General features: G+C 50.0%; 1 protein-coding gene and 1 long non-coding RNA gene across 5 annotated transcripts; both read right to left on the bottom strand.

The window, feature by feature from the left end:
- Positions 1-10,345: 10,345 nt before the first annotated feature.
- Positions 10,346-71,599, bottom strand: LRRN2 (leucine rich repeat neuronal 2). 4 transcript variants are annotated; one of them, XM_070767777.1, is made up of 4 exons: positions 71,320-71,599; positions 41,779-42,069; positions 40,229-41,295; positions 10,346-13,375 (listed from the first exon to the last, which is right to left on the bottom strand). In XM_070767777.1, exon 4 carries the CDS (start codon positions 13,145-13,147, stop codon positions 11,009-11,011), a length of 2,139 nt encoding a protein of 712 aa, XP_070623878.1. In that variant the 5' UTR covers positions 13,148-13,375; positions 40,229-41,295; positions 41,779-42,069; positions 71,320-71,599; the 3' UTR covers positions 10,346-11,008. The 4 variants fall into 4 exon arrangements, with proteins under 4 accessions (XP_070623878.1, XP_070623880.1, XP_070623881.1 ...); XM_070767779.1 differs by lacking the exon at positions 71,320-71,599 and having other exon boundaries at positions 40,229-40,521; positions 40,943-41,295; positions 41,779-47,397; XM_070767780.1 differs by lacking the exon at positions 71,320-71,599 and having other exon boundaries at positions 40,229-41,225; positions 41,779-47,397.
- Positions 71,600-132,375: 60,776 nt separating this feature from the next.
- On the bottom strand, positions 132,376-136,543 carry LOC139176301 (uncharacterized). Its single transcript, XR_011560698.1, has 2 exons — positions 135,300-136,543; positions 132,376-132,533 (listed from the first exon to the last, which is right to left on the bottom strand). It is a non-coding gene; the product is annotated as an uncharacterized lncRNA (long non-coding RNA).
- Positions 136,544-143,174: the final 6,631 nt, after the last annotated feature.

A 143,174-nucleotide genomic window follows, 5' to 3' on the forward strand; every position in this document is an offset into this window, starting at 1 on the left:
TGCCGCTTCCTTCTCCAGGAGATCTTCCTAACCCAGGGATCGAACTCCGGTCTCCCACATTACAGGCAGACGCTTTACCATCTGAGCCACCAGGGAAGGAACACGATCTTAAAGAGGGTCTTCATTTTGTACAGCTATTACAGTGCTTCCTCCATTTCCCATGGGTGTCTCAATTTTGGGTGTCCAAATCATTTACTTTTGAGGTGACTACTGTGTATAATCCTTGTGGATTTTCTCTTCTTCATTGTTAACTGGTGTCCCCACCCCAGTGTTAATTCTTCAGTGGCTTTGTGGGTGATTTAAATATTTCTCTAACACTTTTCAACATTAAATATTTCTCTAACATTTTGTCAACAGCATTAAAATCTGCATTTTGGGGGCAAGATACGCAGTTTTACTTTGCAATGGGCTTGTATCTTGTTTGTTTCCTGCTAACCTCCCACAGTCAGCAGAGCCTGGACAAAGACCTTTGCCCCAGGGATGAAGTCAGCCTGAGGCTATAGAACAAAATTGAGTGAGGGTTAAGGTTAGAGTGTGGTCAATTCATTGTGTTTTTGTTTTACATAGACTTTTGTGTCCTGGCACAACCTGTGAAAGCTGATGAATTAATACTCGGTTACCAAGAACCTCTACATTGCCTTTCCGACACTTCGATGGTAATCAGAAAGCACTCTCAACATGCAGCTGTAATCACCAACCCCCCATCCCACCACGAAGGCAGCTCTGCACAGCTGAGCCCACGTGGGCAGGGAGGCCTGGTGCGAGTTGAGAGCTAATGAGTGGGAGTCAAAGGGCTCTGCTTCTGTTCAGTCTGAGGGAAAACTTTTTAAAAGGTAGAAATGTTAAACCCCATGGGCCGCCTTGTGAGGTAAGGAGCTCTCTTAGTATTGAAGCTAGGATGAAATGATGGGGTGGTTGTGGAGAGAGCTCCTAAGGCAGAGAGGAGGAGAGGCTGAGAACTTCCAAAGCTGAGAGGCAATTATTCCAGCTCCTCTGTGCTATGGCACGAACTCCTGTGGGCAGGATTGGATTCTATTCATTTTCGTACCCGCCTCCAGAGCACCTCATAAATAGAGCAACTTGGTTGTGCTGTGCTCAGTCGTGTCCGACTCTTGTGACCCCATGGCCTGTAGCCCACCAGGCTCCTCTGTCCATGGGATTCTCCAGTCAAGAACACTAGAGTGGGTTGCCATTTCATTTTCCAGGGGATCTTCCCGACCCAGGAACCAAACCGGAGTTTCCTGTATCTCAGCAGATTCTTTACCAACTGAACTATGAGGAAAGCCTAGCAACTTGGTTGTTGGTTAGTAAATGAATGACTGACAGCGTGCGTTGAATGAATGAACCAGTTCTCATCTTCCAAATGGTCCTCAGCACCTGGCCTTCCAGCAGTCAATTCAAGGTTACGTTTCCCCACAGTCCTTCCCAAGGGAACCAGAGTGGGTGATGGGGCCCTGAGGAAAGAATAGAGGTCATGAAACAGCGGCAGCTGGGCGGCTTGTACAGGGCGTTTTAAATGTGCTGAGCTCCTGCTACAGTGGCTCTCAACCTTGACTGTACGTTTAAGTCACCTGGGAACTTTTTTGAAAAAGTAGTAATGTCTGTATCTCACCTCTGGAGACTCTGATTTAATTGGTCTGTGATGCTGGGCACCACTTTTCAAAGCTCCCTAGGTGGTTCCAATGCACAGTCAAGGTGTAGACCACTACCATACTAAGTGCCGGGCGATTTACATCTATTTTCTCATTTAATCCTCACAAGAACTCGCAGGTTAGGTCAGTGCTTCTCAGAGAGTGGTCCTGGACCAGCGGCACCCTCTTGAGAGCTTGTGTTAGAAATGCAAATTCTCAAGCTTCACTCCAGATTTGAGGGTGCGCCCCGCAGTCTGCACTTCAGTTGCCTTCCAGGTGACTCTGATGTGTGCTCAGGCTGAGAACCGTGGAGGTGCTAGCAGCCCTCCGTCACAAATGAGCCAGACAGGTGTAGTCAGTAGCCAAGGTCTCAGGGATGGTAAGGATCACCACGAGGATTTATTTTTGTTTATTTCGCTGCACTGGATCTTAGATGACGCATGTGGGCTGTTCCTTTGGTGCACGGGCTTCTCTCTAGTTGTGGCAAACGAGCTCAGTTGCCACGTGGCACGTAGGATCTGAGTTCCTTGACTAGAGATACAACCTGCATCCCCTACATTGGAAGGTGGATTCTTAAGCATTGGGCCCCAGGGAAGTCCTTACGGCAGAGGTTTAAATTCAGGTGTATGGCTGTGTAGACACCACACTGCTGTGGGGAGGTGACTGGGTTCTCTTGCTGGCCTTGGGTTGATGATTCTTTCTCTTTCTCTTTGCTTGATGCCAACACATAACTCCATCTGGAGCCCAACTGCTCTTGTCCTGGGGAAGCAAAGGGCAGAACATCCCAGGATTCATTCTAAAACAGTTTTATTAGGTGCTTAAAATAGCTTCTGGCAGATGGCGTGTAGAATGGGGACTGGAACAGAGCTGCAAATGACATTTACAAAGTTGTGTGTGTTTGTGCAAACACATGGACATGCACGTGTGCACACAGCTTGTGTGTGTGTGCATAAGGGGTCAGAGAAGTTGAGGAACTGGGGAAGGGGTCTAAAGGAGAAATAGAACAGAATGGATGACTCTAGTCTACTCAGGATTAAAGAGAAGGGCTTCAGCCTGGGTTTCCCAGGGAACTTCGGTGAATCCTGTGCCTTCCCTGGGCACATGCTTGTCAGATGGGTGCTGCTCAGTGGCTGAGTGAGCTCTCCTGGGGCTCTCAGGGCTGGGGGACCCATGGCGCTGAAGTGGGGGGTGCTGTGGAGTTCCAGGGAGCTTATAGGTTTTGATGAGTTGAAAGCTTGACGCTTTGGTTAGGGGCAGACAATGTTTGCAAATGAAAATGCTGAGAATTCATCTTCCTCATTTTAAAGGAAATGTCTATATGAGGAAATCTGAATCCATTTAGTTTAAAAATCCACCTTCCAGTGCAGGGGATGCAGGTTCGATCTCCAGTCAAGGTACTAAGATCCCACATGCCACATGTCAACTGAGCTCGCTTGTTACAATGGAAGAGAAGCCCACACACCGAAGGATGGGGGATATTCATCAACCTAATCCTCCCGGACAGACCCACAAATTGTGGGTGGCCCTGTTTCCTGTGGTAACTCCCAGCAAAAGACCTACAGCTGTGAGTGGGACTCTAGGACCCTCTAATGCAGTAATCCTTGGTCTTTCTGGATTTGAGGCCCATTGCAGTCTTACTAAATCCAAGGTGCCCTTTCTCCAGAAAATGTCACATATGCATGTGCACAGAAAAATTTGCCAGCCTTTCAGAGAGGCCCATGGACTCTCCAAGTCCATCTGTGAATGACTGACTCTAACGGAGGGCTCTGAGGAGAGTGCCCATCCGTCTCCCAATGACAAGTCCAGCCCTGAGTGAAGAGAGCCGGTCCCTCTCCTCCTCTCACTGTGAAATGCACAGAGATAATGATATTGAGGCCATTAGAAGGCAGGGGCTTAGGCCAGGGGACTCTGGGAGGCTGGCTTCAGCTGAAGGAGGTGGACTTTGCCATGCCCTGGCCTCCGAGCCCCGTAGCTGGGCACTGCCCCCGCGTGGCCCTCTCTGCTGTGGCTCTGCTGCCTGGGCCAGCCCACCCCCATGGTCCTGGAGCCCATCTGTGGGCTGTTGCTCCTGGCACCACTCACCAGCTCCCGTGAGCCAGTCAGTACAAGGGACTCCATCTCCTCTCTCCTCTGCAGTCAGTACCTGGTTATGTCCATCCAGCTTCGCCCCCTGCCCCCTTCCTGAGAGGAGCACACATCACTCACTCCGTGTTCGGGATGTAGAGCACAGTGTGGGTAGGTGAGCAGAGCACAGGGATTCAGAATTAGAAGACCGGGCTTAAACTCCCATTCTACCTTTATTGGTTGTGTGACGTTGGGTAAGCTTAAATTTTCCAAGTCCCAGTTTCCTTACCTGTAAAATGGGAATAATAATCGTATCTGTACAGTACAACTCATTATGACTAAGAGCAAGAGAGAAAGCACATAGCAATAAGCTTAGTAATAGGCCACCACATACTGCACCTTGTTCTTATCATGTAGGTGAGCCTGGGTTCTTTCTTCCCTCAGAGGCTGACAGCCTGATGCTTTTTGAGTCCTGAGGGTAGCAATGAAGGAACGAGGGATCGCTCTTTAGTGTTTCCTCAACCAACTGGTGTTTTCTTGTTGCCAAGGGAGCTGCCATTTCCAACACTGGCTCTTCTGCTCTAAGACATTCACAAGCAAGACAAGCAGGTCTCTTTTTGTGCACAGCAGTGGTGGGGGCTGTGGCAGAGGGAACTCTGGGTTCTCTGGCTCGGGACTGTAGGAAAGGAAACCGGAGGGGCACAGAGGCTTGGAGTGTGTGGTGGAGACTGGCGGTGGGGACGCTGGTTGACGGCTGTGGCGGACAATGCAAGGTCGCAAGGAGCAGAGCCAGCTTTTGGATGAAGCTGAAAGGAGAATGGACACTGTGGTATGAGAATGACGTGGGCCACTGGGTCAGAAGGGGGCCACGGGGACCGTGTTCTCTAAGGGATGCCATAAAACGGGCACAGAGGCCAGAGGAAGCAGTAGGAGGACCTGGTGCATTGCTTGGCTCAAAGTGGAGCCTGTGATGCATTCCCGACTTGGCCAGCCGATGTCTGAGCTCAGACGAAAAGGAAGCTCATGGGCAAAGGCAGCTCTGGACGTGATTCTGATCAACAGAGAACTGACTGATGAGGAGAGACAACGGAACCTCCAGGGGAAGCCACTGTGGAATTTTAGAGTTCACAGTATCTAAGGATGCAGAGGGACAGGGGGCAAAATCAGACACCCGGGCTTCTAAAAGGCATGTTCCAAAAATTCAGAGAAAAGAATTAGAAGCTGTGGTTGATTCTCAAGAGAATATAGTTCAAGAGATTTTAAAACTGAAGGCCTGACAATAAAGCCACAAATTATCCTGAGTTTAAAAAAAAGAGGGCAGCATCTAAAAATAGCTGTGGCTGCACAGAGAGTTCTCTAAAATCTGCACACGGATTTTAGAAGTGTCCGTGTTCTGGAAATCTATTGACACACTTTAAAAGTACATACATTTGAATATAGTACAGCAGTAGTTAAGACTGAGTTTTTTGGAATTAGCGTTTGAATCCTGACTTTGCCACCTACTTGCTGTGCGACCTTGGATAAGTCCTTTAGTTTTTCTGAGCTCTGATACCTAAATTTGTAAAATGGGGATAATTGCACCCACTTTATTTATTTACATGTTTATCTGTTTATCTTTGGCTGCTGGGCCTTCGCTGCCGGACGAGGGCCTTCTCTAGCTGTGGAGCGCAGGCTTCTCACTGTGGCGGCATCTCTCGTTGAGGGGCACGGGCTCTACAGCGTGTAGGCTGTCTTGTTGCAGCTCACAGGCTCTACAGCCTGGACCTCAGGAGCTGTGGTACAGGGTTAGTTGCCCCAAAGCATGTGGAATATTCTTGGACCAGGGATTGAACCCGTGCCCCCTGCATTGGCAGGTGGATTCCTAACTACTGGACTACCAGGGAAGTCCTGTACCCATTTCATAAGGTAGCTGTGGCTGAAATGAAGTGGTCCGTCGAAATCCCTACTAGAGTGGCTGCTGCTGCTGCTGCTGCTAAGTCGCTCAGTCGTGTCCGACAGCCTACCAGGCTCCTCCGTCCATGGGATTTTCCAGGCAAGAGTACTGGAGTGGGGTGCCATTGCCTTCTCCACTAGAGTGGCTAGCATATGGTAAATGCTCAACGTTAGCCATTATTACCGTTCTATTAAAAAATACAAAACACTTTCAATCAAAGGGCATCTGTAAAAGGATAGCCCAAATGGGTAACAATTGTACTAGGAGGCGAGGGATGTGTGTGAAACCAGTTAGGAGCACACAAGGGTTCTTTTGGCAAAACCATCCAGTAGGAAGGTAGACTTCAGGCCTGGAACAGCCAATGGGCTGTCATCTCGTTGCTTCAGCAGCGTTTTTGCAACACTCCACGGCAATGCGTTGTCAGGGAATGGGCAGGATAAGGACTCCCGCCTCTGCTGTTTCTCCCTTGGAATGACTAACGTGCCTGAATGGCAAACATAATTAAGATGGAATTAAGGCCAGTGAAGATCATCCCTCACTACCTTGCGTAAATTCCAGTCTCTGTTATGAGGCAGGCACTGGCAGAACTAGCAGACTTGATGGTGAGTCTTGACCTAGTGAGCTGCCGTGAAGAGTCACAGGGAGAATGAGAGGGGTCAGGAGCCTGCAAAAGAGTAAGTGAGGCTTTGATTTTCAAAAATGGGGGAGAGGATAGACTTAGGAAATGGGCACATTAGTGTGCGTCTCTGCCAAAGTTCTAGAAGCGATGGTTAAGCTGAGGCCATTGCTGCTGTGGCCTCCTGAGTGGCCTCTCTGCGCTGCCCTTGGCCTCCCCACACGCCTGTGATCTGAGGAACCACATGAGTCAAATCCGGCCACGTCTGCTCAGCTCCGTCCAGTGTCTCGCCTCTCACTGGAAGGAAAACTTTGAGTCTTCACAGGAGCTTACAAGGCCCGGCCCCACCCCCAGGCTATTCCCTTCCCTCAAGGCTCACAGTTCCTCTCCCTCCGCCCTCCTCCTTGCTCTGCGCTTCCTGCCTGCCTTCTCCCTTGGGACCACTCTTCCTCCAAGATAACTGGTTGGTTCCCTCCCCCAAAGTGTTGCTCAAACATCAGCTTCTCAGCAAGGCCTTTCCTGAGCCCTCCAATGTAACGTCCCCACCCCAATTCACCCTCCTCCCTGACTCAAGCTTTTCTCCATGGTATTTGCTACTACCCAAAAGGCTACATATCCTTACTTATCTGTCCTGTTCATCAACTTTCTTCACTCACTAAAACGCAAGGTTTATGGACTCTGAGAGTTTATCTGCATCCCCAGTTGCTCGAACTGTGTCAACTGCATAGTCATGTTCATTAAATGTTCGTTGATGGGAAGGCAGAAAGGAGAACAGCAGAAAAGAAGGTGGCTGGTAGGCTGAGAAAGAGGTCACTAGACCAGCATGACCAACCATCCCAGTTTTCCCAGCACAGAGAGTTTCTGAAACAAGGGACTTTCAGTGCTGAGGCCAGGAAAGACCCAGTTGGTCATGCTACGCTAGGTCAGCCCGGCTCACTGACTCCTGAGCATGGGGACTGGTCTGAGGGCTTGCAGCACTGCCTTACACTCACTCTATCCTTGTGTTGGCAGAGCCTCCCATGAAGTCGGTCTCGTGGGAGAATGCAGGGACGTGGGCTGCAAGAGGGTGGGTTTAAGTGGTTTGTAGGTGGTTGAGCATCTCAGATATGTTGGTGGATGGGTCCATGCAGTGGGAAGGCCGCTGTAGTGAGCCACAGAACCACATCCTGGCCTCTGCATCTTCACCACCTGGGCCGCAGATGAGGACAGAGAAACAAGGTTGGATCCTGCAGAGGCGTGTCCTAGCCAGGGGCAAGTCAGCAAGTCTGAGCTGGCTTTGGAAATCATCTCAATAGATGGAAATGATAGGCCCAATGGAACAACCTGAAATTCAAACAGTGGCAAATACTGCTTCCTATTTAGCATTTTTTAAAAAGCAATCTTAAATATCCAGAAGAGACCAGGCTAAACAGCCGCTCTGTTTGTCTTAACCCCAGCATGTTTCGTTGCCCACACACCCAGTCTAGTTGGAAAGCTAAGACTTTGAATGGCACTTAGGTTGAATTAATAGAGATACAGGGCGTGAGTCCCACTGTTCTCCCACTTGGTCGCAACACACCTGAGCCGCATGCCCGGCTCTGTACCAGGGTAGAGGCTCTCATTTGATCAGTTTCTAGCTATTCCGGGACACAGCAACCCCAAAGTGTCGATCCCTCCCCTTCACAGCTGGCTTCAGCCTGGCAGCATCAGCTCTCTTTCCAGGAGAAAAGAGGCCGCTCACCACCATCCTTCCCCAGCTCACCTAACTTCTCTGGGGGCAGCCACATGCTCAGGACCAGGGAATTCAGTTGAGACCGGGTTAAATCACCATAATGCCTTTCCCCCCAGAAGAAGGGATCACTTTCAAGGACTCAGTGCAGGGAACTCCCGAGGACATGGAGCCAGAGCAGCACCCCTTTCCCTCAGGGCTCCCTGCCTGTAACTCAGGAGTCTTTGGGAAAGGAAGGTAGTAAAGATGTTCTTCATCTTCCAGCCTTTCACCCTCCAACCCCAGGCACCTTTACAAGCATTTGCACTTGCAGGATCTGAGGTGTGCTGGGGTCACTTTTGGGGTTGTTATGATTGAGCCTGAGCTCTTAGAGGCGTTCTGGGTGGGAGTTCTGAGGTGGCAAAGGAGGTGTTGCCGGGAGATGGCTGCAGGGCTCACAGGGCTCTGGGTGCTTATATAAAGGACCCGCACCTGGATTCTCCTTGCCATGTGGGCCCGTCCAGAAGGTAGCACCTGCCCTTCATCCTAGACAGAGGAGGTGTTGACTTCTGACTTCAGTTGTCCGAGATCAATGCAGGTCCTGCCCTGCCTCTTCCCCACGGAGCTTCTGGATCATAGAGGATGAACCCTCACCAGCAGTGAATAGGCTGCCCCGAACTTGGCTATGATGGTCCTAAAGCTTTCCCAGCTCCCTCCCCTAAAGAGGGCTTCCATTGTGGCTCAGCTGGTAAAGAATCCACCTGCAAAACAGGAGACCTGGGTTCAATCCCTGGGTTGGGAAGATATGCTGGAGAAGGGAAAGGCTACCCACTCCAGTATTCTGGCCTGGAGAATTCCATGGACTGTATAGTCCATGGGGTCGCAAAGAGTTGGACATGACTGAGCGACTTTTCTTTTCACTTTCCCCTAAGAACATGTAAGTTGCGCATGGGAAAGAGCACATGTGGGTGGAGCCTGCTGACTCAGGGCAAGGGGCTGTCCTTTTGAAACGGGGCTGAGCAGCCCTGCAGTAGAGGGGAGAGGAGCCAATGGACCAGCCTCCAGCTCCCCCTACCCTGCAACCCTCTCACAGGGCCATAACCTATACCACTGTCTAGGAAAAAACAAAACGGACCTAGAGGAAGCAAAACATTGCAGCCACCCCAGGTTGGAGCTCCGTGGTTCTCCAGGTGTGGTCCCCAGACCAGCAGTATCAGTATCACCTGAAAGCTTGTTAAACATGCACACTCTCAGGTCCCACTCAGACCTGGATCAGAAGCTCTGGGGGTGGGACCAGCCTCCGTGCTGACCCGGCCCTCAGGTGACTGATGCAGGCTGGTGTGTGAGAACCCTTCTGTCCAAGAGGAAGAAGTCTTGTAACCTGGCTTTTTGCTGAAGGTCTTCAGAGAACCCTACTGTCTTTGTGTTCACTGGGAGAGGGGCATCACCCTCTGACTTGGGTGAGGGCTCTCTTTCTTGGGTCCATGGGGTCGGAAGCTCCGGCTACTGGTCTGGCTTCCTTGCATCTACATTTGCAACCTTGAGGGTGACTTAAAGCCCACTTCCTTCATGTCTGCTAACTGTGTCTGTAACATTGGAGTCCTCAGGTTCACATGTGGCTTCTTTTCCATCTCAAGAGACCCGTCTCAGAAACAAGAGCTGTTGTCTGGCAGCCTCTTGCTCTGGAACCCCCACTGGCTGGCCACGGCAGCCCCCTCCCCTCGGCTCTTCTGCTTTTCCAACAGATGTTTCTCTTCACATTTGGTCCTAAGAAGTTGATCCATTAAAAAAAAAAACTGCAAAAGCAAACCTGGCTCATTGCAAATTATACTGAAATGGACTGGAAAGATAGATGCTGCAGTCTCCCACAGCCCTACCCTCCTCAGACCCTCCATCACCCCCCCCAGACCCCTCCTATCCCAGTGAGCCAAAGTCCTTGCTGTCTTGATTTGAAATTCTCTGTGTGACTCTGCCTCTTGGGTTTGTTTAATTAGAAATAGGCTGGGAAGTGCTTCCTATGTACTGGCATGTTAATTGCTTATCACAGAAAAGGAAGGGGTGACAGTGTGTGGTGATGGAAATTTCCACTGTCGCCATCTCCAGACTCTTCTCCATTTTTCTCTCCCTCTCACTCCATGTCTCCTCTTCTTTCCTCTCCTGTCAGCCTCTCCTGCGCACCATCCCCAGATCTCCTGCTCAGTTACAGGGCTCTCTGGGGAGCAGTCCGGAGGTGCCTGCACGTCAGACTCCAAACCTGCGGGGCAAACTGCGCCTCTAGCTCCAAGCTCCCCCAGCTCCCTCATCCCCCCAGCCCTCCTGTCACCCTCAGGCTCCAAAGGGATTCAGAACTGAGAGTTCTGTAGTCACACTCAGTATTTGAATGATCACTTCTCTTTTGTTCCCTTCCTCTCCCCTTATTGTTGTTATTCTTATTTATTTTTATTTTTTACAAAACAGGAGCAAAACTGAGTTGAGGGGAAGTGACACGTTTCTCCACGAAGGTACAAAATTGCCTACAGAAAGTCACTGTCAGTGCGAGCCGGCTGCCGGGCAGAGCCGTTCCTGGGCATCCCTCTTCCACGCGTCCTTCCAATCCAGCGAGGCCGGGGCAGGGCCACGTGGGGAGCAGTTCTCCCCAAGGTGGGGAGGAGAGGCCTTCAGCCCTTGCCCAGGGTGGGGGAAAGAGCAAGCAACTGAGACTGCACAGATACAAAGAGGAGGGGGTGCCTCCTGTGGGCTGGGGCCCTGGGGACGCAGGCAGGGGACATCCAGGCAGAGGCCCAGGGCTCTCCGGGCACAAAGCCAACTGGGGAGGCAGGCGGCTCTAGCCAGAGTCCTTCCTGCTCCTTGGAGCTGCTCCTCAGAATGGCAGCAGAGGCGCCCCCAGAAGGTGAGGGCGGCTCCTGGAGGCTGCGGGGCACCCCCTGGGGCTGGAAGCTGGTTGTCTCGGTTCAGCTGCCAGGCCTCAAGCACGTGGGTCCAGGTCAATTTCCTGGCGGGGTGTCTGGCCCAGATTGCTTCCCTCTTGGTGAAAAGTAGTCCGAGTTATTTCTCTACTGCCGAGAACAGGCTGAGCTTCAGGAATTCTGTGACGGTGGCGGGGACCGAGTCTCCCCTTCGGAGGACCTGGGCCACTTCCTCCCTGGATTCCAGTGCAGGACGAGGGGTGCCGAGACCACCCGGGCAGAAGGGGCGCTCCAGCCCCAGAAAGCCCAGACTGGGAGCAGGGGCCGCCCACCCACGCTCTGCCTGGGCTGGCCGGCGCCAAGCTGGGCTGCCAGCCCGGCTGCCAGCAGGAGGACGGCGAGAGCCAGGATGGCTATGAGCCCGGGCCGGTCCCCTAAGCCTCTGCGGCAAGGGGCGGCCTCTGTAGTCCTGGCCCACACACAGGCCAACTGGGTGTGGGCATCCGCGAAGGCCACCTGCAGGCAGGCCCAGTACTCCGTGGCCTGAAGGAGGCGCGTGATGTTGTAGCTGTGGGTGCCCCGTGGCAGGCGGGCCAGCGCGGTGGCCCTGTGGCCCCGGAGGGTGGAGGCGCTGGCCCAGGTGAGGTTGGTGGAGACTGTGTTGGGTGGGGAGACCCAAGACAGCAGGATGTGGTAGGGGTGGGTCTCCTGAACCCGGAGCTCCAGCCCCCACGCCTCGTCTCTGCCGCGTTGCAGCGGGGCCCGGCCGACAACCACACTAACCGTCTTCGTGTCGGCCCCAACCAGGTTCTGGGCCACACAGGTGTACAGCCCTGCTTCTTGCGCTGTCACCCTCCGCAGCTCCAGCGTCCCCTCAGGGTACACCCGGTACTTGCGGCCCGCCCAGGCGGCCGTCAGCCTAACCCCAGCGGGAGTCACCCAGTAGATCTCGGGCTCGGGCTCCGCCAGCGCCCGGCAGTGCAGCAGCAGGCTGTCTCCGCTGGCCACCTGGAGGCGCGGGGGGAAGCTGCGGGGGGAGATGAGGGGCAGGCAGTGGTCCGTCATCTCCCGGAAGGCCACCTCCCGCACTGGGAGGCGCTGAAGGTCCGGGGGCTCGGCACACAGCGTGGACTGGGGCTCGATGAAGCGGACGCGGGTGCTGGTGGCGTTAGCCCAGCGGATGACACAGTCGCAGCGGATGGGGTTGCCATGGAGACCCACCTCCTGCAGGTTGGGCAGGGACTCCACGGTCTGCTGGTGCAAGGCACTGAGAGCATTGTTGTTGAGCATGAGGGTCTCCATCTGGGGCAGGTGGCGGAAGGCTCGGGGGTGGATGAACGAGAGCCGAGGGTTGTTGGTGATGTCCAGCTTGGTCAGCTCGGGGAGGTTGACCAGGGCAAATTTGTCGATGGAGACCAGTTCCTCCATGTTGTTCAGCCCCAGCTCCTTGAGGTGCAACATGTTGGCAAAGTCCCCGGGCCCCACCCGCTGGAGTGGGTTCTTGTTCAGGTCTAGGAACTTGAGCCCCGGCACCTGCTCCAGCGCCCGCCGGGGCACACGGGCCAGCTGGTTGTCGTAGAAGGAGAGGCTCTCGAGGCTTTGCAGCCCCTCCAGGGCATAGTCAGAGATCTCCCGCAGGTTCATGCCCGCGAGCACCAGGCTGCGCAGGTTGGCCAGGGGCCGGAAGTTCATGTCCAGGATGGCATCCACCTTGTTGCCGCCAATCATGAGGATCTCCAGGCTGGGCAGCATCTCGAACCAGCGGTTGTCAACGGCCCGCAGCAGGTTGGAGTTGAGATGTAGCCGTAGGAGGTTGCTGAGCCCTGCGAAGGCCCTGGGGGCGATGCGGTAGAGCTGGTTGTGGTTGAGATAGAGCTCCTGCAGGCTGGCCAGCCCCGCGAAGCTGTGGTCCTCCAGCCGGGTCAGCTGGTTCTCCTCCAGGTGCAGGCTCAGCAGCTGGGGCAGGGCACGGAGATCACAGTCTCGGGGGTCTGAAAAGCTGTTCTGGGACAGGTCCAGCTCCGTGAGATTGGCCAGGTAGCCCAGTTCACTCTGGTCCACGCGGACGATGCTGTTGCTCTGCAGAAGCAGGGTCTGTGTGCCTGCGGGCAGCGCTGGGGGGACCGCCGTCAGGAATAGGTCATTGCAGTCCACGGTGGTGGCCTCGCGATAGGACGATCGGGGGGTATACCAGGGCCGGATCTGGCAGGCACACCCAGGGGGGCAGGGCACGTGCCAAGGTACCACGGGCACTGTGGCAGTGGCACCAGCCACCCACGCTAGCAAAAGGGGGGCCACGAGGAGCCTCATGGTGGAGCTGCAGGGCAGGGGACCATCCACAAGAAGAGTCTGGAGTCCCAGTGCTCTTGGCGGCTCGCAGGCTGAAGGTCAGCAGCCCGGCCAGGACCCAGGGAACCACCCCCCCAGGGCAGTCATTCTATGCGGGGACGGGAAGGCACCATTTCCTGCCCTCCTGGGAACAGCGCTCCATCCTGGTGCCGGGTCTGCTCACTCGTCACCATGCCCCGTCAGGGCAGCCTGGAAGGAGAGGACGCAGAGTTAAGGAGGGTTCAAAGGATCCGAATCTACCCCCTCCTCCCGCGTCTCCCGCATTAGACTCAAGAGGCCAAAGGACAAGATGAGCCAGGGCTCCTGCGCTCCATCCTACAGCCCTTCAGCTTTGTTGTCCTTTTCTCCCATCTGCTGGGGGAGGGACTGGGAGTCCTCAGGGAAGCAGCAAGAGATTGAGCCTTGGACGCTCCCGGGATAACTCGGGGAAGGTGTGTGCGTGTGGAGGAGAGGGAGTGGCTGGAATTGCTGTCATCTTCAGAGCCCTTCTGAGCCCAGAGAGACGAGAAATAGACTCTCCGGCCTGCCTCTCTTCTCTCCTCCCTCTCTCCTCAGCTCACTGAGTAAATGGGAAATAAAGTGAGTTTTCAGACATCTCTCTGCACAGTGTGGGTAGAAGGTCGCAGAACCAAATGTGGCTTCTCAATTCCAGGGTAAGCTCCTAAGACTTTGAAAGTTGAAAGGCAGTGGGCCCCAACCCTGTGCCCAGACCGGCTGGGGCAGTGGGGTGGTCGTCTGGGGTCTGCTTAGGCTCTCCTGGGATGGAGGTCGGCTTTGTTTTTTGCCAACTTTCCTACCTGGAGGTAGGGGCTTTCCCTTCCCCAGCACCCTGGCCAAGTTGCTAGGAGGAGGAGGTGGGTTTAAGCCTGGGTCTGAGCTCTTCAGTCCTGCAGGTAAGACCTTAGGTGATCTGGCCTCTGCCCATTCTCCTAGCTTTGGCCACTGTACTGACTCACTGCAGCCAATATTCTGGGCCAAAGTTACCCTCGACATTCACCTTCTCATGGTCTCCCAGACAACTTCCACTTGTTCTTGAAAACTCAACCTAAGGCCAGTCACCTCCTACAGAAAGCTGCTTCTCACCCTCTGCACCCTTGGAAGGCTAAGGGCCTGGCTCCTGCTCTCCCACTGCCCTCTGCTTTCTTCTGTCACAGACCTGATCACACCATGTGGAAATGTCTCTCCAGCTGGGAACCTGTGTCATTCATCATCATGCTTACATCCCAGGGCAGGGGCCCAGGGAGGGTTTATCATATAAATCAGTCTCTGTGGTTCCAGGGCTCCTTTCCCCAGGAGGCTGGGTCCTTACTCCTACTCCCATTTAGAATCTCAGCGACTGCTGTCCTTCGCAGGCATGGACAATCCAGTCTAGATTCTCTGGAACCCAGGGCCCGGCTGCATCACCCTTGATGCAAGTCCAGCCTTGGCCTAGAACCAATATGGGGAACTAGAGGACACCTCCAAGCCTCATCTGACTCCCAAGTGAAGGTCTGCCTAGGTAGTTTTCCAGCTGCAGGCGTCAGGGGAGCACACGGTTACTAAACACCTGCAGTTTGCCAGGACCCAAGGCTGTGCGTGTCTTATTTCACTTAACCATCATAAAGATTCTATAAGATATGCATTAATACTTCCAGTTTCCAGATGAAGAAACTGAGGTTCAGAGATGGTTGAAGAGTTTGGCTCAAGCCACACAGCTGGCAAGTGGCAAGAGCCAGGAATCCAGAGGGTGTGCCTTTTACACTGTCCTTCTCTGCCCCACATCTGGCCCGACCCAATCCTGGGCACCCTGAGCTGCCCTGGCCGCTGCAGCAGCAGGCTGGGTGCCCATTTGTGTCCCCTGAGGAGATGACTACTTGCCAGGGAGCTATGAGAAGCTGGGAGCTGTGTCTCCCATCACCTTCCAGGCAGGTGCCTCTCAGTCGGCCAGAGGCGCTCTTTGGCTTCCTCCTCCCACTTCCAGGATGCTGGGGCTGGGAGGGGAGCAATTGGAGGCCTCCTCTGAGCAGGGGAGCGGCATGCCTGTTTACATTCGACTACTTCCCACCTTCCTCTGCAGCTATTTCTGAAGGTGGGAAAAACAACATGACTTAAAATGCACAGAGGTTTTGCGTGGGGGGTGTGTGTACACTGACACATAAAACTCAGGGCAAACAAACACACATGTACAAAAGCATGCACACCTCCATCCACGTGCAGAGGGGAGCCGGGGGACCTCAGCCGCCCAGGCCGGTGAGTGGCGGTCGGGACGAGGGGTGAGGACTCTGTCAGCCGCCCAGGCCGGTGAGTGGAGGTCAGGAGGAGGGGTGAGGACTCTGCAGTGTGCTGTGTGGTGCAGAGGAAGCAGGGCTGTCCCTGTCGTGGGGCTAAGACTGTGGTCCTGCCTCACGGGCACACCAGAGGCCTCTGCTTCTTGCCCAGGCCTGACAGCAAACAGATCTTACTGTTACTTACCACTTCCTACCAGAGCACTTAGGGAAAAGCTGTTGACTATTCTGAGCATCTGTTCCTTAGTGTAGAATGAGCTCGTCATTAGGATTGAAGGAGCTGGGTGTGGTGCACACAGAGCTCAGGAAGTCTTAGTTGTCCGCATCCCCCAGGATGGGGAGGCACCCCAGCTCCAGGACTTCTCAGAGGGGAGAGAAGTTGGATCCTAGGACTTAACCAGTCCCTATGAAGCTTGCCCACTGTGGGCCTAGTGTCATCCCCAGGTGGGGTGGGGAGCTGGGGGCAGAACCAAATGCCACACCTTTAAGAGTGCCACTCTGGCAGGACCAAAAATGTAAAATGATTAGGAGAGCCCAAGACAGCTCGTGAGGGAAGAGAAGGCTGCAGTGGGTGGAGAGGGCCCTGAGGCCCTGACTGAGTCCCAGGCTCCTCTCCAGCGCCTCTGTCCCGGCGCCTCTTTCTGCTGATGCACAATGGTGTGAAGGGCATGGAGAAGCCATTTAAAAGCTCATTTAAAATGTTCAGAGACATGCCTTTCCCTCTACCCCAGGCTCACCCACCTCCTTGCCCCTGTGGCTGGGCTGGGGTGAGAGCCGGCATCTAGAGAGGGGCAGTGGCTGGATGCCTCACGTTCACATGCACCTCTGGCCCCGATGCTTGGCAAAGGCCTAGACAAGTCCTCCCCACCGCTGCTGAGCTTCCAGGATAGAACTCAGAGCTGCCCACTCACCTGCCATCACCACTTAAGGCTGTCTTGCACATGGCCCACTCATGCAGGCTTGATTAGCAGTTTCTGCAGGAGCTGCAGAGAAAGCTAATTGTCTTTTATCTATAATCTCCCCGGGTGAGCAAGAGTTCAGATTATCATGTGTATGCTTTCCCCGAGAGCTGGATTTCGGGCTCTTGGTGGCAGGGGCCGTGTCGTGCGTGTTTTTGTGTCCCCGTGGTGCCAAGTGTAGGACTGGCAGAGGATACTGGTGAGTGGATACAAAGAGTGAAGTATGTAATGCTCCTATCAATCCTGTGTGCAGGCAGAGAAGGAAGAGATTATTTAGTCTCTGCAGCAGGAGCAACTGAGGCACCTAGAGGTTAAGTGACATGTCGGAGGGTACATGGCTTCTGACGTGGTGGGGTCAGAATTCAAACCCAGGTCTCTGACTCCATAGCCTGCCTCCCCGGCCCACGGCTCACTGCCTGGCAGACCGATGCTGGCCGGCCTGGTGGCCCAGCAAGCCTGCCTCAGTGGCCAGGCCCTCAGGGACGACCTGACCCTCTACCTCTCCTCCCCAACAGCGACCTGAGGGGGCCCTCGGGCACCATGCCTTGATTCCTATCTACAGGGACTCCCCTGGGGACACACAGAGAAGCCCCTGCTCCTCTGTGTGGTGGCACAGACCTCAGTCTGCCTCTGGACTGGGGGCTGGGGGCTGCTGTGTGCAGACCTCTGCAGCCTTGGCCTTCAGTGAGGGGGACATGGCGGGTCTAGCCCAAGAGAAGAGAGGAGCAAAGCTTCTTTTGGAAAAGCTGGCTCTGTGAGCTCTGACGGACCCCCTCTTCCAGGCAGCTGCTCTGGAGCTAGCAGAAAGTATGGAATGGACTCCAGACACTTCCCACTGAACCACGATCCTTGGCAAAGCACCGAATGAAGAATTCTGGAGAAGCTGGTGTCAGGGGCAGAGCGGCCCTTCTCCCGTTTCTCTGGCCCAGCACAGCTGGGGGCTCCTGCCAGCAGACAGCGATGCTCCTCCAGACGGCCGTGGGTGCAGAGTGGATCTATCCCCCTCCCCTCCTTGCAGCCCAGCCCCCCTGGGCTGGGAGCCCTCAGGAGGGAGGAGCAGCAGGCAATGATCGATGGCCTGGCCTTCACTGCAGCTTCAGTGCCAGGGCCCCCTGAGCTGCAGAGACAGATGGGCAGCATAATTGAGTGTAGCGTTGATAAACTCCGGCCTCCTCACTGGCAGATAAGCTCTGGGTGGGGGGACACGAGGGGCGGGGGGCGGGCAGCGCTCCATCTGTACACCTGGCCCCTGAGAGCTCCTCCTGGGAGGGGAGCATGGCCCTCGCGCCCGCCTCCCATTTAATCACAGACAACCAGGACCTCAGGGCTGCAGGAGACCTCAGCGTTTATCTAGTCTTCCAGAGTCTGAATTCCATAAATAACTTATGCAAAGGAGGAGTGGTGAAGCAGAAGGAAGCCGGCCTCTGCGATCAGTTTTGAGTTTGGCTCTGCCGCTCACTGTGTGACCTTGGGCAAAGTCAGCGCCCCGGGCCAGGAGGTGAGGATGAGACCCTCTCACAGAGCTGCTGTGAGGACCCCGGATCGAGGTCTAGGACGTGCCTGTTCGTGGCCCTCACAGCCCCCTTCCCCATTGCCCCTCCCCCCACCTTAGCTCCTACTTCTCAACTCTTACCTTTTGTAGTTAACTTTTCCTTTCTCTTATTCAGGTATAATAAGAGAGCACATAAATGGCACAAATCCCAAGTGTGCAGCTTGATGAATTTCTACATTAGTAGATACCAATATAACCACCCCTTGAACAAGAAACAAATACTTCCAAGCCCTCCTGAGGTTCCTGTGCGACGTTTCCCAGTCAATGTCCAGCTCCCACCTGGAGTAGCCATTGTCCCCCTGTTTCTGTCACCATCAGTCAACTTCATCTTTTAAGCACAGAATTCCCCTTCCTTCCCCATCACAACTCGAAACCACGGCTCTGGAAATATTGAGTCAGGCTCTAGGGAACTCCAGAACCTCAGACTTGAAATTCACTTAATTCATCCTCCTGCTTCACAGTGACTATAGCTTCTCAGGGTCTCATTCTTAATAAGTGATCTCCAAGAAGGGAGATGCCTCTATTTCTCTTTCTTGATCTACAGTCCTACATCTTAGGGTCCCCCCTCGGGTTGGAACCCTATGACCTGAACCCGTGAGTGCTATGCTGCCTCGAGGCAAAGGCAGGAGGTCATCCTGGCCCCACACACCCCTGGCAGCTCTTCCCCAAAGCCCTGCTGGGCCTTGGCCTCCTCCTGGGGCAGCACTGCTGGCCGCTTTCTGCTGCCAGGTCTATAGATATTCTGATGACAGAGTCTGCGGCAGCAGGCAAGGGGACAAGCGGGGGAGTGGTCAGAGAAGAGAGGCCCAGACCAGACTCCTTCTCACTGCCCCGGGCCCCTGCACCTACCCATTTCAGAGGCTCCTCGCACTTGATGGGCCCCAAGCCCAACATCTCCCAGCAAACCTGCTCAGGCAGCACCAGCACCCACCAGTCTCCAAGACTGGAAATCGCCACCGTGACCCTCTCCCGCCTCACACTGCCCTCCGCAGCGCGCATGCTTACGATCCCTCCTCATCGCTTGTCTTGACTCTTACGATAGCCTCTTTTGGTGTCTCCTTCTCAGCCCTGAGTGACCCTCTTGTTCCCAAACACCTCATGCTCCCCCCAGACTAGACCTGCTATTTCCTTCCCTTCCTCAGGCCTCGCACTCAACCAGCAAAACCTCTCCCCAACTTCAACTGTCAAACTCCTCTCCAGTCATTAAAAACCCATCCCAAATGCCACCTCCTTGTGACATGTTCCCAGAGTCCCTCCGAGAAAGGTGGTCATGCCCACTGCAGCCCCTGGAACCCGGAACAAACCTCCACTGTAACAGCATCTGTCTTACTGCCATTCAGTGAGCCTGTTTCCTCAACCAGGATGCAAGTTCCTGGAGGAAGGAATGGTTTGGTACTGATTTTTATCTTCTCAGAACCTAGGGCAGTGCAGAGGGTGGGAGGTGTTTACAACCATGAACTATGAGCAGCAACCCATTAGTGGGTCATGAAAACAGTTTAAAGTGGATAACAATGTGCATTAAAAAATGAAATAGACAATAGAACGTGTGGTATGTAGCTAGAGGAAGCAATGTTTTAAGAAACGTTTTTCTTTCTGTTTTATACACACACACACTTGTACACAGTCAGATATGACGCAAAATCATGCATTTTTGCCCTTGAGTCGCAGCTATAAAAGCTTGGAAATGATGAGTCTGCAGGGCCTCTCTGACTGAGGTGAGTCCCTTCAACTCTTGTTGACGCCGCAGGAAGGATGATATAAATCAGTGTCAGAGGGAAGATACACTCCTGAGTGCTTTGCATATGCCAGATTTCTATTTGTTGGCCCTTTACATACCTTATCCTATCCTTGCAACATCCCTGTAAATGGGTACTTTTTAGAAGAGAAACTTCAACTCAGTGGAGCCCAGGGATCAGACCTAGGTCCCACAGCTCGGATGTGGATGGGCCTGAGTGGGAACCCGGCTGTGCCTCACACACCAGCCCTTTCTGCTTCCATGATTCTGGTACCAGAAGCTGTTCCAAGAGTGGAAGATGTTGGGGAGACTGGAGGAGATCAGGGATAAAAATGGGGGGCATCTCTTGGGGAAAGGATGAGGTCTTCCCATCCACCTTTGCCCTCTCTTCCACTTTGCAGTGAGAGGAGTCACTGTTCCAGTAAAAACCTTTTCCTGGCTTGGGAGGGAAGGTCTCTGGACTGGCTTTGGACTCTCGGGGGCCTTAGATTAGGTCAGCCATTCAAAAGAGGGCTTTGGAGTCAGTCTGTACCTGAATCCTGGTGACCTTGAGTATCCCTACTCAGGCTGCTCCTCGGTAGCTGGGGAGAGACCTCCCTCATGGGGGAAATCTGAAAGAGGTGATGCCTGCCAAGCGCCCGGCATTCAGTGGAGCCCTCTTCCACTTCCATCTCCCTGGGTTTGTCTGGGGCACAGTCTCCAGCTTCCAGGCCGCCCCCACACCAGGCCCGCCCCAGACAGCTTGCCCGTGGATGTGTGCCTCCTAGTTTGGGCAGCCCTTCCCAGGAGCTCTTCCATCTCAGGCTGACACTCCTTCTTGGTGGAGCTGCCCTCTCTTGGGTCAACTCTAAGCACTCCCTGCGGCTTCCAATCAGGGTTCTGTTTCTAGTCTTCAGGACTCTAGAAGGCTCTGGAACTCAGTCCACTTATAGATCACCAATGTCTGACACTCTCACCCAACAAACAGTTCACTCTCCTTGGCTTAGGTGAGCAGCGCCTCCATTTGCCCAGGTGCTCCTTGGAAGGGTCGAGAGGGCCCTTCCTAGCAGCGCTGCAAGTGTCCCAGTGTGACTGCAGCCCACAGACCGTCTGCACTGGCCACCAGCCCAAGGGGCAGCCAAGGCCAAGCGCCGACCTTCAGCCTCTCCCGCTCCCTCCCTGTAATTGCCCCTGCCCTTCCTAGAAGCAGCCGGGGGTGCTGGGCAGCATTTCAGCAGCCCTTAAGACGCAGTGGGTCCCTGGGAGCCAGGTGCAGGCGGAAGGAGGGGGAGGCTTCAGAGAACGGCAAGCAATGCGCCTTCCTGCTCCGCTGCTTCTGCACATGCAGGGGCCTTGCCCAGAAGTCCCTGTCGCCGCTCGTGTACCCTGGGAATTCTCTGCGGCCTCTCTCACACTGTCCTTCTCTCAAGTCTTCCATTACCACCCCCGCCCCCAGCTAATTAATCCCTTGCTCTTTTTCTCATCGAGGAACCCACATCCAGTATGATGCTCAGCTCCTGTGTCAGACTGTGAGCCCCTCGAGGGCAACTCTGTGACCCCTGTGCCCAGAACTAAGGGGGAGAGAAGCACCAAGGTGAGCACAGTGGGGGTGCGCTGGGAGGGGTGCCTGGGGGGCGGGCTCGGGGCTGAGGAGAAAGACGCGGAGCCAATGGGGAACAGACCAGTTACAGAAGGAGAAAGGCCAAAGCTCTTCTAACGGAAAAAGAAAACGAAATCAGAATGAAAATTGATGAGGCGGAGAGAAAAGGAGACTCGTTTCATCAGCAGGTTTGCCAGATGAAGCTCCGAGATAAATGGCGCGTCGGAAGGAGCCTCGGCCCCGGTGGGGCTCACCGCCTCCCCTCTCTGTCAGCTGTCTCGGGCAGGCCTGCGAGACAGATGGCTGCAGCCGAGCCCTGCGGAGGGCCCCCCGCAACCGACCGCAGTGAGCACGGCCTGTCCGCGTGGCCTCCTCCAGGCCCGCCCTGCCCAGCCTGGGCCTGCCCCTTCCTGGGGCCCTCCCCGTCCCCTGCTTCCGCCCTCAGTCAGCACCCCCTCGTCCTGCCCCGACTGGAGCCTTTGTCAGAGGCCCGTGTGACCTGGGCCCGCATCTAGCTTCTCTGCAGTCAGGGCGGGAGCAGAGGTCACGGGAAGTGGCAGAGGGCGCGGGGCGGGACAGGACTGGGTTTGCCCCTGGCCTTACTGGCCTGGGGATGTGTCCGGGCCCCTCACCTGTGACCTGGGGGCTGGGCCACAGAGCGCTTCTAAAGCTGAGGTCCCTGGACCGGCACCATCGGCATCACCTGGAAATTTGTTAGCTGTGCAGATTCTCCAGCCCACCGCAGACCTCCAGGATCGGAGGGTGGGGCCTAGTTATCTGTGCTTGAGCAAACCCTCCAGGTGCCTCCGATGGGCTCCATGTTGGAGAACTGCTGGGCTGGATAATCTCTAAAGCGCCCCCCAGCTGAGCCTAGACTTCTGTAAACAAGAACAATGCCAGATAGGAATGCTTAATTAAAACTCCGCATATGATGAGCTTCATATCATTATGCTGATAGGTCAGGGTTGAGTATTCCAGACGCCTCGCACCTCTGGCCACAAGGAAACTCTCTACCCGATGGGCATTAATAGAGTCGCGACTGTATGCTGGCACTATGGGTGGCTAGGGGTACAAGGTCACGGGGAGGGCAGGTGTGATCACAGATTTAAAAAATCCCCACTCTACTAAAGCATGATAAGAGCTGTCACAGAAGTACCTACCAAGGGCAACATGGACACGGTCCAGAGGAGAACACACAATTCTGCCTCATGAGGGACACTGGGCAAAAATTCAGAGGAAATTTCCAGAAGTCATTCAATCATGCACAAAAAATGGGTAGATCTGAAGGTATGAAATGTACCAATAAAGTTGTTTTTGTTTCTTTAAAAAACAAACCTCCCAGGGAAGTGTTGTCTAAATCAACAGGTCAACAGATGCACAGATGATGAAAGATGTTCTTTACATACTGGGGACACCAGAAACAAAGGTCCCGGGACAAAAATGATGAAGAGAACTTCAAGAACTGAGTGGTCCCCCTTAGTTTCCAAGAGTGCAGGTGGTGTGAAGAGACGGAACAGCAGGCTGGAGCCAGAAGGCACATGTTTCGCAGACAGAGGGCATGGAAGGCAGCGCCTCCTGTAGCCATCAATAACAATACCCTTTATGACCGTTTGCACCTCGCAGTTTAAATTCTTCCACCTCCACGATCCTGTGTGAGTCTCACAATAGGCTGGCAAGGTCATAGATGTCATCACTCCCATTTTAATGGAAAGGATATTAAGTGACTTGCCCAGGATCATATAGCAAGCAAGTGAAAGCCACGGCTTTTAGCTAAAAGACACTGTGTGCTTCCAAATCCAGATTTATTATCCCAGAGGGACAGCAATGTTAATAATGGTAGCCATTGACTGAGGACTCTCTCAGCCAGCCTTAGGCTGGGCTCTGACATGAGTGCTCACACTCAGTGCTCAAAACCACAGGAAGATAAGGGGATTACTAGCCCCATTTCACAGATGTGAGAGGATATGTCCCTCACCCAAGAACATCCAGCTGGTAAAACTAGGAGTCAAACAAGGTCTGGCGGCTGCCAATGCCCTCGCTCTAAACCCTGACCCCACAGCACCCTCCTCCAGCTGCCCCTGCCCAGCTCTCTTCAGGCCTGGAAAGGAATGGGAAGTTTCCAGCTGATCAAATTCCCCCAAGCGTGGGCCAGCCCAAGAGAAAGACACTGGCCCCTGGCCTAAGCTGAATAGCCCTTCTGGGAGAGGAAGGCCCTATCCAACCTGGCAGGGGCTTCTTGCCTCCAAGCCCATCAATGCCTTCTGAGCCCCACAGACCTGCTGGGGGACCACTGGCTTCTAGGGCCCAGGGCCTGGTGGAGGGAAACGCTTCCATCCCATGATCAATATCAGGCATAATTCAGTGACTGCAGCAAGTACAAAGGAGTGTAGGTTAAATCAATATTTAGAAGCTTCGAAATGAAACTAATTAAGAGCAAGCCTTAATGATTTTTACTGTCTGGGAATAAAAAAGGCAAAAAAGCCTGCCTCTATTTCACGATTCCACCTTAGTAGCCTGTAATCGTTTGGGAAGAGCGGAAGGTGAAAAGCGATCCGAGCCAGCCCCACTTTCTTCATTGGAGGAGAGGGGAGTGCCTCGTCCTTGGCAGAGGAAGCCACGGAGGAGAAAATGGGTGGGATGCAGCACAGGATGCAAACAGCATTGCAGAAGTCCACTGGACCCTTACGGATTGAACTGCGTCCCCCACAAAAGATGCAACGAAGACCTACTCCTAGAGCCTGTGCATATGACCTTAATTTGGAAACAAGGTCTTTGCAGAGGTAATCAAGTAAAGATGAGATTAGGTTGCTGCTGCTGCTGCTGCTAAGTCACTTCAGTCGTGTCCGACTCTGTGCCACCCCATAGATGGTAGCCCATCAGGCTCCCCCGTCCATGGGATTCTCCAAGCAAGAACACTGGAGTGGGTTGCCATTTCCTTCTCCAATGCATGAAAGTGGAAAGTGAAAGTGAAGTCGCTCAGTCATGTCCGGCTCTTAGCGACCCCATGGACTGCAGCTTAGCAGGCTCCTCTGTCAATGGGATTTTCCAGGCAAGAGTACTGGAGTGGGGTGCCATTGCCTTCTCCGATTATTAGTTTAGAGTGGGCCTTAATCCAATACTGGTGTCCTTGTAAGAAGAGGTGAACTTGGACACAGACACGGAGACACAGGGAGAATGCAATGAGGTGATGAAGAACGCAAATGAAGCGCTGCAGCTCTGAGCAGCCAAAGACAGCACCAGGGGCTGGGGGGGAACCTCCCCTCCAGGCTGCAGAAAGACTACGCCCTGCCGCCCGGCCAACATATCGATTTCAGGTTTCCAGCCTCCAGAACCCGAGGCGATTCAGTTACTGTTGGTTAAGCCATCCAGTCTACTTTGTAGTACTTTGATATGGCAGCCCCAGCAAACTTACGCTGGGATCCTAGGTTCTGGCTGTCACTCTACCACTTACTAACTGTACAAGCTTGGCAAAATGCTTAATCTCCATGAGCCTCAGTCTTCACTTCCGAGAAATGGGGATAAGACTAGTGCCTTCTGTCGTTTGTCCAGAGATCTGGTTTAGATCTAATGAAAACATGAGTGTGAAATATGCTATGGGCTGTGATATACCATCTAGGCTTAACTGCTAGTGGAAAAAATCTGGGAATAACTCAGGAGCTGTCTGTCAAATGGGCAGGAAGGTCCTTGCCAGCTCACAAGGCTGGTTTAAAAATCAAATCAGATCACAGGTGTGAGGTGTCTTTGCCTCATTAGCAACATTATATACATGAAAGGGATTCTTAGTGTTGTTCTCAACAGGGATTCTATTTGTTGCCCACTCGGCCCTAGTTTTCTTATCTGTAAAATGAAAGGGTTGGACAACATTAAGATATTTTTTCTAAATCAATTCCTTATACATATATATGTTGATATATATTTGATATATACGTATATATTTAAAGTGGGGGCTTCCGTGGTGGCTCAGAGGTTAAAGCATCTGCCCGCAATGCGGGAGACCTGGGTTCAATCTCTGGGTCAGGAAGATCCCCTGGAGAAGGAAATGGCAACCCACTCCAGTATTCTTGCCTGGAGAATCCCATGGACAGAGAAGCCTGGTGGGCTATAGTCCACGGGGTCACAAAGAGTCGGATACGACTGAGCGACTTCACTTTCACTTTCTTTCAAGATATTTTCCTAAATCAATTCCTTATACATATATATGTTGATATATATTTGATATATGTGTATATATTTAAAATAGTACACCTTAGCATCCTAACTTCGTTCTCATCCCAGCAGCCCAGGAGAATGCAGAGGGGGGCCAGCCAAGTGCTGTGGTGAGGGATGGGAGTGCTGGGCTTTGCACCCTTTTGCCCCCTATTGCCTCAGGGAGGAAGCCGAGCCCTTTTCCTCTGTCCTCACTCAAGCTTACCAGGCATGAAACGAACAGGAAACCACGCAGGCAGCAAATAAAATCTCTATCGATCATGAGATGGCTGGCATCCCAGGTCCAGCTGCTCAGAGCTGGTCAACTTAAATAAATTTTCCTAATGATCCACTCGCACTTAACGCTAGAGCTGCGTCTTGTTAAAGCACAATGAAACGGGGCGGCTGACCGCGGGGCTGCTGCTCTGTCAGGGCCTCGTCCAGGGCTCCAGGGGTGCAGCTCTCAGGTGACCTCTCAGCATTTTGGAAGGAGCTGCACTTTGCAGCAGTGGGATTCTCAAATGGGGTACCAACCTTCCTGCCATACGACGACCAATATTCTTCCCAGACGGGCATCAGTGTGGTGAGTGAGCATCTGTTTGCACGCCCTCACAGGAAGGGGAACATTCGCAGCAGCACATGACAGTCGCCACCACGCGGCAGCCACCTGGGGTTGACACCACGCTGGTGGTCACCCCACCTGCAGCACACCGTCTCCATCAGCATCACCCCGTTCTCGCCCTCAGCTGTGACCCCAGGACCCCTCACTCACTGTCTTCACCACGCATCACTGTGAACACCTTTCACTAGCATCATCATCCCTGCACCCGCTGCCTCGATCCCGGTCATCGTAAGTACCCTGATCATCCTAAGATTCGTTCGGGTTCACCTCTGTGACTTGTACACCATCTGAAAGAGATACGGATTTTGCCATTGGGAAATACAGATGAAGAGACCCTGTAAGGCTAACATGAGCATGAGTGGATTCACATGTACACCCTAAAAGCAGCATGAATGTGGACATGTGATGCATACACAGTACCGGGGGAAGGGAAGTGGGGCTGGGAGTGTAAACGGGGACAGGCAACCAGAGCTTCGCATTTTCCTTGGGGGAATAAAAATGATCACTCTTTGCCTCCTGTTATCTCTGTTTTTCAAGTCCGGCTGCACCAGAGATTCATATGAGGATCTTTTAAAATATACTCATATCTGCATCTCACTCCAGACCAATTAAACCAATCTCTGGGGGTGCAATGCAGGCATGGAATGAAAACTCCCCAGAATTTATTTGCATGTAAATTTTACATAAAAAACAAATCTGTAAAATAAAGTTGAACTCCATGGTTGTTGAAGCATTTAGGGAAAATGTACTAATACCAGCAATTTACTTTAAAATGCAGGAAATAAGATGGATTGATGGATGGGAGGAGATGTGATAAAGCAAGTGTCATCCAAGGTTAATGGTAGAATCTAGGTAGTGGGTATATGACTGCTGACTGTTAAATTCTGTCAACTTTGCTGTGATACAATATTTAAAATTTTTCATAATAAAGTAGAGGGGGAAATACCCAACTGGTTTTGCTGAGAAGCACTGCACCTAATGGAAAATTCCATAAGCAAGTGAGTGTCTCTTTCCTCCACCCTCCATGTGTGAAAAAACATCCTACCCTTTTCTCATCAGACTCACGGACTCTCTACCAGTGTTTCCCAGCCCTCCCTGGGTCTCAGCACACACAGACAAGGGTATTTGGGTGGGCACCAGGGGAGATGGAGCAGCTGCCCACGGGAGCGGGCGGCTGGGGAGATATCGGCTGCCCAGGCCTCAAGGGGCTGCCCAAGTGCCAGGGCGGGGCCCAGGACCACTGCCACGCAGGCAGGCCAGCTCTGTTCTGCTCAGTGTCCCCAGGTCTCCCCTTTCTAAAGCCTCGGCTAGCGTTCTTGGCAGGGATTAAAACCTCTCCCAGGAACACCAGGGTATACTGTAGTGTGTGTGAGTGTGGGGGGGCAGACACTGTGGGCAGGGCCAGGCCTGTGGTGTGTGTGTGGGTGACTGTGTGTGTCTGGTGTGTGTGTGTGTCTGTGGTGTGTGTGTCTGATGTGTGTGTGTGTGCCTGCTGTGTGTGTATGTGGTGTGTGTTTGTGTGTGTGGTGTGTGTGTGCCTGGTGTGTGTGTGTGTCTGCTGTGTGTGTATGTGGTGTGTGTGTGTGCGTCTGGTGTGTGTGTATGTGGTGTGTGTGTCTGGTGTGTGTATGTGGTGTATGTGTCTGTGTGTCTGTTTGTGTGTGTGGTGTGTGTGTGTCTGTGTGTCTGGTGTGTGTGTGCGTCTAGTGTTGTGTGTCTGGTGTGTGTGTGTGTCTGGTGTGTGTGTGTGTCTGGTGTGTGTGTATGTGGCATGTCTGGTGTGTGTGTGTGGTGTGGTGGACGCTGCGGGCAGGGCCATGCCCCCGCCTCATCTGTATGCTCCTCCAGGCCGGCTGGCCCTGCCGGGAGAGCGCCATGGCAACACCACGCTCTTTAAACACAGGAGTCTGTGCTGCCATCGCAAAGCAGCATTAGGCAATTTAATTAAGGAGCTGGCGGCAGACAAACTTTGTGAGTTAAAGGCATTTTATTAAATCCCATTGTATTATGCAGCTCGGTTCCCCCAGGAGCTGCAGAGCTGGGGGAGGACAGAGAATTTGCTGGTGTTTCTTTCCTCTTCTTTGCTTTTTTCTGGCCCCCCTTCTGCTTCATGAATGCATTCACTGAGCGTAGGGGCCCCCGGCCGTGACTGTCCGTTCCCCCGGGCCCGAGCACCAGGCCCCGGCAGAGAGCCTGCCGGCTGCAGTCTGGGCTACAGGGCCAGGCCTCCAACCTCAGTCTCGAGATCATACAACTAGGAAGGGGCAAGAACCAGTGGTCTTAACAACCCCATTTGATATATTTATAAACTTATATATATGCATGGGGGCTTCCCCAATGGCTCAGTGGGTAAAGAATCCACCTGCAATGAAGGAGATGTGGGTTCGATTCCTGGAGAAGGGCATGGCAACCCACTCCAGTATTCTTGCCTGGAGAATCCCGTGTACAAAGGAGCCTGGAGGGCTACAGTCCAAAGGGTTGCAAAGAGTTGGACACGACTGTGTGATTACAGACACACACATACGCAAGCATATGCATATGCATGTGAGTATATATGTATGTGCAGTATATATAATTATTACAGTTATATATAAATAATGTTTTTCGGATATAATTCATGTGCCACAATTCACAATCACATTATATTTGAGAGGTAAATTTAGTGGCTGGATTTGCCACCAAGTTCAAGGATGTTTTATTATTACCAAGAGGAAGCTCCTCTTGGAAGGGCATCCAGCTGTCTGAGCAAACAGAGCCGCAGCCTGGCCACGGGCTCCCTGGGAGTCGGTGGGCCCCGCGTCCTCCCAGCCTCCACCTCTTTCCTCACCACTGCCCTCTCTCCTTGCCCCCTCCCACCTTGCAGGTCATCCATCATTCCTCTCTCTGCCCCCACCAGCTCCTGATGCTGCCATCTGGTTGGGGGTCTCCTCTGCCTCCACACCCTTGCCCCCACCTGGCAGAGACTGGGTGCAGCTGCAGGCCAGGTCAGCCCTTGGAGAAGTCCCCAGAGGGGTGGCCATGTGTGTGCAGCCCAGGGGTGATGGAGCTGGCTGCAGTGGGAGGCCCAGGTCCACTCTGCCCCCATGGAAATCTCCCGAAGAAACAGCAGCTCCACCACTCATCAACTAGGGGACCCCCCTCCCTGAACCCCAGATCACTTGTAAAATGAGATAAGAACATCTTCTCTGAGTTTTAGCAGGTACAATTTAATGAACACTTACTCTGTCCTGGGCCTCTCCTAAAGTTTCTCTATTCTCTAACCCATGTGAACAGCCCTCTGAGAGTGGCAGGTATATGCACTGCAGGGGAAACGGGGGCTCAGAGAAGTGAAGCCACCGCCCAGGCCCCACAGCTGGCATGTGCAGAAGCCACGACACACGTCCAGCCCGTGACGCTGGGCCCTGACTCCTCACCACACCACGTGCCAGGCCGCGAGGGAGCCCACTTGTGGATGGTGGAGGTGTTCACAGTGCTCCTCGACCGAAACCTCCAGAACAACAGAAGCAAGGGTCTTCTCCCCAACTCCCACACAGTTCTGCTGTGGCCTGGCCAGCTTTCTCCCACTGACACAAGAAGAAGTGCTCCAGGGGCTGTGCCCCCTCCCTTCTGCTGGAGCAGCTCAGGCTGCACACATGTGAGGGTGCGTGTGTGTCTGTGTGTGTGCATATGCGTGAGGGAGAGGCGCAGAGCCGGCCAGGTGAACCAGCTCGGAGGGGAGCAGATACAGAGCCTATTTTATTTTTTTTTACCACTTCTTGCTCTCCTGGGCTCAAGGCCTGAGTGCTGCCAGCTCATTTTCCCAGGGAATTAACAAGGGAACATTCTTCTCTGTAATAATGATAAAAATAATAATAATTAACACAGCTGTGACTTATATTTCTCCAGCGTCTCTCTCCCCAGATCTCAAAACTCTGGGCAAATAGCAAACCTGCTGGCTTTCCAGTCATAGTCGCGAGCCTGGGAAGCCTCAGGCCCTGCCAGATTTCCTGTCTGCTCCAGCTGGGCAGCAAGGCAGGTGCACAGGAGACTGTTCCAGAAGCTGCCCCCTCAGGTTACTAGCGGAGCTGGGAAATGACCCCTGGTGCCCTGCCTTCTCACTCCTTCCCATTCTGGGCTCACCCTGTGCCCAGGAGGTGAGCAGGTGAGGAAGGAAGTGGGGTGTCAGCTGTCTTTGCCCAACTTTGAAAGGTGACCCCCTCTCCGGGCTCCTGACACAGGGGCGCTGCCTTCGGGAGGACGACCCCCGCTCCTCCAGCCAATGGAGCCACGGCCGGCGGGTCTGCTCCCTGCAGAGAAAGGCTGATGGCTTTTTCTGGTCCCAGCCAGGAGTCATTACACACCAAATGCCTAGTTTAAACAAGTGATTAGGCAGCTCTATTACAAGCACACGTGCTTCCCGCCAGGGAGGGACAGGAACGTCCAGAGGTGGCCGAGGGGGAGGAGCAGGTCCTCAGAGCCTTGCGGCAACAGCTGTCTCCTCCAGAGCAGTCTTCAGGGAATTCAGGGCAAGGAGAGTTCCCGAGGTCCTGAGAGCCGGCATCCTGACAGACTTTTAGCCACAGAGCCCACTCCCAACTGCCCAGGCAGCCCACCCAGCCCTCACAGACGTGAAGGCCTTGGCAATTTAAATACAGAGAAGCCAGAACTCTCAAGCAGTCTGTGGCTTCGCCTCCCCAAAGACACACTTGAAAAGCAATTACTGGATTTGAGCAACACTTCCTTTGCTTCCTCTAGGAGCCATAGGACGAGGAAAGGGTCAGAAGGGTAAACACAGACAGCAACTCTGTTTATCATAAACACGTCCCCCGTATCTCCAGAGAGAAAGCCTGCTTAATCTCGAGTTCACAGCTGGACTGAAGAGCCTGGCAAATACCTGAAATCGTGTGTGTGCACGTGAGTGTGGGCATATGGGTATGTTTCTCCTTGAGTGGTATCTATGGCCCCAAATGTTAAGGACCACTGCTCTATTCCTGGGTCAGTTCTGAAGAGGATGGACTGGCCCCTTTCCATAAAATTCTCTTCGTCCTTCAGAAACCAGCAGTGGATTTTGAGGCCTGGATCCCACCAGCTTGAAGAAGGGGTCTAGGACAACTCTGGGGACACAGCAGAACCACCATGACAGGGACACTTTGCCCAGGCAATGCTGTGGCCGCCTCCGATCGAGCGGCGGGGATGAAGTGCCTTCCTTGTCACCTTTTCCCCGCGGTGACAGCTCCGTATCTGCTGTTCTCTGTCACCCCAGTGACAGCCTTCTAATGACAACGGCAGCATCAAAGTCACATAAATCCCTCCAGAACCCCGGGGGCTAGATGAAGAACAGGCTCAGGAAGCTGGGACCAAACGCTTTACACAGCAGCATGGAGAGAACACAGCCTTCAGAATAGGAAAGATTTGAGCTCAAATCCTACTTCTGCTTCTTCCTAGCTGTGTGACCTTGAACAAATTACTTATCCTCTCTGACTGTCAATTCCTACATCTGTAAAATGGGAATAATGTCTCACAGGGTTATTGAGGATTCAGTGAGATTGTTGCTGTTCAGTCGCTTAGTCATGTCTGACTCTTTGTGACGCCGTGGACTGCAGCACACCAGGCTTTCCTGTCCTTCACCATCTCCTAGAACTTGTTCAAACTCATGTCCATTGAGTCAGTGTTGCCATCCAACCATCTAGTCAAAGTTATAGATGTGAGAGTCGGACCATAAGAAGGCTGAGTGCCAAAGAATTGATGCTTTTGAACCGTGGTTTGAGAAGACTCTTGAGAGTCCCTTGGACTGCAAGGAGATCAAACCAGTCCATCCTAAAGGAAATCAAACACATCCTGAATATCCATTGGAAGGACTGATGCTGAAGCTCTAATACTTTGGCCACCTGATGCAAAGAGCTGACTCATTGGAAAAGACCCTGATGCTGGGCAAGATTGAAGGCAGGAGGAGCAGGGGTCAACAGAGGATGAGATGGTTGGATGGCATCACTGACTCGATGGACATGCGTTTGAGTAAGCTCCAGGAGTTGGTGATAGACAGGGAGGCCTGGCATGCTGCAGTCCATGAGTTCGTAGAGTCGGACACGACTGAGCAATTGAACTGAACTGAGTGAAGTAATACTTACAAAAAACCTGGCACAGTGCTGGCGCACAGCAGGAGTTCAACAAATGAATTCTATATCCCAGCAGACGTGGCTATGACATGCACACCTACACCCTCCTGCTTCACTACTGCAGTATCAGAGAAAAAGGGCCCCAGGGGAGAATGGCTTTTTGGTAACATGTGAATGGGCCAGAAGCTACTGCTTCCCAAATTGCTGAATCTCCCAATCCTTCATGTGCCCCTGGGGTCCCCTTCTCCTCTGGGTGCTCCATCTGTCATTCAGTCCCTCTGCCTCAGCTCTCTCCTTGTGATGAGGGAAGCCACCAGCTCTCCTTGACCAAATGCAGACCCCGGCTGCTTGAGCAGCAGCCCCAGCCCCATCTTCCCCACCCCCCTCTGCAGGGCCTCCCCTCCTCTCCTCATTTCCTGAGCTGAATAGGAACTAGACGTTCCCTTCTGTGCCTGCAGGCCTTTTAACTCGCTCTGGAATGCTCTTCCATTCGCTGCTGGGGAAACTCTTAATTACCGTCCATCGTCAGCTCAACTGTCACCTCCTTTGTGACATCCCTGCCCTCCGTCCTCTCCCTCCTCCAGCACCAACCCCAGCTGAGCAGCAGCCACCGGGTGGCTGCCTCCCGGGCCTGAGTTTCTCCAGGGCAAGGGCTGGGCCTGCTCCACCCTGGCTTCCCCTGCACCTCACACGGGGGTTGGCACATGATTGGTGCTCAATAAATGTGGGTTGCGGAGAAGGCAATGGCACCCACTCCAGTCCTCTTGCCTGGAAAATCCCACAGGAGGAGCCTGGTAGGCTGCAGTCCATGGGGTCACCGAGGGTCAGACACAACTGAGCAACTTCACTTTCACTTTTTACTTTCATGCATTGGAGAAGAAAATGGCAACCCACTCCAGTGTTCTTGCCTGGAGAATCCCAGGGAAGGGGGAGCCTAGTGGGCTGCCATCTATGGGGTCGCAGAGTCAGACACGACTGAAGTGACTTAGCAGCAGCAGCAGCAAATGTGGGTTGGAGGTAAAAGAACAAGTAGTGTGACTGCCCATGCCTGGCAGTGGGGCTGCCCTTAACAGGAGGCTTCCTGAAAAGGGACAGCCCCCCATTAAAAGGTGGCCAGCTGGGGCTCTGATGGGGGAGATCTAACCCCGCATCTAGACTACATGAGCAGTGGGTGACAATTAGAAGGCGGATCTGCACGTGCCTATTTCAAGCCATGGGGCCAGGGCACAGGGTTTCTGCCAATCACTGCAGACCGTTCTCTACCTTGCACCTGCATCAGGAGTAAGCAGATGTGAAGGGAGAGAAGAGGAGAATTAACCATCAGGAACACTGGCAGTGTTAGGGCAAGCTCTGAGAGGCTGGCATCCTCCACTCACTTCACAGGCGAGGACACTGAGGCTCAGAGGCGACTCACTGGCCCAGAGCCAGGCAAGAAGCTGCACAGAGCTGAAACCGGAGCCAAGATGGTCCCACTCTAGAGCCAGAGCTCTTTTCTTCCCAAGATGCTGTCTTCTGCAGAAATCATAACAGCACCCAGAGGGAAGAGGAATGGGGAAAGGCTCACACTGAAAGGCTGTGCGTGCACATGCATGCCTGTGTGATATTTCCCCTTCATCACCAATGAAGAGAGAATGGATTGAGGAAGGTCTGGACAACCTCTCCTCCCACATGTCCAGATGCAGGTCAGGGGATTTCACACGGGGTTCGGGGTCACAAGGAGAGCCTCTGAGCAGCTGTCACCATCTCCAAGTACTGGTAGGGAATGGCTCTCTCAGCACAAAGACGAACAACCCAGGGGCTTCAGCCCACGCTTGTTTCTATCCCATGTTTTCTTACTTGACCAAAGTCTCAGCCCCAAAAGGATGGGCAGGAAGTGTGGGGAGAGGGAGGGAGCCCTTCAGGGTGAGAGGAGAGGGGGCTCCAGACACAGGGGTGAAATGAAGGACAGAGCCAGGGGCCAGCTGCTTGGACGAAACCAGCCCACCTCAGATTTCAGTACCTTTATTTTCTATCAGAAACATGTGATCTGGAAAATCTTGAGACTCCTGTGTGTGTTTTTTTTTTTTTTTGCATGTGCACTATCATTTTTTAAAAAATGTTTAATGCTCCTTTTCAAAAATCTACTCTTGTTTCTGTTGAAACTGACAGGAAATCAGGACTGTAGGCACCTAGTTAGTGCATGGCTGGGGGCGCGGTCCCGCGGGGACTCTGCAGTTGAGGAAGGGTAGGACACAGAGAGGGGGAGACGGAGGACCGCAACCACACCAGAGTGAACAGCGACCGTGGAGTGTGCCAGCTTTCCTTGCACACGGGAACTGCTTCAGGTCCACATCAACTTCATGGGCAGCCCCAGCGCCTGAATTCAGAGCCAGGGCCCTGCAGCAGCTGGGCAGTTTTCACAGGTCCTGTTCGGGTGCCAGGAGGGCGGCTGGCTTGCCTCCTGCTGGAGTGGAGGTGCCATGGAGCCTGTTGTGACCGCAAGATCCTGACTCCAGGTGCAAAAGGCGCAAGGAGGCAAAAGCAAAGCTGGCAAGTTAAGGAGAAAAGAAGACCTCGAGGGGCCTGGTGTGGCAGGGTTAATTGCTTCTTTCCTCCAAGAGAGATTTCATGCCACGTTGAATAAATAAAACACTACGCAACTGCAGAAGAGAGGTTCCGCAGCGCATTAGATACCACCACACTCTTTCCCGTCTGTCGGTCGCCATCACGGTGACTGATGACTTATCAGAAACCACACTGACATTTCCAAATGAGATGTTTTGATAGAAGTGCCATTCAACAGGGCCAAAAAAGCCAGATATAACCTGAATGTAAATGAGGGACATCTGTCACCTTTGTTTCACCTATTTAAAGGTTTCTTGTCTGACAACAAGATCTCCAGGAGAGAGCTCAGGAGAGGGGGGCAAGAGAGAGGTGGATGGGAAGATGGGCAGGTGAGAGGGAAGGAATACCACAATCCTGTAAGAGCCCAAAGGAAGAGGAGGCCCGCCCCCGGGAACAGCAGGAAGTCAGGGCAGCAGAGGCCAGGGGACGGCTCTGACTTTCATGCTGAGTCACTGGGCGATGCAGCACAAACAAGCAGCTGCGAAAACCTCGGCCTGCACTGCCCAACATGGCAGCCCGCATGGCCACTGAACACGTGAACCGTGGCCAGTCCAGACTGAGAAGTGCAGTACGCTGCCGTCCACGCCAGCTTACACAGGTTTAATGTGCAGAAAGAAAGCAAGTACTAGCAAATCTGTTACTCCCATTATATGTTGAAATGATAATCTGGGCTGATACACTGGGTTACACGTTATTAGCATCACCTGTTTCTTTTCACATTTTTAATGTGGCTGTTGCTGTTCAGTCACTAAGTCATGTCCAATTCTTTTGCAACCCCATGGACTGGCCCTCGGGGCTCCTCTATCCATGGGATTTCCCAGGCAAGAATACTGGAGTGAGTTGCCATTTGCTTCTCCAGGGAATCTTCCTGACCCAGGTATCAAACCTGTGTCTCCTGCATTGGCAGGCAGGTTCTTTACCACTGAGTCACCTGGGAAGCCCTTCATGCGGCTACTCCATATATAAAATGCGGTTTGTATTATATTTCTATTGAGGAGCAATAGCATAGACTGCGGTTTAGAAAGATGCAGGTCCAGATCCTACCTCCATCACTCACTCAAGGCTTCCCCTTCCTAGTCCTAGGTAGGAGCCAGGACTGAACACTCCCCAAGTCTCATCACTAACTAGCTGCAGGCTTTTCCATTGGCCCTCTCTGAGAGTCTGGGAAACTGTTACCCCTTGGCACCTTGGTTTTCTCAGTGTAAAATGAAGGGTGGGCCGATGACTTCTGAGTGTGCCCCAAAGCTCTGTGACCTACCTAACTTCCGGGCGCCTGTTCCCTCACCTGTCTTTGAGAGGGGCAAGCAGCAGTAGCGGAGGGAGGTGCAGTGGTGATGTTCCTGACCTCCTAGGGTAGCCTGATGTGCTTGCGTCTTGTGGCAGACACCACGGCTCTGGGCTGGGGTCTGGACCGGGGGCACGGTGCTGAAGCCCCCACATCACCAGCGTGTGCAGCCTGGGCTGTGACCAGCCTCGTGAGCCCAAGTGGGGGATTCAAAGTGCGTTTAAAGAAGGTGGGGGAGCATCAGAGCATCGCCTAGTCCCTGGGGAAGCAAATACCCTTCCTAGAGCTGGGCCAGCTCCCAGATGCTGCCCACAGCCAGCCCCTCTGCTCTGCTGAGGCACGCACCTCCCAGGCCAGTGCAGGAACAAGGATGAAGACCAGGATTACCAGGGGCACCAAGGCAGGAAGGGGGTGCTGACAGCAATCTGAAGATCTCGGGTGAGCCAATACTCCAGACCCCTGACCAAGTCTGGCTGGGGTCCAATGCTTTCTCTCTTTGACCCTGAACTCCAAGGCCTTAAAGAGCAGGGGAGAGCTCTTCTCACCACATCTAGATCAAGCAACCTTTCATAGAGGGTGGGCCGCGGTCCTCTTACACCAGAATCAGGTTCAGGGTACTTACTAATCCTGCAGATTCCTATGCACACCCAGACTTCTGGAATCACATTCTCTGGAGGTGAGACCCAGGAACCTGCGAGCTGAACCCACTCTGGAGGTGGTCTTTGACAAGCACTGATGGAGATCCCAGTCAGGGTCAGCCTAAGACTTCCGGGTTGGGGAGTGCCCTCCCTGCCCCCAGCCTGGAGCAGGCTGCATTGGCCCCATCAGCGGGTGAGCGGGGGAGGTTCAAGCATAAGTGAAGGACCAGATGTGCATCGCAAGGGGAGGGTCGCTGCACCCTCTTGTTGCAGCCGTGTATGTCAGAGCTGGTTCCCACCTGGGGAGCGGGCCATGCCGCAGCAGCAGGGCCGCAGTGGGGATGTCCCAGGTGAAGAACCAGCCATGCTGATGTATCTGGCCTCCCGTCCTCAGGGACAACAGGCCGATGGCAATGAGCTCTAAGCGCCCTCAGAGCAGAAGGGGTCCTCACCTTCCCATGCCTTTCCCTCAGGCACAGGTAGGGACGGGAGAGGAGGGACCTGGGCTGGTGGCCCAGCCAAGCCAAGAGGGGCAGGAGCAGGAAACGACCCAGGGCTGGGGCCGGCTGGTCTGGGCGTGGGCAGACCGTGGGGAGCACGCAAAGAGAAGGCAGCAGAGGGGCAGTCGCCTGTGTCTCCCTCAGGAAGAGGTGACGGAGGGGCCAGGGCAGGGGCCTCCCTCAAGGCTGTCCTCAGCTGCCAATGTGCCTGGCACCATGGAAGCCTGGGAGAGGATGCTCTGAGAGATCCCTCTCTCCCCCGACTCCCAGTTTCCACCTCCCCACGAGTCAGTGCTCCCACCAAACTGAAGGATGGCACTCAGATGTGGGGCTCCCACCAGGGTGCACCAGCAATACCCGCTTCCTCTCCTGTGGCACCAGCGGTCACCTAAGGGGCTGCATGGCTGCCCACTGCAGCGCAGACCTTCACCTGCAGGCCTAATGGGCTCAGGTCATGGGGGTGGCGGCAGCCTGGAGCCAGGCTGCTCCTGAGGAGCCCGGGGCCTCCCTCCAGCCCCACCGGGTCCCCATGGTGGGGGGCCCCGGCCGAGTCTCCAGAGGGCACCGTACAGACACCAGAGCCCAGCACCCTGGCTTCAGGAGGGAGGAGAGGGTTTGCGGAAGGCCAGAGAGAGAGAGCCTGGAGAAGGCAATAGCACCCCACTCCAGAACTCTTGCCTGGAAAATCCCATGGACAGAGGAGCCTGGAAGGCTTCAGTCCATGGGGTCGCTAAGAGTCAGACACGACTGAGCGACTTCACTTTCACTTTTCACTTTCATGCATTGGAGAAGGAAATGGCAACCCACTCCAGTGTTCTTGCCTTGAGAATCCCAGGGATGGGGGTGCCTGGCGGGCTGCCGTCCATGGGGTCCCACAGAGTCGGACACGACTGAAGCGACTTAGCACAGAGAGCGCCAGTGGCAAAGCCAGGATGAGGAATCCAGATTCCTGACGCACACCTAACTCCACAGGCAGCAGTGACGGGAGCTCAGGGTGCTCTGCGGCAGGGGTGGGGCCAGGGACCAGGGCCCGCTCCCTCACCTGCTGCCAGTCAGGGTCAGAGTCGGTGCTCACTGAAGACTGGCCCATCGGAGGCTGGGGACCCAGCGCTGAATGGCTCCACACACGAGAACCACGAGGCTGAGAGGTCCTCGAGGGCAGGGAAGGGCCTTGTTGGCCTTTGTGCTCCAGCGTCTGGCGTGGTTCCCAGCACACATTGACACTGACAGGTGAATGAATGTGAGTGAATGAATCAACCCAGCCAAGAGGGGTGAGGGGCTTGGTGCACTCAGGACTTCGCACGCGCCTCATTCCCTGCATCTGTGAGGATGCCAGGCATTGTGCTGGGGGCAAGCCAGGGGCAAGAGAGCAAGGAAGCGCCCGAGGAGACAAGAGGCAGACAGGTAAGCAATAAGGAGCACGGTGGTGTGCGCTCCTTCTGAGGCCAGGCCCCTGAGTGACCTTGAGCAAGTCCTGGTCTGTGCCAGCCCTGGTTTGTGCAGCAGGAGCAGGGTTGAACTGAATGATGCCAAGTTGCTGACACCAACCCAGTGACTCTCCCGGCTGCGGAGAAGCACAGCTTCAGCACAGGAAGAGTGGAGAGGGTGGGCAGGGGCATCCGGCCTGTGGGAGGGAGAGGCTCCCGGATGCTGGGTCCCCAGAGACCGCACGCCAGAGGTAACTGGCTGTGACAGAGGAGCAAGCTAGCAGTCAATTCTGTTCAATAAAACTCTGTTCGTTTAGGAGCCGCGTAAACAGGCAGCTTTCCTGCGGGCCCGAGGCACTCTCTTCCTTTCTCCTTCAGCCAGCCTCTGCTCGGCCCAGCCCCGGCCTGGGCCGGCCACCAAATGGCCCTAAGTCTCTGGCGCAAGGCGGACAGCCAAGGGTTAACTGCCTGCCCAGGTGAGGGCCCAGGGCCCGGACAGCGGGAGGCGGAGGGAGCGGGAATCACTTAGCCTCATTAGTCCAAATTAAAGTCAGGAGTGAGATGACAATTACAATTTGCAGTGGGCTAATTGTTTTCCCTCAGAAGCTGATCGTTGTGCAGATGGGGAAAATTAATTGTTGGAAGTCCCAGGTGGATTGGCTTTGAACCCAGCCGCTGCAGCAGTCCCTGCCTCCTCCCAGGCTGGCCTGCAGTCTTCACCACCCCTCGGGCCACCAGCTAGCTTGAGGCTTCTGCCCTCTGGAGTCCTCAGGCAGGGAGACACTGAGCATCTGGGGGCTCCGGGAGGAGGAGGGGGACACTGGCAGAGAGGCTGGGCTGGTCAGAAGTCAGTGCCAAGGGCACTGGAGCTGCGGGCGTCTCCCTGCCGGACCTCCTGCCATCTGCTCCGTGGGGGGCAGGCTCTGAGAAGCCTTGTGCGAGTTGCAGAACTTGCCCTTTCCACCGGGTGTCCAGCAATCACTATAACCATCGAACAAACTGTGCCATGCCTACCGCACACCAAGCACTGGAAAGGGCCGGAGACACTGCAGGGAACGGTACCGATGCCGTCCTGCTCGTGTGGCACTTGCATTGGGAGGAGAGGGACACACGGTAAACGGAGAATAAATACCTATGCAAGCAAGACACCTGCTAGTGGCGAGGGCTCTTAAGGAGCGTGGGAATCAGGATGCCCTCTGCTGCTGCTAAGTCTCTTCAGTCATGTCCAACTCTGTGTGACCCCATAGACGGCAGCCCACCAGGCTCCCCCATCCCTGGGATTCTCCAGGCAAGAACACTGGAGTGGGTTGCCATTTCCTTCTCCAGTGCATGAAAGTGAAAAGTGAAAGTGAAGTTGCTCAGTCGTGTCCGACCCTCAGCGACCCCATGGATTGCAGCCCTCCAGGCTCCTCTGTCCATGGGATTTTCCAGGCAAGAGTACTGGAGTGGGGTGCCACTGCCTTCTCCAAGGATGCCCTCTAAAAACCCTGAAATCTGCTGAATCCGTTACCTTTTGCACAGCAAAAGGGACAGTGCAGATGTGACTACGGTTGCGGACTCTAAAGGGCAGTGACGGGGATTATTACGTGAGGCTCACCTGGTCACAAGTCCCTATTACGCAGGAGTTTTGTCCAGCTGAAGTGGAGGGGGAGTCCAGGCACGCAGGGACTTGGGGTCCTGTTGCTAGTTCGGAAGCACAGGAGCTACGCCCAGGGCTGAAGAGAGGCCTCTGGACACTGACAGCCAGCACGGAAGAAGGGACGTCTGCCTCACGCCCGAAAGGAGCTGGGCTCCACCTGCCACCCGCCTAAGTTCACAGGTGGGTTCTCCTAAGAGCCTCCAGATGCGGCGTCCAGCCTGGCTGACAGCTTGATTTTGGCCTTTTGAAACCTGAAGCAGAGAAACCACGAGAACCAACCCAGATGGACTGCTGACATACACGCTGTGAGACAACAAATGCATGTTGCTTTAAGCCACGCAGTTCGGCGTGGTTTGTTCCAGGAGCAATAGAAAACCAACCCAGGAACAAAACAGGATTGTGACTTGGTGGTTCTGTATGCTGGGGTCTGGGAAGACCTCTCTGAGGAGGGACTCGTGGACCCAGACCCGAATAAGGAGGGGGCAGCCGAGGACGACGACCAATCTGTCCCCGGTTCCCAGCTTTAAAGTCCAGAATCCCCAAAGCCCCCAGTTCCCAGCAAACCAAATGGTTGGTCACCGGGAGGCAGAAGGGAGAGCAGGCGAAGACTCTGGGGTGGGGCTTTCTGGTGACCCGGCACAGAACGCATCCCAGGGGAGTCAAGGCAAATACCAGAGCAGGTGACCCGGAGCGGCTGGCGGGCTCATCTCGGAACACCGTCCTCCCTGCGACGGCCTGGTCCAGCCCTCTCCCGGGCGGCTGCCCTCGCCCTTGCTCTGCCGCCTTCTTCAGCTGGCCCCCGCCAGGGCCCAGGGGCCCAACTGTCTGCCACCGCTTCCCCAGAGGGTGCAGCACGCAGCCAGCGGCTCAGTTAGTTCAGTTCAGTCGCTCAGTCGTGTCCAACTCTAGCAGGGCAATTCTTCGAGGCGTCTTTAATTAGCAAGACAATGAGAAGCTGGGAGAAGGGAAGACAGAGGTCGAGGATGGCTTCAAGCCCTGTCAAAACGTGCCTGGGGGAAGGAAGCCTGAGAAGAGAGGGAAGAGGACTCTAAGAGGCAGCCCCGCCTTCACACAACCCCATCCTCAGCGGGTTCCCGCCAAACACTGGAGGCAGGCGGAGAGCCAGAGCTGCGTAGTAGGACAGCAAAAAAGGACCTCAGCTACAATTCCGGCTCTTTGTCGCATTAGCTGTGCGATGTCTGGCAAGTTAATTGTTCTGGGTCTCGGTTTTCTCCTCTGTACAATTAGAGTAATACCTACTTTGCCGGCTGGTGGTTGTAAAGATGAGAGATGTCAGAAAGTGCCCCACATGGAGTAGGTACGGGATAAATGGGAGCTATTTCAATTATGAGCACTGAACCTCCCAACCCTAATCCCAGCCCCCTGAATCCATTTCTCAAATCAGAGTGCACCCAAGAATCAGTTGGAGTGCTTCTTAACATGCAACTATAAGTCCCTGATCGTGCAAGCCTGGGGGTGGGGCCCAGAAACCTGCAGACTGAACTCACTTCTAAGCGGGCGATTCTGATGCAGGCGGCTGGGTCCACACCTGCTATCCCACGTGGTCCGGCACCACACTTATCTCAGAAGTTGCCTCCACAGAGGGAAGGAGCTGGCTGGGAGGCGGAGGAGGCGTCTGCCTGGGCAGCCTCCACACCTAAGTAAGGTGAGTTGGTCCTCAGCCTCCTGGGATGCGTGTGCTAAGAGCCTCGGGTGGTCAGCGCTCACCTCAGTCACCTCATTTTGCTTCCCGGCTTTTCAGTGGAAGAACCAGAGGCCCAGAGTAGGAAGAGACTGAGCTGTAAGATAAAAGCTACGTGACCACTGGTCCCTCTCAGCGGTGCAGTTCTGTGCTTGGGGAATTATTACTCCAGGAGTTGACTCCACTGGCCCCCGGTGGAGGATGCCCAGGGCTGACTACCTTCCTTGACCTGTAGTCAACTTCTTTCATTTCCAGGCCAGCAGATCTGTAAAACTCTGATGCTGTCCCTACTCCCAGGTCTCATTCACTTTATGGTCTACGTTTGGTAGGAATTCTGTTCTTTCCTATTTCTGTTTTCCTCCTCCCTTTCTCGTTCCACAGATTCATCCAGGCTCTGATTCTGTGCCTGCTCTCTGTGGGCACTAGGGGTATACACGATAGACAAGAGCCAGCCCTTCCCTGGGGAAGTTCTCAGCCTAGCAGAGCAGACAGACAGACAGACGCAGGTCTGATTCAGCCCCAAAGGCTGCAACATGTCACAGGTGCGCTGCAGTGGGAGTAATGGAGGGGAGAGCCAGCAGAGGGACTCCTCTCTGCCCTCTGCGCCTCGCTCCTGCCTTCCTCTCTCAGCACGAGACGACACGTACGTAGTCACGTAGGTGCGATATAGCATTGTTATTGAAAAGTGAGGAAAACACATGGAGAAGGTTTAAATAATCTCCTTTTCCCCCTCCCAATTCCAACTAACCGATACTAATATTTTGGTGCAGGTCCTTCCAGGCTTTTCCTATGGCAGCAAACATTCTCACTGCTTCTTCCTCTGCCTGGGTTTCACGTCGTCTTTCCTGTTTTGGTGGGGCACACGAGCAAGTTACTTGTTTGAACAAGAGGTGAGTTTCTTGACAATTGGCATGCTTGAAAATGTCTTAATCTCCATAATTAATTGATGGATTGACTGAAAATATAATTTCGACTTTAAAAACCTTCCCTCCTGTGTTTGGAGGAATCTTTCCATTATCTGCTGGCTGCCAGGGTTCTGTTGAGAAGTCTGCTGTTATCCTAAAGCCTGTAGAATCTTCATTTATCACCAATATTTTGAAATTTTAAAATGTGTCTTTGTGAAGGCCTTTTGTCACTAATTATGCTGGCCACCTAATGGATTCTTGTGATCTGGAAAGTAATCATTTTCGTTTAAGAAACATGAAATATATTTTAAGTTTATAAGAGTTCATTCTTGTTCTTTATATTTTCACTGTCTGCAAATCACCCAAATGTCCATCAACCGATATATGGATAAATAAAATGTGAAATATCCATACATGCAATATTATCCAGCCGTAAAAAGGAGTGACATACGGATAATGCCACAATATGGATGAATCTTGAAAACATTATGCTAAGTGAAAGAAGCCAGACCCAGAAGCCGCATGTTGCATGATTCCACTTAGGAAATGTCCAGAATAGGTAAATGGACAGAGACAGAGAGTAGATTAGTGGCTGCCAGGGGCAGGGGGAAGAAAGAATGAGGAGTGATTGCTTTCGGATGTGGGGCTTCCTGGGGATGATGAAACATTCCATAATTACATAGTGGCGATCTGACCTTGTGGATACCACTAAGACCCACGAAACTGTTCATTTTTAAAGGACCAATTTTATGGTATGTGAATTATCTCTCAAATTTTTTTTTAAAGGATGCTTGTTCTTTGGGCACAAAAAAATCCTCCCTTATTTCTCTGAGGATTTCAATCGTGATGGTGGTGGTGTTTACATTTTCTTTTGCTCCCTGCATAGTTTACGGTCCTCAATTTGTTTTATGTTTATTTTGGCTAATGCTTTTTTATTTTGGATGCCTTCCTTAAAAATCTAGTGGTGCTTGGCCGATGGCTCGTATTTACGAGTGAGGCATCTGGAAGCTCTGCGTGCATGTGTGGATTTCACCAAGGGAGGTGTCAGTGGAGCCCCCCAGATGCCACTGTTTGCCCAGTCACTGGCATTCAGGGAGCCAACAGGGAGAACAGGGCAAGGGGGTCTCCCCATTTGGCTTGCGAACATTCAGCACATGCCCATTTTTCAATAACCTGCTTCGTCTCCACCCACGCTTATAGCCGTGTTCCCACGCCAGCACTTCTTGGGTTCAGGCTCTCTGGAGAATAGTGCTCTCCAGGATGCTACTTGGTGGTGAAAGGGTGAGGAATCACTCTTCTGCTTCTGGCCCTACTCCTTACCCTATCGTCAGATGCCACTGATTTCTGAGCCTGTCTGTGGTTCAATGGCGGGAATCTGTCCATTGCTCATTGGCCTCTCCATCGGGGATCTCTAGGTTCTACCTGCTCCATCAAGCCAAGTCAGTTAGCTTCTCAACTTGCAAAGCTGCATGGACATCACCAGTTCACTTTGGTCTCCTGCCCCTTGCCCTGTGGGCTTGCACCCCTCCTCTGCTCTTGTTTACATGCGGCCGCAGAGAGAAACATGGATGAGTTCAGCCTACCCCGTTCCATCACCGTCCCTCTGTGCTATCTGCTGTGTGAAAAGCAGTAGACACTTGGCATTCTCAAGTTTATCAGAAAGTGGCTTACACTGCAACCAGCAGCCGACATCTGACATGAAACAGTGCGTGGCCTTGACTTGCAGCCTATTGAGTCAGATTCAGGGAAACCTCCCGGTAAGCTGAGAGTTAGGTAACTTTGCCCTCATTAGCTATCCTCGTTACATTTCTCAGCCATATGTTACTGTGCTTTACGGGGAAAATTATAGGGTAGTTTTTAATCCATTGATTCATGACGGGCTATGATGTCTCCCTTGAGAAGGTCAAGGGTCTAGTGTATCTTTGTCACTATAGAAACTTGTTCCCTGGTGACAATCAGGCTTAATTAAAGACATTCACAGTGGTAGGATGCACATCGATTCTGGCTCTGATAACGGGCAGGGAGCAGTCCCTGGAGAACTGGCCATACTCAACCTCACGGCCAGTTTCACCCTTCAGGGTATCTCCTAGATCTCCTCTCTACACGGGCACCTCACCCCACCCTAGCAAGGGGCCTGGCTTGAAGCACTTCAGCTCAGAGAATGCAGAGGCAGAGGGGGAGTCTGTCTCACCCACCAAGATTGGATCATCCAGGGCCTCCTGGAACTGCTCCCAAATCCAGCCTCCCAGCACTTCTGCTTCATGCTAACCCAAGCAAGGGAGAGTTGGCTCAGAGTTCTTTCTGTGGCCACCAGTTCTTAACTTTCAGAGTGAGGAAGAAGAAAGGAAATGGATGGTTTTTAAGTTACATGTGTTTGTTTGGCTTTGAACCCCAGACCACAGCATATTTACTATGAATGAATAGGGTTAAGTGCTTACAACAGCCTGGCTCCTGGTAAGTGCTTTACAAGTGTCTGCTACTGTTATTATTATTACAAAAGCTGTATTTAGCTTACATCCATAAGAAAACAAATTTGCATTCCCCGCCTCTCTGCAACTCTGCAAGCTCGGAAAATGTGTAAGGTCTCTCAACCCCGGGATTGAGAACTCCTGGGTCTTTGACTCCTCTTCACAAAGAGCAAGTAAACGATCCTCCAAACATTTTGCTTGTTGGTGTTCCTCGTTCACTAGATCGGTGCTCGGACTCCCTGTCACCTCGCCTGGAACCAAGTAGCTGCTGTCTGTAAAGCACTGGTGAGCTCTCCCGGCTGCCCCTTGCAGTCCAGGGGACAGGCAGGCCGCCCCTCCCAGGCCTTGGCCTGCTTTGTACCTCAGGCTCCAGGACGTCCTGGGTGGCTGTGGAGCTCGGCCCGCTCCGTCCCCGCGGTGTGAGCTGACCCCCGCTCTCCTGCCCATCCCGCTTCTTCCTCCCAGTGTCCCCTCCCTCTGCCAGGCATGTCTTCTTGCACTTGCTGTCTCTGACCCATCCTCTCGCTTTCTCTCTTCATGTCCCCTGGGCTGGGAGCCCCACAGGGCTCTCTACTTTTACAGTGTGAACACTTAGCGTGGGGCTGGGCGCACAGATTTTCAAAAAGTTTTTTCCTTCCTTTTTTGGAATAATGAGCTCTTCTTTCTGCACGGTGCGATTCGGCATCTGCTTTGTGTCCCCTGCCTGTACCCCCTGCCCCACCACCATCTCACACACGCTCACTCCCTGGCTGGCTTCCTCTCGAAACCTCTCTGACCGCCCCTCCGCTGGGCTGGGAGCGGAGGAGCTGGTCTTCTCAGCACGGGGGAACCCTGCGGACCTCGGCGGGAGGGAAGGGCCTGAACAGGCTGCACAGCTCCGTGTGTCAGGACTGATACCTACTGATGAGGACTAGGCTTGTTCTGTGCAATTTCCATCTCATTTGTCTTTTCATTTGTAGCTAAAATTGGCCAATTTTATCTGGAGTGTGCCTGGACTCTGGCAATCTGCACACAGCAAATGCGTGTCCCTAGGAGCTGTGACAGGGAGACGGCAGGGGAACAGGCCTGGGTCCTCTGGAGGCACAGTGCTGGGTCCTGGGCCTCCAGAAGCACTAGAGCTTGAAGGATGGTGACCAAACATGACACCTCCAAGGCCTGGGGTGGAGGACAGGGAGGAAGGTGCAATGAGGGGGGGTTAGGGTTAAGCTCAGAACAAACTTGGGGTTTTTCCCCCCTTTTTTCTTTGTTCCTATCTCGAGGGAGAGAGTAAAGTACAGGCATTCTCCCTGGTTAACCTGGCCTTTGGGGGTCAACACACAACACGTGTGGAGTGCTGTGTCCCGGGGTGCCCTGCAGGATCTGGACTGCTCTGATGCCGGCGGGGAGGCGGCCTTCACGGACCCTCCATCCTGCTTCTGCATGCACGTGGGGATTATTCACTGGACGGCTTCTCCCCAGCAATGCTTTGACTGTTGCTGCCTTTCCTCTAGGCAATGCAACCAGTGCTCTCCAAATCATACCTAATTAGACCAGCAAATCAGTGCACTCGAGTCATCACCGCACTCTCCGAGCACAAGTGGAAACGCTGTTTGGATTATCCGACAAGGGGCATGTTGTGTCTGTTGGTGTTTCCTTGGATTATCCACTCTGCTTCCCGCCTTCCGTCTACTCCCTAATGGAGAGGCAGGATGCAGCCCCCACAGGCCGGCATTCATCTTCCCCGCCTGACCCTCTCACAGGCTATTTAGCCGTTGTTGCAAGACCAAGGAGGGGAGAAAAATGAAAGCAGGGCCCAGAGAGCAGTGAGGGCAAGTGGGACTCTTAGAACCGGATCCACTGGTAAGTCAGGACAAGAAGAAATGACCTCAGCCTTTGAGAGGTGGAAGACTCCTCAGATGGCAAGGCCAGATGGATGGACCACCTGGCTGGGCTGTTGGCAGGAGGAGGCCAGGCTGGGAAAGTCTTTGGAGAAGTCTAGGAGCCCAGGTCCCAGGAAGTGAGGCAAAGATTACTGGTGTCAATGCCACCCCATCTTAATGAAAAGATTAGCAATTTTCCCTACCCTCCCTCGTTCCTTTCCTCCCAAAGCACTGCAGGAAGAAGAGAAGCCAGCAGACCAGCCGCGTAGCAGACAGCCTCCCTGGCCCGCTACCTGCTGCCCAGGCACATGCTGAGCGCCCTTTCCCAGACCTGCTTCTCCCTGTCCGCTCCCTGTCCTCTGACGGGGCTGATGGGCTGGGCAGGCGCTACCCCCTGTGCCCCCCCGCGCTGGGCCTCCGTCACCACCTCGCCCAGCGGCCCGTCTTCTCTTCCTTCGCTCCGTCTTAAGGAGAGGGGTTTTCTTTCTTTAAACACCAACCTCATCCCTTCCCACCTCCAGGAAACTCAGCCCTTCACTAACCCTCTCTCCATCTTTAAAACCAACAATAAAAATGCCGTTTTGGTCTGCTCTTCCTCCTAAATAGAGGCTTAGAAAAGTGCCCTGTGAGCTGCTTTCCAGTCTCACCATTCTTCTCAATCTGGCAGCATTTTCTTCGCTTTCAGCCTCCAGGAACCCTTGACGGAATCAGCCACTCAGCAAGGAGCCCTTTCTCTGAGGAACCCTCTCCCCGTCTTCCGTGCTCCCAGTTCTCACCCCCGTCTAGGACCGGCCTCCTGCAGGCTCTTCCCCGCCCTCCTTGGCCCTTCCCTGGTCCCCCCCTTGTCACACTGGCAGCACCACCCCGGTGACCACCAAGTGCTGTGATCTTTTCTCTCCACTCAGTCCCTAAGCTACCAAACTCTAACTCGAGTCCTTCAAACACTGGCCCCAAATGAGACACGCCACACCCTCTCCCCGGCGTCGGCGGAGCCCCCAGCAAGCCATCCTCCCAACACCCAGGCTGCCTCTCCACCCACCACTCCACGCTCTTGAGGGAGGCAAGCCAACTGCTCCTTCGAAGTGGCCCTGACCGCAGAGAGTGGTCATGCTTTCCTGGGGGGTCTGAGGACACCATCCCAAGGGGCCTGCAGAAAGGTCCCAGTGGCTCTGCAGTCTTGGTCTGACTCTGTGAACTTCACGCTGGACCCACACTTGCTTTTCTCTGGCGTTTCCTCCCTGAGCCTCTGAGTCAAGGAGGAGCTACCCCCGAGAGGCACACCCACCGGGTTGACCTCCTCCAGGACACTGTCTCCAGTTAACAGCCTCTTTTTTCCACCAACCGTCACTGGTGTGGGGGCCTGCACCATTTAGTTTGGTGTTTAAATCACTGCTTTGAGGCTGGGTCAACACCATAAGCAGTTCCTTGAGGGCAGGGCTCACCTTTTTGTTTGACCCTCCAACACGCACCCTTGGTGAGGACTTGACTGGACTCCTGGAGGAGGGATGGCACAGGGGCTTGAGCAAGCCCGTCCCTTGGGTGCCGTGCCCAGGTGGAGACAAGTCCACCTTGCGGGGCCCTGCCAGTCACTTAATCGCATTTGGCTCCACACCTGAGGCTTCCAACTGCTCCACAAACCCTCCTTAATTAATGCCCCTGCTGAGGGACAATAACTCCGGTCCTCTTCGATGGGCAAAAATGCCCTGGTGGCCTTCTTGGCTTAGGGTGGGTACTTTCAGGACCCAACCATGGTCTGTGCAGCCTGCACCAGCCAGCCTGCCTGGAGCAGCTGAGAGGGCGGGGGTGACAAGCAGGAGCTGGAAGGGCCTCTCTCCATTGTGCTAAAATGAGCCACCTGCAAATTAGATGCAAAATACCACGCAAATATGGCATATATTAATTTGGAACCAACAGCTTTGGGCATTTTAGGCAATAAAATGCCAGCCCTGTATGTGATCATATTTACTGCCCCAATTTTCCTTTTCTGATATTCCAAGTGAAACTGAAAGTGCAGTTATGTAAGCTATCAAATGTCTCTCTTGCAAATGTCTAGGCACAGGGATAAGTTAGACATTACTGCTACCTATGTAAACAGATGCAATTGCAGCCACATCCTCACGGCAAACATCACTGAACACCTACTGTGTGTAAGACACCAGGCTGGGAACTAACAGAAGAGCACGAGGTGCCCTCAGCTGAGCTTAGTACAAGAGACATCTATTTGGTGCCTACTACTAAACCCTTATGAAATGCCAGCTACTAGTTATGTGACCCTAGCAAGTGAGTTTTCTCACCTGAAAATGGAGTAATGCAAATATACTTCAGGGGGTGAGTAGTTAAACTGTAGTGCATCCCTATCAGGGAACACCACTCAGCAACAAAGAGGAGCCAACTACTGATACAGGGAACAACCTGACTGAACCTCAAGGAAACTGTGCTGATGGGAAAGAAGCCAATGGCAGAGGATATAAACTGCATGATCCCATTGATGTAACATCTGTGAAATACCACAACAGAGATGGGGGACATGTTAGAGGTTGCCGGATGTTAGGGATGGGGGTGTGTAGCTATGAAGGTAGCAGCAGGGAGCCCTGTGACCGTCCAGTTAAGGATCCTGACTGTGGTGGTGGTTACACAAAGCTACATGCACGATGACATATGGATAAACTGAATTTCATCAGTGTCGGTCTCCTGGTTTTGATATGGAACTGTAGCTACATAAGATGTTAATGTTGGGGGAGGCTGGATGAAGCACACTCAGGAATTCCTGGTACACTTCTTTGCACTTCCAGTGAATCCTTACTTATTTCAAGACAAAATGTTTTTCTGAAAATAGGGTATATAGCACCTACAGGATAAGGTTATTTTGAAGTTCAATGAATTAATATAGAGCACTTCACAGAGCATCTACAACATGGCAAGCCTTCATTACCTGTTGTTACTTCTTCCTGCCAGTTGCTGGGAGAACCACATCAATAAGTCACAGAGACCTCTGTTCTCAAGGAGCTTCCAATCCAACAAGATAGGAAGACACGGGAAAGAGATTTTTCATATGGCATGCTGAGTGCGCTAGTACAGGGAAGAGGTCTCCAGGCTTCGGGGAAGCTTTCCTGGGAAAGATGTCACCAGGGCTGAGTGCTGAAGCACAGGGAGAGCCGACCAGGTGAGTGTGCGTGAAAAGCACCCAGGCAGGGGGAAGAACAGAGCAAAGCTTAAGGTGTGGGGCGGCAGAGAAGGGCATTTAGGGGGCAAAGAGCAGTAGGGAGACACTGCAAAGCAGGCAGGAGCCAAGTAGGGAGCTGCGGATACCCCGGGAGCCCGGAACCCTCCGTCCGGAGATGGGCATGGAGGCCACTGTCCCATGCCCTCCTCAGCCACCTTGTCCTTTCCTCCGGATTCCCCAAGCACTCTGCTCCTGGGGTCGCCAGAGCCTGACCGGTCCCACTGTCTTGCACTGAACGAGGGACCCTAAGAGCCTGGGAAAGGTGAGAGGCCCGTGCAGGCTCCGCAGAGCCCACTGGGATCGCCCTGAGCCACGCAGCAGGTAAATCTACACAAACCAGATTGCATGTCACTTTCCAACCCACCTCCTCCCTCCCCACCCATGTAGGTCTGTCTGTTTTCTTTGGTACCACTCCTTGCATTCCTATCAATAACCCAGAACTTGTCTCTTTTTAGAATACAAGCATGAATGGAGCAGGGCAGAGAGCACAGAAGTGGGGCCACACTCACTAGGTTTGAGCTTGACTCTTCGCTGACCAGCCCCATGGCTGCAAGTAAGCCACTAAACCTTTCTGAGCAGTCGTTTCCTCTGCTGTGAAACAAGTGATCATAACACATACCCCAGCTTCCTCACAGGGGTGGCTCAAAGGCCTTTAAAAAACACCATGATGACATATGTGAAAGAGCTTTGTAGGCAGAACTATTGGTGAAGGAGTCTACCCCTCTGGCTGGAAAATCAGAGTAAATCTTCTTTGAAGCTAGGCAAGGTCTTTAGCTGGTGTAGGAGGGTGAAGGGAAAGGAGACAGGTACATCAACCCTGCTTCCTTTTACAGTAGAACACAGGTAAGGCAGTGGTCATCTGGTCTACCAACACTGCATTTGGGGTTGACTTTTCCCTTCACCTTTTCTCATGAGATCCTTTTTGTATTTAAAGATCTTTCACTAAACTCCCCAAATAATTTTTGTATACCTAACCTGTGTTACAAAAGTGAACTTAACGGCCAGTGTGTCTCACGGGGTCACAGTCTAGTGGCAGAGACAGACATTTGTCCAACAAGCACCCAAGCATACAGGACACTATGAGTGTGTTCAAGAGGCCTGAAGAAATTCTGGAGGCACCCTGGGGAAGCTTTTTTTAAAGAAGAGTTATCTGAATTGAGATCTGAGGGCTAACTAGAATTGAGGGAGAAGTATGGAGTGGGAAGAGTGACGCAAGGCCAGGGCACAGCATGTGTGAAAACCACGAGTCAAAAAATTTAGCAAAGAATGGCAAGAAGCCAGTGTGCAGAGTGCAGAGCATGAGGGTGTAGGGGTACTGGGAATCACTGGGGAGTTTCGAGAGGAGGGAAAGACTGGGGCCAGATCAGATCTGCGTCCATAAAAGAGCATTCTAGCAGCTATTTGGAGACCGGGTTGGCGAGGGCAGATGCAGACACTCGAATCAGAAGGGGGTTCCAGTGTCCTAGGCAAGAGGTGAAGGCAGTGTGGAGGGGAGTGTGTAGATGGGGAGTGGGGGACATGGGCGCTGTTCCAGAGACTGGACAGGGCCTGTGGGTGGACTTAGCAAGTCCATCCATAAAGGGGTAAAGGGAAGAGTTGACCACGACTCCCAGAACAGAACTGGCTTGAGGTGGTGCCATTCAAAAACCAGGCAACGCTGCAAGGGGACCAGGCAGGGGAGCGGAAAGGCAGTGGAGATTTAGGAGGACCGTGACTCTGTCTTTAGATATGCCACGTCTGAGGTTTCTCGAGACATCCCGCTTAGTCAATTAGGCAGATGGACACAGGGATATGGAAGTCAGAGGAAAACACGCAGGCGAGACACCCACCTGCACAGGGCTGATAGTACAAGCCTGTGCGGTCATTAAAAAATACCTTGAGCCAGACTATAAGCAATGCCAACGCTGAGAGGCAGAAAAGGGAAGGATGAGTCAGCAAAGAAGACCTGGAATAACCAGGAAAGCCAGGAATAGGGGGTCAGAGAAGCGGAGGGAAAAGAAGTGTCGGAAAGGAGTGAAAAACAGTTCTGAGAACTAAAAACTGTTGCCTGCGCTTAGTGCCATGGAAAGCTGTTTCATGGAGGCGGCGGCGGCCAGGCAGAGCCGGGAGAGGGAGGGGCGGGAAGGCAGAAACAGAGAGCCAGCGCAACCAGCCAGTCCTCTCAAGCCGCGCGGCCCCTAAGGAGCAAGGGGGCTCGTGTTGCCCCACGGCAATGCTGGGGACGCTTTCTGTTGTGGTTGGAGTCAGGAGAGGCATGAGCATGGCTGGGAGGACGTTCTGAGACCAGAGGACAGGGTGTGCCGCAGTCGGAGCAGGAGCTGGGCCGCGGGGGCCACACCGCCTTCCCCTCGGCTCAGACAGGTGGGAGGAGCAGGGCTGGGCCATGGGGGCCACACTGCCTCCCGCCTTGGCTCAGACAGGCAGGAAGAGCAGGGCGAGGCAGAGGCAGGTGGGCTTCCGGGCTTGATGAAAGAGTTGAGGTTGTCCTCCTGACGCTTCTGTGTCTCTGTGAAGTAGGAAGCGAGGTCTTGAGCTGAGAGTGAGGGCGTAGGTAGAGTTTGGGGAAGGAAGGTGTGAACTAGTCATCGTGGAGAGTTGAGAGGGAGATAACCATAGGAATGTGGTAGGAACACCAGGCAGTTCTGCAGGGTAAGTTGGGTTGGCGATGGTGAATTTTTACGGGTCCCAATCTGCCTCATTTTGAGTCTTTTTCTAGCAGATTTGTTGACTGGATGCAGGCAGAAAGCAGCAGATAGCGTGGTTAATCCAGAACTGGGACTCTGCCAGTTCTGGGACAATAAGAAGACAGTCAGGAGAGTTTAGGATATTGGCAGGAGAGTTCTTAAAGTGATGGAACATGGAATCTCTCTGGATTCAAAGAAGAGTAGGCAGATGAAGGTCACGGATGGCAAGAAAGCAGAGGTGCCAGTGGACCGAAGACTCTAGAACATAGGTCCCAAAGGACCCACGTCCATGTGAACCAAAGGTCTCAGTGAGGTTAAAAATGGCTGCGTGGGAGTCTGAGATAACAAGCTGGGGGGCTAGGAGGTGGTGGCCAGAAAGCAGGGGACTCCATCAGGTGACCTCCAGGCAAGGGAAAGATCCCGTGTGTGACCTTGGGAGTGGCCGGCTGAGGGGGAGGCCCGTAAAGGGGCTGATGGGCCTGGGGGTAGAACTCATTGCCCATTGAGTCACTGAGCTCACTCCGAACAATGGACAGACTTGTTCCAGGGGAGGATGGCTAGGGGCAGATACCAAAGGCTTCTATGAACAAGAGGCGCTTGGTGATGACAGGGGGAGGTGGAGACGAAGCCTAATTTTATGAGATTTGGGGAAGAATGGTCTCTTAGGGGAATTACATTCCCTTGCACCTTAAGTACTTTCTCCAGAGTGGAAGGTCAGAAAGGAAAGCGGAAAGAGTCTTGAGAAGAGGCAACAGATCGAGCACAGGGCCAGAAGTCAAATGAACACCAGTCCTGATGACACTTACATGCTGTGTGGCCTTGGGTGGGTCCTTCCCCCTCCCCAAGCCTCAGATTTCACATCAGTAAAAATAGGCTGGGGAATTGGCTAAGCTAGTGCTCCCCAATCCACATTAGGGAGCCCCAGGTGGGTTACAGGCATGCTCAGACACGGATCCCCCCAGCCCCGAGTCAGAGTTCCTGAGCCGCTGTCATCATGTCTGTGTGCTGTTCCGTGCACAAGAGGGTGGGGAAGCGTGGGCCAGACTCTCCAGGCCCAGCCGTCTCAGTGCTCCATCTCGGAAGGGGCTGTGGGGAGGCCCACGGAAGAACAGACAGACTCCGGCTGCAGGCAGAAGCCCATCTGCTGGCAGAGACGGAAGCCAAGTCCCCAGCTCCCTCCTGCCCCCTGCGCCTCCCTCCCAGCAACAGCTTGAAGGGCTGGGATCTACCCAGCTGCCCAGGTGAGCCGCAGCTGCATCTGCTCCTCTTCCGTCCTGGGCCTGGGGGTCACCAGTGGCCCTCTCAAGCCTCCACAGCAGCTTCTGGAAGTGGAGGTGTGACCTCCTCCTGGCTCCTGCACAGACTTCCCGGTTCTAAAAACAGGCTCCGCACTTCCAAGGAGGCAGGCAGAATGTCTCACGGTACCTGACCCAGAAAGAGCCTTCACAGTGCAGACCGTTCTCCTGGGGCCAGCCACTCCTCAGAGACCCACAGGAGGGCACTACAAGGCTGACCCTGGGCTCCCCTCTCTCTGCACCAGCCCTCCTCAGCACCCCCCACCTCCTGTCCGACGCCAGTGCTTAGGGACTGCACAGGCAACTTAGCCATGCCCTAATCATAATATTAGGAAAGACCGCCATCTGGCCCAGGACTTTGTACACAGTAGGTACTTGGTAAATATTTACTGAATAAATGAAGACTCTTTTCAAATACTTAAAAAAGAAAACCTTACCAAGCCCACCAGAATTGTTTAAATTATTGATCACATTGCTCCTATTTATTGGTATAGATAAAAGATTATATCTTAAATTCTTTGATAATTATTGGTGCCAGGGGCTTCCCTGGTAGCTCAACTGGTAAAGAATCTGCCTGTAATGCAGGAGACCCTGGTTCGATTCCTGGGTCAGGAAGATCCCCCTGGAGAAGGGAGAGGCTACCCACTCCAGTATTCTTGGGCTTCCCTGGTGGCTCAGACAGTAAAGAATCTGCCTGCAATGCGGGAGACCTGGGTTTGATCCCTGGGTTGGGAAGATCCTCTGGGGGAGGGCATGGCACCCCCCTCCAGTATTCTTGCCTGGAGAATCCCAATGGACAGAGGAGCCTGGCAGGCTACAGTCCATGGGGTCACAAAGTCGGACACAACTGAGCGACTAAGCACAGCACACTACATGCCAATTGTTGAAGGGTGAGCTGGCTTCATTTCCAGAACCCTGTGAAATGGGTCTGTTAATCCCATTTTACAGATAAGCAAACTGAGTTTCAAAGAGAGGTTATGAGATATGTCCAAAGTCATAGAAGTGGTAGACAGTGGCTCTGGGACACTAACCCAGATACATCCAACTTTAAAGATGGTGTTTTTTTCAACACACCAAGCTACCTCTCACCTAAAGAGACCAGAATGAAGACAGAAGTGAAGACGGTGGCAGAGAAGGGTGAAGACTGTGCGGCACACAGGCAAGGCTCCCCGCTGCCTTGCCCGAGGCAGCGGCTTCGAGGCTGGGTAAGCTTTGCTGAAGAGAGGTGCAGAGAGTCAGGCCCTTGCTCATCCCTCCCACTTTGATTGCTTGGCTGGATCGCCCACTGCCTATGCGAGCTGGCATCCCACTTAGCACGACCTGGCTTGGTTCTCTGAGTGTGTGAGGCCAAGACGCAGCAAAGACCTGTCGCCTCCCCACAAGGTGGAGAGACTCTCTGTCTAAGAGGGACCCTTGTTCTCAGGGCCCAGGGAGCACGCCGGAGACGTCAGAAAACAGAAATGGTCTGACCTGCACGGATGGACATGGCTGTCAGCCCATGCCTGCCCGCCACTGCCTGACAGGTGAGCAGCTGTGCTCCACATCTGTCTGTCCATCTGCATCTCAGGGGCCTGCAGAGAGCTGATGCTCCTCAGAGAGGGGGGCCCTGGACCTGAAGGACCTCCTTTGCTGCAGGTGTTAATTAGTAGAGAACAGGAAGGGTGGGCTGGGAAGGAAAGCATGCCTCGATTGCCATCCCAAACCTGAACCCCCTCCCCACTGCCAAGCCCCACTCTGCTCCCCCACAAACGCCCCTAGCTCTGCCTGCCAAGCTCTGCAAATTACCACACATGCCAATAAGTCATTAGGAACCAGAACAGCAAATGTGGGGTTGCCATGGAGACCAGCACCGGGAGCTGGCAGCCCCGGGGACCGGCCTGTGGCCCCGGTGTGCTGCACGCAGGGCTGGCAAGACTGAACCGCCCAGCAGAAGGGAGAGGCAGCCCCAGCAGGCGTGGGCTGCGGCGGGGTGGGAGGGGTGGGGGGCGGGGAGGAGTAGCGGGCCAAGCCCCCCACCCTCCCCCAGGCCCTGCACGCTGCCAGAGGGCAGGAGCAGCCGGGCCAGCAGGTAGCCCCTCCCTTCAGAGAGCTGCCGCTCTGCCCGGAGGAGGTGACGAAGCACATTCGGGACCAGCCCCAGGGAGGAAGGCTGACACCGGAGCAGCTGGCCCGAGTCTGGAGGAAGAAGCCCGAGGGCTGAAGGCAGGACTATGCTCAACCACCCTCTCCCACCTGCCTGAACGAGGTACTCACATGCGCTTCAGCCCAGGGCTTAGCACACACATCCACTGGCCACAAACAAGTGAGTAGATGGGAATGAACGTGGTCAGTACCCGAGATCTCTGACAGGATAGGAGCAGGTCCTGGACTGAACACCAGTCTAGGGGGACTCTGACAAAGCCACTTCTCTCTGGGCCTCGATGTCGTCATTGGGAAAATAATCAGACTGTGTTCCAGACACAATGTATCTCAAAAAGGCTCTGCGGAGCCTCTGAGTTCTGGAGCGATTCCTCCAGTCGTGGATCAGGAGGAGGCTGAACAGTGGGGCTGTGGCTCAGCATTGCTCTAGCTACAGCAGCCGGTATTAATTTCCTGTTGCTGCGGTAACATACTACCACACATTGAGTGGTTTAAAGTAACATAATTGTCTACAACTCGAAATGCCAGAAGTCCAAAATGGGTCTCGTGCGTGTGTGCTAAGTTGCTTTAGTCATGTCTGACTCTGCAACCCCACGGACTGTAGCCCATCAGGCTCCTCTGTCCACGGGATTCTCCAGGCAAGAATCCTGGAGTGGGTTGCCATGCCCTTCTCCAGGGAATCTTCCCAACCCAGGAATGGAACCCGCGTCTCTTACTTCTCCTGCATTGGCAGGCAAGCTCTTTACCACTAGCACCACCTGGGAAATCCAAAATGGGTCTCACTGGGCAAAAATCAAGATGTCAGCAGGTACGTACTCCTTCCTGGAGTCTCAGGGAGAGCCTGTTTCCACACCTTTTCCAGCTTCTTGAGGCTGCAGCATTCCATGGCTGACGGCCCCTTCCACCTTCCAAGCCAGCAATGGCCAGTCTTCCTCACATCTCGTCACTCTGACACTGACTTCTGCCGCCTCCTCCACATTCAAAGAACTTGTGATAATAACACGGGGCCCACCTGGATAATGCAGGATAATCTTTCCATTTTAAGGTCAGCTGATTCACAGGCTTCATTCCCTTTGCCCTGTTACATAACAAATTTACAAGTTCTGCAGATCAGGAGGTGAGCATCTTTGGGAGGCCATTATTCTACCTACATACATATAGCTTTGTTTTGAAAAATGGATCAATTTCTAGCAATGTTTGAAGCCACATGACCAGAAGACTCTCAGTTGCCATCAGTTTTAAATGCTATGACCTGGACACCTCCTTTTCTCCCTGGGGGACCCTTGCAAGGAAATTCAGAGGAACTCTAGGGCCTGCCCATTCAGAGTGAATGCTGACAGCTTAGGCTGTCCCGGCAGGGCATGCAGAGAGGTAGGTCTCTGTCCACCAGAAGAGCCCTGTTTTGGGGAATCCACCAGTCTCAGCTCTTTCCTCTCCCATCCCTCTGTATCCACATATTACCGCATCACCCTGCAGTCATCTGTTCTTGTTTTTCCTTCCGGTCAGGTCGGATGGAGTTGTGTGCGCAGTGTATCCAGGCGTGCAAGTGAATGACCTCCCCCATCAGACCGGGTGATCCCAGAGGCCATGTCCTTGCTTCCTTTGCGCCCCATTACCCATTCCCATCCCTCAGCACTGCATCTCGTGCAGAAGGTGTCCTGATCTGATAGTCAAGAAGAGATAGCACCCCTTCTTCCCTCACTGTGACCTCAACACTGTCCCCCTCCTAAATCCATCCAGAGGAGCCCCCAGATGATTTGTAATAAACTCAAGAAACAGCACCCAAGTTCAGAAAGCAAAGGTCTTAGAATCTCCCGGCTAGCGCGTCTCTAGGCCTCTTGGGATCAACACTGGCCCCGGGGGAGACGGTGGCCCTCCCATACAGCATAACCTCTGTTCTCAACTCTGCAAGATAGTCCCTGCCAAACTGCTGGGACCCAGTGGAGCTGAGTCAAATTCTTATGAGAAAGGTACCCTGGGTATTAATCACGGGTTTTTTGAGTTTATGAAAATTATTCACCCTCTCTCAGCCTTTCTTCCCCCCTGGTATCAACCGATGGCTCATTCCCATTCCTACTTTTATCATGTGCCTCAGGGAACCCCGGAGGAGAAACGTGATACAGGAGGGGAAAGTTGTTCTTTGGAGGTGCGGCCCTGGAGAGATTGAGGAGAAGAGGAACTAGCAGTTACTGAGCTTATACTCTGGAGCAGGCACTCTACACAGATTAGCTCATTAGCTCACTTGGTTGAGAACCAGGGCTCTGGAGTCAGAGACTGGGGGCTGAATTCCGGTGCTGCCATATGCTGGCTGTGTGTGGCCTCAGGCAAGTTACTTCATGTTTCCCAGCTTTAGTTTCCTCAACAGCAAAATGGGAGAAAATAACATCTACTTCACAGCATTATGTGGATTAAGTGGGATGAATGCAGCAAAGCTTCTGGCATATCACAAGCACTTAACAACTCAGATGTGATCATTAACAAGCCTATGAAGTGGGTGCTATTGATTCAGATGTAGAGATGAGGAGACTGAGGCTCAGAGAGGTAAAACGCCCAAGGGCATTCGGTCAGGGAAGGGATGTTAAGCAGCTCTGGTTACAGCTCCTCTGAACGGCAGGCGAGCTCCAGGCGCAGGCCTGCATCCTGGAGGTGACAGTGCTAGGCCCTTCTTCCTCAGGCTGCCGGGGGCCCCAAGGAGGAAGAGCGGACCACTGGGCAGAAGGCTTCGCCCAAGGGACGCTTGGCTCTGGGTCGGCCGGCATCCTGGGCAGGGGAGGGCACCACCAATGATCCCACCCCACCCCAGGGCTCTCTCTCTCTTCACACTCCAGAAGGAAGCCCGACCCCCAGGACCCAGGCAGCCTCTCTCCAGGACAAAGAGAAGGATGGGGGCACATCTGGGCAGAATTTCATTTCCATTTTGTGCTCTCTATTCGCTCAGTCATGTCCCATTCTTTGTGACCCCATGGACTGTAGCCCACCAGGATCCTCTGTCCATGGGATCCTCCAGGCAAGAATACTGAAATGGGTAGCCACTCTCTTCTCCAGGGGATCTTCCCGACCCAGGGATCAAACCCAGGTTTCCTGCACTGCAGGTGGATTCTTTACTGTCTGAGACATCAGGGAAGACCCCATTTCACTACACATTAAACTACTGTAATGTTCTAGGAGTAATCCACCAAAGAGGAGCCTAGGCAATGACAAATGAAGAGAAGTTGGCTGCAGACGGGGCAGAAAAATGGAGCTCAAGGGAATTGCAGAGAACCGAGTCCCGAACATGAGGAGGCTGGGGGCTCATGGATGGGCCCCAGACTGTGAGACAGCGGGTCCATGAAAATGACCAGAGAGCTGGGACTGGGGATGAGAAGAGCAAGAGGTTCCAAGGGACAGAGAGCAGCTGGCTCTGCAAAGGAGAGGCCAAGAACACTAAATGGCTGCCCTCCTGTTCCCCAAGAGCATAAAGGGGACCCAGAAACCCAGGTGATGGGAAAGGGCCACTCCAGAGACAAACGCCTGCCCTTGCAGCTTCTACACCCTCCCCTGGCCTGGCCACCCGTCCCCCCTCCCACTCCACAAGCTCTCCTCCAGAGAGGAGTCCTCTCTGCAGATCCAACCACCACCCTGTTTTCCAGGCGCAAATCCGCTGCACCTCCTCAGGGAAGTATATACTCCCACACAGAGCTCACAGTTCTGATAGCATGTATAGTCTAAATCACACAGTTTAGTGCTTGGTTTTAAATACGGTCTGTTATTATTCCCTCTTTATTTCTTGCGACTGTAAGTTTTGCCTTTCCAATGACCGGGAGGTTTCCTCACCAGTCAAGACCATGTCTACTGTTTCTTTATCTTCTCTCCCCTCCACCCGCTATTGCCTGGGAGGCTGTGCCCTTCATGAGACAACTTTTTGGGACAGTGCAGATTGACTAAACCAGCTTCAAGGCCTGGAGAACTTCCTTTCCACCTAGTAAAACACTGAAATGGATGGCCCCAACCTTGGGGTTTCAAAGGATCAGACCATACCACCCCCTGCCCTAAATGCTGCAAAAACTCCCCTTGCTCTGAGAAAAAAACAAACTTCCCAGCCCAGCTCCACCGCTCACCAAGATCTGGCCTCCTCAATCCTGCTAGGCACAGCCCTGCCTCCAAGACTTTGTACCTGCGCCTTCCTCTTTCCTCATGTCACTTTCTCAGTAAGGTCAGCCTGTACAAAGCTACACTTTCCTCCTCTAAGACTCTTCTACCCCCCTTCCTGGCTTTATTTTTCTTTTTAGCACTTGCCAACTTTCTATTAGGTTGGTACAAACATAATTGCAGTTTTGGACTGACTTTTAAATCATTATAACTAAACTCAAATACTCTCTTTGGGATTGGAATGAAACTGACTTTTTCCACTCCTGTGGCCACTGCTGAGTTTTCCAAATTTGCTGGCATATCGAGTGCAGCACTTTAACAGCATCATTGTTTGTGTGTTAGTCGCTCAATTGTGTCCGACTCTTTGCAATCCCACAAACTATAGCCTGCCAGGCTTCTCTGTCCATGGAATTCTCCAGGAAAGAATACTGCAGTGGATTGCCATTCCCTTCCCTGGAGGATCTTCCTGACCCAGGGATCGAACCCTGGTCTCCTGCGTCGCAGGCAGATTCTTTACCATTTGAGCTACAGGAAAGTCAATCATCATTGTTTAGGATTTTAAATAGCTGGCATGTCATCACCTCCACTAGCTTTGTTTGTAGTGATGCTTCCTAAGGCCCACTTGATTTCACACTCCAGGATGTCTGGCTCTAGGTGGTGATCACACTATCGTGGTTATCTGGGTCATTAAGATCTTTTTTGTACAGGTCTTCTGTGTATTCTTGCCACCTCTTCTTAGTATCTTCTGCTTCTGTTAGGTCCTTGCTGTTTCTGTCCTTTATTGAGCCCATCTTTGCATGAAATGTTCCCTTGGTACCCCCAATCTTCTTGAAGAGATCTCTAGTCTTTCCCATTCTATTGTTTTCCTCTATTTCTTTGCACTGTTCACTTCAGGCTTTCTTATCTCTCCTTGCTATTCTCAGGTACTTTGCATTCAGTTGGGTGTATCTTTCCTTTTCTCATTTGCTTTTCACTTCTCTTCTTTTCTCAGCTATTTGTAAGACCTCCTCAGACAACCACTTTGCCTCCTTGCATTTCTTTTTCTTGGGGATGGTTTTGGCCACCGCCTCTTGTACAATGTTACGAACCTCTGTCCATAGTTCTTCAGGCACTCTGCCTACTAGATCTAATCCCTTGAATATATTCTGCACCTCCACTGTAAAATCATAAAGGGATTTGATTTAGGTCATACCTGAATGGTCTAGTGGTTTTCTCTACTTTCTTCAATTTAAGTCTGAATTTTGCAATAAGGAGTTCATGGTCTGAGACACAGTCAGCTCCAGGTCTTGTTGCTGGCTCAGAGAAAAAGCAAGGGAATTCCAGAAAAACATCTGCTTCTGCTTCATTGACTATCCTAAAGCCTTGGACTGTGTAGATCACAACAAACTGTGGAAAATTCTTAGAGATGGGAATACCAGACTACCTCCTGCGAAATCTGTATGTAGGTCAAGAAGCAACAGTTAGAACTGGACATGGAACAACAGACTGGTTCCAAATTAGGAAAGGAGTATGTAAAGGCTGTATATTGTTACTCTGCTTATTTAACTTATATGCAGAGTACATCATGTGAAATGCTGGGCTGGATGAATCACAAGCTGGAATAAAGATTGCTGGGAGAAATATCAACAACCTCAGATATGCAGATGATACCACTCTAATGGCAGAAAGTAAAGAGGAACTAAAGAACTTCTTGATTAAGGTGAGAGAAGAGAGTAAAAAAAGCTGGTTTAAAACTCAACATTCAGAAAACTAAGATCATGTCATCTGGTCCCATTACTTTATGACAAATAGATGAGGAGTAAGTGGGAACAGTGACAGATTTTATTTTCTTGGGCTCCAAAATCACTGTGACCAATGACTGTAGCCATGGAATTAAAAGATGCTTGCTCCTTGGAAGAAAAGCTATGACAAACTTAGTGTATTAAAAAGCAGAACATCACTTTGCTGACAAATGTCCATCCAGTCAAAGCTATGGTTTTTCCAGTTGTCATGTATGGATGTGAGAGTTGGACCATAAAGAAGGCTGAGGGCAAAGAATTGATGCTTTCGAATTGTGGTTTTGGAGAAGACTCTTGAGAGTCCCTTGGACTGCAAGGAGATCAAACCAGTCAATTTTAAAGGAAATCAAACCTGAATATTCATTGGAAGGACTGATGCTAAAACTGAAGCTCCAATACTTTGGCCACCTGATGTGAAGAGCTGACTCACTGGAAAAGACCCTGATGCTGGGAAAGATGGAAGGCGGGAGGAGAAGAGCGTGACAGAGGATGAGGTGGTTGGATGGCATCACCGACTCAATGGACTTGAGTTTGAGCAAACTCCGGGAGATAGTGAAGGACAGGGAAGCCTGGTGTGCTGCAGTCCATGGGGTTGCAAAGAGTCAGACACAACTTAGTGACTGAACAACAACAGGGTCAAACACATCTTTATTAATCAAAGTAGGAACCATTATAATCAACACAGTTTTGCCAATGAGAAATGTTTGCTTATTCCTATGGCATAAAAATTCATGCTTTGGGATTCAACCAGCTCTTGGAAAGCTTTTTCTGCCTCCTGCTGGTCGTTTAAGTGTTTTCCCTGCAAAAAGTTGTCAAGGTGCTTGAAGAAGTGGGTTGGGGAAAGGTCAGGTGAATATGGCGGATGAGGAAAAACTTCGTAGCCCAATTCGTTCAACTTTTGAAGCCCTGATTTTGCGATGTGGGGTCGGGACTTGTTGTGGAGAAGAACTGAGCCCTTTCTGGTGACCAGTGCCAGCTGCAGGCGTTGCAGTTTATGGAGAATCTCATGGGTTAGCTGGGCATACTTCTCAGATGTTCACCGGGATTCAGAAAGCTGCATTGGCCTGGCAGCTGACCACCCAACAATGACCATGACCTTTGTGGGGGGCAAGTTTGGCTCTGGGAAGTCCTCTGGAGCTTCTTATTCCAACCACTGAGCTGGTTGTTGCCGGTTGTCATATAAAATCCACTTTTTGTAATATGTCACAATACAATTGAGAACTCGTTTGTTGTTATTGTGTAGAATAAGAGATGATGACACTTCAAAATGACAATTTTTTTGATTCAAGGTCAGCTCATGAGGCACCCGCTTATTGAGTTTTTTCACCTTTCCAATTTGATTCAGATGTCAAATGACCACAGAATGGTCGATACTGAATTCTTCGGCAACTTCTCGTGCAGTTTTAAGAGGACCAGCTTTGATGATCCTCTCAGTTGGTTCTTGCCAACTTCCAATGGCCGGCCACTGTGCTCCTCATCTCCAAGGCCCCCATCTCCTTTGTAAATCTTTCTGAACCACCACTGCACTGTAGGTCCATTCGCAGTTTCTGGGCCAAATGCACTGTTAATACTCTGAGTTGTCTCTGCTGCTTTATGACCCATTTTGAACTCAAGAAAATCGCTCAAATTTGCTTTTTGTCTAACATCATTTCCCTAGTCTAAAATAAATATAAAACAAACAGCAAGTAATAAGTCATTAGCAAAAAACCATAAAGTGAGAAATGCACGTTAAAATGATGTATAACATAACCACATTTATTTAAGAATATATTCCAATATCAATAGGCAAAGTTCGACAGTGTAAAACTGCAATGACTTTTGCACCAACCTAATAATACATAGCTGACTACTGAACGATGTGGGGTTTGGGGCACTGACCCTCTCTCTGCACAGTTGAAAATCTGAGTTTAATTTATAATCAACCCTCTATTTTGCAGTTCTGTATCCACAGATTCAGCCAAGCATGTTAGGGGTAATGGAGTGCTTCAGTATTTACTATTGGGGAAAAAAAAATGCAGTTAAAACCTGTGTGGTTCAGGGTCGACTGTATTATTTATTTACTGTATCCTCAGACAATAACGGCTTCCCTGGTGGCTTAGAGGTTAAAGCACCTGCCTGGAATGTGGGAGACCCAGGTTCGATCCCTGGGTCGGGAAGATCCCCTGGAGAAGGAAAATGGCAACCCACTCCAGTACTCTTGCCTGGAGAATCCCATGGAGGGAGGAGCCTGGTAGGCTACAGTCCATGGGGTCTCAAAGAGTCGGACACGACTGAGCAACTTCACTTTCACTTCAGACAATAAAGTATAAACTCTGTAAGGGTGATGATCTCTGGTTGCTCAGTTATTTGTACCCAGTGTCTGACACAGGTGCTTCATAAATACTTGCTGAATGAAGACACCCAGCACCACCCTGGTCTGAGATGGCCGAGGCACAGCTGTGCTCAGAGCAGGACAATGGACAGGAAATTCTGTAGGGTGTAGGTTCTCCCTAGATGAAAGTGAAGTGAAAGGCTCTCAGTCGTGTCCGACTCTTTGCAACCCCATGGACTGTATAGGCCATGGAACTCTCTAGGCCAGAATACTGGAGTGGGTAGCCTTTCCCTTCTCCAGGGGATCTTCCCAACCTAGGGATCGAACCCAGGCCTCCCGCATTGTAGGCGGATTTGTTATCAGCTGAGCCACAAGGGAAGCCAAAGAACACTGGAGTGGGTAGCCTGTCCCTTCTCCAGCAGATCTTCCTGACCCAGGAAGCAAACGGGGGTCTCCTGCATTGCAGGCGGATTCTTTACCAACTATCAGGGAAGCCCAAGGGTTCCACAATGCCAACCCCAGGCCAACTCTGGGCAAGCACCTTCTGTTTGGAGGCCTGGAGCTGCGCGAGCCCCAGTGACCTTCATCTCATTGGGAGGGCTGTCCAAGGAGAAGGCGGAGGGTGAGGGTGAGGACCGGGCAGAGCCAAGTGTCAAGCCCCTCCCCTCCACACGCACAGCGCTTACGCTTGCAGCCTGCCCATCAGCTGCCCCTGTGTTCGCTCCATCTCCTGGGCATCACCACCCCTGTCCTCCCAGGCCACTTTCGTCGCCTGCCTCCAATGCTCATTCTGAGAACACTGTGTAAAGGAACACGGCCTTCCCTGCCTTTCCTCTCTCCTTGCCCCTTTTCTTCCCACTCTGGTAGGGATGAGGGAAGACAGACCTGCTTTTCCTGGGGGACCCATGCTGGCTGCCTAACAACCGCTGCCCCTTCTTCCACATGTTTGCTCCTGGAGGCTCTGCCTTGCAAGATATTTGCAAAAACGATGTTTGCTTGTTCTTGTTCTTCCCAACACACAGGAGTCTCCCTTGTAGAGACACCCCACTGGCAACACTAATCGCAAGCTTTCCCCCACCCACCGCCGTGTCTGGACTCTGCACTCTGCTTCCCTGGAGCCACTGGGAGCAGACCTCTCCCAGAAGTCACCTCTGCGTCAGCCCCACTACTGTGTCGGTCCCCAGGGACTGACTCTTAGGGTGTAGCTCCTCTGAGGTCACTGGCTCCATGTGGCCCCTGAAGCACTTAGCTGAAGCAGAAGGAAAAAATGTTGGTTCTCCAGGAGCTGTCATCTGAGGGAAAAAAAGGGAGACCCTCCTTGAGGATCCCTAAAGTGGGGCAGGCAGTCCCTAGCCTGGACAGGACTCGGGGGGCATCTTTTTTTTTAATCTTTTTAAATTGAAGGATAATTGCTTTGCATAATTTTGTGGTTTTCTGTCATACATCAATAAGAATCAGCCATAGGTACACCCAGATTTCCTCCCTCCCATCTCCCTCTTTTGGGGAGCAGCTTACTGTAGGAAGGAGTGGGGAGAATGGACAGGATGCCACCAGGGCACCTCTAGGCCCAGGAACACTGGGTTCTGGGGGCGTAAGGAGCAGGAGCCCTGCAGTCAGAGAGAATGTTGAGGCCTCCCTCAGTTTTTTTCTAGCGACACGTCCTTGAGCAAGTTACTGAACCTGAGTCTCAGTTTCCTGGTGTTTAAATTAGGGATAATAGGAGGACCTACCTAATGCGGTACTTTTTGAGGGCTTAATGGAAAAATGTAGGTAAAGCACGCGGCACTGTGCCTGGCACATAGTTAGTGCTCAATAAATGCCAGCTGCTATCATTAATGCCATCACAACGTGTGAGGTGGAGGCTGAATACCAGTCAGCGCCCCACGAACCCCTCTGTCTGCTCTTCATCCTGGAACTTCAAGCCCATCAAACATTCAGCAGCAGGGAAGGTGTGGGTGGAAGAAATGTACAGACAGAAACTGAATTCTAAACCAAGCCTGGTTCAACTCACCTTCTAAGACAGGCTCTCAGGCCAAGGCATCTCCTGGGTCCCCGGGAAGAGCAGGAAGCCAGAGAACAAGGCCTGTGGCCGCTCTGGGTTTGGAGCAGAGACTGCTTGACGAAGGCTTAGAGCAGTTAAGATGCCACGGTCACGAGACCAATCCTAGCAATCTTAGGGGTGCACCAGGTCCCCGGCCCAAAGGCCAACTGTTTGAGGCTGGCGCGTGTTGGGATGCTCTGGGTGACCTGCCAGCCCCACCGGAAGCCCAGCTCTGAGCACTGGAAGCAGAGGCTGCAGTGGGATGTGTCCAAGGGGCTCCTGCCCTCCATAGAGGGCAGCACGCACGCAACACGGCCCCCTCCACATGCAGTCCTGAGCGCCGGGGCCTTCAGGCCCGCTGCCTCTGCCTGGCTGACTCCTCTTCAAACCGTGCCCCAGTATCATGGCCTCCAAGGTCCGTCTCGTAAACTGGAGACAGACACAGTCACCTCTTTATCTGAGATCCCTGGATTACAGCACCTGTCTTGTTACTGTAAGACTAACTGCTGTATGTGCTTAGTCGCTCAGTCGTATCCAACTCTTTGTGACCCCGTGGACTGTACCCACCAGGCTCCTCTGCCTACGGGATTCCCCAGGCCAGAACACGAGTAGGTAGCCATTCCCTTCTCCAGGGCATCTTACCCAACCAGGGATCAAACCCAGATCTCCTACATTTTAGGCGGATTCTTTACCCTGGGTTGGGAAGATCCCCTGGAAAAGGGAATGGCTACCTACTCCAGTATTCTGGCGTGGAGAATTTCAGGGACTGTATAGTCCCTGGGGTTGCAAAGAGTCGGATACTACTTGAGCGACTTTCACTTGTACCATCTGGACCACCAGGAAAGCCCTGTATTATAGCACTTGTTTCGTTACTGCAAGTACATAACTACTCCACTTAATAATGCTAAAAATAATATTTATCTGGCGCTTACTGTGCCAGGCACTGTTCTAAACTCAGGACATGTATTAACTCATTCAATCATCACAATTCTATGAAGTAGGTACTGCTATTATCCCATTCATACACGAGGAAACTGAGGCACAGAGATGTTAGAAAACCTGCCCAAAGTCACTCAGCTAGAAGTGATGGGGCCTGGATTCAAGCCCCAGTGATGTGGCTTTAGAACTCCTAGAAGGCAGGGGCAACACCTGCTGTGTTTCTATCCCTTGCACCTAGCACTGGGCTGAACGCACAGCAGGTGCTTAGAAAAGATGGGCTAAGCGTGTGCCTGCATACGGCTAACGTGGCGAACGTTCTAGCCTCTGAGCTGTAGGACAGAGAGACCAAGCCCCTCCAGAAAGTATCAGATAAAGGCATCCTTCTTCACCCTCTCTTAGCAAGTGCACCATATCCTGCAGTCTGTCCTGCCAGCTGTGTCTTTTCCTGCATGTCTCCTGCCTTTGTCTGTTCCTTGGTCACTCTCCCCCTTTCCTGTCCCATTCAGCCTCCATCCATCGGCCCTGTCCTTCCGTAAAGTTCTTGCAGGCTTGAAAGCCTTCCACGCTCATTCTCTGCCTTAGAGCTTTTCTAGAATCCAGACTTCTCCAAGGAAGCTGAGAACACCAGTGACACTGATTCATTAGACTGGCCACGGACCAAGCTCCTACACACAGACCCTGAATGAAAACAGCGATCTCTGCGTACGTGCTGTGTGTGTGTGCCTGCCTGTAGCTTGTCACAAACCTGTGTTGGATCAGGAAGATCCACTGCCCTCCCTGTCTCTTCTCCCAGGGTCCCAGCTCCTCCAGGAAGCCTTCCCTGATCCCTTGAGAAAGCTTATGCATGCAACCATTCAGCAAATCTTTATATATCTTAATATTCGGAGGAGACAAGGCATGCTTCTGAAAAGTTTGGTTAAAATGTGACCTTCAGAGAACTGCATAAGTTACCAGATGTCACAAACACAGGTGCCAAACGCACTGCAAAGATGCAGTGATTTCAAAACGGAGACCTTTGTGACCCGGGACAAGAGGCTTATCCTCTACGGTCCTCAAGTCCTCAGTTATAAAGCAGATGATAATCCAAAATTTAGAAGGTTATTAGGAGGATCAAATCAGATAATTTTTGTAAAGTTCCTGACAGACTGATGCTTAGTAGGTACTCAGTAATAAATGCTTCTTTCTCCCTTCTCCATCTAAGGCACCGGCTTTCTATTCAGCCGTCCCAGATAAACGATGAGACATGAACTGATCCATCCTTGGAGGTCAAAAATGTCTTAAGGACAGGATGACCTCGGTCTGTAAGCTTTGCAGTACCTGGTTTATTGTAAGGAGATGCGCCTGTCACATTAGAGGTTACTCAGTATGATAAAGATGACAATTTACTAGGACTGTTCACGCCCCTCCCCCAGCAACACAAGTAATGGGTAAAAAGCCTAGTGGGCAGAGACTTGATCAGCTGGGAGGTCCAGATACAAATTCAGCCCTGAGATATAAAGGTGTAATGGCTGTATCCTCAGCTCCTAAGATAGTGCTGAGCAGAGTAGGTGCTCAATAAATTGCTGAATGAATGCTTTTTTTTTTTTTTTAAACAATGGATTTTCCTTCCCATTTCAAATTAAAAAGAGAGAGAGGGTAGGAGGGGCAAATGCCCCGGTACAGGAGTGATGCCAGGGAAATGCAGCTGCCAGGCCGGCCACCCAGGCTCCGCCCCTGCAAAGGGGATGCAACAAATCTACCAGCGCAGGTGTCCCCATTCCGAGGCTCGGAAGCCAGGAGTCCATGCGCCGCCCTGCTTGTGGCTGAAGCTGCAGGTTACAGAAGAGAAGGGAAAAGGTGCAGACAGGCCTGGAAGGGAGGGAGGGAGGGAGAAGTCTGGGGAGAGGAGGAGGGTGAGAGAGGAAGGGGAACACTGTTGGTGAGGGGGAGAGGAAGAGACTCCTGAAGCGACAGGAGGAGCACGGTGGGGGGGGAGGCACCGGAAATAAGGATGGGGAGTGGGTAGGAACTGTGGAGAGTTCCAGAGGAAATCTGCTGTCTCAGCCTGGGTGGAATTCTCTTAGCGAGACTTCTGAGTTCCCCCTGCCACTCAGCGTCTCCTCTGGGTTGGGCTGTGCAGGGGGAGGCTGTAGATTTGGGGGTGCCCCTAGATGCCAGGTGTCTGCCAGACCCTGGGCAGGTCCCAATCCTGAAGCCTGAGGCGTTTTGCTCCATCCTTTCCAAACAATGAGGTTTCACCCTAGGTCTAGAGGGTGGCCCCTCCCCAGCCACCATGGGAAGGAGACTCAGTGTGAGCCAGCCCAGGGGAAGGAAAGGTATCCAGAAGGCTCAGACCCCTCGCTGGTCTCTCTTTCCATCTTCTCCCCACAAAGGCACCTGGCCAGCCAGGAAAGTGGGTCAGGCCGCTCACATGTGACTTTCTTCTAACAACAGGCAAGGGGGCCTCGGTGCCCTGTACACGACCCTGCCCACCCCATGCCCAGCGCTCTTGTTGGAGGGAACTTTAAGGAGCAGTGGGCAGTGGGAGGGGATCCGTGCCTTCTCATTCAGGAAGAGGACATGGGCCAGAGCCCATCCCAAGCCGTCAGGGAAGGGGGAGCCTGCGGCTATCAGGGCGCATGGAAAGACCCAGATCTTCCCATGATGATGGCCAAGCTGGCAGGGAGCCACCTCTACCCCCTGACCTGGGGGAGGGGGGTTTGTTTCCTCTACCACCCACCTTCTGGGGTCTTCAAGAAGAGGGCCCAATCGGCCCATCTCTATCAACCGAGCGCTGCGCCCAGCCCACCCCCTCCCGACCCTGCCGGTTGCCCAATTAGAAGCTGCGTTGGCTCCAACAGATGGGAGCTGCGGCAGGCTGAAGAACAGAGCACAAAGCCCAGCTGACATTTTCCTTCCTGTTCCTTTGGTGGGGGAGGAAGGGCAGGGCCAGAAGGGGGGCACAGCAACACCCCCGGGCCCCCGCTCCAGGTCCCAGTCTCCCGCACCTCCGGGGCTTCTCGGAGCTCAGTTTCCCCCCACCCGGCGGCGCCCCGCTGGCGGGGCAGCCGGAGCCCGCGCCGCCCTCCGCCCGCAGGACGAACGCACCACCTGTGGCTGGCCCACCCTCGGTCGGCCGGCGGCCGCGGCGGCCCGAGCCGGCCCCTCCTCCACGCCGCAGGTCCCCGCGCAGAGGCCGCGCACAGACTCCGGCCGCCCGGGAGGAGCCGGGCTCCGGGCTCCAGAGACTTCGGACCGACACAAAGGCCACCTTGGACGCCCAAGCTCCAGGGAGGGCAAGTCCGCAGGCTCCGGAGCCCTCCCTGGCGAGTCCGCCCCCGTCACGCCCCCCCCTAACCTCGCGGCCCCCCGACATCTCGGGGCCCCCGCTCTGCCCAGCCACAGTCTGGGGCGGCTCGGACCTCTCCGGGTGCATTCAGGCTCGGACGCCCCTTCCTCGGGTCCAGCCCGCGCGGCCGGCAACCTTTCCGGTCTCCGGCCCTCCTTCCCTGCCCCCGCGCGGCTGCCCCCTGCCCAAGCCCCCGCTCCCCAGCGGGCCCCCCGGCCCCCGAGGTCCACCAGCGAACCGCACACTCACCCCGGGCGCCGTCTGCTGCCCGCGCACCGCTCGGCTCCCGCCCGGGCCGGGCTCAGGGAGGCCGCGCGCACAGGCCGGGGCGGGGTCGCGGGCGCCTCCCCGCCGCGGAGTTTTCCTGGGAGTGGTCCCGGGGCAGAGCGGGGTGACGGCGCCGGTAGAAGCACCCGCTCCCCGCCCGCGCCGGGCCCGCGCGCCGGGCTGGAGGGCGGCGGCCGAGAGCGGCGCTTCCTCCGCCCTCCGCGCGTTCGCGGGTGCGGCCGGCAGGCCCCCGCGGCGCCCGCGCCCCTCCGCGCGCCCTCCGCCCGGCCTCTCCTCGCCGCTGCGCCGCGCCCCGGCCTCCCCAGCCCGCGCCGGGCGCCTCCTCGCCGTCTGCCTGCCGCGCCGCCCCCTCCCTCCAGGCCCGCTGCCGTTTTAACTCCTGAGTGGCCGGCGGCCCGCTCCCGACACAGCCCGCGGGAGGCGGGGCCGGGCCGGATGCTATGGCTGGGCCTCCGGGGCTGCGGAGCCCTTGGCGCCTTCAGACGCAGCTCTGGTCCGAAAGAAGAAGGGAGATCCGAGAGGGGAAAGGGGCCGTTCTCATATTGCCTCTTACTCCCTTGCAAAGGAAGACAGAAGGGAAATCCAGCAGCTTCTAGAGGATAGGTGCAACTCACAGGCACAGCATTTTTGCCTTGCACGGTGCTGTTACCCCTTTCCCCCCAAGTTAACAGCGGACTAAGGAACGCAAAGAGTGGGTTAGAATTTGTCCACAGGCACAGGCGTCTCTTATCCTAAAGAACAGTGTGCAATATACACTCCACCCCCGCCAGTTCCATACCCTTCTAGCATGGCCCCGTGAGCTCGGCAGCTCTGACCTTCTGGAAGGTTCCATCCTGGTCTTTAGCAAGGTGTCCATCTCCATAGGTGTTAGGAACTGGCAAGCCCACTCAGGGGCTTGGCTTGGGCGAATGCCCCCTCTCCGGGCCGAGGGTTGTGAACAGTAGGAAAGGAGAGCAGGGCGCTGAAGGTGGTGCTCGGCTGCTACGTGGTGGTTTACAAAGACTGGGTCACCACCCTGTCAGAGCTTAGGAGTGTGTCTCCTGCTGCGGCCAACTGCTTGAGTCCCATGCCTCAGTGGGGCCTTTGACCTGGACCGCTCAAAACAAGCTCAGATCCATCACCAGAGCCTGCAGAAGCAACCATAGAGAAGCAGGTGGGCTGGAGCCCAAGGGATGGGGAGTTCTGCCAGGAGCAGCATCCGGTCTTCCTTCCTCCATCCAGGGCTTGAGCTCAATGCCTCCTGTGAGCTTCAGAGAGCTTTTTCGCTCTGCCTTCTCCAAGGGCACAGCCAGTGCTAACTCCGTGCCTGGAGGCTTTTATCAAATCAAATCAGCCTGAAGGTCTGTATGTCCTGTATGCACAGAGGGGGTTCTCACCTTCTTGTATTCAGTAAGCATGTATTAAGTTCCCATTGTACCTCCTAACCCACTCCCATGCCATGCTCTCCACCCCTGCTGTGGGGCATGATGGCCTCTAGGAGCTTAGAGGGACAAGTTGGAACTACAAGAAACAATTTTAAACATTTCAAGGCAAAGGAAGTGCCATAGAAATACAGAAAGAAAAGGCTCTTACAGGTTAAGGTTATTCAGGAAAGCTTTTATGGAGGAGGTGAGCTTCAGGCTGAGCCCAGATGGAGGAACTGACAGAAAACAGGGGCCAGCACATGCAGGCAAGTGGAGACCTCAGAGCGGAGTGGGTTGCTTGGAGGGCAGGGGGCAAGGGAGGGAGTTTGTGGAGCTACTACTGGATACCAGGCGTTTTCACACGCCCCGCTCATTTTATCCTCTGAGTTGACTCTTACACCTCCCTTTAACAGACAGCAGAATAGAGGCTCAGAGAGCTTAAGTTCTATAGGCCGAATCTGAACCTCTTCTTGGAACCACAGTGCCCTTGCTGTAACACCATACTGGGTCTGCAGAACAAAGAGCATGAATTTCCAGGCTGAACAGTTTAGCCTTGGCCCAGTACACAAGTGATTGGGGATAAAAGAAGCTGGAAGATGGGAGGCTAGAGAGAAGGCTGTTAGTGGAGCAAAAGGGAGGGGAGCAGTGAGACTGGAGAGTAAATGCAATAGGCCTCTGTAAGATTTGGTAGAAGTCTGACACTGACTGAGTGAGTGAAAGGAGTCAAAACTTGACTCTAAGCTTTTGAGCAGGAGTGTTGGAGTCCCTTGTCAGTTCACCGTCCTGAGGGACAATGTCAGTGTATTCAGGCTACTCTTAAAAAGGAGGAAATGTCACCAGCTCTTTGCCAGCTGAGCGACACTCCAGGGCCCCAGCCCCTCAACACCCATCCATGCTTCGTAGTGTGTCTCAGCTCCCCACCCAGATGGGGACTTCTGGAGGCTGAGACTTCCCACGGAGCACTGAGTCAGGACTAGTGGCTCACAGTTCTTTAGTTGCTAAGTCAAATCTGACTCTTTTGCGACCCCATGGACTATAGCCCGCCAGGCTCCTCTGTCCATGGGATTTCCTAGGCAAGAATATTGGAGTGGGTTGCCGTTTCATTGAGGAGCGAACCTGAGTCACCTGCATTAGCAGGCAGATTCTTTAGCTCTGAGCTACCAGGGAAGCAATGCCTTATAGTAGATGCTCAATAACTGATAATTAAAGAATAAGTGGGGTGAAAGCAAGTAGCATTGCGAATTGGCTGTTTCTAAGTGGCAGACCTGTAAGACGTGTGCTGGGTAAGGATAGGGAATTGTATTGTCTCAGGGCAGAGGATAGGGGAGACTTCTTGAGCTGACTCCAGATTCCTTACAATCCAATGGAGCTGAGCATTGGTTTCAAAGCCTGAGGTTTGAAACTCTCCTCATCACTTTCTCTTTCTTCGGGAAAAGTGCTTTAACTTCTCTGGGTTCCAGTTCTTTTCTATGAAAATAATTCAAGTAATAGCAGTTAATACTTCTTGAACACCTACTACATGTAAGGCATATTTATGCCTCAGCTCATTGAAAATTCCATCAACCCTAGGACTCGAGATAGGAAGACAAAAGAGGTTTAAAGTTATGTAACCAGTACATAATAGAGCTGAGATCTGAACTCAGGGTATCTGATGATAGAGTCCCAACACTGAACCACTAGCCTGCACCGCCTCTTCAAGATGAGGGGATACGTGTGTCTGGCAGTGAGCATGTTACCTGGCATATAGCACATTTCAGTAAACGGTCGTCTCTCTCTCTCTCAACTCGTTTTCCATGGTTTCCATTCTGAACCAGACACTTTTCTGGGGAAAGATGGGCACTCAACTCAGTCCTTTGGAAGCTCTTAGGTAATTTCGCAGGAGATTTAATGGCCTGGTTAATGACCTTTTGCCCTCCAAATTTAATCTCTAGGCTTAGCTGTGCCTCACTACTGCCAGCAGCCTGGAACTCTGTGACCCCAGAGTGTCTTGGGAGAAGGATGCCGGGACTACACACCACTACAAATGATTCTCAGCTCAGCTCCACTTGGCTCTTTAATGTAGGGGTCAGAGACTGAGCTGGAAGCATGCTATTTGTGTGGTGGGGGGCAGTGAGAAGAGGAGGGATCCTCCTGGAGCCTGGCGGTGAGCCAAGTTAGAGAAGGGAGGTTGGAGGGTGGTGCCACCTCTTTCAATGAAACCCCCACTGTTGTAGCCTCTGCTCAGCCCCCACCTCAGGAAGCCCTGAATGAGGCCCTTGGAGTCGTTGAGGACTGTTGTCCCACCAGTGACTCAACTCAGTAGAGACTGTGGCCCCAGAGCGGTGGTCCTCAGGCTTAAGTGTCAGCTAGAGCATGTGTAGAAATGCAGCCTCACAGGTCCTACCCCAGAGTTAGATCCTCTAGTTCTTGGAATCTGCAGTTTGGCAAACTCTCTAGGTGATTCCGATTCAAGTGGCAGATGAACTCTGCTTTGAGACACTGGCCTGGAGTGTCCATCACTCTCTGATCTCTCTCTGCCTGGGCACCGCAAGTACAGAGCCCTATGTTCTGGCTGTTGGGGAACACCAGTGAAAAGAGAACACAGGGTCCCTGCCAGAGGCAGATTCACGATGAAGCTGATGAAGTTTCAGCTTTATGGTTGTTCACTTGAGGGGATGAGGGGAGGGGAGGTCAGTTTACAAACAGCAAGCATTTTTATCCAAGCATTTCTGGTGAACTGAATGAAGAGGTATCAGAAGAAAGGGATCTGAATTTCCAAGGTTCACATACATTGTTGTGATCTTTCTAGTTCTAAAGAAATGAAACCATTGGGGCTAATTTTGTATTTGTTCTTTTTCTTAAGAGGGCCCCACAAAAACTGGATCTTCCCCTGGCCCTGCCTTCAGGGAGCTCCCAGGATCCACACCCTTGGAGCACAGAGCACCAGAAAGGCAAGAGGACACTGCAGATGGCCGAACTCAGGGAACTGCAGGGAGTCCGCAAATGTATCTGGGGTTATATTTCTAGAAAAGATATTGCAGGCAAAATGATGTAGGTTGAATCTGTTTCTGCCCAGAAACAATGTGATGATGGAAATTACAATCCTCACCAAAGTCCTGGTGCCCAGCTTTTTAAAGGAATACGTATAAACACCATAAACATCATATTTAATGAACTTTAAATGATACACCTGCACTCTGTATTTGTTAAATTGACTTTGAGTATATAATATAATATAAAACAGCTAAACTGGGCAATATGATAACCAAATCCCATTCAGTTTAACTTAATGAATTCAGAAGATTCCTGGGAGAAATGCTCTTTTGGGGGAAAGGAGGGAGCCACAGAGGGGGCTGCAGAGTCTCCTCCTTCCCTCCATTGTTCTTGTTCAGTCGCTCACTCATTTCTGACCATTTGAGACCCCACAGACTGCAGCACGCCAGGCTTTTCTGTCCTTCACCATCTCCCAGAGCTTGCTCGAACTCATGTCCATTGAGTCAGTGATGCCATCCAAACATCTCATCCTCTGTCATCCCCTTCTCCTCCTGCCTTCCATCTTTCCCAGCATCAGGGTCTTTTTCAGTGAGTCAGCTCTTCACATCAGGTGGCCAAAGTATTGGAGCTTCATCATCAGTCCTTCCAATGAATATTCAGGACTGATTTCCTTTAGGATTGACTGATTTGATCTCCTTGCAGTCCAAGAGACTCTCAAGAGTCTTCTCCAACACCACAGTTCGGTTCAGTTCAGTTGCTCAATCATGTCCGATTCTTTGCGACCCCATGGACTGCAGCACGCCAGGCCTCCCTGCCTGTCACCAACTCCCGGGGTTTACTCAAACTCATATCCATTGAGTCAGTGATGCCATCTAGCCATCTCATCCTCTGTCGTCCCCTTCTCCTGCCTTCAATCTTTCCCAGCATCAGGGTCTTTTCCAATGAGTCAGCTCTTCTCATCAGGTGGCCAAAGTATTGGAGTATCAGCTTCAGCATCAGTCCTTCCAATGAATATTCAGGACTGATTTCCTTTAGGATTGACTGATTTGATCTCCTTGCAGTCCAAGAGACTCTCAAGAGTCTTCTCCAACACCACAGTTCGGTTCAGTTCAGTTGCTCAATCATGTCCGATTCTTTGCGACCCCATGGACTGCAGCACGCCAGGCCTCCCTGCCTGTCACCAACTCCCGGGGTTTACTCAAACTCATATCCATTGAGTCAGTGATGCCATCTAGCCATCTCATCCTCTGTCGTCCCCTTCTCCTGCCTTCAATCTTTCCCAGCATCAGGGTCTTTTCCAATGAGTCAGCTCTTCTCATCAGGTGGCCAAAGTATTGGAGTATCAGCTTCAGCATCAGTCCTTCCAATGAATATTTAGGACTGATTTCCTTTAGGATGGACTGGTCGAATCTCCTTGCAATCCAAGGGACTCTGAAGAGTCTTCTACAACACCACAGTTCAAAAGCATCAATTCTTCGAGGCTCAGCTTTCTTTATGGTTGCACATCCATACGTGACTACTGGAAAAACCATAGCTTTGACTAGACGGACCTTTGTTGGCAACGTAATGTCTCTGCTTTTTAATATGCTGTTTAGGTTGGTCATAACTTTTCTTCCAAGGAGCATACATCTTTTAATTTAATGGCTGCAGTCACCATCTGTAGTGATTTTGGAGCCCCCCAAAATAGTCTGTCACTGTTTCCACTGTTTCCCCATCTATTTGCCATGAAGTGATGGGACCAGATGCCATCTTCATTTTTTTAGTGTTGAGTTAGTTTTAAGCCAGCTTTTTCACTCTCCTCTTTCACCTTCATCAAGAGGCTCTTTAGTTCTTCTTTGCTTTCTGCCATAAGGGTGGTGTCATCTGCATATCTGAGGTTATTGATATTTCTCCTAGCAATCTTGATTCCAGTTTGTGCTTCCTCCAGCCCAGCTGGATGTTTCTCATGATGTACTCTGCATATAAGTTAAATAAGCAAATAAGTCCTAACAAGATTAGAACTTAACAATAGAAAGATTTTACCAGACCCATTCCCATAATATACAGTCTAAGATATCAGGGTTAGTCAGAAGGTTTTCAGGAAGGAAAAACTGTCCTCAAGCAGGGTATATTGTTATTATATAATCCTTAGTCAGAGTTTAAACTGAGTTGTTTGCTGTATAATCATCAGTTCTGGGCTTAACACCTTTCACCTTAAGCTATCAAGTTCCTTATCTTATTTGCAGACTTTTTGGAATAAATAGCCATGGTTTGATAGACCCATGGTAAGATATTCATTGAACACCATGACATAGTACACACATAAGATTTCATGAAACTGGAGCAAAAGTATTAATAAAAAATTATTAAGAAAAATTAATTAGTTGTATGTAACTAGGACTAAGGAATGTAGAGAAAAAAAGACGTTTGTCCTTTCCTCCTCCTCGAGAATTCCAGACCCCTAACTCCTCCTTGAGAGCCCCAAACCCCTGTCTCCTCCTTGAGGATCCTTGACTTCTTATCAACCTGCCTAGGAGTTGACTCAATCTCACATTTTAAAACTAAGGTGTTTACTCAAATCCAGCTTTTTTCCATGGCATGACTTCTCTCTGATTTTTATTCTTTTCCAATCAGACTCTGTTCATTTCTGAGCATTTTATTCCAGAACTGGTTGGCAGGGCAAAGAAACCAGGACTCCCTGTATCCTAATCCTGTCTTTTGCTCTCGGCACTGTCTTTAACCCCTACATTTTCTTTTTTTAATTAATTAAATTTTTTTTACTGAAGGATACTTGCTTTACAGAATTTTGCTGTTTTCTGTCAAACCTCAACATGAATCAGCCATAGGTATACAGATACCCCCTCCCTTTTGAACCTCCCTTCCAATCCCACCCCTCTAGGTTGATACAGAGCCCCTGTTTGAGTTTCCTGAGCCATTCAGAAAATTCCCGTTTGTTCTCTATTTTACATATGGTGATGTAAGTTTCCGTGTTACTCTCTCCATACATCTCACCCTCTCCTCCCCTCTCCCCATGTCTCTGTCTGTATCTCCATTGCTGCCCTGTAAATAAATTCTTTAGTACTATTTTTCTAGATTCCATATATATATACGTTAGTATACGATATTTATCTTTCTCTTTCTGACTTACTTCACTGTGTATAATAGGTTCTAGGTTCATCCACCTCATCAGAACTGACTCATATGCATTCCTTTTTATGGCTAATATTTCACTGTGTATATGTACCACAACTTCTTTATCCATTTATCTACTCCATTCATTCTTTATCCGTTCACGGACATCTAGGTTGCTTCCATGTTCTAGCTATTGTAAATAGTGCTGCAATGAACAGTGGGATACATGTGTCTTTTTCAATTTTGGTTTCCTAAGGGTATATGCCTAGAAGTGAGATTGCTGGGTCATATGGTGGTTTTATTCCTAGTTTTTTAAGGAATCTTCCATAGTGGCTGTATCAATTTACATTCCCACCAACAGTGCAAGAGCATTCCCTTTTCTCCACACCCTCTCCAGCATTTACTGTTTGTAGACTTTTTGATCATGGTCATTCTGACTGGTGTGCGGTGATATCTCATTGTAGTTTTGATTTGCATTTCTCTAATAATGAGCTATGTTAAGCATCTTTTCATGTGTTTGTTAGCCATCTGTACATCTTTGGAGAAATGTCTGTTTAGGTCTTTTTCCCACTTTTTGATTAGGTTGTTTGTTTTTCTGGTATTGAGTTCTATGAACTGCTTGTATATTTTGGAAATTAATCCTTTGTCAGTTGTTTCATTTGCTGTTATTTTCTCCCATTCTGAGGGTTGTCTTTTCACCTTGCTTATAGTTTCCTTTGCTGTGCAAAAGCTTTGAAGTTTAATCAGGTCCCACTTGTTTTCCTTTTGTTTTTATTTCTATTACTCTGGGTGGTGGGTCATAGAGGATCTTGCTATAATTTATGTCACAGAGTGTTTTGCCTATGTTCTCCTCTAAGAGTTTTATAGTTTCTGGTCTTACATTTAGGTCTTTAATCCATTCTGAGTTTATCTTTGTGTAGGTGTTAGGAAGGGTTCTAATTTCATTCTTTTACAGGTAGCTGTCCAGTTTTCACAGCACCATGTATTGAAGAGGCTGTCTTTGCTCCATTGTATATTCTTGCCTCCTTTATCAAAAATAAGATGCCCATAGGTGCATGGGTTTATTTCCAGGCTTTCTATCTTGTCCCATTGGTCTATATTTCTGTTTTTGTGCCAGTACCATACTGTCTTGATGACTCTAGCTTTGTAGTCATCTGAAGTCAGGAAGGTTGATTCCTCCAGCTCCATTCTTATTTCTCAAGACTGCTTCGGCTATACATAACACCTATATTTTCTTTCTTATTTTCTCTCAGAGAAGGAAGTCTTTATGGTCTTACTTCCAATATTTGAATTAATTCCAGCAGAGATCTTAGAGCTCACAGGGCTCTGCAGAGATCACTCCTAAGGTCCGTCCCAGCCCCCAGTTCCTGGGTCTAATTTTGCTTTCTAAACTCATGCTTCTGAAACTGTGCATACAAAAGAACCCCCTGGGCAACTGATTAAAATGCACTTTCCTGGATCCCACATAGCTCTGAAGTGGGGCTCCTGAACTGCGATTCTGACCAGTTCTTTAAGTGATTCTGAGGACCACACTTTGAGAAACACTATGTATTTATAAACCGTGGAGAAAATTCACCTCCTTGCAGGAAGCTTTCTGATTCACTTCGGATTCTGATCACTCCTCTGTTTCTCTTCTGCAGGAATAGTCTTACTTTTGCCACTTTATGTTTATTTGCAATCATTTGCACTTTGAAAACTTATTTTATCTGGGTATCTCACCTTCCTACTTAAATTATGAGCTCCCTCAAGGAAGTGTATCATTCATTACTATTTCCCCAGAGTGCCCAGCAGAGGACCTTGCTCATGGCAGACTTCTCATATGCTCTCTGTGCATAATACAGAATCCTCCCGTATATCCCCCTGCCCCTTGCAGCCCCTGTCTGCTTAGGTGGTAGTCTGTCCCCTGAGTGCTCAGGGCAGGGGTAAGTGTTTGCGTCGTTCCCTGGATCAAGCAGCCTTATTGATTGGGTGATTTCAGCTGTGTCTGACTTTGTCCTTTCCATCTCACCTCCATAGCATTAGGGAGAAGTGAATCGGTAAAAACTGATGAGTCTAGATGACCCTGCTGGGACTGTAGCTTCATCAAAGGCTATTATATGCTCCCCATTCAGAAACACGTTGAAGAGCAAAGGCAGGGGTCTGAGCAGCAAGGCTCGTTCTAGAATGAGGCAAGCTAGCTGCCTACGGAGCAAAATTTAAGGCAGTGCCCGCTCTTAGATGGCTTCCCTGGTGGCTCAGTCGGTAAAGAATCTGCCTTCAGTGCAGGAGGCCTGGGTTTGATCCCTGGGCCGGGAAGATCCCCTGGAGAAGGAAATGGCAACTCACTGCAATATTCTTGCCTGGAAAGTCCTATGGGCTACAGTCCATGGGGTTGCAAGAGTCAGACACGACTTGGTGACTAAACCACCACCGCCGCCGCCGCCACCACCGCCACCGCTCTTAGATGCTGACCTTGCACTTACAGGTCCTCGAGAGCGGGCACCTCCTTAACTCTCGGCTCTAGGCAGCTTTCCTCACCCTACTCCCAGCGCTGCTGAGCAGCCTAAAGCAAGCATCCTGGGCCCTAAGTTTTGACACTTAAGCCTTAAAATGGACAGACAGAGGAAGGCACGAACACTGTCCTGTTCCTGGATTAAATGCTTCTTCAGGCAGAGGTCAGCTTGGTCCATTCTCCTGTCCCAAGGCATTGTCTTGCATGATAAGCAACTTGGATAAAATTGACTCTAAGTTCCTGGTTCTGTGCAAGGAGTGGTCAGCGTGTGGTCTCCCTTGGTCCTTATGGGTTCCACCAACTCGGGCCCATGTCCTCTGGTCAAAGTCCTCTGTGTCTTTCTGTTGTTCTTTGTTTTCATCCCCCTCTGCAGTTCCCCTGCCTCCCCATCCCACTATTCCTGAGAGCCACTTGTCAAAGGGATTAAAATCTTCACTGTCAGAAAACTCGTCGTTATGTTTTATCCTTATTGCTTCTCCTGCCACAAACCACATTTCTTCCTGTTTTAACCTCGGGGGGGGGGTGAAGAACGGCCTGTCACCGGTCACCAGCTTCTGTATGTGGGAACCCCTTAGCCTTTGGCTTTATGAAGTCTTTTCTGTCTTTTCTTCAGGCACTGTAAACTCATCTCCTTTGCTGGTGGTCGGGGTGGGGGGCTTCCTTTTCTTTTCTGGGAGAAGAAAAATTTTGAGAGGAGGGAGGAGAAAAGCAGGAGAAAGAAGAGAGCTGCAGCTGTAAATCAGTCCCCCTCTTCCCGAGCTGAGGGAGGCTGGTCTGCCTGAAGGCACGACCTGAGCGGGTGACCTGAGCAGGTGATCCCCCTACGAGTGCTGAGCTCCTTGCAGACCAGGACCCGGCAGAGAGCCGGGCATCTTGGGTCACTTCTGTCTGCTTCTGCACGACTGGCTGGCTAGTGGTGCACATCCATTCATACCCCAGCCCCTGTTTCTGCTGATGGGTCCCACCCTGGAAGGGAAGATGGGTGAAACAGCCTCTGGAACAAGTTGCCCCTTGCTCACTAGGACACTCCCCTCCCAGAGGACTGGGATTTCAGACTCCAGATGGGAGAACAGGAAGCTGAGGCCCCAGGTCCGGCACCCAGCCCCTCTCCTTCCCTGCCCCCATGCCCACCACGCACAGTGTCAGAGATGACCTCCCCACACTGAGGAGGGTGGCTGGAGGGGATGACTAATGCATGTCATTTTCAAGATGCTCTCTCTGCAAAGCAAAGTACACGCAGATCCAGGTTTTAATTGTGTGTGATTTTAGCTGAGATGGCGTTAATTTGTTTCCTTTGCTACTTCAGCGGTTCTTCTCCTTTCATCACAGTGAAATTATCTGGAATGTATCTTTTTTTTCTTAAGGACAAAGAGAAGCTGATCTCGCTCCTTTTCCTCTGATTGAGGTTTAGAACATTCTGGGGGCTGCCAGATGCGTTTAGTGGGTGCGACAGGATGGAGGCCCGACAGTCTCCCACTGCCCAGCCTTCCTGTCCTATTGCTACCAGATTCGCCAAAGGATTGCTTGATGTGGCAGGACCCTCACTACCAGACCGACCTGACAAGGTCACCAAAAGGAGGGTGTTTTCAGCCAGGGCCAGCTCCAGTTAGTCTCCCCAACACGTGGTGCATTTTTCTTGCAGAACCTTCGGAGAAAAGGGAAACACGTGGACATCCACAATGGGCTTATTGGAGGAGGGCACAGTGTCAGAAAGAAAGATGAGACAAGCGGCCTCGCAGGGCCCCTGACAGGTGCTCCAGAGCTTGTGAAAGTGGGCAGGGCAGGGTGATTATAGTAACCCGATAATATAATGCAGTTTTTTTTCTTTTCATCCAAATTTTCTTTATGATGACCGTAAAAATAGTACACACCCTTTCAGAGATTCAGCAGCATCTCACCCCAGAACTTTACCCTCTTTGAGAATGATTGTTGTTCTGTGTATCTGCACTAGCTGAGAACATTTCATCAAGCCTAACTTAATGTAATTTTTATGATAAAAATTAAAATGTTAATTTTCCAAACATAGATTTATAATATCATTTGAATATGCTCTTTCAATCTCTAGGTAAGTCCCACATTGGAGATCAAATTTCCCCACTCCTCTCCATGGAGAATCACTGAATCACTGCCATAACATCCAGCACAGGATAAGCAGAAAAGCACCAGCCATGCCAGGTGGGGACTATCCAAGGACACTTTAGTCTCTTGTCCAAGTCACTCCCCTCATCTTGAGAAATCAGTGTCTTCTTCAGTCATCCAGGCACACAGGAGGAAACTCATTAAGTATATACTGCATGAAACTTACATTATTAAATGTCAAGTCTTCATCAATTTACAATGGGCTCACATCCCAATAAACCCATCATAAGCTGAAAATATCTGAAGTCAAAAATGCATTTAACATAACCTACTGAATAACATCGCTTAGCCTAACCTATCCTAAATGTGCTTAGAACACTTAACATTTGCCTTATTGGGAAAAATCATATAACACAGAGCCCGTTTTATAATGAAGTGTTGAATATCTCATGTAGTTGATTGTAACTGTACTGAAAGTGAAATATAAAATGCTTGCATGTTAAGAAGTGAGAGGGTATCAGACTGCATGTCATCAGCCAGGGAAAAGATCAAAATCTAAATCTGAAGAAGGGTGTGTACCCAAGGGTTTCTTTTGTACCATCATAAAGTCAAAAAATCTTTGTTAAACCATCATGAAGTCAGGGACCATTTGTCTTGTCCAGTGCTCGGCATACTGCTGGTGTCGGTGGTGACCAAGTGCTCGATAAGAGGTGGCCACTGTCCCTAAGGCCCCAACACCTTGCCTTCACACACGGCCTGTTGGCTGCCCTCTCTTAAGAAATGCTGTCTGGTGAAGATGCTAACTTTCTTAAGGTACCTTGGACAGCCCTCAACATTCTCTTGTTTGCCCCCCGGATGTTGACCATCTACTGGTTCCTTTTGGTTGAATCAGACGCCTAGTACATTACTGTGCACGTGAGCCTCCACTGATGCCCGCTGAGAGAGTGACCGAGTGATCTGGTGCCTTCCACTTGGCTGCCCCTCCGGTCCAGGGAGGCAGAGCCAGGGCAGGTTGGGGCTGGATCATAAGGCAGCTCCTTAGTGAACAAGTGAGTTCTTCTGATTGCATTCTTTATGTGCAGGGCTCTGATTTACCAGAATGTGGTTAAGTCTTGAAAATCATCTGGGCAACCCATCTTTCTAGCATGTTTAGGGGTTTATTGGAGGCTAGTATTACTTTGCTGTTTAAAATTTGTCTCTCTAGATTGCTTGAAATAGCTCTGCCGTTCAGATAGCTCTTCCGTCCAGTTGCTTTTGCCCATTTGCTGCTGGGTCAGCTGACATCTCAGTCTCTGTAGCCTGGTAAGTATCAGTTACTGCCCCAGTTGGACCTGGCCAGACTTAGTGGCCGCCTCTGATCGTGTGCTGGAGGTGCCTGCGCTTCCCAGATGTGCCTGTTTATTTGTCCTAGTTGCTGTTTCTTAAAAAATAAATATATACTTACCATATGATCCTGCAGTCATCTTTCTAGACAGGTACCCGAAGAAATGAGAACTTATGTTCACATAAAATCCTATACATGAATGACCAATTTTCTTTGTAATAGCCCCAGAGTGGAAACACCCAAAACATCATTCAGAGGGTAGATGGTTAGACAGTCTGGTCCCTCCACACCACACAGAATACGATTCAACAACAAAAAGGAGTGAGCTAGTGATGCACGCAACAACTTGGATGGCTCTCAGAGCATTGTGCTGAGTGAAAAAAGCCAGTTTCAAATGTCACTTCTGCATGATTTTGTTTATATGACGTTCTCAAAATGACAAAACTGTACAGATTGTACAGAGAACTGGTTAGAGGTTACCAGGGTATGAGGAGGAGGGGTGGTTTAAGAGGAGAAAAGGGATGTGATGTGATCATAAAAATGTAGCATGAGGTGTGACGGGAGCAGTTCTTCATCTTGACTGTGGCACGAGATCCATGAATCTACACACGTGATACTGGGCTTCCCAGGTGGCTGGTGATAAAGAACCCACCTGCCACTGCAGGAGGCATAAGAGATGTGGGTTCGATCCCTGGGTCGGGAAGATCGCCTCGGGGAGGACATGGCAACCTACTCCAGTGTTCTTGCCTGGAGAATCCCATGGACAGAGGAGCCTGGTGGGCTACAGTCCACGGGGTCACAAAGAGTCAGACACGACTGAAGTGACTTAGCATGCACGCACACGTGTGATAAAAGTACATAGAAGTATACACACCACACACATGAGTGCATGTAAAACTGGTGAAATCTCAGTAAGCCCTGTATGTTGTGCCAGCATTCAATTCCTATTTTGTTTTTAAAAAAGAACCTCTCTACCCCTCGCTACCACTGTCTGTCAGTTCCTGGGCTGCCTTTGATTTCTGGCTTGATGTTCAAGATAGGTTTGGAAGGGCCAGATTCTGCTGGCATCCTTAAATACTAGAACAATAGCTAAAATACTTTGTTCTCCTTCTAACCTACAATGAATCCATTTCCCCCAGAATCATTATAATCTGGTTTGGGCGCTCTGCATGTTTCCATCCTGTGCCTCCTCTTGGGGTATTCTTTTCTAAGTGGATTATCTACCCTGTGAAGTAGGAGCATAAACATATTTTGTTTATTTGATTATTCTAAGTCTAATCAGCTTCGCCTTCAAGTTTAAGGAAGATCCTGAGTTCAATTACCAGAAGACTTGCTTCTGTTGCTGCTTTATTTTGGGGCCATGTCTGCATTCTCTGAACCCGTGGTGTGTACCTGGAGATCTGAGGCCCCACCCTGCTGTTGGCATGGGTTACAGAGAGCAGCTTGCCCTAGGGGAGTCCAGGGTAGGGGCCTGAAAGAGTTATCCTAAGACTTGCTTTAACCACACTCACCCCTCCCCCTTGTGAACGGCCCCAGGAGCTCTGCTCTCTCTCCCTGCTCGAAGTCCCTGGTGGGGAAGGAGCCAGGCCTGTCCTGCTTCCATCCCATGCCGTCTCCTTACTGCTCATCTAGGCCCACCCTCATCTTTCCCGTCCTAATCTCGTGGGGCTGCCAGAAAGGTAGGCAATAATCCAGGAGTGCATGTCCCCCTTTTCTCGTCTTGTGTCCAGGCTCGCATGGACAAGACGCTTCATTTTGTGGATGAAGACCCTGAGACCTTGCAGCAGCCAGTGGCAGAGCTGGTCTGCAGCCCACCATGGGACTCCATGCTGCCTCTTTTGGAGAATGAGTTACATACATTTATTTCTGGCTAACTGTTCTGGTTTGTAACTGGGAGACTTGGTGATGACAGATGTGGGACTTCACCTGAACTACCCTGGCAAACAACTCAAGAGTCAGCTGTGTGGGTCTGTGCCCCACCCTACTTTTCCTGGGGCAGGCATCTCAGAAGGGGCTGGAAGGATGGGGCAAGCTTAGGAAAAGGGAGGCGATGCCTCTGGCTCTTCTGGAGGTTCCTTTGCTTTTTGGTGCTCTGGCTCTTCGGAGCACCAGTTTTACACTGCAGGATCGGCCCAGTCCAGGGCCAGGAGGGCTGAGCTTGAGGGTGTGGGCAGTTGCAGGGATGGTGGTGGTGCTGTGGGCAGACGGACAAAACAAGTGTTCTCCTGAACCAACCCCCCCGCCACGCACATGTATGCAAACATGAATGTCATGGGATTTAAGCATACTTCTTCCTGACCTCTAGTATGGTACATAGGGACATAAAGGTTACGCTCCATCTGACCTAGTTTGAATCTTGACTCTGTCCCTTCCTGGCCATGTCACTTTGCACAAGTCTTGTGGACACTCTTAGCCTGTGTTTCTTCATCCCTAAACAGGGGTAATGAATAGCATCTGTCTTACAGGGATATCGTGAGTATTGGAAGAGAAGAAATGTACAGTGCTCAGATTAGTCTCTGGCACTCAGTGAAGGCTCAACAAATGTCAGTTATTTTGACGACGCTGATTATGATGATAGTGACTATGGATATTTTTAAAATCGTTCTATATTTGTGTCCCTCATGTTTCAGCTTAGAAACTACTTCCTCGAGAAATCTTGCCCGAGTCTACACGCAGGGATGGAGGGCCCCTCCTCCGGGTCCCCTAGCACGCAAACTTGTGTGCCTTACTATCTTCACATGTATCTCTGGTCTTGCCAACTAGACTGAGTTATTTGAGAACAGCATCCATAGTTCATTTCTCTGTCCCCAAGGTTTAGCACAAGGCCTGACAAAGAGTAGGTGCTCAAGACATATTTGTTGTGGTGGAGATGGTGTGGAGAAAAGGGAACACTTCTATGCTGTTAGTGGGAATGGAAGCTGGTGCCGTCACTACGCAAAACAGTATGGAAGTTCCTCAAAAAACTATCCCACCCCAGGCATATATCTGGACAAAACTGAAATTCAAAACATACATGTCATAACAGCACTATTTACAAGAGCCAAGACATGGAAACCACCGAAATGTCCAGCAAGAGATGAATGGAGAGAGAAGATGTGGTTCGTGTATTGTTGTTCAGTCACTAAGTCGTGTCCGACTCTTTCAACCTCGTGGACTGCAGCACTCCAGGCTCCTCTGTCCTCCACTATCTCCCAGATTTTGCTCAAATTCATGTCCATTGAGTTGGTGATGCTATCTGACCATCTCATCCCTTGCGTCTCCTTTCTCCTTTTGCCTTCAATCTTTCCCAGTATCAGGCTCTATTCCAATGAGTTGGCTCTTGCATCAGGTGGCCAAAGTATCAGTCCTTCCAGTGAATATTCAAGGTTGATTTCCTCTAGGACTTTGACTGGTTGGATCTCCTTGCAGTCCAAGGAACTCTCAGTAGTCTTCTCCAGCAGCACAGTTCGAAAGCATGAATTCTTTGGTGCTCACTTTATGGTCCAACTCTCACATCTAGACATGACTACTGGACAAACCATAGCTTTGGTTATACAGCCCTATGTCTGCAACGTGAGATCTCTGCTTTTAATATGCTGTCTAGGTTCGTCATAACGTTGCTTCCAAGGACCAAACATCTTGTAATTTCATGGCTGCAGTCATCATCCACAGTGATTTGGGAACCCAAGAAAAGAAAGTTTGTCACTACTTCCACTTTTCCCCTTCTGTTTGCCATGAAGTGAAGGGACCATGATCTTAGTTTTTTGAATGTTGACTTTCAACAGAATATGACTCAGCCATTGAAACAATGAAACAGAGACTGCCCCAGCAGTCCAGAGGTAAAGAGTCTGTGCTGTCACTGCAGGGGAAACTCACTCACTGGTTTGATCCCTGGTCAGGGAATCAAGATCTTGCATGCCTCACAGTGCAACCAAAAAAAAAAAAAAAAAGAATTAAACAATGCCATTTGCAGCAACATGGATGGAACTAGAGATAGTAAGTCAGAGAGAGAAAGACAAATACCGCATGGATCACTTATATGCAAAATCTCACACGTGAACACACAACTCAAATGAACTTATCTATGAAACAGAGAAAGACTCACAGACATTGCAGACAGGCTTGTGGTTACCAGTGGAGAAGGCAGAAGGGAGGGGGGGAAGGATTGGGAGTTTGGGATTAACAGACGCAAACTAGTATATATAGAATGGATAAACAAGGCCCTACTGCATATAGCTCAGGCTTCCCAGGTTGCTCGGTGGTAAGGAAGCCACCTGCCAATGCGGGAGATACAGGACGAGACGAGGCTTCGACCCCACTCCATGATTCATGCCTGGGAAATCCCACGCACAGGGGAGCCTAACAGGCTACGGTCCAAGGGGCCACAAAGAGTTGGACACGACTGAGTGAGCACACACACACTGTGTATATTGAACTATATTCAGTATCCTGTGTTGGTCACAGTGAAACGAATATAAAAAAGAATGTATGTGTATGTACTGAACCACTTTGCTGTAGGGAAGAAATTAGCACAACTTTGGAAATAAATTGTACTTCAATAAAAAATATTTATTGAACAAATGAATGAGTAAAGGGATGAGTGAGTGAATGAAAAGATAATATGTAAGCTCAGGACTCAATATCCCCTCTCCATACTGAGTCAAACCCTGCCTCTGGGCTTTTGCTCATTCCATTTCCACCTTCTGGAATGTCTGTTCCTACCTTTCCATTTTTTCTGAAGATTCAGTCCCCTCCTCCTGGAGTGCCCACCTTCTCTGTAAAGCCTTCCATGATTATTAGTAGGCTCAACACTATGATCCCTCCTGGGTTACAGTGCACGTGGGAATTATTTGGAAATGACTGTCAGTTATCCACCATCATGCCAGGGTTTTCTGCTCCACTGTGGGCCCCTCGAGGGTGAGGGCGAGGACGAGGTATCCCTCAGGGTTCCTTCCCCAGCATCTCGCATTCTCCTCTTTGAGGGGAGGCCCACGCAGGCTGCTGAATGGAAATGAGACTGACTGGAGCTGTGGTGGGTGGGTGGGAGGGTAGGTGAGTGGTGCTGGTCACGTGAAAGATTGGAAAGGGCAGCAGTCGCAGTCAGCAGAGGGAGGCTGCCTGGGCAGGAGGGAGCAGCGGAGGGGCTCCCATCAGATGTTAGCCAGGGTCTGGATTAAAGGATGCACAGGGGAGTCACCTGGGCTCGCAGTTCTAAGGACAGGGATTTCTGAGTGGTAGAGGTGAGCTTGCGGTCTGGGTGGCTGCAGAGCTCAGAGCTGTGGTTGGGCCTGGGTGTCTGTGCTGAGCCACGGCAAACAGGCTTCATCAACGGAGTAGCCACGACCTGCCCAGCTTTCCGTGGCTCAAATAGCTGTCTCCCCTGCTTTAGCCAGGAACCTCGGTTTTCAATACTTATCTGGGTGACACCCTCCTGGAGGCCCCGGGAGACATTGTCCTTCTCTGCTCATCCAGCGTGATTAAGGAGGGGAGCCAGGCCTTGACGCTTCTCTCTGCAGGGGAGACTGGTCGGGGCCTCAGCATCTGACCAAACACGTCCTGTGTTTGCCCCCGACAGAAGAGTGGCTGTGAGACATGGCCGGTGCCCTGGCCCTCCTCCCCAGGTCCAGCAGGCATGCCCAGATGGCACGTGCCCCTCCCGGGATGGGCCCGCACACTTGGCCCCCTTCCATCTGCTTGCTGCCTCCTTCACATGTTCTCAGCCCTGCCCTCCCAGAACCACATTTAATCCCTGTAGGTGCAGGTCAGCTGCCCTCTGCGGGCCCACGTGTGACGAGAAGGGGGCCCAAAGCCGTGTAAGGTGTCATTTTGTAGAAGACACCCTTCCCCAGGGCACAGTGCCCATCATCATGTGCCATCGCTCATGGCACTGTGGTCTGCAGGTGAGCAGAGCCACAGCTGGCCCGTCCCAGGCAGGGTGCACCCTGGGGGGCGATGTCATCACCCCTTCCTTCTGCTGCACATCCTTCCTGGCGGCTCCGGGGAGAAAGGACCACAGGGCGGACCAGGGATGCTCAGCCAGGAGGCGGGGAAGTCTGGGCACGTCCTCGTTTGTCTAGAGGGCCAGGAGCTTTCTCCTCGGGCATCCAGCTCAGGGGCCAGCCTTGAATGTTTCCCACCAGCCCCCTGAATGTCTCTCCCTCCTCACAGGCGCCTGGGGGAGTCACTTTGGAGGGGCTGTCACAGAGCACCTCAACTCCCCGGCCCGCCAGACAGACGCCCTGAGACAGCAGACAGGCTGGGAGGGCCCAGGCCCAGGGCAGACATTGTTCCTCTGGCTGCTTATTTCTTTGGTTTGTGGCTGTTTGACAACAGCAGTTAAAACAGCTTATAAATTAGGTGCCCGGCTGTAAACTGCAGAACAGCCGTGGTGCGAGGAGCTCTCCTCCCCGTGTCTCCTGGCTTCACAAGCAGGGCAGGACCCTGCATCTCCCAGCCCCGGGCCAGGCTCTGGGGGAGGGCTGGGGCCATCACCCCCTGATCACTGGGTCCCAGGAGCTGCTGTGGCTCCTTAGAGGCCCTTCAAATGTAAGGATGTTTATGTCTTTTCCTTGAGGTCCAAATTACAAGCAGGAAACTGGAGCCTGGGGAATGTAAACCAAGGGATAGAAGGTAGGAAGTTTTTAGTCAAGCTTGATTTAAATCAGCCTCCAGAAGATCTCGGATGAGGCCCATGGTGAAGAAGAGCTGCAAGAAGGCAGGAGGTCTGGCATCCAGGAGTTCAGAGTGCCCTGCTGTGCCCTGACGTGTCCTCCTTGGCAAGCTGGTTCCTCTCCCAGCCTGTTCACGGGGCCAGTTACTGTAGTGGGAGAGACCCCCTTCTGCCCCTCAGTAGAACTGAGGATGGGCTTTCTGCACTCAGACAGCAGACTGTTTCTCTGGCCACAGAAAGTCACTAGCCCAGCCCTCTAGGGAAGTGCCTTCTCTCTACCCCTTGGCAGAGACAATATCTATCTCTTGCAGCTTTATCTTCCTGCCCCAGCCCCAACGGGAGCCTCAGGCCTGGGTCAGAGCCCAAGGGGCTGTCCAAGCTTCCACCCAGTCGTGCTCAACGCAGACTGTCTGCAGAGGAGCCCCGGGACTTCTGTACCGGTTAGAGCTCACCCTTAAAGTTAGTTTCTGAACCGCAGACACAGCCGCCTGGACTCAGCACCCCCCGGTCCGCACTCTGCCCCTGCCCTGCACCCCCAGCATGGCTATGCAGAGCTGCCGCAGCTGGGCTGTTCCTCTGCATTTGTTTCTGTTTTCTTTGCCAGGGTTGCATCGCTGTGTGTACAGGCAGCCCACATAAGGAGAGCCTCGGGCGCAGGAACAGGGCTGCCCCCTTTCCTAGATCCAGGATTCTGCTCTCGAATAGGCCTGGCCACAGGATGACAATAGCGAGGACAGGACACGCAGGAGACCCAGGGAGAGGGCGCCCAGGTGACATGTGTGCGTGTGTGCATTCACACAGAAAGCAACTAGCACAACAGGGGCTGCTTTCCCCAAGCATTCTGGAGTTTGCACTTTTTCCTGGTCTTTCAGGGCAGTTGCTGACACATTCCACCCTGGTCCAAGCCCAGGAGGTCTGAGGGGCAAATTCCTGGGCTGTATTAGACCAATGTTAGACTTGACACGTTTTAGACCAGTGAGCTACCAAATAATATGCCATATCTTTTTGAGAAATAACACATTTCTAACCCAATGGAAACATCTGGGAGGTTATCAAATCCAATAAGCTGTGTGACCTTAGGCAATTCAGTTAACCTCTCTGAATTCAACTTTGTCTTGGAATTTGGGAAAGTGATCCCCGTGAAACTGCTTTGAGGATCAAATGAGATAATGGATGAGAAAGAGCTCTGAAAAGTCAGAGTGCTCTAGAATGTCCAGATTCTAGAGCAATCACAACAAGCGTTATGATCAGCAGGTGTAGACTGTAGTGAGTACCAGGAAGGAGCTGAGTGCTCCGTGAGACCTTACCAAACCCACGCTCTTACCTCCTGTGCTGGCTAACCTGATCTTCTCTTTCTTCCCCATGTGGTGCATGTGATCTAGCCATTTTATGCGTGCGCACACACACATACACACACACATGCCCCGGATGCTGCTGATTGATGCTTGACCAACTGTGCTGCCCACAGTGCCCAGGATCCCAAGTGTCTGCACAGGGTGGAGCCGTGGACCAGGGCTGAAAGCGCTTCACATGCAACCTTGCTCCTCACCACCCTTAGCTGTACTCTAGGACCCTGGAGACTTAAAGGTGACTCTGCTGTAAGTCTGGATTCATCTGGGGAGGGGGGGCGGCTCTAGGGCCAACAGTTTCTATGGGGGGCAGGGTGACATCCTGAAACACCCTGTGGCTGTCCGATATCTAGTGTAGCCTTCCAGAGTTGAGGATGGGCTCTGAGATGGGCAGTTTCACCCCCCAAAAATAGGGATCTGTAAGATTCAGGAAATGTGTTTACAGGCCATTAGGAATAGCCGCACTCTCAACGGTGGGTTTACGACTTAAGAAGTATCACTGTTTTGCAGTATTCCCCCTGCAGAATGGGAATCAAAGGGCCTTTTTCATTAATGAACTTTTAGTTTCAATTCTGGAGAAAGTCTTCCTCACCAACCCATCCACATCAGACGTTCAGGCCAACCTGCCCTCTCTGTCGGCCTCAGCTGGGGGGTTTTCCAGCACAGAGGACTGGCCCGGGTTCCTGCAGAGCCCCAGCTCTCCTCCCGTGGTCATCACACATGACTGCACAGGGCTCTCTGTCAGCTTCAGCCAGCCACAGTGCACAACAGCTAGGATTTCTCTGGGGCTGGTCCCAAGGTGAACAACACTCAGGAACGGTCCAGTTTTCCTGAGTCTGAGATCGCAGGTAGCTGCAGGGTGTCCACACAGAAGAGGGGGCTGGGTGCGACCCCCCTCTCCTCCCCTGAGTTTTGGTCTCCCACCGCCCATCCCACAAAGGGTGGTGCTGGGGTGGGGTGCGTGGGTGACCCGTGTGCCCGGGAGAGTGCCCCCTGGGCTCTCTGCTGCTTCCACTGTGGCAGGAGGAAAAAGGCCTGACACTAAAGCACTCCTCCCTGCTGTCCCAGCGCAGTATTTTTCCACCCACTCCTCTGGCTTAGTATCGATTTAAATAGAGAGAAGGCAGGTGGGGCGGGCAAAGAGTGCGACCAAGGGAACAAGAGGCGGAGGAAAGCAGAGAGAGGAAGAGGAAGGGAACAGCACGCTGTGGGCGTGGAGACCGCGCGGGCGGCGGGGGGGTGGGGGGAGCAGGAAAGATGAGAGCTGGGAGAGGCAGGGGACCGGCGGGGAGCGGAGAATGGAGGAGGTGGCAGGGATTCCTGCGGCCACCCGCCTCCAGCCAGACGAAGGGATCTGTCTCCTGCCACCCCCCTGCCCCCTCCCAGGGAGGATGGAGCAGGGCCGTGCCTCGCCAGACCACCGGTGCTGGTGATGAGTCCTGGGTTCCCTAGGCAAGGCCCACCTGGTGGGAGGCATCTCCTCTGCCCTCACAGCTCCAGCACTCCCGGTGCCCAAGCTGCACCTCTCAGCTCCTCTCTGTAGCGGGAGGCACCCTGCATGAGCGGCTGCCCTCTGTCTGCCCCGAGGGCAGAGGCGGCCTCCTCCGAAAGGAGGCCCCAGTCCGGCCCTGCCCTGGCCCCGGGAGCGTCCAGCCGTGCCGGGGGCAGGCTCTTCGGCGGGGATCGCACACCCCGGGCTCTGCTGTCCTCACTCGTCTCTGTCCAGGGAGAGACTCGGGGGCTCCGGGTTTAGGAATAGACTCGCAGACGGCGGTGTTTACGGCACAGTCGGGTTTGCCTGTGTTGCCATGACAACAGTGAGGCTTGCCTCGGTTCGCTCCCACCCCATACTCGGCTCCTTGCACAAGCTAAAAACCTCTCTCCGTCTCAGTTTCTCCCGCTCAGCACCCCCTCCCCCACCGACATTCCTAACTTCCGTGGGACTTAAATCCCTGCCGGCCCCGCCTCTCCCTCTGGAAGGAGTAGGGCTACACGCTTTCCTCTCCAGTCCTCCTAAGAGCTGTAGATTTCCAGGAGCTGGTGCCAAGCCCTGAGGGGGACGTGTCTTGTGCTGGAGCCGGGAGCAGGGGGCAGAGGACCCGAGTGAGGTTTGTGGGAATGCTGGGCCTCACGCCTCCAGCACGGTCTGAGAGACTGTCTTCTCCTTCCTGAGTGCCCCCGACCCCTTCCCAGCACCCCGGCATCCGACAGGACCCCCTCCGCCCTCTCTGACCCTGTGGGCCTCTCTCTTCCTGTTCTCAGTCACGGTTTCCCTCCCCGTCAGCGCCTGCTGTTTAACCCCGCTGACCCGGACCACCAGGCTCCCCTCAGCGCTTAAGCGCCCTCGGGGTGAACCTGCCCTCGCACGCACCGTCCGTGCCCACCATCCCGGGCTGGGTGTGGGGGTCTGCCTCCTGCAGCCGGAGCGGCCTTTCTTCTGTCCACCCTCTCAGCCCTGCACCAGAGCCCTCTCCTACGGCAGAGCCATCTGTGTGCCTGGGCAGCGTGAGCAGCGCCCTACCCGCTTCACCCCGCCTAACCTGCCAGGCCCCACAGGGCCTTCTCTGATCAGGACATGACATTAGGACCTGGGTCTCTTCCTCTGGACTGTGAACTGTAGGGCAATTTAGCTTTGGGCTTCTAGGGGCCACCTTCCCCATCAATGGCACGTAACAGTGTCTTGATGAATATATTTACCCATCATGCTGGAACCTTCTTGAGGACCAGAGATATATCACCCCTACCAGACTGGTGTTCCCGGGGCAGGGGCTGGGTTCCCCAATCAAATGGGAGCTCCCCAGGTAGGCCTGTTTCTTAAGCAGATTGGGTCTTGGTAGTTTAATTGGTAAAATATCAGGCATTTAAGGCTCCTCATCCAAGGTTGAACTCTTTATCTGGATCACTTTATAATAATCATACCTGATTATAAACTCCACCTGGGTAGTGACTATCTTGCTCGCCCTGCAAGAAGCTGAGCCTAAAGAGAAAGGCAAGTTATCTTTGCCCTTTGGGGATTTGCAGTACAGCAAAAAGCCTTGTCTGTGCTCTGACAGATAGTGTCCCGTGGGGGCAAAGCAGTGGCCATACCACCAGAGAGCAGGTCTGGAAAATCTGAGAGAAGTTCCCCAAACCAAGTCCTGAGGGAGGTATAGACACTTGTCATCTGGGTAGGGTGGAGCATGACCTTCCAGTGGGAGGGAGCATCCTTAGCAGAGGTGGAAAGTCGCCTGGGGCTTAGAAGGCATAGGTGACCGTGAGAAATGAGGGTGAGGCGAGGGCACCCTAGTGCTCAGGGGCATCGTTCCTTCTCCTGGCCGGGACCCTCTCTTGCAGCAAACCTTCATGGACTCATCTGCAGTTGTGTGAACTCTGCAGTCTTTGAGGGCAGGGTGAAGACGCTGGGCTACACCTTACCTCACGTTCAGGTTACCATTAGGCAGAACCTTCAGTGGCGAGTACCAGTAACCCGTCTCTGTTAGAGACACAGATAAATTCTGAAATGTATCAAAAGATAACCAGTGTGATCTGCTTCATTGGCTTAGGAGACAAGTCAGGTCACAGATGCTTTTTAGTATTTAAGTTAAATCCTCTGAGCATCCACCTGCCCAGTTTAGCAGGAAGTCCCTTACCTCTTTCTTGATGCCCCTCTCTTCCGCCAGAACTCCTGGCCCTTGTAAGGAAAGTCCTAGGCCTTGTGAAGTGGGAAGAGATGGGTGAGCAGGCAGTTGGAAAGCCTGAGCAGTCCATGTTGCGTCACTCCTCCTGAAACGAGGCTCTGACAGCAGTCTCCCGGCTCCAGCGGCCCTTTTCCATGGCTGCCTTGATGTCCTCGCTGCTCAGGTTCTCACACAGACCAGCACAGGGATGCTCCACTCCCGGGCCTCAGACTCACTGCGGATGAACGTGTGCTTACGTGTTCAGCCACGGTCCCCAAAGGCCGCCTTCGCAGCTGGACTGGGGAGCGTTGCTGGCTACAGCTATCTTCTGTGCCAGAACCAGCCGCTCTGCTACCAAGATAACCTGGGCTCCAGCGTTACGGCCAGACGGCCAGTCTAGACTAGGGCTTCTCCAATTGTATTGTGTATTGTATTAGAATTCCTGCAGAGCCTGTTCAAACACAGACCTCACAGATTCTGACTGAGCGGGCCTTGGATGGAGCGTAACCGGTTCATCTCATCCCACACGATGCCTATGCCAGTACCGGACCCCCTGCAGAGCCTGGTCTACAGTCTCCTTTCCTCAGGATGAGTTCTCCCTGGGAGACCTTGGTGTCCATTCTCCCCAGTGGTGTCTACGGTCACCACTGCTTACTGAACTTAAGATCGGGGACTTGGTCATGTTCTTTTCACGAAGCTTCTTGAGCCCTGTGCAAGTTTGTCTAGTCCTTCCTCAGTTATCTTTGAGCCCACCTTCCCAAGGTCGGGTCCCTGGATCAGCAGCATCAGCTGGGAACTTGTTGGAAATTCGAGTTCTCAGGGCTCACCCAAGAGCTATTGTACAATGTTCTTTTATGTGGTTGTCAGTCAGGTGCGGCCATAGGAAGAGACACTCAGGGAAACACGTTTATTATACTCACAGCTTCTAGAAACCGGAAGCTTGCCTCACAGGGAGGGCCACACGAGGAAGCACGGTCAGGAGGCAGGAGGTGCAGGAGGAAGGGGGCAGCACAGCCTTTACTGAGGCTTCTGTGGGAAAAGCTGCGCTATGGTGTTCCCAGTGCTCACGTGTGGGTATGAGAGTTGGACCGTAAAGAAGGCTGAGTGCCGAAGAATTGATGCTTTTGAACTGTGGTGTTGGAGAAGACTCGTGAGAGTCCTTTGGACTGCAAGGAGATCCAACCAGTCCATCCTAAAGGAGATCAGTCCTGAACATTTATTGGAAGGACTAATGCTGAAGCTGAAGCTCCAATACTTTGGCCACCTGATGCAAAGAACTGACTCCTTGGAAAAGACCCTGCTGCTGGGAAAGATTGAAGTCGGGAGAAGGGGACGACAGAGGATGAGATGGCTGATGGCATCACCGACTCAATGGCCATGAGTTTGGGTAAACTCCGGGAGTTGGTGACAGAGAGGTCTGGCGTGCTGCTGTCCATGGGGTCACAAAGAGTCAGACACGACTGAGTGACTGAACTGAACTGAATTGTGGGAAAAGCAAACAAGACAAGGTTGGCAGGTTTGCACAATTCTGGAGGGCTCTGAGCGATAAGGTGTTGCTAGTTGCCTGGTACCCAGCCTTGGGATAATTAAGGCGGAAGCATTGCCTCCTGGGGTGTCCCAGCCAAATATTAGAAGAGATTTGGCTTCAGATTGGTTAGTTTGCATATCAAAGGAAGATGTGCTCCCAGCTGGACACTTTGCTACCTGATTAGCCCAAGAGGCAGTCCCTCTTCCCAGCCAGAAAGGTTTCCATGATTATAAAGTGCCTTACAATACAAAAAATAAAAAGTATACCCTGACTGATCTAGAAACTCAGGGGGCGGCGCTCAGCCCTCCGCTTCAACCCCTGGAGGTGACGGTGACGCTGAAGTGTGAGACCGTCCTACACCGCGAGATCTTAGAGGGCCCGCCTTAGTCAAGGCATTAAGCAGGCCTGGTCACTGTCTCCTCTTGGGGCGTGCCTCCCTGGCTATACCTGAGCTCCTGCGACCCCGCAGCTGCGCCGTGCGCGGCTGGGAGGCGGTGCAGGGTGAGGGGCTGTGGACCTGTTTCCAGTGAGCCCCTGCCTGGCTCTGTGTCTCTGGGCTTGTCATCAGCCTCCTCGTGTCTCCTCGGCAGAGGTGACGACTGCGTCCCTGATCTCCCAGCCCCGAGTCTCCTTGCTTCTCCTTATCACCCTCCAGTGTCCTTATCTGTAAAACGGAGATAGTGCCCACCCCCGGGATTATAGAGACGATGAAGTGAGGTGATGTGTGCGGAAGCACCCAGCATATGGTAGAGGCTTGATAGATGTTAGTTGAATTTTAAATTACTTCCTTTTCCTTCCAAGTTTGCCACAATCTTCCTTTACTTCTTATTTCTGCCCTTACTCTGGGTGTTCATCAGGCCTCAGGAGCCCTCTCCTCTCTAGAAGTGTCTTCTCTTTATAGAACCAGCGTCCTCACACCCCACAGATTTGGTGGGGAGAGGAGCTCCCCTTGCGCGTCCTCAAGAATCAGGTGGTAGAGGGAAGAGTTGGGGGCATGCAGGTTGCTCCAGCACCCAGGGATATGTGACCGAGCTGGCCTGCTCCAGGCATCTGCTTGGTCGCTTCCTGCTAAACCCCGGTTCCTGCTCCTCTGCCAGGCCTCTACCAGCCCCGCTATCGAGCGAGAGCCCAAAGGAGACCCCCAGGTTTCTTTCCTGCCTGTCACCACCCCAACTCCATCTCCTCCCCCTCCCGCCCCTCTCTGCCAGGGTGCTCTGCCAACGGGTGGCTATTTATATCCCAGCAGCTGCTGACAGACAGCTGGGAGCTGGGAGGCGGCTGACGGGGATGAGGCAGAGATGACAGGGTGGTGGGCGGTGCTGTCACTCAGCGGCACTGCCGGGCAGAGCCTGGTCCCCTTCACCCAGGGGGTGAGATGTCCCCTTCACCCAGGGGGTAAGACCCAGGCACTTCAAAGGGGAGGGAGCCAGGACTACGAACCTCGGAATGGCAGGCGACTGGCGTGGGGCTGGGGGAGATCTTTACCCGAGCTGAGCTTTTTCAGAAGGGAGAGAGCAGGTAGAGCTTAATCCTCCAAGCACTTGCCCTCGGTGTCTGCTGCTCAGGGGCTGTATGACCTTGGTTAGGTCACTTCCTTATTCCAGGTAAAGTGAGAGGGTTAAACAGGATGGGTGTTGTCTAAATTCTTTTCTAGCCACATTAGTAGAGAGATTATAAACACAGATTCTGGATTCTGCACTCTGGCTCTGTTATTTGTTGGCTGTGTGACCTTGGACAATTTACTCAACGTTTCTGCACCTCTCTTTCCCTCTCTGTAGAATGAGGGCTCTTAATAGCATCTATATCAAAGGCTTTTTGCAGGGATGAAATGAGCTAATTAATATATTGTGATGGCATGAGAGTGGTGCCTGGCACGTGGTCATCTAGTCTAAATAAAACCTCAAGTCTAGATTCTTTGAATGTGTCTCCTTGCTCTAAGAAGTTAACTGTATCAGAAAATATCAAAAAAGGGTGGTCCCCTCTTTATATACATTTGGCAGGGGGAGGGGAAGGTTTCATGGGTTCATGCACCTTGTATTATAAAATAAGTAGCCTGCAAGTTGGAAAACGTGTGGGCTCAGGCTGTGTTTGTTCTGAGCCTGAGACCTCATCTTCTAACTAGTCCTTCACCAGTAATCTCTGGGGACTCTTTTTATTCAGAATAGCAAAAGGTCAAAAGGTTACTGTGCTCTTTTTTCTGACCCTGTCTGTCTGTCAGTTTTCCTCTGTCAGTGCCTGTCTTCCTCCAAACCCTTTGCTGTCCTTTTATTTTATAAACGAATACCTGATCTGGGAGAGAACAGAATCCCAAGCATGTAATTAAGTCCCTGGGCACAGCTGTGCCTGCACTACCAGCCTAGCTGTCAGGGTGAGGTGAAGCCCGAGCAGGAATCTGGGGGGCAGTGACCTTGGAGCAGGGAGTCTGTCTGTCCCTCCACCAGCTAGGAGCCCCGTGGGGGCAGACCCCTCAGATTTCCAGCAACAGCTCCGTGGCTGTGGTGTCAGTGGGCAGTTGAGGCATTGGATGAGGGTCCCTTCTCTCTTTCACTACTCTTGGCCCTCCTGTTTAGAAAAGAAGTATCCCCATAATAGAGGAGGAGAAGAGAGGGAAGCATAGGAAGCTGATGGGTTACCACGGAAACCAGCTCAGCACAAACTCAGCTTCAGCTAATAGTTGACTTGCAGAAATACTTCCACAACCACTACTTAAATGAAAACACACACACACAATGTACGCATGCGCATGCACATTTATATGCACACACACACACACTCGCACACACCTGTAAAAGAATAACAGTTGACTCATTCTTCTCTAATCTCAGGAATTAGGCTCTAATGTTCGAGTCCAGATAAGAGGTGAGGATGAGATGAGTCCATTCTCTTTTAGATAAGCTCCTTGCCATCCATTCTCTTCTTGGGAACTTGGGACATTGGTTCCAACATCCTAACATTGCCCAGAAGTCACACATGGGAGACAGCAGTGCCTAAATCCTTTGCTGAGTCATGCTGGTTATAGATCTAAGCCGTCTGGTTTTAAGGAGTCCTCTTCCTTTGGCCGACACCTCAGTAGTGGAGAAGGGAGTGTTATTAGTTAGTCGTTTATTAAACATTTCCTGATAACTTACAATGCACCGTGCCAGAAATTAAAAGTGATAATACAATTAGTAAATAAAACCTGGCCTCTGTCCTCAAGGAGCGTGTCCAGGCAGTATGTGGTATAACACAAATTATCTGTTACTAATAACAAAGGATCACATTTGCTAATGATTTTTATACATGCACGAATACTGCATTCAAGGTGACCCTGCTGTCATTGTGCTTCCTTGATGAGAGAAAGAGAGCTGGGCTTGGGAGAGAAAGGGTGAGATCGCATTTGCTAGCACCCTGAGTCCTTCCAGCTCCTCAGTCACTCTGCTTCTGCAGTCACCTGCCCCAGCTGCATGGCTCCAACCCCCTCCCTCCCCGGGTTAGCTGCCTTCTCAACTCAAAAGCTACCTCCTCCTGAAGGGGGTCAAGCTTATGCTGTACTGGAAGCCACACAGTTTCTGCAAGACTCACACGGAGAAGGTGCTTTTAAATGAGCACACTGCCCTCAGGTTTAAAGTCCACACACGCTTACACAGTATATCATTTAATCACCGAACAGCCCTTTAGGTTCCATTTAAACAGGTGGGTTACTGGGAGCCAGTCAAGCACGAGGTCGCACAACTGTTGGGATCCAGCTCAGGCTCCCCCAGGCAGGTCTGCGGATCCTGAACACATTCATCCGAGTCCAGACAAGAGATTTGAGTGACCAGTGGAGTCAGGCCTGGATTTCCAGCCTCACTGTTTGCAAAATGCTGTTCAAATGTGTCTTTATCAGAGTTCTTCCCTGACCACCTTTTCCAAATTGTGTTTTTCCTCATATGGGGCTTCCCAGGTGGCACAGTGGTAAAGAATCTGCCTGAAATGTAGGAGACCTGGGTTAGATCCCTGGGTCAGGAAGATCCCCTGGAAAAGGAAATGGCCTCCCCTCCAGTATTCTTGCTGGAGAATCCCATGGACAAAGGAGTCTGCTGGGCTATAGTCCATCTCTCCAGCCTGGATTTTCTTCTTTATACTCATTGCTATTTGCTATAATATATATTCACCCATTTGTGTATTGTCTGTCTCCCTTTATTAGGTTGGAATCTCATTCCCTGCACCTGGGATATTGCCTGGCACGTAGTGGGCGCTCACTGTGTTTGTGGATGAGTGAATGAACCTCAAACAATCTCCCTGCCTTCTGCTCTGCCCACTTTGGGGAAGCCAAAGGTCTACAGAATGTGGCAGCTGAGGATGGTCCCAGACCATCCCAGGGACAGAACTCACCCCTTCTAGGGACCCCAGAAGCCCAGCCAGGGCTGCCAATGGACAATTTCAAGGCTGAAATAAATGGGCCGGAGCTTCCCAAGAGCCTCTGCTCAGAGAGGGCTCAGAAACTTTTAATAAGACAAAATAGCAAGTGTAACAGTTTGGACTTTGGCGCTGTTTCCCACTCCTACACACACACACACACACACACCCCACCACACACACACCCGCCCTCCCCTCTCTGTTTAGCATCATTAGAATCAGCGCATCCCCAGCGGCTGCAGAGAGGCTGGTTTTCCCAGTCTGCTCCCCATTGCACAGCCAACTTCCTCCCAACCCTCACTGAGGCTTCCAGAGCTCCTCTGGAACCTTCTGATTTGCATCTCCAAAGAAATAAAATAACTTCCACTAAACGCTGTTTATTTTTCCTTCTGTTTGCCCTGAGGCAGACCTGTTACGGCTCCTGGGATCCAGAGTGGGTAATCAAGATGATTTCTGTGGTTGGGGAGCTGGGGACCTCAGGGGTCTTCACAGTAAAAAATAAAAGGAACCGCAACTCCACTTTGAAAGGGGTAGGGGGTGGGGGCGGGGAGACACAGTAGAGGAGAGATAAAATGGCAACAAAACCTGCCCGACACAATTACAACCACATTTGCATAACAGAGACAGAGAACTCTCTTAGAAGGACTGGTAATTAGATTCTCCAGTGATTAGGGACACATTCCAAACCTGGGAAGAGGACATGAAACCCAGCCTTGAAGTGGAAAAAGCTGTAAAGAACTGAGAATGGCTAGTGGGTGGTGGGAGAGGAGGAGGGTGACCTGCCAGCAAGCAAAGGTTTGCAACCCAGATTTGCTTGTCCAGATCCAATAGGATAGTGTTGAAGGTCTGCAAACCTGCGCTCTAGGGCAATTTCCTGGTGAAGGGCACAGGCCCGCTGAAACACGCCTGGGTATTCGTGCACAGCAGGGGCCTAGTGGCAGGAGCCAGGGTGAGCCCCATAGAGGGTAGAGAGGAAGTGGAGCTCAAGCAGGCCCTGGACATCCACCGTGGGCCCTGGCTTTTACTCTGAGCAAGGGAGAGGCCACTGGAGGGCCTGGGGGAACAGCAGTGACGCGACAGATTTTCCATAAAGACCATTCCAGTTGCTGTTTGACAGACTGTACACGCCAGGCTAGAAGCAGGGCACCCATGTCAGGAAGTGAATGCGGCAGTCTGAGGGCCGTGTCCATGGCTAGGAAGTGCTAGGAGCCCACAGAATCGGCTGCTGGATGGAATGTGGCAAATGAGAGAAAGGATTCAAGAATGATGCCCAAGATCTTAGCCTGAGCAACAGGGGCTACTGTTTATTGGGTTGGGAAAAATTAGGGAGGGAACATATTGAAAAGCAGAGACATTACTTTGCCAACAAAGTTTCATCTAGTCAAGGCTATGGTTTTTCCTGTGGTCATGCATGGATGTGAGAGTTGGACTGTGAAGAAGGCTGAGCACCGAAGAATTGATGCTTTTGAACTGTGGTGTTGGAGAAGACTCTTGAGAGTCCCTTGGACTGCAAGGAGATCCAACCAGTCCATTCTGAAGGAGATCATCCCTGGGTGTTCTTTGGAAGGAATGATGCTAAAGCTGAAACTCCAGTACTTTGGCCACCTCATGTGAAGAGTTGACTCATTGGAAAAGACTCTGATGCTGGGAGGGATTGGGGGCAGGAGGAGAAGGGGATGACAGAGGATGAGATGGCTGGATGGCATCACTGACTCGATGGACGTGAGTCTGAGTGAACTCAGGGAGTTGGTGATGGACAGGGAGGCCTGGCGTGCTGCGATTCACGGGGTCGCAAAGAGTTGGACATGACTGAGCGACTGAACTGAACTGAAAGGTTCTGTTTTGTAGATATTACTTTTGATATGCCTGTTAAATATCCAGGTGCAGATGTGGTGAAGGCAGTTGGAAATTGGAGTCTGGAGTTCAGGGAAAGAGCTCCAGGCTGGAGGTACAAAGCTGCATATAGATGGTACTGAGAAATGGTACCATATAGATGATGGGAGATGGTACCGTATAGATGGTAATGAGAGTGGAAGGAAGGGAGGGAGGTCCAAGGCTGAACCCAAGGCTCTAGCTATTGAGAAGTTTTTCTGGCATTTTGGTCATATCCATCTGAGTAAACTGAGGCCTAGATCTCAAGCAACAGGAGATGGCAAAAGTGAATATCAACATTCTAGCAATCAGTGAACTAAAATGGACTGGAATGGGTGAATTTAATTCAGATGATCATTATGTCTACTACTGTGGGCAAGAATCCCTTAGAAGAAATGGAGTAACCCTCATAATCAACAAAAGAGTCTGAAATGCAGTACTTGGGTGCAATCTTAAAAATGACAGAATGATCTCTATTCGTTTCCAAGGCAAACCATTCAATACCACAGTAATCCAAGTCTATGCCCCAACCACAAATGCCAAAGAAGCTGAAGTTGAACAGTTCTATGAAGACCTACAAGACCTTCTAGAACTAACACCAAAAAAAGATGTCCTTTTCATCACAGGGGACTGGAATGCAAAAGCAAGAAGTCAAGAGATAGCTGGAGTAACAGGCAAGTTTGGCCTTGGAGTACAAAATGAAGCAGGGCAAAGGCTAACAGAGTTTTGCCAAGAAAACACACTAGTCACAGCAAAAGCACCCTCTTTCAACAACACAAGAGATGACTGTACATATGGACATCACCAGATGGTCAATACCAAAATCAAATTGATTATATTCTTTTCAGCCAAAGATGGAGAAGTCATCTATACAGTCAACAAAAACAAGACCGTGAGCTGACTGTGGCTCAGATCATGAACTCCTTATTGCCAAATTCAGAACTCCTTATTGCCAAATTAAATTTCCTTAAAGGTAAGGAAAACCTTACTCCTTGGAAAGAAAGTTATGACCAACCTGGATAGCATATTCAAAAGCAAAGACATTGCCAACAAAGGTCCGTCTAGTCAAGGCTATGGTTTTTCCTGTGGTCATGCATGGATGTGAGAGTTGGACTGTGAAGAAGGCTGAGCGCTGAAGAATTGATGCTTTTGAACTGTGGTGTTGGAGAAGACTCTTGAGAGTCCCTTGGACTGCAAGGAGATCCAACCAGTCCATTCTGAAGGAGATCATCCCCGGGTGTTCTTTGGAAGGAATGATGCTAAAGCTGAAACTCCAGTACTTTGGCCACCTCATGCGAAGAGTTGATTCGTTGGAAAAGACTCTGATGCTGGGAGGGATTGGGGGCAGGAGGAGAAGGGGACAACAGAGGATGAGATGGCAGGATGGCATCACTGATTCGATGGATGTGAGTCTGAGTGAACTCTGGGAGTTGGTGATGGACAGGGAGGCCTGGCGTGCTGCGATTCATGGGGTCGAAGAGTCGGACAAGACTGAGCGACTGAACTGAACTGAAGGAAAACCACTAGGCCATTCAGGTATGACCTAAATAAAATCCCCTACAATTATACAGTTGAAGTGACAAATGGATTCAAGAGATTAGATCTGATGGAGTGCCTGAAGAACTATGGACAGAGGTTCATGACATTGTACAGGAGGTGGTGATGGAAACCATTCCCAAGAAAAAGAAATGCAAAAAGGCAAAATGGTTGTCTGAGTAGGCCTTACAAATAGCTGAGAAAAGAAGAGAAACAAAAGGCAAAGGAGAAAAGGAAAGATATACCCATCTGAATGAGAGTTCCAAAAAATAGCAAGGAGAGATCAAAAAGCCTTCCTCAGTGATCAGTGCAAAGAAATAGAGGAAAACAATGGAATGGGAAAGACTAGAGATCTCTTCAAGAAAATTAGAGATACCAAGGGAACATTTCATGCAGAGATGGGCACAATAAAATATAGAAAAGGTATGGACCTAACAAAAGCAGAAGATATTAAGAAAAGGTGGCAAGAATACACAGAACTATACAGAAAACATCTATATGACCCAGATAACCATGGTGGTGTGATCACTCACCTAGAGCCAGACATCCTGGAATGTGAAGTCAAGTGGGCCTTAGGAAGCATCACTACGAACAAAGCTAATGGAGGTGATGGAAGTTCAGTTGAGCTATTTCAAGTCCTAAAAGATAATGCTGTGAAAGTGCTGTACTCAATAGGCCAGCAAATTTGGGAAACTCAGCAGTGGCCGCAGGACTGGAAAAAGCCAATTTTCATACCAATCCCAAAAGAAAGGCAATGCCAGAGAATGTTCAAACTACCACACAATTGCACTCATCTCACATGCTAGCCAAAGTAATGCTCAAAATTCTCCAAGCCAGGCTTCAACAGTATGTGAACCGAGAACTTGCAAATGTTCAAGCTGGGTTTAGAAAAGGCAGAGGAATCAGAGATCAAATTGCCAACATCTGTTGGATCATAGAAAAAGCAAGAGAATTCCAGAAAAACATCTGCTTCATTGACTATGCCAAAGCCTTTGACTGTGTGGATCACAACAAACTGTGGAAAATTCTTCAAGAGATGGGAATACCAGACCACCTTACCAGTCTCCTGAGAAATCTGTATGCAGGTCACAAGGCAACAGTTAAAACTGGACATGGAACAATGGACTGGTTCCCAAATGAGAAAGGAATACATCAAGGCTGTATATTGTCACCTTGCTTATTTAAATTGTATGCAGAGTACATCAGGTGAAACGCTGGGCTGGATGAAGCTCAAGCTGGAATCAAGATTGCTGGGAAACATATCAATAACCTCAGGTATACAGATGACACCTCCCTTATGGCAGAAAGTGAAAAAGAACTGAAGAGTCTCTTGATGAAAGTGAAAGAGGAGAGTGAAAAACCTGGCTTAAAACTCAACATTTGAAAAATGAAAATCATGGCATCTCGTCCCATCACTTCATGGCAAATAGATGGGGAAACAATGGAAACAGTGACAGACTTTCTTTTCTTGGGCTCCAAAATCACTGCAGACAGTGACTGTAGCCATGAAATTAAAAGACGCTTCCTCCTTGGAAGAAAAACCATGAGCAACCTAGACAGCATATTAAAAAGTAGAGACATTACTTGGTGGACAAAGGTCCATCCAGTCAAAGCTATGGTTTTTCCAGTGGTCATGTATGGATGTGAGAGTTAGACCATAAAGAAAGCTGAGTGCCGAAGAATTGATGCTTTTGAACTGTGGTGTTGGAGAAGACTCTTGAGAGTCCCTTGGACTGCAAGGAGATCCAACCAGTCCATCCTAAAGGAAATCAGTCCTGAATGTCCATTGGAAGGACTGATGTTGAAGCTGAGACCCAATACTTTGGCCACCTGATGCAAAGAGCAGACTCATTGGAAAAGACCCTGATGCTGGGAAAGATTGAAGGTGGGAGGAGAAGGGGACGACAGAGGATGAGATGCTTGGATGGCCTCATCGACTCAAGGGACATGAGTTTGAACAAAGTCCGGGATATGGTGAAGGACAGGGAAGCCTGGTGTGCTGCAGTCCATGGAGTCACAGAGTCAGACCCGACTGAGCAACAACAGCAACAACCGTGGATTCTATACTGCAAATTCTCTTTCTCACTGAAATTTATTCTTCACCCGCAAATCAATGCTCAGGGTGTTTTGTCAGTCGTGTGCAGAGCGGGGAACAAGTTGAGTTGCCAGAGGCATGTGTTCTGAGGTGAAATGAGGCGCCCCTCCGCCTGGTTACGTCTGCTCTTCTTCTGTAAACAAGTGCCCTTTTCATGGTCTATTTAGTGCCACATTTTCCTTGTCTCTACGCTCTCGTTGGCGATGTTGCTGTTTACCATGGTCCCCAGGCACAGTGCTGAGGTGCCGTCTGGAGCTGATGAGCAGGGGAAGCTGTGACGCGCCTTATGCGGAAAACACGGGTGTTAGATGAGCTTCCCTCAGGCACGAGTCCTGGCGTTGTTGATCGTGAGCTCATTGGTAGTGAATCAACGATATAATTTAATGAGGTTTCTTTAATCAAAAACGTATAAAACAGAGTTACGTGTTGACTGGTTGATGAGGTCTGCACAGGAAGCTAACCCTGTGTTTCTGGAGGAGCCGCGGCTCAGGGTTTGCCAAGGCAGTGTCCTCAGTCCTTTGAAGATCCTAACTGCCGTGGATAACGAGTGTTAGGCTCCAGTGCGAGCCACTCCCAAGGCAGCTGCAGCAGCACGAAGGCAGAGCCCTGTGAGAAGCAGGTTTCCTGACTAGAGTACAGCACCTGTGTGGTCTTTTTTGTCCGTTGTCTTATTGTGTCCAGTCAATTGCTTTCTAATGTTACTTAGCTTTGGTTCTTTTCTTTCCCATCCCCTTCAGCATAGGTGTATGGTATATTTATATACAATTTTATATATTAGAGTATTCCATTTTGAGTGCCTCCAATACTCTGGCTATTTTTTTTAATTTGCATACAATAACATTCACTTTTCTTGGTGTGTACTGCAATAGGTCTCAACAAATGCAGAGTTGTGTATCCACCACTACAGACATGATACAGAATAATTTCATTACTCCAAAATCCCCTTTGCCCTGCCCCTTCATAGTCAGTCTCTCTCCCTACCAATAACCCCTGGCAATCACTGATCTGTTTTTTGCCCCTAAAGTTATAAACATTTTCCAGAATGTCATTTAATGGAATCATGCAGTATGTAACCTTTTGAATCTGACTTCTTGCACTTAGCAAAATTCAGTTAAGACTGCTCCACATTGTATGTCAACTAGCACTTTGTTCCTTTTTATTGTCAATTAGTATTCCACTCCACAGAGGTACCGTGCATGCACGCATGCTCAGTCGTGTCCAACTCTGCGACCCCACAGACTGTAGCCCACCAGGCTCCTCCATCCATGGGATTCTCCAGGCAAGAACACTGGAGTGGTTGCCATTTCCTTCTCCAGGGGACCTTCCCAACAGAGGGATTGAACCCGAGTTTCCTGCGTCTCCTGCATTGGCAGGTGGATTCTTTACCATTGAGCCACCTGGGAGTCCCTCCTGGAGGTACCAGAGTTTGTTTATTCATTTACCGCTTAAAGAACATTTGGGTTGTTCCAGTTTTTGGTGATTTTGAATAAAGTTGCTGTAAACATTCGTGTACAGATTTTAGCATGAATATGTTTCCATTTCTCTTAAGCCAAGGAAAGTGGGATTGTTGGGTTGTATGGTGGGTATATGTTTAACTTTATATGCAACTGCCCGACTGTTTTCCAAAGTGGCTGTATCACTGGCAAGATTTCTGTTGTTCCACAAGCTCATTGGCACTTGATAATATTGTCATATATAAAAATATTTTTCCAGCCATTCCAACAAGTTTGTAGTGGTATTCCATTTTGGTTTTAACATTTCCCTAAAGAGTAATGATAGTGAACACATTTTCACATGCTTATTTGCCATCTCTGTATCTCCTGTGGAGAAATGTCTATTGTAATCTTATGTCCATTTTTTAGTTGATGTCTATTGCCTTATTGTTGAGTTTTAAGGGTTCTCTATATATTCTGGATATATATTCCTTTGTAAAAATGTGATTTGCAAATATTTTTCCGCAATCTGTGGCTTGTATTCTACTAACAGTGAAATTTGCAGAAGAAAAGTTTTAAATTTTGATAATATCTAATTTATCATTTTTTCTTTTATGAATCATGCTCTGGTATTATATCTGAAAGACTCCTTGCCTAATTAAGGTCACAGAGTTTTCTCTTATGCTTTCTTCTAGAAGTTTTATCATTTTATGTGTTACATATGATCCATACGTAAAGTGGTCCATCAGATCAGATCAGTCACTCAGTGGCGTCCGCCTCCCCATGAACCCATGAATCGCAGCACGCCAGGCCTCCCTGTCCGTCACCAACTCCCGGAGTTCACCAAGACTCACGTAAATCGAGTCAGTGATGCCATCCAGCCATCTCATCCTCTGTCGTCCCCTTCTCCTCCTGCCCCCAATCCCTCCCAGCATTAGAGTCTTTTCCAATGAGTCAACTCTTCGCATGAGGTGGCCAAAGTACTGGAGTTTCAGCTTCAGCATCATTCCTTCCAAAGAAATCCCAGAGCTGATCTCCTTCAGAATGGACTGGTTGGATCTCCTTGCAGTCCAAGGGACTCTCAAGAGTCTTCTCCAACACCACAGTTCAAAAGCATCAATTCTTCAGTGCTCAGCCTTCTTCACACTCCAACTCTCACATCCATACATGACCACAGGAAAAACCATAGCCTTGACTAGACGAACCTTTGTTGGCAAAGTAATGTCTCTGCTTTTCAATATACTATCTAGGTTGGTCATAACTTTCCTTCCAAGGAGTAAGCGTCTTTTAATTTCATGGCTGCAGTCACCATCTGCACTGATTTTGGATCCCAAAACAATAAAGTCTGACACTGTTTCCACTGTTTCCCCATCTATTTCCCATGAAGTGGTGGGACCAGATGCCATGATCTTCATTTTCTGAATGTTGAGCTTTAAGCCAACTTTTTCACTCTCCACTTTCACTTTCATCAAGAGGCTCTTTAGTTCCTCTTCACTTTCTGCCATAAGGCTGGTGTCATCTGCATATCTGAGGTCATTGATATTTCTCCCGGCAATCTTGATTCCAGCTTGTGCTTCTTCCAGTCCAGCGTTTCTCATGATGTACTCTGCATAGAAGTTAAATAAACAGGATGACAATATACAGCCTTGACGTACTCCTTTTCCTATTTGGAACCAGTCTGTTGTTCCATGTCCAGTTCCAACGGTTGCTTCCTGACCTGCATACAGATTTCTCAAGAGGCAGGTCAGGTGGTCTGGTATTCCCATCTCTTTCAGAATTTTCCACAGTTTATTGTGATCCACACAGTCAAAGGTTTTGGCATAGTCAATAAAGCAGAAATAGATGTTTTTCTGGAACTCTCTTGCTTTTCCGATGATCCAGAGGATGTTGGCAATTTGATCTCTGGTTCCTCTGCCTTTTCTAAAACCATCTTGAACATCTGGAAGTTCACGGTTCACATATTGCTGAAGCCTGGCTTGGAGAATTTTGAGCATTACTTTACTAGCATGTGAGATGAGTGCAATTGTGTGGTAGTTTGAGCATTCTTTGGCATTGCCTTTCTTTGGGATTGGAATGAAAACTGACCTTTTCTAGTCCTGTGGCCACTGCTGAGTTTTCCAAATTTGCTGGCATATTGAGTGTAGCAGTTTCACAGCATCATCTTTCAGGATTTTAAATAGCTTAACTGGAATTCTATCACCTCCACTAGCTTTGTTCATAGTGATGCTTTCTAAGGCCCACTTGACTTCACATTCCAGGATGTCTGGCTCTAGGTCAGTGATCACACCATCGTGATTATCTGGATCGTGAAGCTCTTTTTTGTACAGTTCTTCTGTGTATTCTTGCCATCTCTTCTTAATATCTTCTGCTTCTGTTAGGTCCATACCATTTCTGTCTTTTATCGAGCCCATCTTTGCATGAAATGTTCCTTTGGTAGCTCTGATTTTCTTGAAATCAGAGCCCAAGGCCAGAGGCAGCGGCCAGGAGGAGCAACCCCACGCCCAAGGCCAGGGGTGGTGGCCGGGAGGACCAACCCCACATCCAAGGAGCCGTGGCTGCGCGGGCCCAGGAGGGCCTAGAGGAGCTATCCCACGTTGAAGATCAGGAAGGGCGGCGGTGAGGAGATACCCCTCGTCCAAGGTAAGGAGCAATGGCTACACTTTGCTGGAGCAGCCGTGAAGAGATACCCCACACCCAAGGTAAGAGAAACCCAAGTAAGATGGTAGGTGTTGCAAGAGGGCATCAGAGGGCAAACACACTGAAATCATACTCACAGAAAACTAGTCAATCTAGTCACACTAGGACCACAGCCTTGTCTAACTCAATGAAATTAAGCCATGCCCGTGGGGCAACCCAAGACGGGCGGGTCATGGTGGAGAGATCTGACAGAATGTGGTCCACTGGAGAAGGGAATGGCAAATCACTTCAGTATTCTTGCCTTGAGAACCCCATCAACAGTATGAAAAGGCAAAATGATAGGATACTGAAAGAGGAACTCCCCAGGTCAGTAAGTGCCCGATATGCTACTGGAGATCAGTGGAGAAATAACTCCAGAAAGAATGAAGGGATGGAGCCAAAGCAAAAAGAATACCCAGCTGTGGATGTGACTGGTGATAGAAGCAAGGGCTGATGCTGTAAACAGCAATATTGCATAGGAACCTGGAATGTCAGGCCCATGAATCAAGGCAGATTGGAAGTGGTCAAATAAGAGATGGCAAGAGTGAGTGTCGACATTCCAGGAATCAGCGAACTGAAATGGACTGGAATGGGTGAATTTAACTCAGATGACCGTTATATCTACTACTGCGGGCAGGAATCCCTCAGAAGAAATGGAGTAGCCATCATGGTCAACAAAAGATTCTGGAATGCAGTACTTGGATGCAATCTCAAAAACGACAGAATGATCTCTGTTCATTTCCAAGGCAAACCATTCAATATCACAGTAATCCAAGTCTATGCCCCAACCAGTAACGCTGAAGAAGCTGAAGTTGAACGGTTCTATGAAGACCTACAAGACCTTTTAGAACTAACACCCAAAAAGATGTCCTTTTCATTATAGGGGACTGGAATGCAAAAGTAGGAAGTCAAGAAACACGTGGCGTAACAGGCAAATTTAGCCTTGGAATACGGAATGAAGCAGGGCAAAGAGTAATAGAGTTTTTCCAAGAAAATGCACTGGTCATAGCAAACACCCTCTTCCAACAACACAAGAGAAGACTCTACACATGGACATCACCAGATGGTCAACACCAAAATCAGATTGATTATATTCTTTGCAACCAAAGACGGAGAAGCTCTATACAGTCAGCAAAAACAAGACCAGGAGCTGACTGTGGCTCAGACCATGAACTCCTTATTGCCAAATTCAGACTTAAATTGAAGAAAGTAGGGAAAACCACGAGACCATTCAGATATGACCTAAATCAAATCCCTTATGATTATACAGTGGAAGTTAGAAATAGATTTAAGGGCCTAGATCTGATAGAGTGCCTGATGAACTATGGAATGAGGTTCATGACATTGTAGAGGAAACAGGGATTAAGTCCATCTCCATGGAAAAGAAATGCAAAAGAGCAAAATGGCTGTCTCGGGAGGCCTTACAAATAGCTGTGAAAAGAAGAGAAGCGAAAAGCAAAGGAGAAAAGGAAAGATATAAGCATCTGAATGCAGAGTTCCAAAGAATAGCAAGAAGAGATAAGAAAGCCTTCTTCAGCGATCGATGCAAAGAAATAGAGGAAAGCAACAGAATGGGAAAGACTAGAGATCTCTTCAAGAAAATCAGAGATACCAGAGGAACATTTCATGCAAAGTGGTCCATATGATCCATTTTTAACTAATTTTGAGTTAGTTTATATAAAGCGTGAGATATAGATTGAGACTCATTTTTGTGCATATGTATATCCAGTTGTTTCAACAGCATTGTTAAAAAGACTAAGACTTGAGTAGTCTTTTTAAGTAAATTGAGGAAAACTGAGTTTCACAATGGATTGAGATGGTAGTCCAATTCTGGCACTGATTCCAATGTGTGTGTGTGTGTTGTTTTTTTTTTTCCAGTGCTACCAAGAGATTAACTCAATTCTGACAGTATCTACCTAGGACCAGTATCATATCCCACAGTTCCATGGCTCAGTCTCATAAGTGTGCACCTCCCCACCCCAGATGCCAATCGGAAGTCCAGTTGCCTGTATTTCTGATTTGTTGTGTTCAGTGGCTTGGTTGTGTTCAACTCTTTGCAACCCCATGGACTGCAGCACACCAGGCTTCCCTGTCCTTCACCATCTCCTGGAGCATGCTCAAACTTATGTCCATAGTGTGGGTGATGCCATCCAGTCATCTCATCCTCTGTCATCCCCTTCTCCTCCTGCCCTCAATCTTTCCCAGCATCAAGATCTTTTCTAATCAGGTGGCTAAAGTATTGGAGCTTCAGCTTTAGCATCAGTCCCTCCAATGAATATTCAGGGTCGATTTCCTTTAGGATTGACTGGTTGGATCTCCCTGCAGTCCAAGAAACTCTCAAGAGTTTTATCCAACACCACAGTTCAAAAGCATCAGTTCTTTGGCACTGAGCCTTCTTTACAGTCCAACTCTCATATCCATACATGACTACTGGAAAAACCTTAGCTTTGACTAGATGAACATTTCTCGGTAAAGTAGTGTCTCTGCTTTTTAATATGCTGTCTAGGTTTGTCACGGTTTTCTTCCAAGGAACAAGCGTCTTTTAATTTCATGGCTACAGTCACTGTCTGCAGTGATTTTTGAGCCCAAGAAAAGAAAGTCTGTCACTGTTTCCATTGTTTCCCCATCTATTTGCCATGAAGTGATGGGACCGGATGCCATGATCTTAGCTTTTTGAATGTTGAGTTTTAAGTCAGCCTTGTCACTCTCCTCTTTCACCTTCATCAAGAGGCTTCTGATAGACTGGCTATAAATCACCACCACCCCCTCTTCAGTTCAAATAATTTGCTAAAGAGGCTCACAGAACTCTGAGAAACAGTTTACATATTGTTATTCAGTTTATCATAAAAGGATGTGATAAAGGATACAGGTGAACATCCAGAGGGAAGAGATGAGCAGGGCAAGTGTGTGGGATGGACATGGAGTTTCCATGGCTCACACTGTCCCAGCACCTCCACGTGTTTACCAACCTCAAAGTTCTCTGGACCCCATTCTCTTGGGTTTTCAATTGAGGCTTTATTACATAAGCATGATTGATTAGATCATTGCTATTGACAGCTGATTCAGTCTCCAGTCTCACTCCCCTTGAGGTCAGAGGGCAGGACTGAAAGTTCCAGTCCTCCAATCACATGGTTAGTTTCCCCTGCAAACAGCCTCCATCCTTAGTTGCTTTCCAAAAGTCACCTCATTAACATTAACTCAGGTGTGACTGAAAGGAACTTGTAACTATCAAGACATTATTGTTCTTATTGCTTAGAAAATTCCAAGGGTTTTAGGAGCTCTGTGCCAGAAATAAAGATCAAATATATATATAGATAGATATACATATCTATCTATCTATATATTTCTTATTAGCAAACGTTCCGGACCGTGCAGAAGCGTGCCAGCTGTAACAGACCACACAGAAGCGTGGCCGAGAGGAGCTACCCCATGTCCGAGGTCAGGAGGGGCAGCCGTGAGGAGATACCTCTCGTCCAAGGTAAGGAGCAGCAGCTACGCTTTGCTGGAGCAGCCGTGAAGAGATACCCCATGTCCAAGGTAAGAGAAACCCAAGTAAGACGATAGGTGTTGCAAGAGGGCATCAGAGGGCAGACATACTGAAACCATAATCACAGAAAACTAGCCAATCTGATCACACCGACCACAGCCTTATCTAACTCAATGAAACTATGCGATGCCATGTGGGGCCACCCAAGACAGACAGGTCATGGTGGAGAGGTCTGACAGAATGTGGTCCACTGGAGAAGGGAATGGCAAATCACTTCAGTATTCTTGCCTTGAGAACCCCATCAACAGTATGAAAAGGCAAAATGATAGGACACTGAAAGAGGAACTCCTCAGGTCAGTAGGTGCCCGATATGCTACTGGAGATCAGTGGAGAAATAACTCCAGAAAGAATGAAGGGATGGAGCCAAAGCAAAAAGAATACCCAGTTGTGGATGTGACTGGTGATAGAAGCAAGGGCCGATGCTGTAAACAGCAATATTGCATAGGAACCTGGAATGTCAAGTCCATGAATCAAGGCAAATTGGAAGTGGTCAAACAGGAGATGGCAAGAGTGAGTATCGACATTCTAGGAGTCAGCGAACTCAAATGGACTGGAATGGGTGAATTAACTCAGATGACCATTATATCCACTACTGTGGGCAGGAATCCCTCAGAAGAAATGGAGTAGCCATCATGGTCAACAAAAGAATCTGTAATGCAGTACTTGGATGCAATCTCAAAAACGACAGAATGATCTCTGTTCATTTCCAAGGCAAACATTTCAATATAACAGTAATCCAAGTCTATCCCCCAACCAGTAATGCTGAAGAAGCTGAAGTTGAATGGTACTATGAAGACCTACAAGACCTTTTAGAACTAACACCCAAAAGAGATGTCCTTTTCATTATAGGGGACTGGAATGCAAAAGTAGAAAGTCAAGAAACACCTGGAGTAATAGGCAAATTTGGCTTTGGAGTACAGAATGAAGCAGGGCAAAGGCTAATAGAGTTTTTCCAAGAGAACACACTGGTCATAGCAAACACCTCTTCCAACAACACAAGAGAAGACTCTACACATGGACATCACCAGATGGTCAATACCAAAATCAGATTGATTATATTCTTTGCAACCAAAGATGGAGAAGCTCTATACAGTCAGCAAAAACAAGACCAGGAGCTGACTGTGGCTCAGACCATGAACTCCTTATTGCCAAATTCAGACTTAAATTGAAGAAAGTAGGGAAAACCACAAGACCATTCAAGTATGACCTAAATCAAATCCCTTATGATTATACAGTGGAAGTGAGAAATAGATTTAAGGGACTAGATCTGATAGACAGAGTGCCTGATGAACTATGGACGGAGGTTAATGACATTGTACAGGAGACAGAGATCAAGACCATTCCCAAGGAAAAGAAATGTAAAAAAGCAAAGTGGCTGTCTGAAGAGACCTTACAAATAGCTGTGAAAAGAAGAGAAGTGAAAAGCAAAGGAGAAAAGGAAAGATATAAGCATCTGAATGCAGAGTTCCAAAGAATAGCAAGGAGAGATAAGAAAGCCTTCCTCAGCGATCAATGCAAAGAAATAGAGGAAAACAACAGAATAGGAAAGACTAGAGATCTCTTCGAGAAAATCAGAGATACCAAGGGAACATTTCATGCAAAGATAGGCTCAATAAAAGACAGAAATTGTATGGACCTAACAGAAGCAGAAGATATTAAAAAGAGGTGGCAAGAATACACAGAACTGTACAAAAAAGAGCTTCACGACCCAGATAATCATGATGGTGTGATCACTGACCTAGAGCCAGACATCCTGGAATGTGAAGTCAAGTGGGCCTTAGGAAGCATCACTAGGAACAAAGCTAGTGGAGGTGATAGAATTCCAGTTGAACTGTTTCAAATCCTGAAAGATGATGCTGTGAAAGTGCTGCACACAATATGCCAGCAAATTTGGAAAACTCAGCAGTGGCCACAGGACTGCAAAAGGTCAGTTTTCATTCCAATCCCAAAGAAAGGCAATGCCAAAGAATGCTCAAACTACCACACAATTGCACTCATCTCACACGCTAGTAAAGTAATGCTCAAAATTCTCCAAGCCAGGCTTACAGCAATATGTGAACTGTGAACTTCCAGATGTTCAAGATGGTTTTAGAAAAGGCAGAAGAACCAGAGATCAAATTGCCAACATCCTCTGGATCATCGGAAAAGCAAGAGAGTTCCAGAAAAACATCTATTTCTGCTTTATTGACTATGCCAAAGCCTTTGACTGTGTGGATCACAGAAAACTGTGGAAAAATTCTGAAAGAGATGGGATTAATAGACCACCTGACCTGCCTCTTGAGAAACCTATATGCAGGTCAGGAAGCAACAGTTAGAACTGGACATGGAACAACAGACTGGTTCCAAATAGGAAAAGGAGTACGTCGAGGCTGTATATTGTCACCCTGCTTATTTAACTTCTATGCAGAGTACATCATGAGAAACGCTGCGCTGGAAGAAACACAAGCTGGAATCAAGATTGCCGGGAGAAATATCAATGACCTCAGATATGCAGATGACACCAGCCTTATGGCAGAAAGTGAAGAGGAACTCAAAAGCCTCTTGATGAAAGTGAAAGTGGAGAGTGAAAAAGTGGGCCTAAAGCTCAACATTCAGAAAGCTAAGATCATGACATCCAGTCCCATCACTTCATGGGAAATAGATGGGGAAACAGTGGAAATAGTGTCAGACTTTATTTTTTTGGGCTCCAAAATCAGTGCAGATGGTGACTGCAGCCATGAAATTAAAAGATGCTTACTCCTTGGAAGGAAAGTTATGACTAACCTAGATAGCATATTAAAAAGCAGAGACATCACTTTGCCAACAAAGGTCCATCTAGTCAAGGTTATGGTTTTTCCAGTGGTCATGTATGGATGTGAGAGTTGGACTGTGAAGAAAGCTGAATGCTGAAGAATTGATGCTTTTGAACTGTGGTGTTGGAAAAGACTGTTGAGAGTCCCTTGGACTGAAAGGAGATCCAACCAGTCCACCCTAAAGGAGATCAGTCCTGGGTGTTCATTGGAAGGACTGATGCTAAAGCTGAAACTCCAATACTTTGGCCACCTCATGTGAAGAGTTGACTCCTTGGAAAAGACCCTGATGCTGGGAGGGATTGGGGGCAGGAAGAGAAGGGGAAGACAGAGGATGAGAACACTGCATGGCATCACTGACTCGATGGACATGAGTTTGAGTAAACAGTTGGTGATGGACAGGGAGGCCTGGCGTGCTGCGATTCATGGGATTGCAAAGAGTTAGACACGACTGAGTGACTGAACTGAACTGAACTGATAAGTCACAACATCACACATGAGAACTAGGAGAGGATGGAGGAGGGATCAGAGAGATGGTTCTTGTAGCAAATAATCCACCAGCAGATCAAAACCAGAGGTGATTAAAAGAAAATGAGTCACCCAGGAAATTATACCAAGGCTTCATATTTTGCATAAGTCATTAGTGGGGAAAGCTTGCTGAGTCAACCTCAGGCAGATCTGCTGGGGAGAATGAATCTAGCTGACATCTTAGTACCTTCAGCAGTGAGGTACATTTCTTTCCCAGGTTCTGGCTCTTGGCACGGCCGGTGAGGGGGGTGCTGCAGCTTGGCTGGAGCCAGGCTGACGCCTGGGCCTAGGGCAAAGGTTGTTTTGCTTGCTCTCACAGCGAGCCCGTTGCAATATCAGCACCAGTGTGTCTCGGTGCTTTGACTGCTCTCTCCCTGGGCTCCTAATGGAGATTGACGGGATCTAGCATCCCAGGTAATTCTATGTCAGTTTCAGCAGCCTCCTGTACCTCATTAGACAAAAGAAGAGAGAAATGAGCAAAGAAGGAATGTCAGCCCCAGAGCAGAGGGGGCCTGTTAGAGTGAGCATCTTTCAGAGATGACAGGTAGTGAAGAAATTTTCGTCTTCCAACTGGCCCCCCCAGGTCCTGCGTAGGGCACTGGGAGACTTTCAACGAGGCAGTGCTGAGGGGTGCCAGGGTGGACTGTTCTGGGTTTTGCGGCAGGCCCTGCTCACTGTGGGATGCAAACAGGGGAGGCTATGGGAGGCTGTGTTGTCCAGCCATTGGGTTCCAGGCTCCTCCTGCTGGTAGGACCTATCTGGGAGATGTCTCTGGGTGCCTAGGTGTGAGCGGCAGGTAGGTAGAGTTTTGGGGGTCCAAACCTCAATTGATTTATCCAAACGTTTAGGATTTCACTCTGGATGGATAAATTGTAACAGGCTATGGGAGAGAGAGTCCTGGAACTACAGGAAAATAGGAATCTGTCATTGTCCCACAATAGTATTCTGTCCCCACCGTCCCCCGGCCAGAAGCACACACCGACTTAGATACACATATAACACACCCAGCACACACATATTGAGCCTCTTGTACAAATGCACACAACACTCGCTCATCTACTTGTACACAATTTTGAACACACTAGACCAGATATTCATGCCCAAGCCACATGACACATATAGGTTTATGCTTGAAAGATTCGCCTGCAAAGTTCCTGTCTGTGGCTTATGGCATCAGCCTTTTTGCCATCTATTTACATCTTGTGTACAGCTCATATGCACGTTAACACCCACCCACCATTCTCACAACACACAGCACGCACTTGAACACCCAAGTCACAAACGTACTCACGTACCCCAAAACACGTGTGCCTCTCCCATGGTCTCTGTGCGGGAAAGCTCCCCACCACGCCCAGCCCTCAGACGCCTCCACGTGTGAACACACGTGTCTTCCCTCTCCCCCGCAGGCTCTCGCAGTTGGGCCGGCGTTCACACAGACCGGCAGAGCAGGGGTGGTCTCCACCTCCCTCCTGTCATTGACATGCAGCACCTGTTCTCTCGCTCCGGCTTCAGCTGGGTTGAATGCCAGAGTCTGCCTGGCACGGAGCCCAGAGCCGCAGTCCAGAAGCAGCTGTCCGGTGAGAGTGAGGCTCCCTGAGCCTGGGAGGGTTGCGTGCCGGAGGGGTGCGTGCCGTCAGGAAAGCAGCCCCCTAGGTGATCCCGCCCTCACGGTGCTCAGGAGCGCCACGGCGTGAGTCAGCACGCGGCACGCTCTTCCCAGCCCTTTTTCTCCTCCTCAGAATCCTGGACATATGGGAGATTCCAGGCCTTTCCCAAACTGGAAGAAAGAGTGGAGCTAAAAGAGATAGCAGCTTAGAGAACCCAAGGGAGTCTGGGCTGCTACCTTGTCCGTTAGCCTTTGCTTCTGCATCAAAAAGCCCCATAAGCCCGAACATGCCTGCGACAATGCCTTTCAGCTGAAAAGCATGAACGTGTGCCACCCGGGAAATAGGGCCAACACTGCTTTGTCTCTCCGGGCAGTCTGTAAGTTAAAAAGAGACGTGCAAATATGGGGAATTTTTGCCATTACCTTGACCAGCACCAGGTAGGTGAGTCATTTTCTTCTCCAGCTCACCTGTTTCTGGTCCAACCCACTCCCTGTACCTGCCACTATCAGTTCCGTCCAGTCGCTCAGTCGTGTCCAACTCTTTGTAACCCCCTGAACCGCAGCACACCAGACCTCCCTGTCCATCACCAACTCCTGGAGTCCATCCAAACCCATGTCCATTGAGTCGTTGATGCCATCCAGCCATCTCATCCTCTGTCGTCCCCTTCTCTTCCTGCCCTCAGTCTTTCCCAGCATCAGGGGCTTTTCAAATGAGTCAGCTCTTCACATCAGGTGGCCAAAGTATTGGAGTTTCAGCTTCAACATCAGTCCTTGCAATGAACACCCAGGACCGATGTTCTTTAGGATGCCACTATCTGTCACCATTATTTGAACATCTAAGCTCCAGGTACTATACTACCTTACAAACATCTCATTTAAGCCTCACAACATCCTTGTTAAATAAATATCACTATCCCCATTTTATAGTCAGGAACCAGAGGTTTTGAGAAGCTGAGTAGCTTGTCCAAGATCACATAGATAATAAACAGCAGAGAGAGGATTTGAACTCAGACGGTTGTTTCTGTAACCCATGCCTTCCCATCTGCACCAAGCTTACATCTATAATCACCAGTTGTAGAATGTAAATTCTGCTCATACATCCATCGTCTAAGTCTAAACCTCCCTTTCCGTCTATATTCATTTCTCAGTCTTAAGCTATAAGCCTAATCGAAAATGGCAGAAATGGTGTTTATTGAATTCATTTTACAGTGCTCAGCATACTTCCAGACATATATATTAGATTACTTTTTTTAAAAGTTATGGTCTGTGAATTTCAAATTGTTTCTGGAGTGAAGAGATCAAATTCTAGCTGATTTTAGAAAAGAACAAACTTCAGGGAGACCTAGATTTGACTCCAACACCGTGCCTTCCTAAGAATGTCTTTGCTCTTATCATTTCCTCTTTCTGACCTCAGGTTGCTCCTTTGTAAAATGAAGTACTAGATGTGGTGATATCCTGGGTTCTTTCCAAACATGACTTTCCAAGGGCCTATTGTGTCACACGATGCAGAGTGCAACTGACAGTCACGCTCAGTTCACGTGCTTGGAGAGCAGATGCCTTCCTGAGCACTGTCTTCTGACCCGCCCAGTGTACCCTCTCGGTTGGTCAGCTCCTGCTGGAGTCCAGATCACACATGCCCTTTGACAGTCTGCCTACATGACAGCTTCCAGGAGCTTCCCAAAGCCGCAGTCAGTCACTGTGCTTGTGAGCCCGGCACTGTGTTTACTGAAAACCCCTAGTACTCTTTACGAGCCCGTGTTAGGAGAATGGTCCAGAGAGATGACTTGAAGGGCTGTGAGAGAGGGGGCAGCAGAGGGACAAATGAGCTGAAGATGCAGTTGGTCAGACTCTGCTGTGTGGAAAGGCCCCAGACACCTGTTGGCACACGTAATAATCAGATCAAGGAATCTGGGTCGTTCAGGCCTCACCACTCTGGAGGTGTAACCAAAGAATGCAAATCACAGTAATGGGTGCAGACAGTAAGGTTCCCTGGGGAAAGTCCCCAAATATTCCTCTTCTAGTTCAAAGACATCTTGGGCCAGAAAAAAGTGGCTGTGACCCTCTTCTTCTTCTATTTCCATGACATCCATTCTCTGTTCTCTGTCATTCTTCATTCTCTTACCACTCTCTCTCTTAAACCTCCTGTAACTGGAAGCTCTGGTCCCAGCATTGTACAGGTTTCAGCTCAGCTCTGAGGTGAGGGGAATGCCTGATTTGTAGGGTTTACCAATTATCAAGGTGTAAACATGCCCACCAAAGCTAATTTCAAGATATCAAAAGTGACATCATTGAATGTAAAATCAGGAAGAGCTGTGCAGAAGTACACCATTCAGTATTTTCATAGGCAAAAATAACCTCAAAAGCAGAGATAGTAATAAAATGTAGGAAAATAATTGGGAAGCGATGAATTTTGAGTATTTATTACCTTTTCTTTTATAATTTATTTAGTTGTAACTTTATGTAATTTGCTTTTTAACGGGTGTGCTTTAACAACTTTCTCATAAAATTTCTGAAAAATGCATAGTCCTCCCCATTCTGTCCTTCTCAGAAGTACTTAGAGGTTTGCAGAAGTACTGAGTTGAGGTCCTTGCTGTGGGAGCCTTGTGAGTGAAATAGGGGCACTGATTCCTGCATGCCCATTTTGTCTCCCTTCTTCAGCTTCAGTTTCCCCTATCCACCCTGTAAAATCTTCCTCCCATGTGATACACCACATTAACAAATTGAAAGACCAAAAGCCACATGATTATTTCAATAAAGACAGGGAAAGCCTTTGACAATATCAATACCCATTTATGATAAAAATTCTCCAGAAAGTAAGCATAGAAGGAATGTACCTCAACATAATAAAAGCCATAAATGACAAACCCACAGCAAACATTATCCTCAATGGCAAAAAACTGAAAGCATTTCCTCTAAAATCAGGAACAAGACAAGATTGCCCACTCTCACTACTACTATTCAACATAGTTTTGGAAATCCTAGCCACAGCAATCAGAGAAGAAAACGAAATAAAAGGAATCCAGATTGGAAAAGAAGTAAAACTCTCATGTTTGCAGATGACATGATTCTCCACATAGAAAACTGTAAAGACTCCACCAGAAAATTACTAGAGCTAATCAATGAATGTAGTAAAGTTGCAGGATATAAAATTAGTATACAGAATCCCTTGCATTCCTATACAGTAACAATGAAAAGTCAAAAAGAGAAATTAAAGAAACAATCCCATTCATGATTGCAACAACAACAAAAAATACTTTTAGGAAGAAATTTACCTAAAGAGACAAAAGACCTGTATACAGAAAACTATAAAACACTGATGAAAGAAATCAAAGATGACAAAAATAGATGGAGAGTTATACCATACTCTTGGATTGGAAGACTCAATATAGTAAAAATGACTATACTACCCAAAGCAATCTATAGATTGAATGCAATTCCTATCAAACTACCAACAGTGTTTTTCATAGAACTAGAACAAATAATTTCACATTTGTATGGAAATACAAAAGACCCCAGCTAAACAAGGCATTCTTGAGAAAGAAGAATGGAACTGGACGAATCAACCTTCCCAACCTCAGACTATACTACAAATCTACAGGCATCAAGATAGTATGGTACTGTCAAAACAGAAATATAGATCAATGGAACAAAATAGAAAGCTTGGAGGTAAATCCACACACTTATGGACACCTTGGGAGAAGGCAATGGCACCCCACTCCAGTACTGTTGCCCGGAAAATCCCATGGATGGAGGAGCCTGGTAGGCTGCAGTCCATGGGGTCGCTAAGAGTCAGACACGACTGAGCGACTTCACTTTCACTTTCTATTTTCATGCATTGGAGAAGGAAATGGAACCCACTCCAGTGTTCTTGCCTGGAGAATCTCATGGACGGAGAAGCCTGGTAGGCTGTAGTCCATGGGGTCGCACAGAGTCGGACACGACTGAAGTGACTTATAAGCAGCATGGACACCTTATTTTTGGCCAAGGAAGCAAAAATATACGATGGAAAAAAGATAGTCTCTTCAACAAACGGTGCTGGAAAAACTACATGTAAAGGAATGAAATTAGAACACTTTCTAATACCATACACAAAAATAAACTCAAAATGGATTAAAGATTTAAATGTAAGACCAGAAACTATAAAACTCTTAGAGGAGAGCATAGGCAGAACACTCTCTGACATAAATCACAGCAGGATCCTCTATGAACCGTCTCCCAGAGTAATGGAAATAAAAACAAAAATAAACAAATGGAACCTAATTAAACTTAAAGCCTTTTGCACAATGAAGGAAACTGTAAGCAAGGTGAAAAGAGAGCCCTCAGAATGGGAAAAATAATAGCAAATGAAACAACTGACAAGGAATTAATCTCCAAAATATACGTGCAGCTCATGAAGCTCAATACCAGAAAAACGAACAACCCAATCAAAAAGTGGGCAAAAGACCTAACAGACATTTCTCCAAAGAAGACGTGCAGAAGGCTAACAAACACGTGAAAAGATGCTCAACATCACTCATTATCAGAGAAATGCAAACCAAAACCACAGTGAGGTGTCATCATTCACACGAGTCAGAATGGCCATCAAAAAGTCTACAGACAAAAAATGTGGAGAAAAGGGAGCCCTCTTATACTGTTGGCGGGAATGTAAACTGATACAACCACTATGGAGAATAGTATGGAGATTCCTTTAAAAAGTAGGAATAAAATTACCATGTGACCCAGCAGTCCTACTATTGGGCATATACCCTGAGGAAATCAAAATTGAAAAAGACACATGTACCCCAATGTTCATTACAGCACTATTTACAGTAGCTAGGACATGAGAGCAACCTAGATGTCCGTTGGCAGATGAATGGATAAGAAGTTGTGATATAATAAGAAAGCTGTGGTACATATACACAATGGAATATTACTCAGCCATTAAAAAGAATGCATTTGAATCAGTTCTGATGAGGTGGATGAAGCTGAAGCCTATTATACAGAGTGAAGTAAGTCAGAAAGAAAAACACCAATACAGTATATTAATGCATATATATGGAATTTAGAAAGATGGTAACAATGACCCTATATCAGATCAGATCAGATCAGTTGCTCAGTGGTGTCCGACTCTTTGCAACCCCATGAATCGCAGCACGCCAGGCCTCCCTGTCCATCACCAACTCCCGGAGTTCACTCAGACTCACATCCATCGAGTCAGTGATGCCATCCAACCATCTCATCCTCTGTCGTCCCCTTCTCCTCCTGCCCCCAATCCGTCCCAGCATCAGAGTCTTTTCCAATGAGTCAACTCTTCGCATGAGGTGGCCAAAGTACTGGAGTTTCAGCTTTAGCATCATTCCTTCTAAAGAAATCCCAGGGCTGATCTCCTTCAGAATGGACTGGTTGGATCTCCTTGCAGTCCAAGGGACTCTCAAGAGTCTTCTCCAACACCACAGTTCAAAAGCATCAATTCTTTGGTGCTCAGCCTTCTTCACAGTCCAACTCTCACATACATACATGACCACAGGAAAAACCATAGCCTTAACTAGACGAACCTTTGTTGGCAAAGTAATGTCTCTGCTTTTGAATATGCTATCTAGGTTTGGTCATAACCTTCCTTCCAAGGAGTAAGCGTCTTTTAATTTCATGGCTGCAGTCACCATCTGTAGTGATTTTGGAGCCCAGAAAAATAAAGTCTGACACTATATATGTCTGATACTATATATATATATATATACACACATATATATATGACATATATATATATATGACCCTATATACCAGACAGCAAAAGAGACACAGATGTAAAGAACAGTCTTTTTGGACTCTGCAGGAGAAGGCAAGGGTGCGATGATTTGAGAGGGTAGCATTGAAATGTGTATATTATCATATGTGAATCAGATCGCCGTTCCAGGTTCGATGCATGAGACAGGGTGATCAGGGCTGGTGCACTGGGATGACCCTGGGCGACGGGATGGGGAAGGAGGTGAGAGGGGGGTTCTGGATGGGGAACACATGTGCACCCATGGCTGATTCACGTCGATGTTTGGCAAAAATGACTACAATATTGTAAAGTTATTAGCCTTCAATTAAATAAATTAATTAAAAATAAATGAAGTTGTGGTATATATACATAATGGAATTTTACTCCACTATAAAAAGGAAAGCATTTGAGTCAGTTCTGGTGAGGTATATGACCCTAGAGTCTATTATACAGAGTGAAGTAAGTCAGAAAGAGACAGACAAATATCGTATATTAATACATATATAAGGAATCTAGAAAGATGGTACCGATGAGCCTATGTGTAGGGCGGCAAAGGAGACACAGACATAAAGAACAGACTTTTGGACCCAGTGGGAGGAGAGGCTGGAATGATGTGAGAGAGTAGCATTGAAACCCGTACATTACCATATGTGCAATAGATGAGCAGTGCGAGCTTGGAACTGACACGGGAACCCAAAGCCACTGCTCTGTAGGAACCTGGAGGGACAGGGTGGGTAGGGAGGCGGGGTGGGGATGCAGGAGGGGGTGATACATGGATGCCTGTGGCCGACTCAGACTGATGTATGGCAGAGACCATCACAAAACTGTCAAGTAACTATCCTCCAGTTAAAATAAATAAATAAACAATCTTCCTCTCAGAGTCCCCTCCCTTGTTAGGATGGTATTGAGGAACACAAGTTCCAGCAGCTGTAACACCGTGTATCTGATGGAACCTCATGGTTGGCCCAGAGCTTGTGCTAGTTCTCATACCAGTTCTGTGAAGCGAGGCAGGTGGAGAAGTGAAGTTAGTGGATGGCCCATTTCACACCAGATCAGCAAACTTTTTCTGCAGAGAGCTAGAGAGTAAATAGTTTAGGCAATGTAAGCCATATGGCATCTACTGCAACTGATCTTGTTGTAGGTTGAAAGCAGCCATTGACAATGTGTAAGAAAGCAAGACGAGTTCTGTTCCAATAAACTTCTACTTATGACAATGAAACCTGAATTTCATATAATTTCCACCTGTCACAAACCATTCTTCTTTTGATTTTATTAGCCATTTAAAAATATAAAGATCATTCTTAACTCCCAGGCCATATAAAAACAAGTCACAGGCAGAATTTGACCAGCAGGCAACATTTTAGCATCCTTAACAGAAGAGGAAATTAAGCTTTGAAGAGAACATGACTCATTCAAGTTGATATAAATGGTCAGAGCTGGGACTGGCTGAACTTTCCACTAAACTAATCTGCCACCCAAAGAAGCCACTCTTGTTCTTAAATACATCTTCAGGACCTGCAGGTGAATTTTCCGCTGTGTGACTCTCTGTAATCCCCTGGAGAACATGAGTCATCTTTCTTTACTGCCCATTTAACTGTAGTGAGCTGTCCTATGCATCAGAGTCAATCAGAAGGGGTTTTAGGACAATGTAGCTCCTGCTACTGCTGCTAAGTCGCTTCAGTCATGTCCGACTCTGTGCGACCCAATAGACTACAGTCCATGATCCCTGTCTCCTGTACATGTCACGAACCTCATTCCATAGCTCATCAGGCACTCTATCAGATCTATTTCTCACTTCCACTGTATAATCATAAGGGATTTGATTTAGGTCATACCTGAATGGTCTAGTGGTTTCCCCTACTTTCTTCAATTTAAGTCTGAATTTGGCAATAAGGAGTTCATGGTCTGAGCCACAGTCAGCTCCTGGTCTTGTTTTTGCTGACTGTATAGAGCTTCTCCATCTTTGGCTGCAAAGAATATAATCAATCTGATTTTGGTGTTGACCATCTGGTGATGTCCATGTATAGAGTCTTCTCTGGTGATGTCTATGTATAGAGTCTTCTCTTGTGTTGTTGGAAGAGGGTGTTTGTTATGACCAGAGCATTTTCTTGGAAAAACTCTATTACTCTTTGCCCTGCTTCATTCCGTACTCCAAGGCCAAATTTGCCTGTCACGCCAGGTGTTTCTTGACTTCCTACTTTTGCATTCCAGTCCCCTATAGTGAAAAGGACATCTTTTTGGGGTGTTAGTTCTAAAAGGTCTTGTAGGTCTTCATAGAACTGTTCAACTTCAGCTTCTTCAGCGTTACTGGTTGGGGGATAGACTTGGATTACTGTGATATTGAATGGTTTGCCTTGGAAACGAACAGAGATCATTCTGTCGTTTTTGAGATTGCATCCAAGTACTGCATTTCAGACTCTTTTGTTGACCATGATGGCTACTCCATTTCTTCTGAGGGATTCTTGCCCTCAGTGGTAGATATAATGGTCATCTGAGTTAAATTCACCCATTCTAGTCCATTTCAGTTCGCTGATTCCTAGAATGTCGACATTTATTCTTGCCATCTCTTATTTGACCACTTCCAATCTGCCTTGATTCATGGACCTAACATTCCAGGTTCTTATGCAATATTGCTCTTTACCGCAATCAGACCTTGCTTCTATCACCAGTCACATCCACAACTGGGTATTCTTTTTGCTTTGGCTCCATCCCTTCATTCTTTCTGGAGTTATTTCTCCACTGATCTCCAGTAGCATATTGGGCACCTACCGACCTGGGGAGTTCCTCTTTCAGTATCCTATCATTTTGCCTTTTCATACTGTTCATGGGGTTCTCAAGGCAAGAATACTGAAGTGGTTTGCCATTCCCTTCTCCAGTGGACCACATTCTGTCAGATCTCTCCACCATGACCCGCCCATCTTGGGTTGCCCCACGGGCATGGCTTAGTTTCATTGAGTTAGACAAGGCTGTGGTCCTAGTGTGACTAGATTGACTAGTTTTCTGTGAGTATGGTTTCAGTGTGTTTGCCCTCTGATGCCCTCTTGCAACACCTACCATCTTACTTGGGTTTCTCTTACCTTGGGTGTGGGGTATCTCTTCACGGCTGCTCCAGCAAAGTGCAGCCAATGCTCCTTACCTTGGACGATGGGTATCTCCTCACCGCCGCCCTTCCTGATCTTCAACGTGGGATAGCTCCTCTAGGCCCTCCTGTGCCTGCGCAGCCATGGCGTGGGGTTGGTCCTCCCGGCCGCCACCCCTGGCCTAGGGCTTAGGGAGGTGGGGTAGCTCCTCCCGCTGCGAAAAGCAAAGGAGAAAAGGAAAGATATAAACATCTGAATGCAGAGTTCCAAAGAATAGCAAGAAGAGATAAGAAAGCCTTCTTCAGCGATCAATGCAAAGAAATAGAGGAAAACAACAGAATAGGAAAGACTAGAGATCTCTTCAAGAAAATCCGAGATACCAAAGGAACATTTCATGCAAAGATGGGCTCGATAAAGGACAGAAATGGTATGGACCTAACAGAAGCAGAAGATATTAAGAAGAGATGGCAAGAATACACAGAAGAACTGTACAAAAAAGATCTTCATGACCCAGATAATCACAATGGTGTGATCACTCACCTAGAGCCAGACATCCTGGAATGTGAAGTCAAGTGGGTCTTAGAAAGCATCACTATGAACAAAGCTAGTGGAGGTGATGGATTTCCAGTTGAGCTATTCCAAATCCTGAAAGATGATGCTGTGAAACTGCTGCACTCAATATGCCAGCAATTTTGGAAAACTCAGCAGTGGCCACAGGACTGCAAAAGGTCAGTTTTCATTCCAATCCCAAAGAAAAGCAATGCCAAAGAATGCTCAAACTACTGCACAATTGCACTCATCTCACACGCTAGTAAAGTAATGCTTAAAATTCTCCAAGCCAGGCTTCAGCAATATGTGAACCGTGAACTTCCCGATGTTCAAGCTGGTTTTAGAAAAGGCAGAGGAACCAGAGATCAAATTGCCAACATCTGCTGGATCGTAGAAAAAGCAAGAGAGTTCCAGAAAAACATCTATTTCTGCTTTATTGACTATGCCAAAGCCTTTGACTGTGTGGATCACAATAAACTGTGGAAAATTCTGAAAGAGATGGGAATACCAGACCACCTGATCTGCCTCTTGAGAAATTTGTATGCAGGTCAGGAAGCAACCATTAGAACTGGACATGGAACAACAGACTGGTTCCAAATAGGAAAAGGAGTACGTCAAGGCTGTATATTGTCACCCTGCTTATTTAACTTCTATGCAGAGTACATCATGAGAAACGCTGGACTGGAAGAAACACAAGCTGGAATCAAGATTGCCGGGAGAAATATCAACAACCTCAGATATGCAGATGACAGCACCCTTATGGCAGAAAGTGAAGAGGAAATAAAGAGCCTCTTGATGAAAGTGAAAGTGGAGAGTGAAAAAGTGGGCTTAAATTTCAACATTCAGAAAACGAAGATCATGGCATCCGGTCCCATCACTTCATGGGAAATAGATGGGGAAACAGTGTATACAGTGTCAGACCTTATTTTTCTGGGCTCCAAAATCAATGCAGATAGTGACTGCAGCCATGAAATTAAAAGATGCTTACTCCTTGGAAGGAAGGTTATGACCAACCTAGATAGCATATTCAAAAGCAGAGACATTCCTTTGCCATCAAAGGTTCGTCTAATCAAAGCTATGGTTTTTCCTGTGGTCATGTATGTATGTGAGAGTTGGACTGTGAATAAGGCTGAGCACCAAAGAATTGATGCTTTTGAACTGTGGTGTTGGAGAAGACTCTTGAGAGTCCCTTGGACTGCAAGGAGATCCAACCAGTCCATTCTGAAGGAGATCAGCCCTGGGATTTCTTTAGAAGGAATGATGCTAAAGCTGAAACTCCAGTACTTTGGCCACCTCATGCGAAGAGTTGACTCATTGGAAAAGACTCTGATGCTGGGACGGATTGGGGGCAGGAGGAGAAGGGGACGACAGAGGATGAGATGGTTGGATGGCATCACTGACTTGATGGACATGAGTCTGAGTGAACTCCGGGAGTTGGTGATGGACAGGGAGGCCTGGCGTGCTGCGATTCATGGGGTTGCAAAGAGTCGGACACGACTGAGCGACTGATCTGATAGACGACAGTCTACCAGGCTCCCCCTGGGATTCTCCAGGCACGAACACTGGAGTGGGTTGCCATTTTCTTCTCCAATGCACGAAAGTGAAAAGTGAAAGTGAAGTCGCTCAGTCGTGTCCAATTCTCAGCAACCCCATGGACTGCATCCTTCCAGGCTCCTCTGTCCATGGGATTTTCCAGGCAAGAGTACTGGAGTGGGGTAGAGTTACAAGTAATTTGTAACCTTGCAGAAAATAAAGAGCTACTATTGTTACAACTGCTGATTTTATGACTGTCCTATTTTCTCCCAGGTATCTTAAATTTTCACAAAGCAGGAACTACCTTTCCGTTCTTTATTCTGTAGTCTCAAGTGTATAGTCTAGGACTCTTCTTGCAGGAAGAGCTCGGTGACTAATGATCAAGTTCCCTCAAGCCAAGGTGTTGTGACAAGAGGTGGGTGTGACTCAGCTGTATGATTTATTCTCCCTCAAATATATTATTATAAAGATTTAAACACCCATAAGAATTTAAAGAATTGCATAATGAATTCCCACCACTTAGATTGGATAACTAACATTTTGGTATATTTGTTTTATCGCACATCTGTCCGTCTATCCGTCCATCAGTCCATTCTTATGCTTGACACATTTCAGTGTAAGCGGCAGACATCAGCACATTTAAATTCTAAACACTTTAGCACCTTATTAAATGCTTATTTATTCATGTATCTATTTATATTTGGTCTGGTATACATTGGAGAGGCTCTGGAAACAGTCTCCAGAAGCTAACTCCCCACTACATTTACTCCTGAAGACTTTACTTGGGCATTTCTTTTTTTGGCTTTTCCAGGGCTTTGATAATGCAAATGCCTTTGGTGAAGAGAACTCAGCTCTACCCAGCCATGGCTGGGGTAGTGGAAACAGCCTTTGGCCAGCCTGGGGTTTGAATCCCCACTCCATCACTTAATAGGTGAGTGTTCTTGTACAGAAAAAAAATTTTTTTAATCTCTCCAAATCTCTTCACATGTAAAATGTAGTTGATAATAACTACCTTGAGATAATAATAGTGAGGCCCATAAATTGTGCTTATGAATTACCTGGTAAATGGTAGTGTGGTAAGACAGCCAGATTGAGAAATTATTGTGTTTATTTTCCTGCCTATAGGCATGTCACAAAAGAGAGCAATTTCCAGCTTCTACTCCAGGAAGATCATCCATGCTTTGAATACTAATATTTAGGCTCTTTTGATCACTTTGGGTGGAACTGACAGCTTCCTGTGTCTCCACTCTAAAAGATAAAACAAAAGAAAATCCACCTTACCAAAGGCATGGCTGGGAAGAGTTGGTTCCCTGGGAGGAGACGGCGGCTGTTGCTTGAAGTGAAGCTGAGTGGTCTGAACCCCAGGGGAGAATGAGGAGTGAGGCAGGAGCAGGTTCAGTGAGTGGAGGAGGCCTGCCCTCCACACCCACACAGCAACCCAGCACAGAGGGATTAGATCCTAGTCTCCAAATTGAAAACACCCTGAACACTCAGAGAACCTTAGAAAGAGGAAGGGGGTACCCCAAGCAGAGTGGGATGACCCACCAACCAGCTAGGCAGCATCTCAGTCATACTTCATTCAGAGAATGAACAATCCACGCTTGCAGTGTTCCTTCCTTCTCTCTTCCTCCAACAGTCTGTACCTTGAGAGATGTGCCAACGGGAAATGGTTGCATGACAGAAAGTGAGTGAGGAACGCTGGTGACTTTCTTGCCCCCTGGAAGAGACTTGTCCTGAGAGACACTGAGGAGAGAGCGCTGGCTCAGGAGACCTGCCTCCGTCTGTGGGGAGAGAGCCTGAGGAGGGGCAGGGAGTCGAGGGGAGCCAGGCAGAGAATGTCCTGAGAGACACTGAGGAGAGAGAGCTGGTTCGGGAGGCCCACCTCCGTCTGTGGGGAGAGAGCCTGAGGAGGGGCAGGGAGCAGAGGGGAGCCAGGCAGAGACTGGCCTCTGGGCTCCCGGAACCTTCTATCCCAGGGTCAGACAGGCTCTCCCCGCCCATTTATCTCTCAAGCTGCTCTTTCCTGTAGCTTGTCTGCTGGAGAGTAAAAAACAAATAGAGCTTGAAAAACTTCAGCAAAAATAATTACCGGTTACCACAGATCAGTTGGAACTGTGTAAATAGCCACAGGCAGGTAGCCGAGTCAGGGTTCTCGAGCTTGACACCCGTCTTCCCAAGGCAGCTCTAGTGTGAGTTCCAGGACATGAGATCAGAAAGAGGACTGGATGTCTGAGGGTCTGGATGTGAGTCCCAAGCCCATCCGGACCAGCTGTGTGAACCTGGACAACCCACTCCACCCTTCCTCACCTCGGTTTCATCACCTGGACTGAGAACTGAATTCCACATACTACGCAGTCTCTGTCATGGCTCGTTGGGGGAGATGCATCTGGAAGGATGAGTAGATGCAGAAGTGCCTCAGCTGACCTCTTGAATCCGTCCGCTTGTCTCCACTGGCGGACAGCGGCTCCTTGGACGGACTCCCACCGTCTCTCCTCTGACTTGCTGCGGTTGCCCTACCAACGGGCCTGTAATCTGTTCTAGCTCCATACCTGATCTCTTCAGGAGGCTTGCAGCCAGCTTGATTCGCTACAATCCAAAGTCTGACCGCATAGCTGGGGCTGCCTAGTCCCCACGGACTGAAGGGAAAGGGGGACTGAGGTCTCGGTGAAGAGAGAGGGGGTGCACTGGAGAGGAGGGTGGAAGCAAAGAGGTGCTATTCAACAGCATGCATTGTGTGTTCTGTGCTGGGCATGATGCAGGGATGTCAGGGGTCTGTTAGAGTCCAGCCCTTGTGTTAAGTTTGCAACTGTGAAACAAATGGAGTGCAAGTCAATGCAAAGTTGTGTGCTTCTGATCGTAAAGTAATTCGGTCTGCAGCAGAAACCCTGGGAAGCTCACGGTGAAGGCTAGAATTTAAGACGAGCAAGCTGGATTACAATGAAGAGAAAGGATGGGCTTCTGGCCAGGGGACCAGACTGGGCCACTCTCGGGCAGCAGGGGACTGTGGTGTGGGGACCACGTGGTTGGGGAGAAGGGATCCAGCACCGCAAGCCGGCTGGACTCTGTGGGGTGGCTGGCTGGGTAGTGGAGTCAGGTGAAGCGAGACTTCAAAGTCTAGCCAGAGGCGATGAGATCTAATTTAGACTAAGTGTGGATAATCTGATGAATTATTGATTTGCTCAATAGATAATTTCATAGCTCAGAAGTAGAGGAAGCAAGGGAGAAATTCACTACTTTGGACTGAACTCTGAGCAGCCCCAGGGAACGCTTGTTGGCCATTAAGAGACTGAGAGGCTGGGGAACCTGTCAGCCTGGAGTGGTCACAGCAGGGAGGGCATCCTGGCACAGTGGGCATCAGTGCTAAGTTTGAGGAAAAGGCATCTGAACATCCCTGCTTGGGAAGGCAGAGGGGTCAGTGCCCTGGCCAGAAACTCAGGAACAGTTGTGGCAGGGCTGGGATGAGGAGGGGTGGCTGAGTTCATGGCAGACATCGGCTCTGAAGATGGAAATCTGAAATTCAGTCACAAATAACTGTGACAAGAGAAGGCACTGCTTCTTCCCCACCATCACTCACTCATACACACACACACACACACATATGCACACTCCTGTGCTCAGCTCCCATGTCTGTCATCAGGCATTCAGGCACTTCATTCTCCCAGATACCCCGCTGAGAGAGCCAGAAGCCTTGCACAGTGGAAGTGGTGTGGTGTCTAGAGTCCCTGAGGGAGTCCGTGAGGACAGGTGTTCCCCCTCCATCGGCTTCTCCAGGAGGCCCTGTGCCTCTCGCCTCAACCCCGACCCACCCTGGCAGATCGGGCACGCTCCCAGCCCCCCTCAACTCTGCCCCGGGGCTCTGGCCATGCCCACTCTCTGCGGGCCCCCTCCAGCTTGCTGATCTGAGAAAGGTCCTGGCTCTGTGCTCTTCGGAGCTGAGGGGGCCTGGAAGGGGAGCCCAGGGATTCCCAAGCCAAGCATGCCACCTTCCCCCAGCGTTGGCCCAGAACAGCTTACAGGGAGGCAGGTGTGGCATTCCACGCCCCCTCTCCCGACACGGAGGGGCTTCTTGCCACCCCGGGGCAGCGTCTGGAGCAGGGCAGGCACGTCAAATGAGCAGTGGGTGTTTGAAGCACTTATGGGCACTTGCTCTGTGCATTTCTCCAGGCACTTGGGTTGGGTGAGTGAGCGGAAGCGAGAGAATTCCCTCACCGATCAGGCTTCCACGCTAGGGAGGGGAGAAGGGCAACAGCAGAAAAGCTATGTCAGAAGGTGATATGCGTTACGGGGAACACAGAGCCCAGTTTAAGGGGCTGGGGAGAGGGAAGGCACTGACCTTTCAAACCGGGTAGTCAAGCCAGGGCTCACCCAGAAGGTGACATTGAAGCAAAGACTTGACACGGTGAAGGAGAATCACAGGCAGTGCAAACAGGTGGAGCAAAGGCCCTGAGGTGGGCTTGGCCTGCTGCAGAAAGTGGAGAGGTGTGGGGGAGACATGTGGACTTCTACTGGGATGGACCACTGAATTCAGGCCCCAGATCGAATGTTGCCTTCCTCCCGGTCCTCTGTGACCTCTACGCAGAGCAGCACCCAGGCCCAGTGCTCCCCCTTTCCCTTTGTGGTCTTTATTACCCCCACCATCGGGACACCTTACGCATTTGTTTGCACCGCCAGCCTCCCTGAGAGGGGATATGAGTTCCATGAAGGCAGAAACTGTACCTGTGTGTTCTGCTCTGTCCCCAGGGTTTGGTTCCCAGTAGGGGCTTCATCGGCATGTGCCAAATGTCAGAACTGCTCCTGAGTGTGATGAAGGCAGGATGCCTTCCGCCCTACAGGCTGCCGATGAGCCTTGTGAAAGCAGTTCTCCATTCCCTGGGCTGCAGGGAGCTTTCTGACCCGTGCTGACTCTCATCATCCCGAGGGGAAGTCCACAGCAGTGTGCCAGGGGCTCTTTCACTGGCCTTGGTCGGGTGAGGACAGGTAAGAGCAGGGCAGGCAGAGTCCCCTGTGAACGTTGTCCTGAGACCTTCCTTGTCGGCAGGCAAATATTTTGCTTTTACTTATTCATCAAATATTTGTTGGGCAACTACTCTACACCAAACACAGAGCTTACTAACTGCTTGGGGGGAGAAGAAGGGAGGGGCAAGTGGAATGGTGCCACCCTGGCCCTTGGCAGGACCTCTCGGGCAGCCTTCATTGTGCAATGTGCGGAGTATGCCCGGTGCATGCCAGGCCTGGGAACGCAGAGATGAGCAGCACAGTATCTACATTAACCAAGCTGCTGACAATCTAGCAGATGTGAGACATGCCAACAACTCTCTCTTAGCAACCAGCACAGTGACTACGTATGCAGAGAACAAACGGAAAGTGAGTGTTGTGCCACCTTGTGATCTGGTTTGAAAGCAGCCGCCCCCAGCCCGCCCCAATCCTTTTCCTGCTGAGCCCGGAAAAAGGAATTTATTGTATGGATTAAGTATTGTGCTCCGCTGTTGGACGGGACATAATTGATAATCCTGAGAGTAACTAACACATGACATGTGAGGACAGCAGGTACCAGGGAGCAGGTCGATGGAGAGAAAGGAGGGGTGAGGGATGCTTCTCTCCCAGCTCTCTGTCCCCTTGCCACTTTGAGTGGTCTCTATTCTTAGGTGCCAAGTCTTTCAGCCTGTCTGGGTTTTTCTTTTCTAATCCTAGAGGGAAAGATTTGATAAACACATTAATTACTACACTTTAATAGGCTCATGATCCAGGGTCTCCTCACAGCTATGCTTTCTTCTCTCCCTTGCTGCAACCACTGGGGCAATTAAAAGTCGCATCTCCATAGAGCCAGATAAGGCTTCCTGCAGCCCTTCCACACCTCCTGTTTCTGAGGCCTTACTGTCCATGTCCTGGCTGTGGACAGGGCCTGACGAGCATGGGGTTTCTTGATTTTAGCGAGTTGGGCAAAGGCTCCTCTAACTATTCTCTGTGGACAAACTAGAGGAATAAGTTGGATAATAGTATACTAGATAGAGATCGTTTTGGTTTAATAGCCAAAAAGTGTTGATTGTTATTGTCATAGATGTAAACAACAGGGCTTTTTCACTGGTTTTGACTTCTTCAGTATTTTAATCAGTGGCTTGGATAAAGATTACATAGCATAAAGTTTAGAGGAACAGATAATACAAAAGTCAGCAAGCTCAGATACATAAAGAGCAGATGAGGAGAGACAAACCAGATTGTCTGCCGGATGACTCTGGAGACTCGCCCCTGGGCAGCCTAGTAGGACGCAGGCTCTGCAGTAGGGCTTCAGGAACTGAGGTCGGAACCAATGCTGGAAGATGACCTCGCACAAGTCGTTGGGGCTCCGGCTCTATCCCCTCCCACCTTCATCATCACTGTGGAAGTCAACGGGGCACCAGGTTCCCCCTCTTGGATCACACATGTGCACGCATGCATGCATGTGTGCACACACACACACACAGAGCCCTCCAAGACATGGTCAGCCTTAGCGTGCCTCTCTTTGGGATGGCCAGGGTCTCAGGGCACTGTGTCCACTCTGCCAGCCATATGCCTGAGAAACTACTTTGAGTCTATATCGTAGGTCATTTATACAGTGTTTATCCTTGCCTCCTACCCCACAAATGAGTTGAAACAAGATTTTTTAAAAGATAAAATGTTATATAGATAAATATGCTCCCTGTAGGCTAAAAAAAATCAATTACATAAATCCATGGATGTGGTGGCAAGTTGGCATCACACCTTGCGAGAAATCAATGAGTTTAGTGGACTCAGAATGAATAAGTGAAGTGACCATGTGGTCTGTGGCTTGATCCAGATGGCAGGAGGGGACCTTGTGCCCATCTTGCCAGCCCACTCCCGGACAACTGTGATTTGTGCAGCCCACTCTGGTCTCAGGGAGAGGCCAGGCTCACCGCTGCTGCTGCTGTACAGACAGAGCACTTACAAGACTAGTGGAGCAGCCAGAAGAATTAGACTGGAGCAGACTAATTGCTGAGGCTGACAAATTTAGAGTAAAGCTGGCCGAAGCTCATATCCAGGATGCTAAAGCAGAAGAGAAAGTCGAGAGAGACAGAGGACGGACCTGGCTGACTGTGAGAGGACTGGGAGAAGCGCAAGCGAACTGTACAAAAGCAAAAAGAAGCAGCTGGTTAGGGGCTGTCGGTCCCTGCGGAGGGAAGCTGATGCAGGCTGCAGCCTTTCAGAAAGGGAAGAGCAGGGTGGAATGCTGCAGCCCAGCAGCTCCTCTGGAAAAGGTGATTGCTTTGAGGAAACTCCAGTACCACTATCTTCCTTATTTTAAAAACCACTTATTCTTTTTTTTTTTCTTTTTAAGTCAAAGTAATGTATTGGTACAGTTTTGCTTTTTTTAAAAAAAATAGTACCATTAAGCCTACAATGAAAAAACTGCAACCCTAACCCTTTACTTTTTTGTATTTCTACTTCCTAGAAAAAACTGCTTTCAATTCTGTTCTCTATTTCTTCTGTTTCCCTTCAGCCCCTTATTTCTAAATAGCAGGATTATATGACTGTCACTTGGTATTTCAGTTTTAGTTTTTTGGCTCCTATACCAACCTCTCCTGCACTCTGGCCAGTCACACAATCACTTCCTCCCATCCTCCCATTAGAGTACTGTCACCCTGTGGGTGAAATCAGTGTTCGGTGTTGTTGATGTTATGGTTTAGCTCAGTTCAGCCGCTCAGTCATGTCCAACTCTTTACAGACCCATGGATTGCAGCACGCCAGCCCTCCCTGTCCATCACCAGCTCCCAGAGTTTACTCAAACTCATGTCTATCCAGTCGGTGATGTCATCCAACGATCTCATCCTCTGTCATCCCCTTCTCCTCCTGCCTTCAATCTTTCCAGCATCAGGGTCTTTTCCAGTGAGTCAGTTCTGCGCATCAGATGGCCAAATTATTGGAGCTTCAGCTTCAGCATCAGTCCTTCCAGTGAATATTCAGGACTGATTTCCTTTAGGATGGACTGGGGATCTTCTTGCAGTCCAAGGGACTCTCAAGAGTCTTTTCCAACACCACAGCTCAAAAGCATCAGTTCTTTGGGGCTCAACTTTCTTTATGGTCCAACTCTCACATCCATACATGTTATGGTTATGGAAATGTAATTCACTGCTTATCTGGGCAATATAATAACACTGCTTTACTTTATGGGCACCTTTACATTCTGCTGGCATTAATAACCACTGTTTGCTTGCTGGCTCAGTCTTCCATGTACTTATCACAGATTCTTTTCAAATTATCTGACTGAACCATAAAAAGTATTTAATATGTACAAACTTATTATAGTCTCTTTCTCTTCTTTTTCCCCCTCAAAGATTTCTCTCCTACACCCTTGTTCTTTCTGTTGTATCTAACTTGTAGCTGTCTAAGGTTGCTGCGCAACTGTCGTTAGAGCATCCCTTCATCATTAACAGGAGAATTTTTTCTGCCTCTCTTGTGTTAAATTTCTTGCTTTCTGAATTCTATTTTCCTCTTTCTTAGTTTGTTTACTCTTTTTGGCAGAATACATCTGCAAGTAGCTTCTTGTGAAAGATAAGTGGGAGGTTAATTTTTGAAGACTTGCGTGTCTGAAAATGTCTTTATGTATTTTTTACAGCTTTATTGAGATATATTTCACATACTATAAAACTCACCCACTTAAAGTGTACAGTTCAATGATTTTTAGTATATTCACAGTTGTACAAACCTCACAACTTGATGTTAGAATACTTTTAACACCTCACAAAAGAAACTTTATCTACATTAACAATCATTCGCTGTTTCTGCTCACCACACTTCCCTAAACTCCCTGCCTCAACCCCCGGTAGCCACTGATTTACCTTTTCTTCATGAATTTGCCAGTTCTTGACATTCCACCATATAATACGTGGTCTTTTGCGTCTAACTTCTTTCATTTAACATGCTTTTTTCAAGATTCACGCATATTACGGCACGTATCAGTACCTCATTCTTTTTCACTGCTACATAATAATTCTGGTATGTGACTACACCGTGTTTTATTTCTTCATTCATCAGTTGCTTGTAGGTTGCTACAAGCATGTAGCAATTTCTGGCTATTTTGAGTAATGCTACTGTGAACATTAGTGTATAGGTTTTTTTGTGTGTGTGGACATATTTAATTTCTGGGTATATACCTAGGAGTGAAATGCTAGGTTATGTGACGACTATATTTAGCCTTTTGAGCAACTGTCAAACAGTTTTCCAAAGTCACTGAACCATTTTACACTCCCACCAGCAGTGTATGAATGTTCCAATTTCTCCATATCCTCACCAACACTTGTTAAATTATCTTTTTTATTTTAGCCATCTAAGTGAATTTGAAGTGGTATCTCATTATGATTGGCTTTACATCTTTCTAATAATGATGCTGAGTTTTTTTTCATGTATTTTATTTACTACTGGTATATCTTCCTTGGAGAAATGTCTGTTCAAATCCTTTGTGAATTTTTAAAACGTGTTGTGTTTTTATTGATGTAAGAGTTCTTTATATATCCTGTATATATGTGATTTGCAAATATGTGTTGTTCTGTGGGTTATCTTTTCACTTTCTTGCTAATGTCCTTTGATACACAAAGGTTTTCAAATTTGATAAAATCTAATTGTCTATTTTTCCTTTCGTCATTTGTTTTAGTGTTGTATCTAAGAAACCAGTGCATAATCAGAGATCACGAAAATCTACTCCCATGTTTTCTTCTAGGAGATGTACAGTTTTAGCTCTTACATTTGGGCTGGTGATTCATTTTGAGTTAATTTTTGCATACGGTATGAAGTAGGGTGTCCAGCTTCATGTTTTTTGCATATGGATATCTAGTTTTCTCTCATCATTTGTTGAAAAAAATCTTTTCTTTTCCTTGTTGAATTGTCTTGGCACCCTTGTTGAAAATAAGTTGACTATATATGTGAGGGTTTGTTACTGGACTCTCAATTCTATTCCATTGATCTATGTGTCAATTCTTATGCTAGTCCTACATTGTCTTAATTACTTTAGCTCTGTAGCCCATTTTAAATTGGGAAGTATAAGTCCTTCAAATTGCTATTTTTCAATATTGTTTTGGCTATTCTGGATCTCTTGCATTTCCATATGAATTTACAACTAGCTTATTAATTTTTGCAAAAGAGAATCTAAAATTCTGGTAGTTATTGCACTGAATCTATAGATCAATTTGGGGACTACTGCCATCACCACACTGTTAATTCTTCCAATCTATAAACATTTTCCTTTTCCATTTATTTGGATCTTTAATTTATGTTTAAATGTCTTGTAGTTTTTGGTATACAAGTGGTGAATTTCTTTCATTAAATTTATTCCTAGGCATTTTCTTATTTTTACTGTGATAATAATGGGATTGTTTCCTTAATGCCTTAATTAATTTTTAGATTGGCCATTGTTAGTGTCTGGAAATGTAATTAACTTCTTAATACATTGATCTTGCATCTTGCCACATTGATGATTTCATTTATTATATCTACTTCTTATTAGTGGATTGCTTAGGATTTTTTATAAACAATCTGATGTCATCTGCTAGTCATTTTATTTCTTCCTAACCTGCCTCTTGAGAAACCTATATGCAGGTCAGGAAGCAACAGTTAGAACTGGACATGGAACAACAGACTGGTTCCAAATAGGAAAAGGAGTGTGTCAAGGCTGTATATTGTCACCCTGCTTATTTAACTTATATGCAGAGTACATCAGGAGACACGCTGGGCTGGAAGAAGCACAAGCTGGAATCAAGATTGCTGGGAGAAATATCAATAACCTCAGATATGCAGATGACACCACCCTGATGGCAGAAAGTGAAGAGGAACTAAAAAGCCTCTTGATGAAAGTGAAAGTGGAGAGTGAAAAAGTTGGCTTAAAGCTCAACATTCAGAAAACGAAGATCATGGCATGTGGTCCCATCACTTCATGGGAAATAGATGGGGAAACAGTAGAAACAGTGTCAGACTTTATTTTTTTGGGCTCGAAAATCACTGCAGATGGTGATTGCAGCCATGAAATTAAAAGACGCTTACTCCTTGGAAGGAAAGTTATGACCAACCTAGATGGCATATTCAAAAGCAGAGACATTACTTTGCCAACAAAGGTCCATCTAGTCAAGGCTATGGTTTTTCCAGTGGTCAATATGGATGTGAGAGTTGGACTGTGAAGAAAGCTGAGCGCTAAAGAATTGATGCTTTTGAACTGTGGTGTTGGAGAAGACTCTTGAGAGTCCCTTGGACTGCAAGGAGATCCAACCAGTCCACCCTAAAGGAGATCAGTCCTGGGTGTTCATTGGAAGGACTGATGTTGAAGCTGAAACTCCAGTACTTTGGCCACCTGATGCGAAGAGCTGACTCCTTGGAAAAGACCCTGATGCTGGGAAAGATTGAGGGCAGGAGAAGGGGACGACAGAGGATGGGATGGCTGGATGGCATCACTGACTCAATGGACATGGGTTTTGGGTGGACTCCGGGAGTTGGTGATGGACAGGGAGGCCTGGCGTGTTGTTGTTCATGGGGTCGCAAAGAGTCGGACATGACTGAGCAACTGAACTGAACTGAACTGATTGGGGTATAGCCAATTAACAATAATAAGTTTCAGGTAAACAATGAAGGGACTCAGCCATACATAGATATGTGTCTTGATCCTGAAAGGATGTTGAATTTGTCAAATGCTTTTTCATTGTCTAGTGAGATGATCATGGGATTTTTATCCTTTAATTTATTAATAATATGTATTGCACTAATTAATTGTAGTAGGTTAAATCAGCCTTGCATTCTGGGGACAAATTTCATTTGGCCATGGTGTACGTATCCTTTTTTATGTTGCCGAATTTTGTTTGCTAATATTTGCTGAGTGTTTTCCCACTTATGTTCATAACAGATATTGGTCTG

Source organism: Bos indicus, chromosome 16 (genome assembly GCF_029378745.1).
Source record: "Bos indicus isolate NIAB-ARS_2022 breed Sahiwal x Tharparkar chromosome 16, NIAB-ARS_B.indTharparkar_mat_pri_1.0, whole genome shotgun sequence".
NCBI classification, from domain to species: Eukaryota; Metazoa; Chordata; class Mammalia; order Artiodactyla; family Bovidae; genus Bos; species Bos indicus.

What these genes read in the sequence shown, in the direction of transcription:
- LRRN2 (XM_070767778.1), bottom strand. Translation starts at nt 13,147, where the DNA reads ATGAGGCTCCTCGTGGCCCCCCTTTTGCTAGCGTGGGTGGCTGGTGCC.